General features: G+C 41.2%; 1 protein-coding gene and 1 pseudogene across 2 annotated transcripts; one reads left to right on the forward strand and one right to left on the reverse strand.

Annotated features, from left to right (window-relative positions):
• Positions 1-1,753: 1,753 nt before the first annotated feature.
• On the forward strand, positions 1,754-2,483 carry LOC308274692 (protein FAM204A-like; annotated as a pseudogene). Its single transcript has one exon. The product of its transcript is annotated as a protein FAM204A-like (transcript).
• A 4,017-nt stretch (positions 2,484-6,500) lies between these two features.
• Positions 6,501-119,716, reverse strand: ANKRD55 (ankyrin repeat domain 55; the record flags this gene model as incomplete). The annotated part of the gene is made up of 11 exons (XM_080703195.1): positions 6,501-6,622; positions 9,643-9,735; positions 22,906-23,591; positions 27,416-27,583; positions 32,642-32,826; positions 52,404-52,532; positions 66,146-66,206; positions 77,261-77,370; positions 83,456-83,586; positions 95,233-95,355; positions 119,662-119,716. The coding sequence occupies 11 exons, from the start codon at positions 119,714-119,716 to the stop codon at positions 6,501-6,503; spliced, it is 1,863 nt and encodes a 620-aa protein (XP_080559321.1).
• Positions 119,717-144,179: the final 24,463 nt, after the last annotated feature.

The following is a 144,179-nucleotide window of genomic DNA, read 5'->3' on the forward strand; positions in this document are numbered from 1 at the left end:
CATTCATTAAGCCTCATCTCTTAAAGATGTTGCTGCCTCCCAAAAGCACCAAGCTGGAGACTACACTTTTAACACATGGGCTTTGGAGGTGAAATTTAGATCCAAACTATACTGCTTCATATCTGATTCCGTCAGTAATATTCAGTCAGTAAAAAACAAAACAAACAAAAAAAAAACCCCACAAAGGATGAAGCTGGGTGTGGTGGCACATACTTGTAATCTCAGCACTTGGGAGGCTGAGACAGGAGGAACTGGGTTCATGTCCAGTCTCAGCTACTTAGCAAGGCCCTCTCTCTGCAACTTGGTGAGACCCTGTTTCAAAATAAAGAATAAAAAATCCAGCTGGGGAATGTAGCTCATAGGTCAGAGGTAGAATGTCCCTGGGCTCAATCCCCAGCATCTCCCCCACAAACATAAATGCAACTAACTAACTAACTAACTAACTAACTAGCCAAAGGATGAATCTGCCCAATTAGCAACTTTAACTGGCAGCTAAAGGACAGCTTCTCTAGCCAGGTGAGGTGGCACACACTTGTAATCCTAGTACTTGAAAGGCTGAGACAGGAGGATCACAGGTTTGAGGAGTCTCAGCAAGTAGTGAATCTCTCATAAGCCCAGTGAGACCCTATTTCAAAATAAAAATAAAAATAGGGCTCGGGTGCAGCTCAGAGGTAGAATGCCCCTGAATTCAATTCTCAGTCCCACAAAGAAAGGGGACAACGTCTTCATTTTATTTTAATTTAACTTAATTTTATTTTATTTTTGCGGTACTGGGGATGGAACTCAGGGGCATTTTACCTCCAAGCTACACCCCAGCCCTCTTTTTTACTTTTTATTTTAAAACAGGGTTTTACTGAGTTGCAGAGGGCCCCACTAAGTAGTAGTTGAGGCTGTCTGCGAACTGCAATCCTCATGTCTCAGCCTCCCAAATGCTGGGATTACAAGCGTGCGCCACCACGCCTGGCTACAACTTCTTAATTTAAAGGAGAGGTATCAAGCAGCATTTTATTTCTTCATTGCTAACAGTTTCTAAACCAAGATGGATGAAAAGGCCGAACAATGGAAAATTCTCAAGTGTATTTATTTGGTATAAGTGTAGGTATTAGTAGATAGTGGTTTTCCTTATAGCTGTATACACACACACACACACACACACACACACACACACACACTTATTTATTTTACTTACTTACTTATTTACTTATTTACTATGGTACCAGAGTTGATTCAGGGACATTCTACCTCTAAGTTACACCCCCCAGCTCTAGCTCTTTTTCTTTGTGTGGCACTGGGGATGGAACCCAGGGTATTTCTACCTTCAGGCTATACCCCCATACCTATTTTTATATTTTATTTGGAAACAGGGTCCCACTAAGTTGATGAGAGCTTCACTAAGTAGCTGAGGCTGGCTTCGAACCTGTGCGATCCTCCTGTCTTAACCTCCCAACTACTGCAATTACAAGTGTGCGCCACCACACTCGCCTCCCCCAGCTCTTTTTATTTAAATTTTTTCTTTGTGGTACTGGGGATAGAACCCAAGGGCCTTCTACCTCCGGGCTACGCTCCTGACCTCTTTTTATATTTTACTTGGAAACAGGGTCTCACTAAGTTGCTGAGAGCCTCACTAAGTAACTGAGGTTGGTTTCAAACCTGTGTGATCCTCCTGTCTCAGCCTCCCAAGTGCCGGGATTACAAGCGTGCGCCACCATGCCCGGCTTTATTTTAAATTTTGAAACGGGGATGTTGCTGGGTCTGAAGATGGGTGCTGGGAGGCCGCTTCCTGACCAAAGAACAGATGTGAAGTGGACTGCTGCCTCCTGGACTCAATGAAAGCCATGCTGAGTCAAGTTCTGAAGATGAAGCCACACTAGAGAAGTCTGAACTTAACTTACAGGAAGATAAAGAAGATGGGACCATTAGAGAAAGAGAAAACTCAGCTTTCTCAGCAGATGGACCAAAAATGGAAACAGAAGTTACAGCAAATGCACATACGGACTGCTCTTCTGGGGTTCCCTTAAATATGTGAAAGAAATTTCAAGAACTGCACAAAAAACATTCAGAACAGAAAATCTCCGCTTCAAGATTCAAAGGGAAAGAGAAAAAATGCCCTACAAAAAATAAATTGAAGAATGAAAAAGAATCTTCTAATGAACAGTCCTCACATGGAACCCTGTGGAAGGAGCTTACCCAGTACTTTGGAGCCCAGGACAGATTTGAACCTCCTGTTAAAGAGAAGGTTGACATGTCTGGCCTTGAAAAGAAAATAGACCAGGCTGTGGAGGAGTGTGATGTCGATAAGGTTAGAGCTCAGCAACCAGCTTGCTACACGAGAGCTTGGTGTAAAAATTGCCAAAGCAATTGCCTGCCACAAGTTTGTAAAAGCCAAAAAGGAGGCTGAAAATCTACAGGCTGCTTGAGAAAAGAAGAAACTTGCATGGGGGACTGAAGCAAAGAAGAGATGGGAGACCAAAAGCAACATGTGATATACTTAATTCTTTTTTATCTGTACTGGGGATTGAACACTCTGCAGGGATTTGGTAGAGTTCTTCAAGATACTTACACAGCCCAACAAGGGCTTTGTTGGTTTTGTACAACAAAGGTGCACACTTTGTACAACAAGGTGCATGCATGCTTGTAATCCCAGTACTTGGGAGGCTGAGACACGAGGATCACAGGTTCGTGGCTAGCTTCAGTTACTTAGTGAGGCCCTCTGCAACTTAGTGAGACCGTGTTTCAAAATAAAGAATAAAAAATAGGGCTAGAGGCGTAGCTCGGAGGTAGAATGCCCCTGGGTTCAATTCCTAGCACTGCAACAAACGAACAAACAAACAAACAAACACAAACCAGACTCAATTTGTGTGGGCAATGTACTGAAAAGATTTTCCTGCTTAGGATAAATATCTCAGGAAATTGATAAAAGTAGCAAAAAATATGCATAAAACTTGGGAGTTGAGCTGGGTGTGGTGGCGCATGCTTGTAATACCAGCATTTGGGAGGCTGAGACAGGAGGATTGTGGTTCACAGGCAGCCTCAGCTACTTAGGCCCTGTGCAACTCAGTGAGACCCTGTTTCAAAATAAAAAATAAAATATAGGGCAGGGGGTGTGTAGCTTAGAGGTAGAATGACCCTGGGTTCCATCCCCAGTACTGCAAAAAAAAAAGCTTGGAAGTTGATTATCAGCTCTTTTCCGTCTTTTTCTTAGACATTCAATCCATTGAAGTAAATGAAATATGAAGCATTTTGTTATATGTGTACGATAACTAAGCATATATATAGGATAAAGGATATGGTTTTATTTGTATAGACTGAGAGTATAAAATCAATTTTAATCTTCATGTCTTTGGTATAGCATAGTCAATTAGGTCCTTATATTTTTTAACCTGTTCTTGTCAAAACTATACTTTTTCTGGAATTGTGTTTTTAAGATTTTTTTTGTTTATAATGGATTAGTCATAAGTACAAAGTAGTCTCAATTGATGCTGCCTTTCCAATAATGATTGATTCTTTATTGGAGATCACACAGTTGACATAGTCACATACTAAAAGCAATTGGTTAATTTTTATGTGCCTTTAGATGAAGTAATCATAGTGGAAAAGGGACGGAATGAAGCATTTGGAGGACAATTTAAATTCAGTTCTAAACCGGGCGTGGTGGTACAGGCTTGTAGTCCCAGCATTCGGGAGGCTGAGACCTGAGGATCGCGGTTCGCGGACAGCCTCAGCTACTTAGTGAGGCCCTCTGCAACTCAGTGAGACCCAGTTTCAAAATAAAAAGAATAAAAAAACAGGGCAGGGGGTGTAGCTCGGAGGCCGAATGCCCCTGGGTTCCATCCCCAGACCTGCACACACACAAAAAATCAGCTCTGTGCAGAAACATCTTTCTGAATATTTCTAGGCTATGCCATTCTTTAAATTATGTGATGGTTCTTAGAAGAGAATGTAGTATAATTATATTAAACAGGCATTTATAACTGAAGATAATATAACTTTGAATCATCTAGAAAAATTCTTTTTTGAAACAAGGTCTTTCTAGGTTGTTAAGAGTCTTGTGAAGTTGCTGAGGCTGGTTTTAAACCTGTGATCCTCTTCTCTCAGCCTTACAAGTATTGGGATTACTGGTGTGGATATCACCTCAGGCTTATTTATTTATTTTTTATTTATTTATTTATTTTAGAACTGGGGATTGAACCCAGGGGTATTCTACCTCTGAGTTATACCCTCAGCCCTATTTTTTGTTCTTTATTTTGAAATAGGGTCTCACTAAATCCTGAGCTGGCCATGAACCTGAGATCTTTCTGCTTAGCCTCCCAAATACTGGGATTACAAGCATGTGCCACCATGCCTGGCTTAAAAGCAACTTTTAAAAATATAAGCCAGGCATGGTGGCGCATACCTGTAATCTCAGTACTTGTGAGGCTGAGACAGGAGGATCCCAGGTTCTAGGCCAGCCTCGGCAACACAATGAGACTATTAACAACCTAGTGAGACCCTTTTTCAAAACAAAAAAATAAAATTGGGCTGGGAGTGTAGCTCAGAGAATGCCCCTGGATTTAATTCCCAGTACAACAACAACAAAATTTAAAAAACTTCATTTTCCACTTCGTAGAGGGCCGAATCACTTTCCTCAGCTGATCACTCTGTACCTGAGCTTTGGTTAGTGTAATACACTTTTTGATAATTCACAAATATTCCAATTCTCCCTTTCTCTCATGTAAGAATTATAATTCTCTACCCTTCCCTCCTTGAAGTTAGTCCTATCCACACAATTTGATTTGGCAGATGAAATGTGATAGAAAATTATGAGACTTGTGTCTCTCTTACTGTGCTTCAATCACCAGGGAAACATGTGGCAAGATGCAATCTACATCAGCCAGCTCTTATCAGTTGGTTTGGGAACATGTATTTCGAGTGAGAAACAAATAAAGTGAGCCAATGAGATTTGGGGTTGTTTATTATTGAAGCAGAAGCTGGCCTGTCCTGACTAATCCAGGCAGCGTGGGGCCAGGGACCTACTTGTGGATGGAGTGAATTCAGAAGTAGCCTGACAACACATTCATGAACTTAGTGGGTGCTTACAAGTAATTAGTTTTCAGACAAAAACAGCCCATGAACAACAACAAAAAAGAAAACCCTTCAGAAGTTATGTTCTGAGAGGGCTTCTGTTTCTACCAGGATTTGCCCTTCTTGCTACTGCTCAGCTTGGAGTTTGATCCATAGGCTTTCTCTTTTACAATCTCTGATTCAGACAACTATTATTGTCAAGTGGGATTACAACCTCTTCATGATCGCTTCCTACATTTCCTGTTCTTGCTGACTCCCTCTCTTCTTCTCTTCCTTTCTTCCTGGAAAAAATTAAATGACCGAGTGTCTACTTTGTGCTAGCTTCTGTACACATTTGTAGAAGTACAAGACCCAAGAACTATAACGTGGCCCCAAAGGAGTTTCTATCCAGTTAATGGTACAGTCTGACCTCACTAAAGGAATAAAAAATGATATAAAGTAGTAAATTTTATACTTGAGATATTTACAAAGTAACATGTTGATTCAAAAATAATGTGGAGTGATTATCATCTTATGTAGCTAAACCTTGAACTTTATACTAGGCCTATAGCCAAAATAAATCCAAACAGCATGCAAGCATCTTAGCAAAGAGATCTGCAGTCAGTAGTAATCTTTTAAAATTTTGTCAAGTCTTAGGTTTGGGAAAGTCTTGAGTAGGCAGAAATCAATAATTTGAAACATAAAAAAATTGTTAACTATGTAGAGTATTTGAGGAATGTGTGCGAAGTAGATGGTCAATTCTGCTGGGCCAGGATGTGTGCCTTGCCAACCCACATGACCTTGTAGCTATTGGAATCCTCAGTCATATCTGAAAACAACAGTAGGTGGAAATCATCACATAACAAAGAAGGGACATAAACACCATCAAGTAATTTGGGCTGTGGCCAGGAACTGACCACTTTCTAACTGGATGTTAGAAAGTATTTTCCCGAAGATTGTACAGTTAAAAAGCCGTAGACGGTGACTGCTTAGAGGAATTTATCACTTTAATTTTCATTAAGTTTTGTCAGTCCAAGGAAGAATTACAATAAATGTGAAGAACGAGTCTGGGACATACTTTTTCAGCATTTTCATACATTATAAAAATACACACATAAAATTATTCAGCAAACAGGAAAAAAAAAAACAGTAAACATGTCACAAACCAAACCAAACCAAACATAGTTAAGTCTCCCTGCTAACAACATATATATTTTTAAACCTTGGCACTAAGAGATGATAGAAACTCACGGACTTAGAATATATACACATTTAAAGATTCCAAGTGCTTATTTAGGAAGTATTTTTATTTGGAATAAAGAAGTTGAGTTATAAAAATGTGAATGGCTTATAGAATGCAGCTTACTGAATTAGTCTCTGTTCTGAAAAACTAGAGTTATCTCACCCTCGGAGAGTTGGAAATGTATGTCGTCTGTATTTCCACAGTTAGCAGCCCGCAGTCACTCGGCAGGGTTGGTGGGGCTGGCAGGGGCCTCGCTCTCTCCAGAGGACGAGCCCTGGCCCCTTTGACTTGGAATAGCAGGAAGCACTCGGTTTGTACGTAGAGGTTCTCCGGATAGAACTGGGGAGAAAGAAAAAAGGGGTGACACACGGTCAAGGATTTGCTCCTCTTAGAGGCTTAGGAAGCAGGGAGTAGGAAAATGTGTTATTTCTTAAGGAATGGTGGCATTTCTAAGAAGCCCGTGTTGGTAACAGCTGGGCTGTGGGGAAAAGCTGGGTAGGCACATCCATTCAGGCTTACGACATGTAGTTAGGAATTTCAAATATGAACAAATACAGAATGCACCAAGTGTGATGGAAACGTGATTGCACTGTGCGTGCGTGGCAGAGCTCTTCCTTGGAATGGAGCAGCTGTGGATGGTCAAGTCAGCACAGGCTCTAAACAAGCCCCAGGACAGATATCTGTATAAGGCTTTTAGGCAAACTTTCTCCAGAGGTCCTCAGTTTCCTTCCTTCCTTCCTTCCTTCCTTCCTTCCTTCCTTCCTTCCTTCCTTCCTTCCTTCCTTTTCTCTTTTCTTTTCTTTTCTTTTCTTTTCTTTTTTCTTTTCTTTTCCTTCCTTCCTTTCCTTGAGATTGAACTCAGGGGCATTCTACCTTCGAGCTACACCCCCAGCCCAACTTTTTATTCTTTATTTTGAAACAGGGTCTCACTAAGTCACACAGGGCCTCACTAAGTAGCTGAGGCTGGCTGTGAACTGTGATCCTCCCGTCTCAGCCTCCCGAATGCTGGGATTATAAGCGTGGGCCGCCACGCCTGGGCTGGTTTCTCGTTCCTTTTTGAGACAGGGTCTCCCTAAGATGCCGAGGCTGGCCTCAAGCCTGTAGTCCTCCTGCCTTCACCATGCTGGCCTTGTCAGGTTTCCTCTAGGAAGAGCTCAGTGTGCCTTTCTTTTTCTTTTTCTGAGCTAAGTTGATCAGATATCTTTATCGTTCTCATTTGAAACTTAATTTTGAAAAGCAAAGCATCTGGTTTCTCCCAAAGAAAATCTCGTTGTCTCCTCTATGCCCCCCAGAGCACAAGACCAAGCGACCGTTTCCTTAACCAGAGGTCTTTGCATCTAAGAGCTCTGCTTCAAGAGGGGTTCAGCCTCTTGAATTTCAAGCCATGATAAAAGTTGACACTGGCCACAACTGACTTTACACAGATCATCAGTAAGGGCAGAAAAGCTGTCAGGAAGGGAGGGCTCTGGGATTCTGCTTCTAACACTGTGGGATTTTGGACAAAATGCTTTCCTTATTTTACTCCTCCACAGTAAGATCCTACTAAGACCCCACAGTTCATTGTTTTTACCTAAAGAGTTTCAGAGCCCTTAGTTGGTCCCCGTTAAACTGCAGCCTGGGCATATTGGATATTTACTTTGTGCAAATAGTGTGCCAAGTGTTTTACATATGTAAATGTTATCTCCTTTAATCCTCCCAACAATCTTACCAGGCTGGCACCATTATTATAGCCGCAAGGGAGGAAACCAAAATTCTATGGAAAGGCTCCAAAACTTGGCTAAAATAGGACAGCTCCTAAATAATTTAACCTACACTCAACAGGGTATGGAGAAATCCTCTGTGGGTGTGCATCTGTGTGCTGGTGTGCGTTATAACTGGGCAGGGTGGAATAGAAAGACCAAGAAGGAAGGAAGTGTCGCTCCTTTCAAGAGACAACTGGCTCAGCAGCCCAGAGTTCTTCAAGTCTAGTGCTCACTCCCAGGCGATGCTGGGGAGTCACATAACCTTCCTGCTGGTGTTCCCATTTGTACAGTGGGGATGATAATAATAAAACTTGCCTTAGAGAATAGATACAAGGATATATAAACTTAGAATCTTTAGGTGTTGGGCCTAATAATCTACTTTATAATAGGCATGCCGGGTAATATTTAGGCATACTCAAGTTGGAAGATCACTGCTCTAACAGAATATGTTAATTTCTCATAATTTTATATTATGAGAATTGTGTGGGGTTTTTTGTATAGAAATATAAAAATAAATTAGTGATGCCAAGTAAATCACAGATGGTCCTGATGAATAGCATGCACTCTCTGTTTAGGGATATGTGGACTGAGAGTACAAACCATGCATTATTATTATTATTATTTTTTTTGGTGGTACGGGGGATGGAACCTGGGGGCATTCTACCTTCGAGCTATACCCACAGCCCTAATTTTTATTCTTCATTTTGAAAACTCTCACTGAGTTGTTAAGGGCCTCACTAATTAGCTGAGGTTGTCTGCGAACCGAGATCCTCCCGTCTCAGCTTCCCAAATGCTGGGATTACAAGTGTGAGCCACCATGCCTGGCCATGATGCCCATTTCTGTGTGTTCCTTTTTGTTTGCTTGTTTTTGTTTTTGGTGCTGGGGTTTGAACCCAGGGGTGTTCTACCTGTGAGCTACTCCTCCCGCTCTATTTTGTTCTTTTTCTTTTGTGGTACTGGAGATGGAACCCAGGGGCATTCTACCTCCGAGTAACACCCCCAGCCCTATTTTTTATCCTTTATTTTGAAACAGGGTCTCACTGAGTTTCAAAGGGCCTTGCTAAGTAGTAGCTGAGGCTGGCCAAGAACCACGATCCTCCTGTCTCAGCCTCCCAAATGCTGGGATAACAAGCGTGTGCCCCCATGCCTGGCTCTATTTTCTTCTTACTTTGAAACATCTCACTAGGTTGATGAGAGTCTCACTGCTTGGTGAGGCTGTCCTGGAACCTGCGGTCCTTCTGTCTCAGCTTCCCAGGTACCAGGATTACAAGTGTGCACCACCACGCCTGGCACACGCAGAGCAAGGAAAGCAAGGAAAGGAAAGAGACCCATCTTGGTTTTGTTTGTACTAGAGACGAGACCCAGCTTCCAGACCTATTTTATTTTGAAACAGGGTCTCACTAAGTTTCTGAGAGCCTCACTAAGTAGCTGGGGCTGGCTTCAAATCTGTGTGATCCTCCCATCTCAGCCTCCCAAGTACTAAGATTACAAGCATGCACTATCATGCCTGGCTTCTGATGTTCTTTTAACAAATGAAAATAAAACAAAATAACATTGAGCTGTGTCCAGACATGTTAACACTTGCAAAGGAAGCTCTGGAAGATTCATCATACTTACATTTTTGGTCTGGGAGGGGAGCTAGGTTGTTCCGAGAGAAAGGAAGATCCCTGATTTTGGGTCTGTTTGGGGAGAGATGTTGAAAATTTTGTCCTGGGGACAAACATATTTGCATCAGTCATTTAAGACTCAACCAAGTGCAAATTATAAAATCTGTGAGAGAATCATAAAATTGTTAGAGATCACTATTTAAGGTGCCAACAATAAAGAAAATAATACTAATAACCACACTTTATTGCATTTCTATTATTACCACTCACTGCTTATATGAAACAGATCCAGAGAAATCATTTTCTCTCTCTTTCTTTCTTTCTTTCTTTCTTTCTTTCTTTCTTTCTTTCTTTCTTTCTTTCTTTCCTCTGTGCTACTGGGAATTGAACCCAGGAGGCACAAGATACACCCCCAGCCCTTTAAAAAATTACTTTTTTGAAACAAGGTCTCGCTGGGTTGCTGAGAGTCTCACTATTGTTGAGGCTACCCTTGAACCTGTGACCCTCCTATCTCAGTTTCCCAAGTGCTGGAACTACAGGCATGCTCAACAGAAATCATTTTCTTGAATGAACTAGTTTAAATAACATTTTATAAACAAGAACAGTTTGTCACACACTCTATAAAACTTAAAGTTGGACAAAATAAAAGTAAGAGAGAACTGGCAAAACTTATCACATTTATTTATTTATTTATTTATTTATTTATTTATTTATTTATTTTGGTGCTGAGGATTGAACTCTGGGACATCCTACCTCCGAGCTACACCCCTCAGCCCTTTTCACTTTTTTATTTTGAAATAGGGTCTCACTAGGTTGCTGAGAGTCCCAGCTAAGTTTCTGAGGTTGGCCTAGAACCTGCTATCCTCCTGTCTCGGCCTCCCAAATATTGGGATTATAGCTGTGTACCACCATGCCTGGCCATCACATCTTCAATGAATGCATGGTGAGTAGAATATCTTTTCCTGAGAGCAGCGTTTCACAATCTTGGCTTACACACAGGAAAGATCTGAGTTTAGATAAATACTGCTGCCCTGGCCACACCCCAGGTCTGTGGAATCAGAATCTCTGGACCGGGGCATCAGAGTTTCCTCAGTCCCAGGTGACTCAACTATGCAGGCGGGACTGTGACTCACTGACCTAATAAACAGCTTGGGAAAGGCCTGTTCTCCAATTTTGATGGTAGGTAGTGGTGTGCCGGGCTGCATGTGCTATGTGAAACCACTCTTGTGAGGGAATAGTTACATTGTCAGGAATGTCGCCAACTGGTCAAGATCACCCAGGTGTTTTGAATTTGGCCAGCAAGTGGGAGTGTTTTCACCGTGGAAATAAGCAAGCACTGATTTTTCTCCCGGAAAGGCTAGTTGTCAAAAAAGTAAACACACTACTGTCTATCAGAGATGGGTGTTCCAGATATGTGAACGTAGAAGGAGTCATGTGGAAGTTACTTAAGTCCAGTTTGAAAGTTGGCCAGGTAGTATAATGAGTAGAAGCTTTGGTTCTCACGTCAGACGGATGAGGTTTGATTCTCTGCTTCCTGGTTTCGGATATATGGCCCGGGGCAGGTGACAAGTGACAAGCTCTCCAAGTCTGATTTCTTCATATGTAAAATGGTGAAAATAAGTCTGCACTTCCCAGTTGTCAAGAACATTAAATTGGAGAATAAATGTAAAACATGTACAAGGTAAAGCACTTAATCAACTTTAGTACAAACAAATGACTTGAACTTTTGCCTAATAGTCTAGTAAGAAGTAACCTGTATCACTATAGCATAAGAGTTTTATTTGAGCAAAGTTAGTCTGGAAGGAAGGCAGCATTAGCTAAGATATAGCTTCCATCTATGAGAGTGAATCTAATGGTGGATTAACTAGGGCAGTCACCTAAGGTGTCATTTGATGGAGACTCAGCATCATTTCTAATTTTCCTCATGTATATTTTGCCATTTTATTTTATTCTTTTAACTTAAAAATATACTTTATTGGTATATTGCAGTCTCACATCAAAATCAAGTTCAAATCTGGGCATGGTGGTTTACACTTGTAATCTCAGCATTTGGGAGGCTGAGACAGGAGGATTCGGGTTCACAGCCAGCCTCAGCTACTTAGTGAGTCCCTTTGCAACTTAGTGAGACCCTGTTTCAAAATAAAAAATAAAAATAGGTCTGGGGGTGTAGCTCGGAGGTAGAATGCCCCTGGGTTCCATCCCCAGTATTGCAAAAAAAAAAAAAGTTCAGAGTGACAGGGTCTCATGTGTGCACAGCACTTGGTGAGCTCCCCTCGACCCTGCTCCATGCCTACTCTGTCCACTTTCCTGTACATGATATTGAGATTGGCACTGATAATTTCATTTACATATATCAGTGGTGGTGTTTACTTCATTAATTCTCCTTTCCCCAGGCCCCCTCTATCAGATATTCTTTTAACTTTGAAAGTCAAATAACTTCAGGAGCCATTACTTATAAAGAAAACATTCTTATGTAGAATTACACTAAAATTCAAATCGGCTCATCCTTTAACTATCCATGAATTCTTGAGCAGAAATTTTCAAAGCCAAGAAATGAGATGTTGCTAATAATAGATAATGTTTCTTGAGCATTTATTGTCCTGGGCTAGGCTAATTGCTTCAGACCAAATTTCATGTAATCCTGACAACCAACTTTCCCTTGAGATAGGTGCTATTATCTTCTACTCTTTGCAAATGAGGGTGCTGTGCTTTGCTGCAGTTCTCAAGGGTGCTCAAGGTCATGTGCTGCTGGGAAATGGCAGAGACTGGACTCCAGGCCAGGCCTGCTTCACCCTAAAACCCACACTCCTCTGCATCCCTGGGAGCTAGGCAGCCTTGTTAGGACAGAGAGGCGGGCAGAAAGGAGCCTCAGCTGTCATTTGGGAGATGGGTGAAGACTCCGACTTTATTCCATGCCTGCGTTTGCTCAGGTTTAAGGGCTGGGGTGGAGCCATGCATGGCCCAGAGCCCCCTTATTGGTGCTGTAGGCACTGCCAGGGAACATCCAACCTTCTGGGACAGACTCAGGATCCCTGTTCCGGAATAAAGGGCAGGAAAGGTGTTCAGTTACATGAAGAAACCAGAGGTGAAGAAACGATTAATAACAACAATGCATTCAGCAGTCAACTCTTGATAACTTACCGTGTTCCAGACCCTGGGGTACAGAGAGGACACGGCCAAATGCTCAAGGGCCTGGGATGCCCTTGGGATGGGAGGAAGGCGAGAAGTTTTGAAAGCCCACGGGTAGCCCTGTGATCAAGTATGTGGGGCGTTGCAGTGGCGTGGAGGTCCAGCGAGGTCGGGGTGTCCCTGAACCCCACAAGACCTTGTTCTTTGTCGGCTCTGCCACTTCCTAGCTAGCTCTGGGACCTGAGGCAGGGGAGCTAACCTCCATGAATCCCATCTTTTCACTTCAAAATGGGGATACAAACTCTTCTCCTGCAGATAACGGAAATTCTCAACAGGGTGGAGCTATTTTTATTGTGAATAATAATAATGATGATGAGGAAGAGTCACCTCTCCTATGGAGACCAGGGTGACCTTCACATGGAGGAGAAGTTTTTTCTTTTAATTACTTTTTAAATTTCGAAACAGGGCTTGCTAAGTCACTGAGGAGTTTGCTAAGTTGCCAAGGCTGTCCTGGCACCTGTGATCCTCCAATCTCAGCCTCCCAAGTACTGGGATTACACGGCTCCCAGCTGGAAGGTGAGCATTGAACCATCATTTAAAAGATTGTAAGAATCAGTCTCACACACGGCAGAGTGAAGCTAAAAATAATAACAATACAGGCAAAGATGTCATGTGGCGGAGAGGTAGCAGGTTTTCCAGGAACTGATATTCAAAGAACTGTTGCGGGGAGTGGGAAGTGCCTGAGCTGAGAAAGAAAAGAGAGGCCTGACCAGGCCGCCAGGGCTTTATGTTTATGGATCTGGCTTTTGTACTGAAAATATGCAAAGTTGCTGATGATTTTAAACAGAGGGGCCACAGGATCTGACCTACCCAGGCAAAAGAGTTCATTGTTGCAGGAACATTCTAGAAAATTCTGAAGAAGGAAGTTCTCCCTTGAGGGAGAAAGGAAGTGAGCACTTTCCTACTCTCTCTGTGTGATGGCGTGTAAATAACAAGGCCAGCAGAAAACACCACAGAGCTTTCTGTTCCATTTTCTCTGAAAGCTGCCTGCAGTGAATTAAGCTGAGGTACTCCACATTCCAGCTCATCAGGAGAAGTGCCTCATCCCCCTCCTCTCTGCATCCAGCCCGCTGACAGGTCTCGATGAATGTTAAGCAATTATTATTAGACCTAAATTATCGAGATTGCTGATGTAAGCACAGGATAGAGACTGCCAGTAATCCAGACAATTGCACTGCTGGCCCAGGTTATTTCTACAGAACCTAGGGCAGGAAAGAAGGAAATACAAAGATGAATTTGGACTATCCAGGTTTAAGTCAGCGGTACGGTAGTATGAGTTACAGTGTCCCGTTGTTTCACCATATTAAGATTCCACATAAAATGTATTTAAGCACCATGTAGAAATCTAAATTCCAGCCTGCTTACACCCATGATGTAAACCACGCAGGTGAACCCTTCGGATGTTACTGCAGAAGCTGCTGTAGTTCAAGAACCCATGTACTGAACAGGTTAAAAAGCTTCACAATGATAAAAGCCATAAGGCAGGGCAATCGGTTCATTTTGGGGAAAACAATGTAGTTGAGAAGAAAATGACTTGCTGATCTTAGGTAAGCATATCAACAACATGGACTTCAGGAGATAAAGACTGTATGATGGCCAAGGTGACAGGAGCTCGGCGTCCAAGTTCTGAATATGTCTGGAACTGGCTCTAATAAGACAAATCATATAACTTTCCTAGGCCATGTGAATTATAATTGGAAAGGATCCCATGAGATGACAATTTCTTGCTTTTTTCTATCAGGCTTCATCCAGAAAAATAAGGCTTTGAACCGAGGAAATTTCATACCAAAAATTGATTAGCACTAGTGACGGAAAAGCTGGGAAGGACAATCCAGAGATTAACTGTAGCAGAAAGGTGCAACCACCTCGCAGCTGGAGGGATAACAGCAGATAGTGTTAGGAAGACTCAGAAGCCTGCAGCAGCCAGCACCTAGGGGGAGGGCGGAGCCAGGGAGCTGGAGGAGGAGACTAATGGAGATTCCATAGGAAGCAGGGACAGGCCTGCAGGGGAGAGCTGGCTTCCTACTGATTTCATTCTTCTCTTAACCTTCTGCCAGTGCCTACTATTGGCCAAAAGTACTCAGAAGCCAGCGGACTAGAGTCATTCAGAGTGAGACAGAGTGGAACAGGAGGAAGATATGCAGTTGGCTGACACACTTAACCAGCCCCTCCTTCCCTCCCTCCTTTCCTTCCCTCCCTCCCTTCCTTCCTTCCTTCCTTCCTTCCTTCCTTCCTTCCTTCCTTCCTTCCTCCTTATACTAGGGATTGAATCTAGGGGCATTCTGCCTCTGAGCTATGCCCCCAGCCCTATTTTACTTTTTATTTCGAAACAAGATCTCACTGAATTTGAGTTGCCAATGCTGGCTTTAAACCTGCAGTCCTCCTGTCTCAGCCTCCCAAGTACTGGTATTTTAGGCATGCGTCCCCACACCTCACTATTTTACACAATCTGGCTTCACATTCCTGGGTTCAAGCAATTCTCCTGTCTTATGTTCCTGAGTATCAGAGAATATAGGTGATTGCTTAAATTTAAATTAAAAATTAAAATTAAATTTATAAATGTATGCTTTAATTTAAGCACCAGACACAAACATAATCATCTTTAAGGTAAAGATCATCTGTAAGTTTTTTTTGTTTTTGTTTTTGTGGTACTGGGGATGGAACTCAGGGACATTATATCTTCAAGCTACAACCCCAGCTCTAATTTTTATTCTTTACTTTGAAACAGGGTCTCACTGAGTTGCAAAGGACCTCACTAAGTAGCCGAGGCTGTCCTCGACTGCAATCCGCCTGTCTTAGCCTCCCAAATGCTGGGATTACAAGTGTGTGGTACCAGGCCTGGCTTGTAAACTCTTTCTAAGGTGCAATACTTAGCACAGCGCCTGACCACAGTTAAAACAAAAATCAGTGTGACAAGCACACAATAATCATTAATGATTGATTGAATAAATAAGACCATTTTCACTTTTTTGGCTAAATATAGGAAGAAATTTAAAATTAGCTGGACGTTGGGTATGGGGGTGCAGGTTTGTAGTCCTGTTACTTGGGAGGCTGAGACAGAAGGATCACAGGTTAAAGACCAGCTTTAGCAATTTAGTGAGGTCCTCTACAATGCAGTGAGACCCTGTTTCCAAAATAAAAAATAAAATAAGGCTGGGGGTGTATTCAGAGGTAGAATGCTCCTGGGTTCCATCCCTAATAGTACACACACACACATGAAGTAAATAAATAAAATTAGTTTATTAGTTTGGGAACCAAGCACAGTGATGCACCAATTGTAATCCCAGTACTTGGGAGATTGAGATAGGAGGATTGCAGATTCAAGGACAGCCTCAGCAAGTAGTGAGAATCTCATCAACCAAATGCCCCTGGGTTCAAACCCCAGTACCATAAGTAAATAAATAAATAAATAAATAAATAAAAGAAATAGGTAAAATAAAATTAGTTTGGGGCTGGGGCTTCAACTCGGTGGTAGAGTGCTTGCCTAGCATTTGTGAGGCTCAGTGTTTGATTCTCAGCCAGCACCACCAAAAGAAAAAAAAAAAAGGAAGAAAGAAAAAAAAAGTCACAATCATTTTAGCAAACCCATATTATTTAAAGCTCATTTTTAGGCCGAAGACTCTTGGGGGATTTATCTGATCATGAGTCACTTTCCTCGAATGACTCCTAGTGATAATCAGCACAAAATATACTTGATGAAAAATAAATAAATGCTTTGATATAAGCACAACTAGTTTCTTAAGAATCTCTTGGAAACTTTCACTTCTCTTTTGTGCTATTCTGCTGCCCTAGTACTTTTCCAAGTTACTTCCTTAGAGGCTAAGCAAATCTCCAAATCAAGTTCACTAGATGTCCTTCTATTTCAAATAATATAGAAAGTTTTGGATGGCACATGGGGCAGCTTCTACTAGTTTTCTATCCAATAGAAACTCCTTCTGCTTTAGAAACAAAAATACATTGGGGATGTGGTGGCACATGCTATAATCCCAGGTACTTGAGAGGCTGAGGCAGGAGGATCGCAAGTTTGAGGACATCTTTGGCAACTTAATGAAACCCTGTCTCAAAATAAAAATAAAAAGGGCTGGGATACAGTGCTTGCTTAGCATGTGTGAGACCCTGGGTTCTACAGTGAGTACCCCCCCACACATGCACACACACACACACACACACACACACACACCCCAAAATAAAAAGAAAGCAAGAAAGCAGGTCCAATTTGGGGAGAAGGCAATATACCTAGCTAAAATATCACAATGTCCAGTCTTCCTTGTGAGCATGTGTACACTTGTGGCAAAATCTTTGGCCAATGTGATGCAAACAGAAGGGCAGGCCTTATGGCCGATGGCTTCCTTACTAGCCTGTTTAGCCGGTGGGCATCCACTTGCCACCCTTGCTCCCTCCTGTTCCATCAGCCATCGACTGCATGGTGACCTGAAGGCTGAAGCCAGGTGTTAGGCGCACACAGCCACCACGTGTCTGGGCAATGTCTGGCTTCTTTCACAGGAGAGTGAAACCCAGCCCTTGCCTGATGGTCCATGACCTTCAGCTGGGCACTTGGTAAAGGAACAGCTTACAGTAGCAAGTCTGTATCTTGTGCACCTAACAAGTGTCACCCAAGGACCCTAGAGCCCTTCTCAAGAATGTGACCATCAGAGAGTGAGATCTCAGTAGCCAAGACTCCATGGGAGGGCAGCATCTTAACTTTGACAATTAGCAGTCAGAAAACACAGCTAGATTAATTTTATTAACACTAAGCAAGCTGGGTGCAGTGGTACACCTGTGGTCCCAGCACTCCACACTCCAGAGGCTGAGGTGAGAGGAGCATCTCTGCGTCCAGGAGTTGGAGACCAGCCTGAGTCTTTCCTTCCTTCCTTCCTTCCTTCCTTCCTTCCTTCCTTCCTTCCTTCCTTCCTTCCTTCCTTCCTTCCTTCCTTCCCTTCTTTCCTTTTTTCCTTCTTTCTTTCTTTCTCTCTCTCTTTCTTCTTTCTTTCTGTCTCTCTGTCTCTGTATCTCTCTCTCCTCTCTCTCTCTCTCTCTCTCTCTCTCTCTCTCTCTCTCTCTCTCTCTCACACACACACACACACACACACACACACACACACACACATTCAGCCTGGGTTCTAGCCCTAGCACCACACAACAAAACAAAACAAAACGAAAATAGCAAAGAACCCCTAAGTTGACCAAATTAGGTTATATGATATACAAATGTGCAAGGCACAATAAATTCCACTATTATAATGCCATAATTATAATTCCATAATTATAATGCCAGTGGAAATCCACCCGCCACCCTTGCTTCTTCCTGCTCCATCTACCAATGAAAAGTCAAACTCCTCAAATACACTAAACAACCCTTTGTGTTTTTTACCTATGTCTCTGAGCCCTCTTGCTCTTTTTTCATTATTTGCCTCTACTTGACTTCAAAATCACTAATTTTGAGCTGGGTGGGATAGTGCATACTTGTAATCCTAGTTTTTCGGAGACTGAGACAGGAAGATCACGAGTTTGAGGCCAGCACGTGATAACTTAACAAGACCCTGTTTCAAAATAAAAACTAAAAAAGGCTAGAGGTATAGCTCAGTGGTAGAATGTCCCTGGGTTCAATCCCCAGTAACTAAACACACACACACACACACACACACACACACACACACACACACCCCACTGAAGTCTGAGGTACACATCAGTCTTCCAACTAGCCTTGCTGACACCTCTGACATATGACTGAGGATGATCATCGCTTCCTAGGTTGCTTTCCAAGGACTTGAAGGCTGCTTTTGTGGAAATATCTATTTGGGCCTGTGCATAAAGGATGACCTTCTCCTATCACGAAGCCCACAACACCAGCCTCAGATGGTGCTAATGCCACTGTTTTCAGAATGTGTGTCTCGTGAAGAGCCATGCAGTTTGCTTATGCATGGTGTAGACCACTGATTACTTCCCCTAAAATTACCTGTCTCTATGACTTAAATCACCCTGCTTCTTTTTCTGGTTCTGACATCGGGGACTGAATTTAGCAGTGTTCTACTTCTGAGCTACAGTTCCAGCCCTTTTTCTCTTTTTATTTGAAACAGAGTCTCGCTGAGTTGCCAGTGGTCTTGCTACGTTGTTGAAGCTGACCTCAAACAGGCGATCTTCTTGTCTCAGCCTCCCAGGTACTCAGGATTACGGGCACGTGGCACCATGTCTGACTTTACTCTGCTTCTGGATCTCATAAATGTTCCCAAGCCCTATCCTGGAGCAGGCAGAGTTGAAATTTGAGTGTCTTGCCTCCTTTATGCTTGGCTGCCTTGCGAATAAATTATTTCTCTTTTGTGAAATTTGTTTCAGTAATCAGCATACTGTCCAGTGGGCAAAACAGGCCTGGTATGGTACCTATGGCGATAGCTGCTATATTGCTTATCTACCTATGGCTCTGAGTTTCTGGTATAGGTAGTTAAACCCAATCCCAACTGATGTAAACAAGACTGTCCAAGGCTGTCTTTTGAACAGAAAAAGAACAAGACTTTAGAATTTCAAAATAATCTAAAAAACAAAAAGGTATTAGCTTGGCCAGGCCAGGACTAGCTCTAGGAATAAGGCTGGGCTAATGCCCTAGAGGCCTCTAAAGTATCAAAAGGTGATAGAATCATGAGTTCCCTTCCTTATCCTTCTGCAGAAAAAAATGCAAAACATTCCCAATGCCACCAACCAAATGTCTCAGTGCAAAGCCCTGAGTGGCATTTTTCTTAGATACCAGGAAATAGTCTTAATGTGCTTACAGATATTTATCTTCTGCTTAGATATGTATAAATATATACGGAGGGAAGCACATTCTACTGCTGCTTCAAAAGCTTCATGCACTGGGCAATGAGAGGAGAGAGCTAGACCACTGCATATCAAAATGGAAGGAGTATTTTAAATTCTAACAATCATGGCCTTCCCCAACATTTTTTTTTTTTTTTTTTTGGTAGTGCTGGGGATTGAACCCAGGGACATTCTCTCTCCAGTTTATATCCCAAACCCTTTTATTTTTTGTAATTAATTAATTAATTTCGGCACCAGGGATGGAATCCAGGGGCATTTTACCTTTGAGCTATACCCAGTCCTATTTTTATTCTTTTTTTTTTTTTTGTATATGGTATTGGGGATGGAGACCAGGGGCATTGTATCTCCAAGCTATACCCCCAGCCCTATATATATATATATATATTTTTTTTTTTTTTGCAGTCCTGGGGATGGGACTCAGGGGAATTCTGTCTCAATGTATACCCCAAGCCCTACTTTTTATTCTTTATTTTGTCACAGGGTCTTACTGATTTGCAAAAAACCTCACTAAGTAGCTGAGGCTGTTCATGAACCACGATCCTCCTGTTTCAGCCTTCTGAATGCTGGTATTACAAGTATGCACCACCATGTCTAGCTATGTTTTTATTTGGAAATAGGGTTTCACTAAGTTGTGGAAGGCCTCATTAAGTTGCTGAGGCTGACTGTGAACTTGTGATCCTCCTGTCACAGCCTCCCAAGTACTGGGATTACAAGCATGTGCCATCATTCTTGGTCCTTTTTCTACTTAAAAAAAATACATTACCCTCTTGGTCTTTCATTTTTCTACTTTTGAAAGAAATATGAGTTCAATAAATAGTTTATTTTCTATCTTGATCATACTAAGAAAAAAAAAAAAACAGAAACACTATTGATAAAGAAAAAGTGGCATGAACTGAGTTGACCAGACAGGGATGTCCAAGGGCCGTGTGGTTACTCAGACCCAGCCGGTTACTGTCACAGGAGAATTTGGGTTCAGTGCTTTCAGGTTTTTCAATTTATCAGGAGAAACTAGAATTTTTAGACATTTATGGAGAATGTCCCAAGTTTCAAATATTGGCAATCAATTCATTTAAGAACACACCAGGGTATTGTGTAACTGAATACATTTTGTAAGTTGCTCTGTCTCTGGGGTGCATCAGAATCATCTATGGAGCACTTAAAAAAGAAAAACAAGCTCTGTGGGTGTGGTGGCAAAAGCCTGTAATCCCAGTACTTGGGAGGCTGAGACAGGAGGATCACAGGTTCAAGGACAGTCTCAGCAATGTAGCAAGAATCTCAGCAGCCTAGTGAGACTGTTTCAAGACAAAAAATAAAAAGGGCTGCGGGGTATAGCTTGGAGGAAGGAAGCCCCTGGGTTCAATGCCCAGCATCACAACAAACAAATAGCAAATTACTTAGTGTGATGCATTTATTTGTAAGGAGGGAAATCTATATGTTTGTATATATACAAAATATTATAAAATCTTGTGTGTGATATATTTATTTTAGAAAAGGTGCATATGAATGTAGATACGTGTGTGTGTGTGTGTGTGTGTGTGTGTGTGTGTGTGTGTGAATATCTCTGGAGAGATGAAACGTGAAGGACAGGGAAGCTTTGGATGAGAGCAGCACTGCTCAGTGGAGGAAGAGGCATGAGGGCGAATCGCCATGCAACGCATGAGACGTAAGCCATAAATGTGCCCAAGTGTTGCTTTCTATGTGTATACAAAGAAGGCATCAGCTTTTCCCCCTTTTCTCACCAAGATTTTGGTTCAGTAGGTCTGGAATGGGGACTCAGTGCCTGATTCGGGGCTGGAAGGTGGGGAGGTTACTGGGGACGGAACCCAGGGGCATTCTACCTCTGAGCTCCATTCCCAGCCATTTTTCTTGTTGTTGTTTCATTTTTGAAATAGGGTCTTGTTAGGTTGTTGAGAGTCTTGCTAAATTGTTGAGGCTGGCTTCAAATCTGCAATCCTCCTGTCTCAGCCTCTCCGGCACTAGGAGTATAGGCATGCACCACCATGCTCAGATAAATGCCTAATTTTGTTTTATTTTTTGAGGTACTGAGGATTGAACCCAGGGGCATTCTACCTCTGAGCTATACCCCAGCATGTGTTAGTTTTATTTTTGAGACAGGGTCTCACTAGGCTGATGAGAGTCTCACTACTTACTGAATCTGTCTATGAACCTGTGGTCCTCCTGTGTCAGCCTCTTAAGTGCTAGGATTACAGATGTATGCCACTATGCCAGCTAAATGACTGATTTAAACAGATAACCACACAAACAAATCAACTCCTCATGGGTGATTTTGCCAGAGATCCCTGGTTAAGAACCCTTTTTAGTGGACATAGTCATATTTCTGCTCCAAGCTGGCAGACACCATGCTGTTTATTGAGGGATGAGCAGGCATGGGGCACATCTTTAAAAGCAGATGTTTTTACAGTCTGAAAATCTCCAGTCCAGTGGTCATGGGGCTGGGGGTGGGGAGGTGACCCTCATCACTGATTTTAGTTATTTTTATTTTATTTATTTATTTTTGGTGCTGAGGATTGAACCCAGGGCATTCTATCTCTGAGCTATATCTCTAGCCCTATTTCTTCTTTTTTGGGGGGTACTCTAGATGTAACCCAGGGGCATTCTACCTCTGAGCTACAGCCCCAGCCCTATTTTTTTTTTTTTTATGAAACAGGGTCTCACTGAGTTGCAAAGGACTTTACTAAGTAGTTGAGGCTGTCCTTGGACTGCGATACTCCTGTCTCAGCCTCCCAAATGCTGGGATTACAAGAGTGTGCCACCGTGCCCAGTTCCTATTTTATTTTTTATTTTGAAACAGGATCTTGCTAAATTGTTGAGGATCTCTACTAAGTTGCTAAGGCTGGCTGTAAACCTGTGATCCTCCTGTCTCAGATTCCCAAGTACTGGGTTTATGGGCGCATACCACTGTGCCAGACTTTACGTGTGTGTGTGTGTGTGTGTGTGTGTGTGTGTGTGTGTGTCACTGGAGTTAGAACCCAGGGGCTTTCTACCTCTGGGCTTTACTCCCAGCCCTATTTTATTATTTATTTGGAAACAGGGTCTCACTAAGTTGCTGAGGCTGACTTCGAACTTGGAACTTGTGATCCTCATATTTCAGCCTCCCAAGTACTGGGATTACAGGTGTGTACCACCATGCCAGGCTTTACTACTTTTACTCTTGACTGGCTATGTAGGCCACTGATCTTCCAGTTCCTAGCCTAAAGTGCCATCAGACAGACACTTCCTGTGCATAGGCTTCCTGGCATGATGAAGACATTACCTGGTGAAGGATTGTGTAGATGAGGAAGATGTGGTGGCCCCAGTTGTTCCTGATGGCCTGGCCGGCTGGCAAGCAACCTGTCTAGCAGTTTATCAGAAGAAGACACGGTCCAAGCTTTGTAGAACACCTGATTAGAATCACCCTTCCAGGAGTTATCTGGCAACAACTGGCAGCCAGTCCTGTTATTTAATAAGTCCTGTTCGCTTCGACTTTTCTGAGATCGCTGGGCAGTCTGCTGAGTGCCCGAGCTCAGGCCAGCTTGGGAAGTGGCCCCGTGGGACACTGTTAAGAAGTTATTGCCCAGGGTGATGGGTGGGAGACTCTGTGTTCTGATTGGTGGGAGCCCTTGACGGGCCAGAGGCCTTTTTTCTGGCAGGAGATACTTTGAATTCTCTGAGGCCCTCTTCTTAAAGTCAACCATAGCCACCTGGTCACCAGGCTGTTCTTGGCAGTTGGTATCCAAGATGCTGTCAAAGGTTGTGATGATGTCATCGACTTCTGAGCTGTCTTCTGCCCTGTTTCTGTCCCTGCTGTGCTCCTTCTGATGGGCTCTCTGCTCCTCTTTCTTGGTTTTGCAGAAGATCTGGTTGAGCATGCTGAACCGTCCCTCCTTCTTCTGGGGTCGACTGTTCTGGGAGGGGAGGGGTCGGCTGTTCTGGGAGGGGAGGGGTCGAGCAGGCTCTGCTCTGTGGAAACAGAAAAGAAAAAGGATAGTATGTGGGGATGGGAATTGGGGGCACTATCTCTAATCAAAATACTGACCCCTCCCCCAGTTCCCTTTGCTAGATCACGTTGTGTTGTGTGGATTCTTCCAAATGTACCCTCAAAGTCCTCTCAAGTCAAAGCGGCTGTAAAAACACACAGCCTGCAGGCTTTCTTACCATTTCAGTCCTGCTCACTTACTAGTTCTTTTTTTTTTTTTTTTTTTTTGGCAGTACTGGGAGTGGAACCCAGGGGCATTCACCTCTGAGCTACACCCCCAGCCCTAATTTTTAGTCTTTATTTTGGAACAGGGACTCACTGAGTCGCAAAGGGCCTCACTAAGTAGCTGAGGCTGTCCGTGAATCGTGATCCTCCTGTCTCCACACCCAGCTCACTCTTGGGATCACAAACATGCGCTCATTTAGCGGTTCTGACCAGGTTTTTCTTGCTCTCTCAGGGACCATCTTTTCAAAATTTACCCCAAATAATGTGTTATCATGAAAAGATAAATTAAGCTACTGTTCTCTCTTCTCAATGGCAGTCAGTAGGCATGTCCGCTTGAAGCGAAGAAATGAAAGCCCAGGGCTTGAGTTCAGGCTTCACCCCCCAGAAAGAGGGTGAAAGTTGTGAGCTGGGAAGAATGTAGTTTTAGTCTTTCTCTGAAAAGCTCCCAGGCAATCCCACAGAGCTCTGACCTTATCTACCCTAGGAACCTGGCCCGTTTTATGCTACTTGTGTGTTTCTCATTCACTTTTTACAAAATTAGCTGTTGAAAAATACTTTGAAGCCAAATGTAATCCTTTTAAGTACACCTGTAATCCCAGCACATGGGAGGTCGAGAGAGGAAGATTGTAGGCTGGAGGCTACCCCAGCAACTTAGACCCTCTGCAACTTAGTGAGACTCTGGTTTTTTTTTTTTTGTTTTTTGTTTTTTTGTTTTGGTAGTACTGGGGTTTGAACCCAAGGTCATACCTCTGAGCTACATCCCCATACATACATATATATACATACATACACATACATGTATATATGTATGCACATATATACATCTACATATATGTGTCTATATGTATAATATATGTATTTATTTATTTTTTTATTTATGTTTTTGTGGTACTGGGGATGGAACCCAGGGGCATTCTACCTCCAAGCTATACCCCCAGCCCTATTTTTTTTTTAGTATTTTTATTTTTGAAATAGGGTCTCACTGAGTTGCTAAGGGCCTTGCTAAGTAGCTGAGGCTGTCCGTGAACCGCAATCCTCCAGTCTCAGCCTCCCGAATGCTGGGATTACAAGTGTGTTCTACCACGTCCGGCCTTTATTTTTGAAACAAGTTCTCTCTAAGTTGATGAGAGTCTCACTACTTGCTGAAGCTGTCTTTGAACCTGCAATAATCCTCCTGTCTTAGTCTCCCAACTACTAAGATTATAGGTGTGAGTCACTGTACTCAGGTGAGACCCTGTTTTAAAATGAAAAAAAAAAAAAAGGGCTAGAGATCTAGCTCAGACATAGAATGTCCTGGGTTCAATCCCTAGTACCAATAAATAAATAAATAATTACATTAATTAATAAGTAAAATAAAATTACTTTTTCTTTTAGAGTACTGCAGGCAGAACCCAGGGAAATTCTACCTTTGAACTACAACCCTAACCCTGTTTTTATCTTTATTTTGAGGCAAGGTCTCTCTGAATTGCGAGGGTCTTGCTGAGGCTGGTCTGGAACATACAATCCTCCCAACTCAGTCTCCCAAGTACACAGGGATTATAGATGTGCACCACCATGCCTGGCGTAAAAATCCATTTTTTTTTCTTTTGTGGTACTGGGGGTGGAACCCAGGAGTTTTTCTACCTCTGAGCTATAATTCCAGACCTGTTTTATATTTTACTTGGAAACAGGATCTTGTAGCTGAGGCTGGCTTCGAACCTGTGAGATCCTCCTGTCTCAGCCTCCCAAGTGCTGGGATTACAAGCGTGCACCACCACACCCGGTGTAAAAATCCTTTTTTAAGAAGTGTATAAAAGAGCCGGGCATAGTGGTGCACACTTGTAATCTCAGCATTTAGGAGGCTGAGACAGGAGGATCATGGTTTGCAGACAGCCTCAGCTACTACTTAGTGAGGCCCTTTGCAACTCGGTGAGACCCTGTTTCAAAATAAAGACTAAGAAATAGGGCTAGGGTGTAGCTCAGAGGTAGAATGCCCCTGGTTTCCATCCCCAGTACCCCCCCCCCCCCACACACACACACAGAAAGGAGAAACCTTGGCCTGAGCTCCAGCTGAGGAGGAAGCATGCGTGCAGAGGCCGGGTGTGGCTGCAGAACCCTAAGCACAGGCACTATCCAGTTCTAAGGGAAAAATGCTAGCAGCCACAGCTGGCTTCATGGATGGCGAGAGTTTTCCTGAAACACTATTCTGTTGTTGTTCCCTGGAAAATCCTGTGTTATTCTCTTTTGAGGCCACCACCCAGTGCATGCATTCTCTGGTATGTAGATGAAAATCGATCCACGTGCATGTCCTTAAGAATCAGGTTGCAACCCGACCCTGGAGTGAGATGGAATCCGCAATTTGAAAAGAATGTCACCACTTATTATGGATGCATATAATGAATGTTTTCTCTACAGGTTACACAGTGTGTGACTTAATCTTTGTTTCCATGATGTGTTTTTATCCTCATTCTTCTACCTTCCAATACACTTTTTGAAATATGGAACACAGCACTGGACTCTTAATTCTACCAGAGAGAGTCCCAGGGGGCTGCTCATGGTCACTCGGATTTTCCTATACAGAACACATCCCTCTGCTAATCAATGTTACTTCAGCATCTTCTGCAACCATCTCCTCCTCCTGTGATTTGGGCTGTGATTAGGCCAGTGAGTCTCAAAGTATGGTCCACTGAAACCTAGGGGCAGCATCCTCAGGACCCCTTCGGGGGTTTCATGTGATAAACACTATATTCATAGTAAGTCCAGGATGATTTGTCTTTCACTGCTGCGCTTCTGTACCTATGGTGCAGTGGAGGTGGTAGTTAATGTTGTGACCACCTTAGCACAAATCAGGACAACAGTAGCATCAATATACACATCATTCTTGTGTGTGTATGTGGTACTGGGGATGAAACCCAGGAGCTTTCTACCTCTGAGCTACACCCCCAGCCCCATTTTTATTCTTTAGTCTGAAACAGGGTTTCACTAAGTTTCAGAAGGCCTCGCTAAGTAGCTGAGGTTGTCCGTGAACCACGATTCTCCAGTCTCAGCCTCCCAAATGCTGGGATTACAAGCATGCGCCATCATGCCTGGCTCTATTCTTTATTTTGAAACAAGGTCTCACTACATTGCCAAGAGCCTCCCTAAGTTTCTGAGGCTGCCTGAGAACCTTGTTCCTCCTGTTTCAGCCTCCTCAAGTATTAGAATTACAGGTGTGTATCACCATGCCCAGCCTGAATCACTTTTGATAGTGTATAAGGGTCTTGAAAAAACATATTTGAGAACTGCTGATTTATGCAAAAGAGAATTAAGAAGATATGACCTAAAGGGAAGAGAAAAGAGTAAAAGGAAACATTCGTGTCCAGCAAGTGTTAGACCCATTAATTCAGGCTTATGACTATCATTTTGCTCCACAAAATCAAGATAATTTCACTATACCTTAGATAGGAATAAACATATATAATGAATCCCATAATGATGGACTATTATGTAATTATAGGAAAATGAAATGATTCTTGATTTCACTCACTGGTGGCTCAGAAGAACTTATTCAATTTGATGAATCTTTGAGAGTAAAGAACGGAATGCGTGCCCCCGCTGCACTCACCGGCTGTCTTGGGAGAGGAGCTTGACGCAGGCCGTGTGGCCGCAGTACAGGGCGTAGGCCAGGGGCGTGCTCTCGTTGATGTCCCGTAGGTTGCTGTCCATGCCCAGCTCCAGCAGCGACCGGACACATTCTGCCTTCCCTGCGGCTGCAGCCCAGTGCAGGGGAGTCCTGGAGGAAGCACAGGGAAAGGCACAGTGTGTAAGCACGGGAATAGAACAGTTTTTAGACTGTAGCAGCTCCTACCCAAAGTCGGCACGAAGTAGGGAAATACTGCTGCGGTTTACATGAGGGAAATCGTATGCGTGAAACAAGACATGAGGATTTTGGTGTGCGTGCATAGGAGCTTCTCCTCCAGCTCCACAGATTCCTTGGCTTCCCCCTTCTCTGGCCATTCTGAGAATGTTCTAGAAGAGGAAGTCATGGGTCAAAGGTTAGGAACAGTTTTAAGGCTCTATATATGGTGCCAAACTGCCTTCCAGGAAGACTGACTTGTCTGTCCTCGCAGGCTGCGCCCCAATTTCTTTTCTGGTGCTCCCAGTAACCACCAGCCTAAAAGTGCTTTGCTGATTTGGTAGGCAGAACAGCATTTTGCTGCTGGTTTATTTATTTATTTGGCACTTCTTTAAAAGTAAGGTTGAACTTTTGAAATGCATATTTGTTTAGCATTTGAGTTTCTTCACTGAAATGACTCAATGCTCTTTGTTCTTTTTCCATGGAAGCATTAGTATTTTTCTTACTAATTTGTACGGGCTCTTTATGTATTAAAGGTATTAGTCTTTTTAGGTCATGCTTATGTAGATATTTCCTCTAATTTGTTACTCAATCTTTTTTAGTGATTTTCACATGTTATGTTCATATAGGGATGTATAAAACATGTTAAGAACAGTTGCATTTAATTGTCTTTTTAATTTTTGTATATTTTTTGATGTTATGCTTAGGAAGACCATTATTAGCTAGAAGATTGATGAACATTCACCAGTAGTTAAATATTTACTAAATAATAAAGCCAAATTTTTTTTTAGGAATTTTATTTAAAGAGGAAAGCCAGAAATTAGGAGAATATATTTGCAAATTATATATACAACAAAGGGCTTGTACTTAGAATATATAAGTTTTCAGAACTAAACAGTAAGAAAACACACTTATTTTAAAAATTAGAAAAAGATCAGAGTAAGTTGAATGTGGTGACACACACTTGTAACCCCAGTACTTGGGAGGCTGACAGGAGGATCGCAAGGGTTTGAATTCAGCCTTAGCTACTTAGTGAGACCCTCCGAAACTTAGTGAGAGCCTGTTTTCAAATAAAAATAAAATAGGGCTGGGAGTGTAACTCAGAGATAGAATGCCTCAGAGTTCCACTTTTATGCCGCTCTGTGCTTAAATGTCATTATTTTTGGAAACTGGGGGCCTATAATTGCTTGGAAGTTGCCACTAGAATGGCCAAGATGAGCCCAGAGATGGCGGGGAAAGAACAGCCATGGTCATCAGGCCATTCAGTTCAACCGGACGCTTGATTCTACACATGGTTTGGTAAGATCATATTTTGCATGGTGCACTGATGTCACAGTACCACACTCTGATTTTTTTTCTGGGTGTGGGGAGAGGTAAAAGGTAACGTGACATCTTTATGAATGGGCGTCTCCCTGTGAAGAGAATGGCCACCCTTCCCGTCAGTTCCTCTGGAAATGGGCTAGTCCTGGGCAGAAAAGCAGGGCCTGGATGGCCTTTCTTCAGCCTTGTGTTGAGGCCTCAGCCTTGGGCAGAGAGCACACCCAAGAGAACCAAGGGACCTCTCAGGCATGGAGGCAGCCTGGGGCCGGGCAGAGAAGGGCTCGGTTGGGGCTCACTCTTTCTCTCCGTGGAGGGGCTTGGACCTGAGTGCAAGTATCCAGGTATACCGTGTAGCTCCATAGTCTCCACATGTGGATTGTGTGCTCCTCATGTTATGCTATGGAATCAATTCTTAACACCTAATAGGCCCTAAATTATTGGCAGTTCAGTGATCAATCACATGATGTATTTGAAAGTGGCAGATGTGACTTTTTCCATTCTATGTGAGAGGGGTTTCCAGAAAATATTTATTCTAAAGCAAGCTGAAGCACCAGGGGCTCATGCTACTGTTTAGAGAATATACTGTTAATAAACTGGTGGCTGGAGGGTGGGACATTGATCTCCTCAGGCTTATCAAGATGGAACAATTCACGCTGAAGCTTTGTGACATACTCCTTCCAACTTCTCAGGCTGTGTTCTCTTCATTCCTCTGACTCTCACTGTGGAAGGAGCCTGGAAGATTTTGGGGGAGATGACTTCAATTGTTTTGCTGAGACATTACGTAAACATATAGATTACTTATGGTTTATATCCTAAGGGCCTTTGTAGCAAATCTGTAGCACCTCATTTCAAGTTATCTAAGCTAGAATTCCTTGTCTCTAAGTTTCAGGATAGTCCTTAACACAGCAGACTGTTTCAGCTATCACAGTAGGGGTACTGAAGGTCAGGGCCCCAGATTTATGAGAAATTCAAAAGAGACAAGCAGTGAGCTGCTGTGGTGGTCTCTGGATGGCAAGAGATGCTGGGTATAAGAATGCAACATTAGCTGGGTGTGGTGGCGCGCGCTTGCACTCGGGAGGCTAAGACAGGAGGATCACGGTTCGCGGACAGCCTCAGCTACTTAGTGAGGCCCTCTGCAACTTAGTGAGACCATGTTTCAAAATAAAGACTTAAAAATAGGGCTGGCGGTGTAGCTCAGAAGTAGAATGACCCAGGGCTCCATTCCTAGTACCACAAAAAATAAATAAATAAAATTAAAAAAATAAAAGCCGCATTAGCCAGGTATAGTGGTATATGCTTGTAATTCCAGTACTTGGGAGGCTGAGACAGGGGGATCTCAGGTTTGAGGAGTCTCAGCAAGTAGTGAGAGTCTCAGCAACCTAGCATGACTCTGTTTTAAAATAAAATAAAATAGGTCTGGGGTTGTAACTCACATTTAGTACACTACTGCTGTATATAATCCCCAGTAACGCATGTGCACGCGTGTGCATACACACACACACACACACACACACACACACACACACACACAGAATGCAGCATTTGTTGAGGAATCAGTAGTCAGTTAATGGCTTATGAAACATGTGAACATTCCCCATAGAGATAAATTAGTTGCTTATTAAAGTGAATTGTGACCTCATAAACTGATGAAGTTTGGGACATCTGAAATACATATACTGGTTCTGAGTTACATGTTCTGTGCCATTAATCTTAGGTGAGTGAATACCACAGTATCGTGAGTTTATGATATGCTTAAATATCAAGCAGGACTAGTGCTCCATATCTTCTCTCTCATTTATATTTTATTTTTTATTACTTTATTTTTCTCCCCTTTCCATAAAAGTTTTAAATTTTCTCTAGGAAAGATAATGAAAGGGATTATTATAAATGTGTAGAGCACCGAAGCCTATGAACATTTTGAAAACCTCAACCCCATGGAGTTTCCGTGTGCAGGCACAGCTGCCCATTTAGTGGCGAAACATCAAGCAAAATGGAATCACCAACCTAATTTCACCAGTACATGAGGCGCTGGGGGTTGAATCCAGACAGAGCATTCTCCCTCTGAGCCACATCCTATTATATTCTTTTAGATTGAAACAGGCCTCACTAAGTTGCTGAGGCTGGCTTCAAACCCACGATTATTCTGTCTCATAAGTATTGGGATTACAGATGTGTGCCACCACATTCAGCATGAGGTGCTTGAATGGAGCTTTGGAGCAGACTCTGGACGCTCCTGGAGATCATATTTCTGTTAGAGCTCATCTTAAGGCTCCCTGGACCTTATTTTTTTGTATGGTTTTCCTTCCCCTTAGTTTGCTCTCTTCCCTGAAGCCTGGAGAACTGAATTTTCTTTGATAATTGTATGGTATAGCAAAATGCAAAATACTTTTCAGAGCTGGTTCTGGGAGAATTTTGAAGCAGGCAAACATCCCTTCATCCCTCCTTTCTGAAATCCATTCTTTTCTTCTCATTCTGTATTACTCAGCTAATGTTCTTTTACTTTCTTACCTGCTCAGGATCAATACCTTCTCTCAGGAAAAAGTCTAATTTCAATGACTTCTGACTTAATTTTGATTAAAACTGTGATGTTAATCATGTCTGGCTTGAGACCCTAATTTCCCCCCATTTATAAGAATTTCAGTTATTGAGGGAAATGCTTTTCTTCTTATTTATTTATTTATTTATTTATTTATTTATTTATTTTGGTACTGGGGATGGAACCCTGGGGCTTTCTACCTCCAGGCTACACTCCTAGACTTATTTTATATTTTATTTGGAAACAGGGTCTCACTAAGTTGCTAAAAGCCTCACTAAGTAGCTGAGGCTGGCTTCGAACCCAGCGATCTTCCTGTTTCAGCCTCCCAAGTACTGGGGTTACAAGCGTGCGCCACCAAGCCTGGCTGGGAAATGCTTTCTTGGGGCATCTAATATCATGATAAGCAAATGGCTAATTTTGTACTTTAGTAGAAGAGGGTAAAAAATAAACATAAGAGAAGTAAGACTTATTTCCAGTAGTCTTACTTGTTATATTTTTTCTTGCATTTCCATCAACTTAACGACTAAACCAAGATGAAAGTTAGGTAAATAGGGCACTTAGGTGAAAAGCTCTAAATTTGGAAGACAGGGCTACACATCTTCACGGAGCTTCTAGCTAGCTCTGAGTTAAGTCGTTTTAGTCTTCTGCACCCAGCAGAATACATTTTTCCAACCAATACGTTTCCAGTGATTAAATACAACCTGCTAAGGTCCCATGTAGCTCCAGGAGCCCACTGCCTCTGATTACAAAACCTTGTAAGCTCTTCTCTGGATAACAAAAAACGTATTGACATCATGACATAATCCAGCAGTGAAAAAGGAAATAAAATCTATTGTTAGGAACAAAAAGGGGGCACAGAGCAGGAAGCTGACCTCCAGAAAGCTGTCTGAGAACAACAAACACATTTAGCAAAAAGTGGAAAATCTGACAGTGCTGTGCTCATAGCATTTCTCTCCCCATAACAATGCTTTTTCCTCCTCTTACTCAAATAGAGCTCATTTTACTGTAACAAACATGTGTATTACAGGCGAGAAGGCTATAGTCATATAGGATAAACTCCTTGGACATTTTTATTTTAAGATGAACATTCTGGGAAGATGTCTGGTAGTTCCCAGCATTTTCTGAGTTGCCACGGATACCTGTCATCGACATCCAAAGCCTGAAGGTTACACTCGGGGACTCTTGCCAGTTCGTTAATAATGTCGCTGAAGCCCGCGGCCGCAGCAATGTGTACACATGTCTTCCCACTCTCATCGTCATAGTTGATAATGGTTGGGCCCTGGTGATGGCTCAGAATGATGGAACACAGAATTCTGTTTCCACTCTGAAAAGACAGTGTCAAAGAAAGCCCATTAGGAAAAGAACCCATTACTGTGTGTGCGTGTTAAGATAAAAATACAAAGCAAAAGAGAAAATGAAAAGGGGCGGTATATCTTTTATACAAACGATCTCCAAAGGACAAAACCATAAATGTTTAAAGATGTTAATTGGCTTTTTTAAAATTCTAAAGTCAGGATGCTGAGTATGGCAGCGTACGCCTACAATCTCAGTCCTTGGGAGGCTGAGATAGGAATATCGCAAATTCTAAGTCAGCCTCAGCAACTTAGTGAGGCTCTCAGCAACTCAGTGAGACCTTGTTTCTAAATAAAAAAATAAAACAGGGCTGAGGGTAGAGCCTGGAGGTAAAAGGCCCCTGGGTTTCATTCCCAGCACCACAAAATAAATAAATAAAAAACAAACAAAATGAAATAAAAATCTTTAAGTTCTTCCTTCCATAAAATAGAATAAGTGTTCCAATGGCCTAAGAAAAGAAGTTTGATTCTATAGGCAGAATGAGGCTGAAAAAAAAAGAAGAAACAAAGAACAAACAGCAGATTTATTATTATTATTATTATTATTATTATTATTATTATTATTATTTTGGTGGTACTGGGGATGGAACCCTTCTACCTCTGGGCTACACTCCCAGACCTATTTTATATTTTTATTTGGAAACAGGGTCTCTTAAACCAGTGAGGCTGGCTTCAAACCTGCACAATCCTCCTGTCTCTGCCTCCCAAGCGTGGGGATTCCAAGTGTGCACCACCATGCCTGGCTAAACAGCAGATTTATTCCTTCATTAGAATCCAGGGGCATTCTACCTCCAAACTATCTCCCCTTGGCCCTGTTTGTTTGTTAAGTAATTAATTAATTTATTTTTGCAGTATTGGGATTGAAACCAGGGACATTCTACCTCTGAGCTATACCCTTAGCCTGATTTTTTTATTCTTTATTTTGAAACAGGGCCTCACTAAGTTTCAGAGGGCCTCACTAAGTAGCTGAGGCTGGCCACAAACCTGCCATCATTCCTGTCTCCGTCTCCCAAGTACTAGGATTACAAGTGTGCACCATCATGCCGATCCTTTTTTTTTTTTTTTTTTTTTACTTTGTGAAACAAGGTCTTGCTAAATTGCTGAGGCTGGCCTTGAACCTGTGATCTTCCTATCTTAACCTCCCAAGTACTAGAATTACAGATGTGCACCATCATGCCTGGTTCAGATTGGTTATTTCAAAGTTATTTTCCTTACAAGGCAGGGACAGAGAGAATGAATAATATAAAAGTGGCTGACTGATGAGTATCAGATTATTTTGGGTTACTTTTTGTAAGGATTTAACAATGTGAGAATTAAAACAGAGCCAGGTATGGTGCCATGCATAGGAAATCCCAGTACTTGGGAGGCTGAGACGGGAGGATTGTAGGCTTGAGACCTGCCTCAACAATTTAGCAAGACCCTGTTTCAAAATAAAAAAGGTCTGGGGGTATAGCTCAGAGGTGGAATGCCCCTGGGTTCAGCCCCCTAGTACAATAAATAAATAAATAAATAAATAAATAAATAAATAAGTAAAAGAATGAAGAGGGAACTTAGCTGGGCGTGGTGGCACACGCTTGTAATCCCAGCATTCCGGAGGCTGAGACCTGGAGAATCGTGGTTTGCGGACAGCCTCAGCTGCTTAGTGAGGACCTTTGCAACTTAGTGAGACCCGGTTTCAAAATAAAGAATAAAAAATAGGGCAGGGGGTGTAGCTCGAAGGTCAAATGCCCCTGGGTTCCATCCCCAGACCCGCAAAAAAAAAAAAAAAAAAAAAAAAAAAGAGGGCACTTCACTGTAACACCCATTAGTCTGTGAGACATTTAACTTCTGATTATATGAAGGTCAGATAACAGTTTCCCTTTGGTGCCATGGAACAGCAGCTTATGTGACTACATTTTGATTTTTAGTCTATTCTTTTGGGATCCAATGTGGGAATCTAGTTCAAAACAGTAGCCTCCTGCAATTTTTATTTAATATTGCCCATAAATTTTCACTTGTCTCTGTTTTCCTTTTTTTTTTTTCCAGTACTGGGGGTTGAATACAGGGCTACACCCCCAGCCTGAGTTTTTATTATTTATATTGAAATAGGGTCTCACTAAGTTGCATAAGGCCTCACCAAGCACCCGAGGCTGGCCATGAACCTGTGATCCTCCAGTCTCAGCCTCCCAAGAACTAGGATTACACACTTGCGTCACCACCCCCAGCTCTAACAAGGACTTTTAAATTACTTTGATCAACAGTTTATGTTTTTCTCCTCCTCTCATCAGAAGTCCACTACACTGACCGTGCCAGTGTGTGCAGGGTGCTGTTACCAACTTCTCTAAGATTCTTTCACTTGATGTGACTAAATGTTGTTGACGGCATCTGAAAAACATTTCAGGCAATCAAGAGACACTTTTCTTGAAAAGCACTAGTCATTGGAGATGGAAAACAGAAAAGAGTGCCAGCTCAGTTAATTTATTTTATCTATAATTTCCTGGAAGAGTAAAGGAATTCAGATTGCCAAGGTGATTCAAAGGGCAAAATGCCCCATCACAGTTTCCCCCCTTTGTGAAAGAGGGAACATTAAGCACAAATGGGAAAAACAAAATCACCCTCCTCCTCCTCCTCCTCCTCCTTTTCCTCCTCCTCATCATGGGAGGAATTGCTTCAAAGTGCTAAGCTAAAATAGGAACTGCTGCTAAGACCCTGTGTCATCTATCCTGGGATCTTGACTAGCCAGTCCCAGGCAGCAGGTGTCTTCCATAGACTTACAAAGTGAGCAATACCACTCCGTGTGTGTGTGCGTGTGTGTGCACGCATACACGTGTACCTGTATGCAGGTGCAGGTGCAGGGGAGCTGGAGTGATCCAGGAGGCAGTAGTACCTTAAGATGCAACTGGGGAGCTCGAATAAAAATAACGTGGCAGTGGAGGTGCCGAGGGGGTCAGTGAGTAATTTTTTTTAAGGGGATGGTAAGCCACTAATTTTGGGAATCTTGGCTAGATCACCTTTCTGGGTAAGTGGAAACAGTCCTCTCCCTTAGACTTTTCCTAAAAAATGCCTTTTGTTCTGAATTCTCCAGGTAATTTCTTTGCCTCTATCCCTGGATCTCACAACATTATTATTTGTACTTCTTTTTCTTTCCATAAGAAGATCCTCCTAGAAATAATGGTGATAGTTACATTTACTAAGTGAGCATTCGATGCTTGGCACCTTACTAAACCATTTCATGTGCTAACTCATTTAATCCCATGCGTCGGGCACTATTATTAGCTCCATGTTTTGTACAGGTTAGAGAATGAGGACACAGAGGAATTAGATAGATTGCCCAAGGTCACAGGTAAGCATTAAAGGAGCCAGGATCAACTCTGTGGAGTCCTTGTGCTCACTGCCCCATCCCTCTGTGTCCAATAAAAGGAGCGGCTTATGTTTTTGATCCTGTATGTTCATACTGGTGGAGCTAACAGGATAATTAGCTATATACACTTGAAGTGTTAGTAGCAGTGGTGTGTGACTTGCCAACTGAGGTCTTCATTAGAATTAAAACATTTGGTACTTTAAAAGCTCCTCCTTGGAAGGTTGCCATGGCAAACCCACATGGGAATTTGAGGGAGCCCTAGAGAGCACTGGTTTGTAAGCTGAGTCCCTGGTTGATGGTCTCCTGGTGACACAACTCCCTTCTTAGCAATCTGGACTGGGTGTCAGCCAAAGGAAGGCTCAGACTTGGGAGGCCAGGGAAGGTCACAGAGACTAGGAGTCACCAGGAGAGAAGAAATGGAAATGTTGCTCAAATAAGCCCTTAGGAAGAATTTACATTGAGGGGAATGTTATCAGATAGGGAGGGAGTTCTCGAATTCTGTACAGTGCAGCCAGCATAATGGATTTGTTTGTTTGTTTTGGTTGTATTCCTTTGCCTTGTTTTTGTCCAGAGGTAATCCACAGTGTTGCCTTCATGTACCCTGAAAATTGTTAGGAACCGTCTGAGTTCTAGAGGAGGTTAGGGAGGCCTGACTCAGAAGGAGCCATACCACAGAGAAAATATAATTAATGCATAAGAACTTTGCTACAGGCAAATTAATACAAAGCAAAAACAAGATTCCAATACCCTGATTGTGGACCTCTTTATTCTAGGCGATCCTTAAAGGCAACCTACTGGGAGGTTCGGGAACTCTTGGCTATTTATTAATATATTAATGTCTGGGGAGTTAATTCCATGGTGCCTTCGGTTTGGAGGAAACTCGTCTTCTTTCTCATCTTGAATGGTGGAATATGTTTTCATTGTTTGTCCCATGAAAGTGACTATAGAAAACGGAGGCGAGTGTTTTAGCCTTAGGTCCTTTTTAAAGAGCTACGTGATTGTATGATGTTTAAAGACCACTCTGGCCCAAAAGTTTTCCTGGAGCCAGATATATTATACCAGAGGGGCTGTGCAAGCATTTGAGAACTGAAGGTTTGGGATGAGCCAAATGGAGAAGGTCCCAATATATTGTAGAGTCTGCACCCTCCTCATGGTTAGCTTCTTTGAATCCAGGCTTTCTGCTGGATTCCAAGAGGCTGATGAACCCCAAAGCCTGAGGCTGACTTTCCTGGACAGAAAGTGGAAGACAGAGATGGTGGGAGGGATGAGGCATGCTGAAGAATGGCTTCGTTTCATAACAGTGCTAATGCTTAACACAGAAAACAAACAAACAAACAAGCAAGCAAACAAACAAACTCCTTTATTGCTGTGTCATTGTGAAAGAAAAGGTCTGGCTTCTGCTTCCAGTTGCCTGACAAGATAAAATCTCCAGGGCTGGGGAGTTGGGGAGCCCTTGCAAACATTACGACTAGAAACTTTCTGCTGAAATGAAGCCCAGCAAAGAGTAACTCTCAGTAAATATTTGCTGAGCAACGAGTAAATAGATGAATAAAAGGAGCCTCATAAACTTGCACAAAGCCAAACAAGGACTGGATTGACTTCTTGGCTTCTCTTTCTGCTCCTCATTATCTCTCAATTTTTACTATCTCTTCTCTTCTTTTTCCACTTGGTTTTATCCCTAGGTCAGTCTCTGTTTTTCCTCATTATTCCCCACCCCTTCCTCCCTACAACAAAGCATGGGAGAGCTGATATGAAGGCCCCTATAACCTGGGTTGTCCTTCAAGGCTCCAGTTTCTCAATCCTGAAGTGTCTCCCAAAGGCTCCGGTGTTAAAGACGTGGTTGCCAGCCGTGGCATTATCAGAGGCGGTAGCACCTTAGGAGAGGGGGCCTGGAGGGAGGAAGTTACATCACTGGAGGCATGCCATGAAGGGTACACTGAGGCCCTGCTCCCCGGCCACCTTCCTGGCCTCCAGGCCATGGGGTGAGCAGCTCTGCCCCACCACTGGCTCCCTGCGCGGCTGTTCTCCTGCTCGGCCTCACCCTGGGCCCCAGAGCACTGAACCTCTGAACTAAGAGCAGAAATAAACCGTTCTTCCTTTCAAGTTGTTCATGTCAGATATTTTGTCATAGTGATGGGACTCTAACACAACAGGTGAGAGGCTCTGCTCCCAGGGTGATTGTAAACTTCACTTTCTCTTTGTTTACTTTGGGATTGTGAGGCTCAATAGTCATCTCCTTATCAAGCACTGGGAGCCCCAGGCCTGGGTTCCTGTGTGGACACAGGGGTGCTCTGGGGCTAATGATGACCTCCCTGTGCTCAAGCTTCCCCACCGAGGAAGTGAGGGTTGGGCTAAGTGATCTGTGTGGCTCTCTAGTTGAGGTTCTTCCGTGGTATGAACTGGACCCACCGCTGTATAGCATTCATAATCATCCTTTAATATTTTGAATGTATTTGGAGCATATTACAGAATTTTGACACTGTTCAAACTATTGACACAGATCAACTGCATATGTGTGTGTGACTGTGTGTGTGACTGCATGCGTGTGTTTAACTTCCTTAACCACATAAGCACATGCTGAATAAACAAATAGGAAATAATCATTTTATATTAGTGCACTTCTTTCCTTTTGATCCTTTCTTGAGACTATTCTGAAAGATCAGGACTACTGAGGAATATCTCAAATAAATCCATTTTGTAGTAAATGGGAAAGGAAATAGTGGTGAAATTTGAGGGCAGTAAATATTTGCTACTTTTACTGATCTGCTATGATGCCCAGAAGTCCTATTGTTAGAAATCTTAGTGGTATTAAGGCCCTATATTCCTGGGAGGCTTGGTTAAGCTGAAAATGTTATCCCCGAGCTCTAATCCATAATAGAAGTGAGGTCACAGGGCAAGCTGTCTCCAGATTGGAGAGACAGGCGGGTGTACATACAGAGAATCATGGCTTCTCAGAGCAGAAACTCCTGTGGAAACCAGCGCTGGGGTAGGAAAACCTGAACAGCAGTCGATGACTTGCTGAAGGCTCAGTGTGGATGAGTCTCATAGCCACAAACTGTAGTGGGGCCCAGGCAGAGCCAGAGGCCCATAGTTTTGTGAGTTTTACCTCCAAGAACTTGGCCAAGTTCTCATAATAAATAACAGGGGGAAAAAATCTCCACAGCTTCTGATAGGAGGATGAAAAAAAGAACCATTTGGAAATACTCAAAGGCACTCAGTAGTAGTTACATAACCAAAGCCTAACCTGTTAGGGCTTTATTGACCTCAGGGAAGCCAACTGTCATCATCCTGTCCCACTGAAAGGTAAAAGGGATAAAGGGAGAAAAAGGAAAAATATATATAATAAAACCCCCCAAACAATCAAGAAACTAGTAAAGTTCACAGTCCAGAGGCATACGGTAAAAACTGAGAGCTAATCATGGGGTTACAGAATGCTTCCCCTGTCCCCAAATTGTACCACATTACTAATACTTTCTTTACAACATTTACTTTTACATATTACATCATTACATCATAGCTGGCAAACAAGAAAAAAATTACAAGGCATACTAAAAGTAAACAGTAAGAAAAACAATAAAAAATCTATGACAAATAAAAAAGCTCAAACAATGTGAAGAAACTCAGAGCAAGTATCAGAATCAGACCTGTTAGACTTATCAGACTGGGAATTTAGAGCAACTGTAATTAATGTACTAAGGGTCCTGATGATAAAGTAGGTAGCATGCAAGAACAGATGGGCAATGTAAGCAGAGAGATGGAAATCCTAAGAAGGAACCAAAAAGAAATATCAGAGATAAAAAACACTGTAACAGAAATGAAGAATACCTTTGATGAACTTACTAGTGGACTGGACACAACTGAGTAAGGATCTCTGAGAAACTTTCAAATTGAAAAACAAAGATGGTAAAAAGCGGAAGAGAATATTGAAGAAATGTGGACAAATGACAACAGGTACAACATTTATTTAATGGGAATAATAAGGAGGGGGAAAAAAGACAGGAACAGAAGAAATAAATGAAACAATAATAGTGACTGAGAAATACCTCAAACTAATGTTAGTTGCCAAAGTTCAGAAACTACCAAGGATGGATTTAAAAATAACCACACATAGGCATATCATTTTCAATTATAGAACATCAAAGAAAAAAATCTCAAAAGAAGCCAGAAAGGTGCGGGGGGACCTCTTCTAGAGAGGAACGAAGATAAGAACTAAGTAAGACTTCTTGGAAACCAGGCAAGCACCAAGAGCTGTGAGCATGTACTTTAGCATCACATTGAACCTCACCATGATGTGTAACTGCAAAGCACTTGCAAAATTATTTAAAAATTATAAAATGCCGGGCATAGTGGCACACATCAGCTATCCCAATACTAGCATTCGGGAGGCTGAGACAGGAATAGCACAGGTTCGAGGACAGTCTCAGCAAGTAGTAAGACTCTCATCAAGCTAACAAGACTCTGTTTTCAAGTAAAAAATAAAATAGGCCCGTGGGTGCAGTTCAGAGGTAGAAGATCCCTGGGTTCAACCGCAAGTACCAAAACAAAACAAAATATTAAACTAAAGATACATTATATATTGTCTGCAAGAAACTATGAAGGCATATAAAGCAGAAGTAGCTATATTAATTTAAGCAGAGAAAGCAGGGACAGTTATTAGGGATAAACAGGGACATTGCATTATAGATAGAGTTTAACTCTCCAAGAAGACGTAATGATCCTTACACATCCAAAACAGAGCCTCAAAATACATGAAACAAAAACTGGTAAAACTTCAAAGAGAAGTAGATAACTTTACTATTATAGTTGGAGACTCCAATGCCTCTCCATCAGAAATGGACAGGTGCAGCAAAGAGTCAGTAAGGATACAGTTGAACTACAGCACTATCAGTCAGCTGATACTTACGGACTACTTCATTCAACAATAGCAAAATACTAGTTGTGTGTGTGTGTGTGTGTGTGTGTGTGTGTGTGTTGCTGGGGATTGAACCCAGGACTTTTTGCATATGCTAGGCAAGAACTATACCACTATGCTATACACTCCCAGCCCCAAATACACATTTTTTTTTTTTTTACAGTACTGGGGATGGAACCCAAGGGCATTCTAAATCTGAGCCATGCCCCCAGCCCTATGTTTTATTCTTTATTTTGAAACAGGGTTTCAATGAATTAGGAAGGTCCTCACTAAGTAGCTGAGGCTGGCTGTGAACCATCATCCTCCTGTCTCAGCCTCCCAAATGCTAGTATTACAAACGTGTGCCATCTGGCCGGGCGTGATGGCGCACGCTTGTAATCCCCGCGCTTGGGAGGCTGAGACAGGAGGATCACACAGGTTCGATGTCAGCCTCAGCTACTTAGTGAGGCTCTCATCAACTTAGTGAGACCCTGTTTCTAAATAAAATAGAAAATAGGTCTGGGAGTATAGCCCGGAGGTAGAAAGCCTCTGGGTTCCACCCCAGTACCACCAAAACAAAAACAAAAACAAAAACAAAAACAAAAACAAAAACAAGCGTGTGCCATCACAATCGGCTCCAAATACACATCCTTAACAGGCTCACATGAAACATTCACCAAGAGAGACCACATTGTATACCATAAACACACTTTAACAATTAATTAATTAATTAATCAATCTGTTTACTGATTGCGATGAAGATTGAACCTAATTGCATTTTACCTCCGAGCTACACCCCAGTCCTATTTTTTTTTTTAATTTTATTTGGAAACAAGGTCTTGCTAAGTTGCTGAGAGCCTCACTAAGTTGCTGAGGCTGGTCTTGTACCTGTGATCTTTCTGTCTCAGCCTCTCAAGTACTAATATTACAGGTATGTGCCATCATGCCTAAATAACAAATTTAATAAAATAAAAATCATATAAGGTATGCTCTCTGACCACAGTAGAATTAAACTAGAAATTAGTAACAAAAAGAAAACTGGAAAAGGTAACTGAGTTGAGAAGCTTTCTTAGGACTGAAACTCTAAAATATGATTGGAGGGAATCCTTCATCCTTATTGGAAACCATCGTTGAAACACAGTAAGATATTGCCTAGTCCCTGCTCCCTGACCATCTCCTTGTTCCTCAATGTGACCTTAAGTTCTCCATCTACATTGACCTCTTTCCATCTTCCATGGGACATGACTTCCTGGGAATGAACATTTCCAAATTTGAGGACCAGACCTATAAAAACTAGCACATGATCCAAAGATTGGTCATCCATGCTTCTTGTCAAAGACAACATGATCCAGAGGGAAGGGGACAAGTAGGGAAATAAAAACCCAGCCGGACATGGTGGTGCTTGCTTGGAATCCCAGCACTTGAGAGTCAGACAGGAGAATCACAGATTGGAGACCAGTTTCAGCAATAGTGAAAGTCTTAGCAACTTGGTGAGACTTTGTTTCAAAATAAAAAATAAAGAGGGCTGGGATGTAGCTCAGAGGTAAAATGCTCCTGACTTCAATCCCCAGTCACACACACACACAGTCACACAGACACACACACACACACACACACACACACACACACACACACATACACAATCACACACACACACACACACACACACACTCACATACACACAAAATCACAGTGAAAGCAATATTTAAAGTGCTTCTCAAAATGGAGTCAGGGGGCCATTATGGAAGCAGTATTATGCACAATTCTGGCTGCTCCCTGGAATGTGGACTTTGGTTGCCTTCACAGTTTGACCACAGACATCTGTAATAACCTAAATGACTGGAAAATTGCATTGTGTCTAGAGGCTCAAGATGCATGGCAAGAGGCTACTGGAATCCAATCTAATGGACATTTCCATTCTCTTTATACATTTATTGTCTACACAGAGCTCCTGTTCTTGCTCAACATATAAACTCCTCCTTTTCCTTCCTTCATTCCTTGGGATGTTGATTCAGAGAAATCTGAATACATAGCTCCTGAGTTGCAGTTCCTAAGATACCAAATAAAGTTTCTTTACTGAAAAAGTTAGACATAATTTATTTTATATTCATATATTATAACATACATAACATAGAAAAATCAAAAGAATCTCTTGTTGACTGTGTTTCTAGGATAACAGAAACTGAGAAGAAGCCTCATCAGCTATATGTTTAGTCTGGATATTGTATCTCGATGCCAAGAGCCTTGAATAGAGAATACTTTTTTTAATTTTTTGTAGTACGGGGGGGGGTGGTGGAACCTAGGGGCATTCTACCTCCGAGCTACACCCCCAGCCCTACTTTATATTCTTTACTTTGAAACAGGGTCTCACTGAGTTGCAAAGGGCCTCACTAAGTATAGGCGGCTGGCTGCAAACCTGGATCCTCCTGTCTCAGCCTCCTGAATGCTGGGATTACAAGCATGAATGACCACACCCAGCTTGAGAATACTTTTAATAAGAAGAGGCAATATTAACTAGAATTATTAAAATTTGACAAGTTATAGCTTTATATTAATTATACAAGTAAATATTTTATTGAAAGATTAAAATACAGGTAAATGAAAACCAAATCTATTTAAATTACTTGAAATATAATTACCACAAAATAAATTATTATTCTTCCAAATGATTTCCAAGAAAATATGCACATATATTAATAAAATAATGTATACTTTGAACATTGTTCTACATACTGTATTTTATTTATTTTATTTTTCGCTTATTTAGGATCACAGGTGCTCAGAATTGGATTAATCATAAATTTTGGCTCATGGATTTTTAATTTATTTTTAATAATGTAATAAACCTTGAACCTTAACAATAACCTACACAGAAGTATAATTTTCTCCAACCCATCCTTTATCTCCTTTCACATGGATTCATCATTACCCTCATGTTTGTTTATCATTTTTTCTTTTTTTTTCAATACTGTAGCCACATGTACTGTTTAGTTTTTTCTAACTGTATAAAATAGTATGCTTATGAAATACTTTTGTACTTGGTTTTTCACTTACGTATTTCTGAATTATCTGTATTATGATATATTGCTGTAAGTCTTGTTATAATTGTAGAATAACATTGCATTGTATAAAAATGCCACAATTATTCATCTACACTGCAGTGGATAGGCATTTATTTACATTGTTTCCAGGTTTTTGAAAATTCAGTGTTGCTATGATCACCTTTGTTCACATCTCTTGATGTGTATGTATAGGAGTTTTTCTCAGGTATATATCTAAAAGTAGAGTTACAGGATTATTGAAGACTATATATATATATATGATATAAAAATATAATTTAAATGTTATATATGTAAGATATATAAGCAATATATAAGAGCTCTTGTGGTTGTACATTTTTAAAATCCTTTATGTTGGCTAGGCATGGTGGCACATGCCTATAATCTCAGTACTTGGAAGGCTGAGACAGGAGGATTACAGATTTGAGGATAGCCTCAGCAATTTAACAAAGCTCTTAAAACTTAACAAGACCCTGTTTCAAAATAAAAGAATAAAATAGGGCTGAGGTGTAGCTCAGAGGTAGAATGCCTCTGGGTTCAATCCCTAGTACTACAATAAATAAATAAATAAATAAATAAATAAATAAATAAATAAATCCCTTATATTATTAGACTTTAAGTTTGGCTAGTCTAACTGGCATAAAATATTATCTAATTGTGTGCTTAATTTCCATTTCCCTTATTACAGTGTTGAAAAGGCGTAGTAAAAGAGGACATCTTTGCCTTGTTCCTGGTCCTAATTAGAATATATCCAATTTTTCACCATTAAATACGTTACTATAAAGCTATAGTTATCAATACAATAAGGCATTGGCAAAAAAAATAGATAAATAGATCAATGGAAAAGAATAGAGAGCTCAGAAACAGATCCAAATATATATAGTTAACTAATCTGTGTGTGTGTGTGTGTGTGTGTGTAACTGGGGATCGAACCTGGGGCATTCCACTTCTGAGCTACACCCCTAGCCCTTTTAATTTTTTTTTTTTTGAAACAGGGTCTCCCTAGGTTGCTTAGAGTCTCAATAGGTTGTTGAGGCTAGTCTCAAACCTGCAATCCTCCTGTCTCAGCCTCCGAAGTACTGGGATTACATTTACATGTATCACCATGCCTAGCTAATCAACTAATCTTTGATTTAAAAACATAATGGCACTATAATGGAGAAAAGGTAGTTATTTCAACAAATGGTACTGGAACAGTTGGACATCTACATGCAAACAAATGAATTTAGACACAGAAGACCTTACACCCTTCACACACACACAAATGGCAAGTAAACCAATTGGAACAACAGTGAGCTGCACTACAGACCTATAAGAATGGTCAAAACCCAGAACATGCTGAGTGTGGTGGCGCACGCTCATTACCCCAGTTCTTGGGAGGCTGAGAAAGGAGAATCACAGGTTTGCAGCCAGGGTCAGCTACTTACTGAGGCTTTTTGCAACTTAGTGAGACCCTCTTTTGAAATAAGGAATAAAAAATAGATCTGGAGGTATAGCTTAGAGGTAGAATGCTCCTGGGTTCAACCCCCCCCCCCAGTACAAAAAAAAAAATCCAGAACATGATAACAATAAATGCTGGCAAGGATGTGGAGCCACAAAAACTCATTCATTGTTACTGAGAATGCAACATGGCACAATCACTTGGAAGACAGTTTATTGGTTTATTCTGAAACTGAACACACCCTTACCATTAAACACAACAGTTTTTCTCCTTGGTATCTACTCAAAGGAATTACAATCTATGTCTATGCTACACCAGCACAATATGCTGGATGTTTATGGCAGCATTATTCATAATTGCCAAAACTTGGAAGCAACTAAGATGTTTTTAAGTGAGTAAGTAGATAAATAACATATGGCACATCCAGACAGTGAAATGTTATTCATCACTAAAAGGAAATGCACTTTCAAGCCATGAAAAGCTATGGAGGAAACATTTTCATGTTACTAAGTGGAAGAAGCCAATCTGAAAAGGCTACGGTAATGGTTAGATACAGAATGGCCCCTTGAAGAACTCATCAATTGGTGTTTGGAGTTGACATAATTGAGTCTTGAGGGTTGTAATCCCACAGTGGATAAACCCATCCTAATGGATTTATCTGGGTGGTGGCTGGAGGGTGTGGGTCCCTGGGGTGCAGCCTTGGGGATTATAGAAGTGGTTTCTTCTCTCCCTGCTTGCTCTCTGGCTCCTGGCCTCCATGATGTGAGCACAGCCCATGTGCTCTTCCTCCCTCCCTCTCCTGCCACCATGCCCTGAGATCTGCAGTCCCTCGGCCTCACAGGGACGCAACCTGAAACCATAAGAAAATAAATCTTTCCTTTAAGTTATATGGTCAGTCTTTTAGATTATAGCTGCAGAATATTGATGAATGCAGCTACATACTATATGATTCCAAATATATGAAATTCTGGAAAAGTATGGAGATAGTAAAAAGATCAGTGGTCTCTGGGGCTTGGGTGAGAGGGTGGGAAGAATAAGGGGAGCACAGAAGATTTTTAAGGCAGTGAAATTACTTTTTATGATACTACAGTGGTGAGAGTAAACCATATTTGTCAAAATACACAGACTGTACAAAACCAAGAATGAACTCTTACATAAACTATGGGCTTTGGCAGATAATGATGTACCAATATAGGTTCGTTAATTATACCAAATGTACCACTTTAGTCAGGAATATTGATAGTGGAAGAGACTGTGCATGTGGGGCCAGGGATATATGGGATTGTTCTGTACGTTCCCCTCAACTTTGTTTTAAATATAAAACTGCTTTAAAAATAATATTTTCATAAAAGTTTTCACACAGAGAGGACCAAATAAGCCATTAATGCAGTGGCTTGAGATGGATTTGTTTACTGGACTGAATTCAGTGAAGATCTCTTTGGAAACTAAGATTCGGAAAACTCTGCTTTGGGTCTATAGATGAACAGGAACGTTGCTTTTAAGCACATAGCCTAGAGAGATGGCACAGGTACCTTCCTAATTATAACCCATGTCCCAGAAGTAAGAACGTCCTGGATGGACCACATGGAGGGAACCATCTGAAAGGGAGCTCAACAAAGAAAGTGACATCTAGTTGAGCTGTGAGAAATAATAAAGAACAAGCAGAGCTGGGCGTGGTGGCGCACGCTTGTAATCCCCACGCTTGGGAGGCTGAGACAGGAGGATCACACAGGTTCAAAGCCAGCCTCAGCTGGCTTAAGAGACCCTGCTTCCAAATAAAATATAAAATAGATCTGAGAGTGTAGCCTGGAGGTAGAAAGCCCCTGGGTTCCATCCCCAGTTCCACCAAAAAAATGTGTGGGTGAAAGAGATGACATATAAGAGGCATATAAGAAGAAAGGTACACTCCACCCAAAGGAAAGAGCAGAATTGAGAGAGGAGGGGCAGACTGAATCTCTATGATATTTTGAGGGACTATTAATATTCCAGTGTAATTGGAGCAAGGATTGTGTGGACTGAAGAGGGCAGGCCAGGGTGGGCCTTTACTACAGAATGGAACTCAGCAGAGGTATTTGAATCAGGGACCAACGGTGACCATAATTGTTTTGCTATAGTAATAGCTATGTTGGTACACATGTTTCTGATGTGTAAGAAGAATGCTCAATGTACAAGAATGAACTGGAGAAGGGAAGTGCTGAGAATAGAGATAGCAGCTGCTGTAACTGTCCACGTGAGAGATGGTGCAAGCATGGCCTATGGAAGTGATGGGAGATGTGCTAGGTTGTTTGTGTGCATTCTTCCAGGTTTTCCCATCTGTTCCCGTCTATGTCCACTCTTCAGCATCATATGGACTGCATCAAATGGGCTCCCTGGCCCTGTGGCTTCTGGTTGGGTTTGGCCTATGGGTGGCACTGACTGAGGTAGATGTAGGAGGAAGGAGAGATTACGGTGTTTGTCTCTCAGTTCTCTCCTCGCTGAGATACGATTTTGTTATTCCACCAAAGGCCACAGCTTCTGCCCTAGGTGCCTTCCTACAGCTTGAGCTCTTGCTGTGTCTTAGTGGTATAGTTTGCATTTGTTCCCAGGTTCAGGAGTGGGAAATTTATTCGAGGTGACAGCGTTGAGAGGTGGGACCTCTAAGAGGTGATGAGGTCGAGAGGGCTCTGCCTTCCCCAAAGGATTAATACTGTTATCTCAGGAATGGGTTAATTATGGTGGGAGTGCTGTCCTTGTAAAGGATGAGTTCAGCCCCTCTCCCTCTTGCTCTCTCTTGTGCCTGCTCTCTTGATCTGCTCCCTTCTGCCATGGGATAAGGCAGCGTGCAGGCCCTCACCTAGATGCAGTTCCCTTAACCTTGGACTTCTGAGCCTCTGAAACTGTGAGAAATAGAGATCTTTTTAAAGTAAGTCACCCAGCCTCTGGTATTCTATTATGGCAGCACAGAAAAAAACAAGATTCAGTAGTCAATTACTCCTTCCCATGCCTTTTTAAACCCACGTGTCCTTATGGCGACTACTGATGCTGTCCTTGAGGCTGTGTGTAAGTCATCTCTTCATACCTCTCTCCCCAGTTATGGGTATTCCCTCTCTTTTCTGCTAGGACCCTCACTTGAGCAAGGGGATGGAAAGGAGAAAAGAGATGGGAGAACTGGGGAGGCAGAAGTGAGAGGTCCATCTGGAGGTAAAGTATGATAAAGAAGGTGTAGTCGTAGATTATGCAGCAGTCTTTAACTTGGACTATGGGTGGAATGGGGATGTGATAGGAAGGTAGAACCACAGATTCATTTTGACCCTGTTGAGTTTGAAGTGTCTGGGAAATTGTGGAGGGATGCTCAGTAGAGCTGAAAATGTAGGTCTGGAGTTGAGAGGTCCGAGGTCTTTGTTGGAATTACTGACCTGAGAATCTTGAGTTGGGTGGGAGTTGGATCCATAGGAGCTGAACTCTGAGGAAGAGTGAGGACTAGACTTCTGCCCAGGTGAGAAGTGAAAGGGAGATGAGACAGACAGATGCCTGTGCTGGTGTCATCCCAGGTAAGCAAGAACATGTCCTAAGGGTCTGGGATGCCATCTAGGGAGATCGTCATGGTAGGATGCAATTCTGATCATCGTTAGCCTAGGTACAGCCAAGCAGTGGTATCTCTTGGGAAGAGAGGGGGTGAGAAAGAGGGCGGTGGGCCTACTCTAGGGGATTGCCAACTCCCAAAGAAACTGAGACATGGGAGCAGAAGTCTAGCTCCCAGAAATAGAAGTCTATTTCTGGGCCTGATGTTTCAAATCTTTACTGCTTTGGTTATCTGAGTCAAATACAAAGCCTTTATTATCTCAATCATTATAGCTTTAAATGGAATTTCATTGTGTAGTTCAAGAGAAAAGCAGGAAGTTCAGCAAAAGGAATAATGACAACGGGAAACAGAATCATTCATGTGGAAAAACTTTAAGGAACACAATGCTGGTTCTGTGTTATAAATGAACAAGAAGGCTAAACAAGGTGAGGGTAATGATTTCAACTGACATTTGAATTACCCCTAGTCTTTGCAATGTAAAGGGCAGAACACACAACTTTTGAGCTTTATTGCTAACCACATGGAGAGCAGAGGGTGCACAATTCCTCTAGAGCCATGACTCTTACATCTTTTGGGATAGTCACTGATTCTCATTGAATATGAAGAAAGTTGTGAATTCATCGAAACTAATGCAAACATTCTCACACACCCATACATACAATATTGCATACAATTGTGGAAGTACTAAAAGGGACTGTCATGTTAATCATTTTACCTCCAATGCCAGACACATAGGATGCTCAAGGAAATATTTATGAAGTGATTGGATAAATGAATGGATGAGACATTGCACTCTTACAATCATGGTCAAAATGTAAACATTGTAGGTAGAAGTAGGTGAGGCGCTGTCACCCACTAATATGAATTCATTGATTATAGTGATTTTCTTTGTGTGTGTGTGTGGTACTGGGGGTGAAATCCAGGGGCTTTTCTACCTCTGGGCTACACTCCCAGTTCTATTTTATATTTTATTTGGAAACAGGGTCTCACTAAGTTGCTGAGAGCCTAAGTAGATGAGGCTGGCTTTGAACCCATGCGATCCTCCTGTCTCAGCCTCCCAACTACTGGGATTATAAGTGTGCGCCACCTCACCGGGTGATTATAGTGATTTTCAACACTAGCTGTACCTTATAATTTTGGGGGGTAAGGAAGGAGCTTTAAAAAATATTGATGCCTGAGCTGAGCATGGTGGTACACACCTGTTATCCCAGTACTTTGGAGGGTGACACAAAAAGATGACAGGTTTGAGGCCAGTGTGCAGTAACTTAGTGAGACCCTGTTACAAAATAAAAAAAAAAAGGGCTGGGGGTGTAGCTCAGAGATAGAATGCCCCTGGGTTCAACACACACACACACACACACACACACACACACACACACACACACACACTTGATGCCTGGGCTCCAGAATAACAGAGTAACAATCTGAGTTGGGCCCTAAGCATGAGTTTGCAAGCTCTTCAGATGTAGCAGGTTGAAATATATATCATTTAATAGAGAGATAATATATGGAGGTGTAAGTATGGCAACCGAGTTTTCATGGAGGAAACCAGGAGCCACAGTTAAATGATATTCTCTTTCAATTCCATAGCCCATTACATATCACTGTTACATGCATAGTCTCATTCATATCCTGCAACGACACAAAGCTAATTAAGCCAAACGGATGTTGGCAGTTTTCTTCAGATCAAGCCCAGGCCTATCAACACAAGCTCAGATCTTCCAAGTATGTTGTTTTTCTGGTTTTGCAAAACTGCCTCTTAGAGGATTAGAACAGAGGTCTTATCCCCAGAGAGACTGACACAGGAGGTCTGGAGTGGGGCCTGGGAATCTGTCATTTTTACAAACATGGTTGGTGATTTCATTGCAGAGCCAGGTCTAGGGCACCAGCTCTAAATTGGAGCTGGGGTAGAGGAATGGGGAGCAGAGGAGGCAGGTCAGTCCTTATTACCTGAGGGTGATTTTCCAAGATGCACACACATCTCAGAACTAGGGGGCCGAATGCAAGAGTGTTGCTGGTGAACATACAGAAAATCTTGATTCCAATGCCATTTGTACCTCAGCTGAGAACCAACCCGCACAGGGCATTCACTGGGAGCCATGCCAGGTTCCTCTGGGGCTGCTGCTGCGGAGGTGATCTCCTACCAGCCAGAGGCCAGCTCTGAGGGCCCCGGGCACGGACTGGCAGGGTGGGAGCTGGGGGATTAAATACTGAAAGTATGTAGAAGGGTGCCACGGGCAGGTGGAGATGACAGAAACCAAGTTGTGCTCACTTTGAAGTGTTGCTCAAGGCTGGGGCACAGTAACTGCAGCCAAGTTTAAAGGAACAAAAAAAAACAAAGCAGTTTCCAAATCACTTCTGTTTTCCTTTTATCTCAGGCACATGTGTCAATCCTGAAAGTCCCAGGTGCCCACCTCTGCTGCACGTGGCCCATGAAAATGGGAGCGAAACCACAGTCAGGGCAGTAGAAACTGCTCTGGCGAGGAGGCTGGTGGCAATTTCAAAAGAGGCCCTTAGCGGGTCAGTGAGAATAAACAATAGGGATGTCTGTGCTTTGGCAGCAAAAGATAGAGTGGGCCAGCCAGTGTGTGGAAGTGAGCATAGGACTTCTCTTTGTAGAAAGGAGTAGATAACGCCATGTTAATGGATGATACCAGTTAATCATTCTCCTTGAAAACAGAGGGTGCTTCCCTGCAGGTTCACCCTCAGCATTCTTTTCCCTTGCTCTCAGTTTCGCCCTCTGTGGACTCTGGAGGCCACAAGCCTGTTCTGGTTTCTTTGGTTGGGTGTACTGCCGTGGACTCCCTTCAGTATGGGCCAGGCAGGGGCACCGGCCACTAGTCTCACTGTTCAGCATAGAACTCAGGGCCACCTGCACTGGTATTGCTGTGGAAGATCCACACAGAAGAGAGGCAAAGACTTTGAAGGGGTTTTATCAGTAATCCTCTGAAGGTTTCTGTTAAGCCAGTAGCAAGCACTGAGATGGAGAGAAAAGAAGGGGGGGAGCTGCGTGTGTGTGTGTGTGCGCGCACGCATGTGTGTGTGTGCGCACATGCGTGCGTTGGCCATAGCAATGATTCCAGAGTGACCAGATTTGCTGTTGCCCCTCTGGATATGGAAGATGGAGAGAAAGGCATATCAATACCAGGCCTTGTACCTGTGATCATCCCATCTTTCATGTTTGACCTATTTAGAATATCATAAGCACTGCTGTACACAGTCAAGCTTGAGACGAGCCCGCCGGTACACCTCTCACCTGGACTGCCCAGTGGAGAGCCGTTTTGAAGTCCTTATCCACCAGGGTGGGGTCCGCCCCCTTCTTCAACAGCATCTGGGTATGCTGCGGTCGGTTGTGGAAAGCCGCCCAGTGGAGTGGTGTCATTCCCTACAAAACAACAATCAGAGAGGGCAGAGATGAGAACAGGCTCCCTGGAAGGAAACGGAAGATGTTGCTTTCTCCCCAGGCCTGGGAGCTGCCACCAAATGAGATGGTTGCTGCTTGTGAGTTCATTCACCTGTTAAAGAAGTTGTTCAACAGATGTTGGCCAAGCTTCTGCTTTTTTGCCTGACAGACAGGTGCTGAGGACACAAAAGTGAATACGATAAACAGGATCCTTGCCTCGTGGGTGTTGCACGGTGCTAAAGGAAGACAGGCCCGGCACGCTAGTTGAGCCAGAGGTATTTCCAGATTGGCCAAATGCTATGAAGTGCGTGCACAGCGTGTTGAATTAAGAGTAACCATGGGGGTCAGACATGTTCTGACCAGTCTTCTGCAAGAAGAACTTGGGGGAGAGGACAGGCGGCACCAAGCCACAGAGGCAGGGATGCGGTCTGACGGCTGCACTCCCAGCACAGAACACAGACTGCATTCCAAGCTGTAGAACAATGGACGAAGCTGGGGAGTGATGCCAATGAGGTTGGAGAGGGGGTGGGGCTGATCTGGGAGGATGGGAGTGGGATACGGACCCTGTACAACCCATTTGGATTTTATTTTTCAATACAACAGAAAGACTGCAGATGCTGGCATGATCTGATTTTCACTGTTTAGAAGAAATCACTCTATTTTCTTCCTCCCTCTTCTTCTAGAGCCTTCTAGAGGAACAGAGCTGGAGGAGTCAATCTGAAAAACCTCAGCTTCTTTCAGAATCATGTGGTTGAGGTGTAACTTAATAGTAAATGAGGTCATGCTGGGAAATGGGCCTGAAAGATGTTGTGAAAGATCGTCTCTTTTCCTTGCCCACTCTTCTCAGTTACATGAAATGTATTAAAAAATGAATCGAGTTTGAGGTGCCTGCTGAAGGGGCAAAGGGCACAGGCAGCTTTGAAGCTTCTCTTTTTACAGTCATCTTTTTTTTTTTTTTTTTTTTGTGGTACTGGGGGTGGAACCCAGAGGCTTTCTACCTCCAGGCTATACTCCCAGACCTATTTTATATTTTATTTGGAAACAGGGTCTCCCTAAGTTGCTGGAAGCCGCACTGAGTAGCTGAGGCTGGCTTCAAACCTGCGTGATCCTCCTGTCTCAGCCTCCCAAGCGCGGGGATTACAAGCATGCACCACCATGCCCGGCTACATTCATCTTTTTTTTTTTTAACAGTCATCTCTAAATAATATAATCTGCAGAGGAGACACTGCCTTGGTCTTCCAGGTTCCATCCAGGATGAGCGAGTGGAGAATACAGGCCTTGATAAGGACAGGAACAACAACAGCAGCCCAGAGATAATGTTTATCACTCCAGGACCTTTCTGAGTTGTTTTTTTTGTTTGCTTGTTTTTTTGTTTTTTGCTGTATGGGGGATGGAACCCAGGGACATTCTACCTCTGAGATAGACCCACAGCCCATTTTTATTCTTTATTTTGAAACAAGTTCTCACTGAGTTGCAAAGGGCCTCACTAAGTAGCTGAGGCTGGCCACCAACCTGTAATCCTCCTGTCTCAGCCTCCCAAGTGCTGGGATTACAAGTGTGTACCGCTTCACCTGGCTCCTGAGTTCTTATTAAGTATTATCTCACTTTATCTTCCAAACCACCTTCTAGCCTGAGTATTATGGAAAAATCTACTCTGTGTTCATTAAACTCTTTCCTTTTCTTCCCAGATACATAGAGTATATTCAAAGCCCCCAGCAGATAGGTACAACCATGTCATGACCTGAGTCATGACCACTGGAATATTGACAGAAGGGACGAAGGCCCCCTTAAAGCTTGGCCCAGAATGCAGAGCCCAGGTGTTCCTCCACACTTTCTCTTTCTTCATCCCCAAACTGAATGCAGAGAAGGACAAGGTTCTAGAAGAGGAAACTGCGTGACCAAAAAGCCTGGGTCTCTGATTGGTGAGGAAGAATATATCCATCCTGCTGACCAGAGGACTGGTCTATGATGCACCAAGAAATAAGCTTTCCTCATGTCAGGCCACGGACTGCTATCACAGTTCGTCAGATCTGGCAGGTGCGACTGTCCTTGTTTTCTAGAAGAGGAAGCTGAACTCTAGAGAAGTCTGAGTGAGCACAGAACTGAATCTTGGGTTTGAGGTTTGTGGGGCACTGAAATTAAAATACCAAATCCCCTCAACAAGTTACATATTTTAAACTCTTAAATTATGAGGTGCTTTCAAGTTTCAAGTTTCAAGTGTTATATAACACTGGGCCTCCAGAGATAATCTTGAGGCTATTTAAAAAAAATTAGTTCCATATGGAAAAGAGTACTGGGTTGAAAACAGTGAAATAGTTTGTTCTTATTCCAATAGCTAAATTTTACTTGGAATGCAGAGTAGCTGAATGCATTTTATTTATTTATTATTTATTTATTTATTTTTACTTTTACTTTTTTGTGATGCTAGGAATTGAATACAGGGGCTACACTCCCAGCCCTATTTTACTTTTTTTTAAAATTATTTGGAAACAAGGTCTTGCTAGTTATGCTAAAAGCCTTGCTACGTTGCTGAGGCTGACTCTGAACCTGCGATCCTCCTGTCTCAGTCTCCCTAGTACTGGTATTACAGGCGTGTGCCACCATGCCCAGTGTGCTCAATGCATTTTAATGGGTCCTTTTTATTTTTCTCTGGGCCCACTGGGATTAGAAATCTGCACTCAAGGGACTCTGATTCCTTTGGATTTTGCATGGGTCAGTTCTTAGTTCTGAGTCCCATTTGCTTCAGAGTTGTTGGACTCATCAGAAAGTATCAACAATATTCAGGGCTAAAGACACTGACTTTATTTTAAAGTCACTTGAGTATAAGCTTCATGAGAGATGGGCCCTTGTCTGCCTATCTGAGTCCCTAGAATTCCTTCTTGCTGCCCTTGACTAGACTTCTTGCTTTTGTAAAAATTGATTTTGCTTTTTGAAATCATTCACATAAGAGGAAAAGGCAGAATGTGACTTCACCTTTATACCAAATCAACTGGTCCAATATGATCATTGGTACCAATATAGCAACTGACATGTAGAATTTCTGTGAGTGCCCCAATGACTTTGTCCTTTGTGTTGCTGTCACAGGGAGGGGGTTGGCAAGGACGATGCGCAGAGATGTGGTTTAGGGATGTGAGAACTCAGTGTGAACGTGTACTTGTGAATTAAACTATGATTGTACACTATTTATTCTTGTCTCCTAAACAGTCACTGGCTTTAAGAGGTTTTTTCTCTTAAAACAACAAAAAACCCCTCAAGCTCCAATTTTTGCATGGTTTGGCGAAGGAGTGGGATGAGAGAAACATTACTATTCTTGGTGCCAAGAACTTAATATACATCATCTCAGTGAATCTTTACAATGATCTTATCCGAGGGTGGGCAGTTTTAAACCCACTTTACATGTGAGGAAAAGGAAACAGATAATCTTAGTAACTTGCCCAAAGCCCTTGCGTACATGCCAGGGCTGGGGTTCAAACCCAGGTTTCTCTAACTCTGGAGAAAACTCCTCTTTGCACACATTACACTAATTGATTTTCATTTCGGAAATGAGCTCAGGTGCTGGGAAACTATATTCTTTGTGACTTTAGCTGGATTCAAGGTGTTCTCACATTATAGGATGGTGGTTCTCACTAGTGTAAAGGGCTGTCGCCTTATGTTATCATTTGTTCCACTGGCATTTTTGCTTCTAGGCTCTTTCTAAAAAGACAGCTGCCAAATGTTGATTTGTGTAAGGTTTGAATTATAAGATTATATAATATATATAAAATGTTTACTCTCTTCCGAGTCCACTGCGTCCTGGACTTTGGGGAGCACAGTTAGAATGAGTGGCAGTTCTCTGAATGGCCCCAACTTGAGATCAGAATTATTTCACTACTTCTCTAAATGCTCTCATAATATAAACAGTCTGTGAACATTCAGTCAAGAGAAATTTCCTGTTGCCTTTTTTTTTTCTTTTTCAGTTGAGCTAATGAGAAATAAAAATAAATCCTCTCCGGGTTAATAATATAAAAACCCAAACTTTCAAAATCAGCTCAAGGGCAGCAGTTGGTTTTGCACAACACTCTCTGTTTAGGAACATTTCCCTGCAACTTCCTCCTTCTCCTTCCTTCAGCTTCTATTCAACCTGCTGCAGGCCTTGGAGTTGTGTAGTGGTAAGACTCTAGTAGCTATTTATGGGGCCAGGCTGGGTAGCTGGTGTCTTTAATGAGCAGGGACAGAAATCACAGTGAAGTTGTGACACGCAGGTTAAGCCCGATATGGTGGCATATTGACCTTGAACTGCCAGCGGCACTGAGCGCACAGTAGGTGCTCAGGAAATGTGTACTAGAAGTAATTAGTGAATTGCAAATTACCAAGGACCCCTTGGACACATGGGGGAAATAAAATCAGAGTCTCCTGAATGTGAGACGCCCGCTGTGTCCAAACTATAGAGACCTTTCCTACCAGCTGCTCGCTGGCACTCCACGAAGACTCAGTGGGATCTTGGAAGCATCTAGGGGTTGAAAATCTAAGAATCAATTGCAGACAAGTTGCAGCAACACCCAGATGGCCGTGGTGAGAGCAGAGTTTCATTCCGTTGAAAAATAAGAAGTGTTGGCTCAAAGAGTGACTCATAACTCACAATCAGTTATGAAGATGAGCTCTCCGGCATGTTCAGAAGGGAAACACTAAGCTAGGTGACCTAGCATCTATTTTTAGATTGCTGGTAGGAACTAACACCCATTGTGATCATTAGGTGCACAGTAGGGCTGCTTTGGAACAGATGCTCTCATGCAGATGAGTAATTCTGTGCTCTCAACCTGTGCTGCTGCAAGTTCAGCTCTGAGTTTACAGGTTCTATCAGCTTCTCGGATCACTGTAACTATTTCGTTTTCTGAACCAGAAATCTGGTTTAGTGTTTGACAGGTTTCGTGTTTCAGAACTGCACCTTCAGATCAGCTCTTTCAGCATCGAAAGGCACACACGGAGAGAAATGTGGGTGTGGTCGAGTATTTGTTGTGTCACTTATCTTGGTGTACCTGGGGACAGCAGGTAGCTGAGAATCAGCAAAACAACTTCAGGAGACTGAGACAGGAGGATATTAGATTTGAGGCCAGCATCAGTAACTTAGAGAGACTCTGTTTCAAAATAAAAAATAAAAGCTATATCTCAGTGGTAAAATGCTGTTGGGTTTAATCTCCAGTACTGCAAAACACAACAAAAATAAACACAAAAAACACCCACAAAAACCCCAAATAAAAAACAAACAAAAACACAAACAAATAAACAAGAACAACAAAAACAAACAATTCTGCATTCACTGATCCTCTGGAGGATCTAAGATTTCACAGAAGCCCATGTTGGCTCTTGTTGACATTTAAAAATTCACATACTTTGTATCTCCAGGAACATACAACCATTCTCCAAAAAAGTTAAAGAGAATATTCCTTAGGAAGTTGGAATGAATAACATACTTCAAAGATTTTTTCAAAGCTAGATGGTGTTACAAATGCAGTATTAAAAGCCATTTTAATTCATTTCTATTTGAAATAGATGCTATAAATCAGAAATGTTATTAAATTAATTCATTGTCATTATTTTGGAGTTTTCTAATCTAGATAAATAGTCAACATCACAATTACCAAAGGCTCTCTTTCCTAATAAGAAATAAAATCAAGTTGGGAGTGTAGCTCAAAGGTAGAAGGCCTCTGGGTTCCATCCCCAGTACCACACCCAAAGGTCCTTTTTAGAATTACCACTAAAGCAAAAGTTCTTTCTATGGATAGAAATAATTTACGTGAACTTGCATGAGATAAATACATTACATCTTTGTTTTCAACAACTTCTAAATGAAATTTAGCATCTTCATTAATTATAAATATAGGCAACAACCAGCAATAGTGTTAACAATATTTGTGACTTTGCCACAAATTTAAATTACAGATACTTTCAGATCACATTAGTTACTGCAAAATATTATCCCTGCATTGCTATTTCAAAGTTGCAGAAGTATTCAGTCCTACCATCAGATTTTATTTAACACATTAATAAAAAGCTTGTATATGACTATTCAAAATTTGCTCTTTAAAATACTTGTAACCATATTTCAATATAATTGATTTCTTTTGTAAGCATATATATGTATATATAAATGTTATTTTATGTAATTTTAGATATTCTGAATGGGTCCATAGGCTTTATATGAAAGATGTCCATGTCACAAGAATGGGTAAGGACTTCTGCTCTAGAGTTTATAGGACATTATAAAGATCTTAAAAGATATAAAAGCTCTTTCCTTTTTTGTGTATGTAGTATCAGGGATTAAATGGGGGAATTCTACCTCTGAGCTACACCTTCTACATACATACATACATACATACATATATATATATATATATATATATATATATATATATATATATATATATATATATGGTACTGGGGTTCCTGCAAGCCCTGGAAGCCCTTCTACCTCTGGGCTACACTCCCAGACCTATTTTATATTTTTGTTTGGAAACAGGATCTCTTAAGCCAGCCTGCGTGATCCTCCTGTCTCCACCACCCATGCGCTGAGATTACAAGCGTGCGCCACCACGCCCGGCTACCCTTTTTTATGTTTTAATTTGAAATAGGGCCTCACTAAAATTGCTGAGGGCCTCACTAATTTGTTGAGGCTGTCTCTGAACCTGTGATCATCCTGTCTCAGCCTCCCAAGTACTGGTATTACAGGTCTGTACCATCAATTTGGCTTTACTTTTTCTTCTTTCTGTTTTGGCTTTTTTTGTTTCAGTGCTGGGGATTAAATTCAGGGCATTCTACTGTCCAGCTACATGCCCAGTTGTATTTTATTTTTTATTTTGTTTATTTACTCATTTATTTTTTGCAGGTCTAGGGATGGAACCCAGGGGCATCCAACCTCCGAGCTACATCTCTTGCCTTTGTGTGTGTGTGTGTGTGTGTGTGTGTGTGTGTGTGTGTGTGTGTGTTGGTACTGAGGGTGGAACCCAGGGGCTTTTCTATTCTACCTCTGGACAATACTCCCAGACCTATTTTTTATACTTTATTTGGAAACAGGGTCTCACTAAGTTGCTGAGAGCCTCACTAAGTAGCTGAGGCTGGCTTCGAACCTGTGAGATCCTCCTGTCTCAGCCTCCCAAGTGCGGGGATTACAAGTGTGCACCACCACACCCAGCCTTGCCCTATATTTTATTCTTTACTTTGAAACAAGGTCTCACTAAGTTGTGGAGGGCATAAGTAGCTGAGGCTGTCCTCAAACTTGTGACCCTCCTGTCTCAGACTCCCAAGTACGGGGATTACAGGCATATACTGTCACATGTGGCTAGAATCTTATTTTTTTGAGAGTAGGTTTTAGAAATAACTAACATAACCAGAGTCAAGTCTGATGAATAAAAATTGATGAGCAATTAAGTTGGATCAATAAAAGGGAGAGCGGGCTATAAAATACCATGAATTTTTTCCCTTGAGTTTAATCTCTTCCCCCTCTACACACATACACACACACACACACACACACACACAGAGTAATTTTTTGAAGCTTCACTATGTGCAAGTTACTGAGCTAGATTCTAAGGGTGCAAAGATGAAAAAGACATGACCCTGCCTTTAGAAATTTATGAGATTAGGGAGATGGGGAGAGAAAGAGGTGAGGTTTCCTAAACTGTGGCCACCCTACTCTGTTTGTTTATATATGTATTTATTTTTGTGGTCCTGGGGATGAAATCAAGGAACCTTCTACCTCTGGATTATACCCCGGGTCTTATTTTTTTTTTTTATTTGGAAACAGTCTCACTAAGTTGCTGAGAACCTTGCTAAGCTGCTGAGGCTGGCCATGAAACTGCAGTCTTCTTATTTCAGCCTCCCAAGTACTGGGATTGCAAGCGTGTGCCACTATGCCTGGCATCCTACTCTACTTTATAAAAAAAAGTTGTTCATTGTAGGATAAAAATTCTGGTGCACTTAAAAACATTTGGTTTGGTTTACCTTTTGCTAACTGTAGAGTGAAAAGACTGTTTCCTACAATTTTGTCTTTAGAAGACACAGTGTCAGTTTGGGTTATATTAGGAATATGGTAAGTAGAATCGGTACCAAGAATCATGTCCAAAAGTTCACATCTGTTTTTGCAGCTTGGATTTATTTTCTCAGTGTGCTATTATAGTTGAAGGTTGGATTGTCAGGTTGCTCATAAAAATCTACTAATAAAAGAATGTGAATAGGATTAACCATATGTTCTCAATATCACATAGTGGTGCTTCTTTGGATAAATGCGTTCAAAGTTTTAACCCATTTGTCAATAGCTCAGCGTTCCTCTTTATGAGCCCTCCCTCCTTCCTGTCAAGGCAAAATGGAGAGTGAAAAGGTTTGATTGCAGTTTAGTAACTTGTTAACTCCTTACAGCTGCAACAGACAAGCCTCTCTATGTCAGTGATTTTCCACAAGGTCCAGATTAGAAGAACAAAAGCTCCAAGGGCGATATGACACATCTTACTTTCTCAGAGTTAAATGCTGCAGTATGGACGGATAGCTTCTAGACAAGTCACTTCATAATTAAGCAGTGTGGTTAGTGAAACAGGAAAAGCAAACATCATTGGAACAGAACAAAGCATTTAAAAATGAAACCAGAAACTGAAAAAAAAAAAAAAAACAAAACTTGTTCCAAGCTAAAAGATTTTTTTTTGTGTGTGTGGTACTGGGGATGGAACCCAGGGGTCTTCTATATCCATGCTACACCTACAGACCTATTTTATATTTTATTTGGAAACAGGGTCTCACTAAGTTGCTGAGAGCCTCACTAAGCTGCTGAGGCTGCCTTTGAACCTGCGTGACCCTCCTGTCTCAGCCTCCCAAGTACTGGGATTACAAGTATGTGCCACCACACTTGGTTAAAAGAAAATTTAACATACTATAATTAAGTTCTTGGGGAGAAAGAGTCTTTAAAAAGACACTAAAGAGGTGGACATGGTAGGCACAAGCCTATATTTCAGTATTTGGGGGGGTGAGACAGTAGGATCGCAGGTTCAAGGTCAGCTTCAGCAAGTAGTAAAACTCTCATCAACTTGGAGAAACCCTGTTTCAAAATAAAATAAAATAAAATAAAAATAAAATAAAATAGGTCTGAGGGTATAGGTCTGAGGTAGTATCCCCTGGGTTCAATCCCTAGACTGTCTGTCTCTCTCTGTCTCTCTCTCTGTCTCTCTCTCTGTCTCTCTCTCTGTCTCTCTCTGTCTCTCTCTCTCTCTCTCTCTCTCTCTCTCTCTCTCTCTCTCTCTCTCTCTCTCTCAAAGCTGGGCATGGTGATGTACACTTGTAATCCCAGTACTTGGGAGGCTGAGACAGGAGGATCACAGGTTCATAGCCAGCCTCAAACTCAGCAACTTATTGAGGCCCCTACAACTTAGTGAGACTCTGTTTCAAAATTAAAAAGAAAATAGGTCTGGGGTGTTGCTTCTGAATTCAAGCCCTAGTACCACACACATAGACACACATGCATACACGCACATACACTAAAAGCAGAATGGACATTTTGATTATATTACATTTTAAATTTCTATCCAAGAAAAGACAATATGAACACTTCCAATGTAAGCAACAGACCGTGAAAAGCTATTTAAAATCCAACAGCAAACAAAGGATTAATGTTTAGAATATAAAATTAACTCCTATGAATCAAGAAGAAAATGATGAATAACCAACAGATCAATGGAAAAAGGATCTAAACAGGCAAGTCAGAAGAGAATATATAAAATAGACCCTAATTCTGATGAAAGTATACACAGTCTCATTAGTCTAGGGAATGTAAATAAACAACAGGGAAATCCAGCAACAACTGGAAAAGAGTAGTACTTTGATTATTCATGTAACTATTAACTGATGCAGCTATTTTTATTATTTATTCTTTTTTGTGGTATTGGGGATAGAACTCAAGGGGTATTCTGACTCCAAGCTACACTCCCAGCCCTATTTTATTTTTTTATTTTTGAAACAGGGTCTCACTAAGTTGTAGAAGGCCTCACTAAGTAGCTGAGGCTGGCTTTGAATCTGCGATACTCCTGTCTCAGCCTCCCAAGTACTGGGATTATAAGCGTGCACCACCATACTCGGCTTTGATAGAGCTATTTTGAGGAACAATGAGGCAGTGTGTATTAAAAATAAAGTTGTATGCTCCCCACTACTCAGTGACTTTTCTAGAGAAATGCTTGAATGAGGCACTTAAGGAGATTTGTATATATAAGACTACTCTTTAGGTTGTGTTTATGATTGTGAAAATTGGAGACAACCTAAATATTTATTCATAGGGACTGACTAGACAGAGGTATTTGTATATAGTACATGACACTATGAAAACATTTAAAAGTATCTCTATGTTTATTAATATGAATAGAGTTCTATGACATAGTCTTGAATTAAAACAAAATTGTAGAAAAACATACAATACTCCATGGTTTCTATGAAGATAAAAAACTTGGAAAGAGACACATCAAACAGTGACTACTAGGGGGCAGAGGTATCAGGGTAGACTTTCTAGCATTCCTTGTAATATTTAAATGCTTAAAAAGCAAGTGTAAGTAAGAAAAAACCAGGAATACAAAAGAAGTGTTTTAAGTCATTGAGTTCAATTTAGGACAGCCTCTTAAGTGATTTCTGCTTTTCTAAAATAAAATAATATCATATTTTGTTTTACTTCAGCAGTTATAAAATGGTTTCAGATATTAGTTTTTTTCTTTCTCCTTGCATCTCTCTATTCCTTGGTTTCAGTGTTTAATACATCTGTGGTGTTTATTATGTCGAGTGTGGTGGCACACCCTTATGATCCCAGTACTTGGGAGGCTGAGACGGGAGGATCTCAGTTTTGAGCCAGCTTCAGCAATTTAGTGAGGTCTTCCACAACATAGTTATTTCTGGAAAATAAGTTCATTAAACTGAGAAGGCTGCCTGGCTCTTTCCTCTTGTCATCAGGAGACATAATGCTTCACCAACACTAACCTCCACTTTTCCTTGCAGCTTTGGGCTTTGCTGTTTTTGTTTCTTGGTTGTTAGCAGATGTAGGGTGTGTCTGTTACCCCTACAACTTCCCTCTATGCAATGGAAGCTACGTTGTACTTGGAGCTCATTGCAAAATGATTGAGGGAGGGGAAAAAAAGAGAGTGTTTGTCCAAAACATTGAGAAGCCCAATACAGGGACTTCACCCAGGTGATGAAAAAGAAAGTCTGAGCTGTGTTCTTTCCATTTGAAAATTGTACCCCTCACCTCAGAATTGCCCTTATTTCTCAATGGCAAAGAGCTTCTTGCCCTTGCAAATGGCAAATGTATGCTAATTGGTTCATGTTAGCAATGACTATATATATATACACACACTATATTATATATATACTATATTACATATAATGACTATATATACTATATTATATATAATGACTATATATACTATATTATATATATGTATATATATATAGTCCACATCCATATGTTCAGTCAACCATGGATCAAAAACATCATGTCAGTGCTAAACATGTACTAACATTTTTCCTTAAAAAATATAGAATAACAACACAATACAAATAGAATAAGAATACAATTCCCTAAACAATACAGAATAGCAACTGTTTTCTCAGAACTTAAAGTGTATTTGGTATTATTTATTAGTATTTTAAGTAATCTAAGAGATGAGTTAGAGTACACAGTATGATCTACATAGGTTATTTTGCAAATACTACACCATTTTATATAAGGGACTTGAGCATCTTCAGGGTCCTGGAACCAATTTCCCATGGGTATCTAGGGATGACTATATATTAAAGATATAAGACCTATCTATTAAAGGTACACATACCTTTAATATATAAATATTAAATAGGTTTAATTATATTATTAATATTTAATATAAAAACACAGGCAAGCAATAGCGGTTGGCTTCAGGTGGATTTCAGAGCTGCCGTGACATAGTCTGGAGAGGAATCCGTGACACTGGGAGGAAGTGTTCCTTTTGAGGCCACTGCTCTGTGAACTTGCAGCCCAGAGGCTCTGTGGCTGCTCTGGTAGCAGGAGGAATCTCTTTCACAGAGGTCACTTTGCATGAGGAAAGTATTTCCCACACATTATCTCAAGGCGTTAAGATGACGGCTCTTAGGAAGACTTGTGCCTACTTTCATTGTTTCCTCCAGCCTGAGGCTCCTCAGAGGTGGGGAAAAAGCAGGGTACTATGACTTTGTTGGGCGCTGGTACTTCAGCCCAGAGGTGGACAGAACTGAAGTCCTATAAGTGGAATTTAGCTGGAGGGCATGGATGACTGAATCACCACCGTCCTAAATAAGACCTATCTAGGGGTGAGGGCAGAGGCCGAATGTGAAGGAAGGGGTTGCCCAATATGCTGACCACTCAAGCACTCTGTTTTCACGCCATGGGCAGAGAGTGAAGGGTGTTTGTCCCATCTCTGGTTCTCATTTTTAAAGCAGAAGTTTCAGACAGTGCAATCTTCTGTCCTCTGAGGTTTGGCTTTAAACCACTGAAAATTTGGGGAGTGAAAGCAGTGTGTGATCCTGAGATGAGTAAGAGCCCAACCTCAGGCTCAAGCTGCAGGCAGGGGCTTTTGCTGTGGTCATTAGTGCTGGTCAGGAGGAAGCCTTTAATCAGAAGGCTCGAGACAGTTGGGGATCCAGCCCAGGAGGCAGCTATTAGGGAGCCTACCCCTATATCATTGTCTTTGGCCAGTTGGTTTCCTTGAAAGTGGTGTGGAATAGCATCTTCTGTACATGCATTTTTAGTGTTACTAGACTTTTTTAAGTTCCTAGACCTTGAAGTACAGCCAAACCAAGTACATATTTATAAATAAATTCCATAAAGCAACAAAAATTTGTGTTGGTTTTGAGAAGCTTATTAAAGAAATCTAGTTGACTAATGAAAATCAGTATTGCTCTTAAGAGTTATGTAAATATAATGAGACCCTCAGTTACTCTAGTACAGCTCTGTTATGTGAACCTACTCTCCCTTAAGAACTTTGCTCATGAGCAAACACTCTTTAGAAGCCTTCTACAATATTGTCTTTGCAAAGAGGAAACAATGACTGTGGATGCTGGGATTAATAATGTGGCTTCTAGAGTAGGTAGCCTAGAACTAACTAACTCTCTTCTCTCTTCTCTCTTCTCTCTTCTCTCTTCTCTCTTCTCTCTTCTCTCTTCTCTCTTCTCTCTTCTCTCTTCTCTCTTCTCTCTCTCTCTCTCTCTCTCTCTCTCTCTCTCTCTCTCTCTCTCTCCTTTTGCTCAGAGAGAAGACATCTGGAGCCATCATTTTTCATCTAAGTTTCAGGGACTTGAGAAGACAGAAGAGAGCAATGCCTGTTTCTCAATGTCCAGAGGAAAATTACGACATTTTAGACATATAATTAATACTTAAGTACTTAATGTAATTAAAGCCTTTTCTGTTAAAAGCTATTCACAACCATATATTTCTGCTTGAACATTAATAAGATACAGGTTTTCTTGTCAAGGCAGGAGGATGAAAAAATGTACTCTTTCTTCCTCGACAAGAGTTACAACAATCCAGGAAATCCCCCACATGCACACACATGCAAAACGGCTGCCTGTGGGCTGAGAAGGCGACTCACCTCATTGTCCTGGTGGTTGATCTCACTGAGGTTGGACTGCTGCAGGAGGACTGTCAGGAGCCTGGAAGGAAAGATGGAAGGAGCTCAACAGTGCAGTCACAGGCCCTTAGAACCAGTATAAAACACGGCATTAGATACCCAGCCAGGCAAAGGGCTCCAAATAAAAATGATGGTCCTTTCCATTTATCTGAGTAAAAGATCCTAGGAAAAGTGGCCAGCATGATAAGTGAGAGGACACCTGCTAGGAAGCATCAACCCCTTGGCCTTCTCCCACCTCCTCTCCATCTTAGGCCATCTTAGTATTCCTGTAGGGGCGGAGGGGATGGAGAAAGTGAGGCTGGGGTCCATTATTCCCTAGGCTCATCTTATGCCACCTGCAGAGACTTCAGAGACCCAAATCATCTTGTGCTAATTCTTTATTCATTTCATTTAAACTTATGCAGTGCTTTCAGACTTTTTCATTCTGTCATGGGAGCAGAGATGATGTGGAAAAGGGTCCCAAGGAGTTCCCAGATGAGAGAGGGGAACCTAACTCAAGACCAACGAGGTCCTTCTCTTGTTTGATGGAAAAGAATTTCAGCATGAGTCAGTTAGATGCATAGACAGAGATTTATTTAGGAAAGCAAGGAGCACACATTCCAGGGAGAATGAGGGCTATCTCTAGAGAGGGAGATGTGTGTGTGTGTGTGTGTGTGTGTGTGTGTGTGTGTGTGTAGTGTGTGTGTGTGTATGTGTGTGTGTAGTGTGTACTGTGTGTGTGTGTGTGTGTGTGTGTGTGTGTGTGTTATGGGGGGTGGTCCTGGCTCTTATTTTAATGGAAACCTAGTGAAAGGTGAGTATGGAAGAAATGTAAGGATAACATCAGTGATATCAGTGATGGTTTGATAATTTTCAGTATCCTTAGGCTGACATGGTCTTCATTGTCTTATCAATAGATATGGCTGGAAATCTCCCTAAATTACAGGTTTCTCAAGATATTGTATCTCTCTTGCTTAAACTGCTTATTGGGGATTAATTAGCTATGTACAAGGAAATTATCGTATGTGAATTTTTGGTTAAGATTTACAGATTTCCCAGAAATTTGGGAGTGATAGATTAGGCTTAAGGAGTGGCGGGCCTGGAAAAGTATAAGGAACTTTTTGTGTGTGTGTGTGTGTGTGGTACTGGGGATGGCCATCCCTTCTACCTCTGGGCTACACTCCCAGACCTATTTTATATTTTTATTTGGAAACAGGATCTCTTAAGCCAGTGAGGCTGGCTTCGAACCTGCGCGATCCTCCTGCCTCCACCTCCCAAGCATGGGGATTACAAGCATGTGCCACCACGCCCGGCTATATGGAACTTTTGAACAAAAATTTTATTTTCTTCTCCTTTTTAAAATTTTTTTGTGGTACTGGGGGTTGAATCCAGAGTCATTCTACCACTGAGCTGCATCCCTGCCACCATACCCAGGTTTTCTATCTCCTTTTTACCTATTTCTTTTGTTTATTCTATCCTACCCCAATTATAGGTACATTTGGCATGCCTTTTAGATGCATAGATTATATTGGCAAATAGCATTTACAATTTTCCCCAGTCTTTTTTTTTGGGGGGGAGTGTTGGGGATGAAACCCAGGGGCATTTGACCTCCAAGATATAACCCCTGCCCTATTTTTTATTCTTTATTTTGAAACAGGGCCTCACTAAGTAGCTGAGGCTGTCCACGAACTGCAATTCTCCAGTCTCAGCCTCCCGAATGCTGGGATAACAAGCGTGCGCCACCATGCCCGGCTTCCCAGTCTTTATAAGAACTTACAAATATCTAAATATGAGACGTAGTAAGGATAAAACAATGATCAATGATTCTCAAGATCAAGTTCTAATCACACTTGACCAGGTTTACTTGTGAGAGAGAGGCAGCGGGCACTGTGCTTAGGGGTGCAGCCTCTGGAGCCAGGCTGCCTGGGTTCATATTCCAGCTCTGTCACCACCCAGCTCTGTGATCTCAGGCAAGCTTCTCGACTTCTCTCAGCTAGGCTTCCTCATCTGTGACATAGGGGTGATATCTACCCATCTTATCACTCATTGTGAGGATTAAATGAGCGAATGTATATGATGCATCTAAAGTGTGCCCAGAACACAGTGAGTGTTACTTCTGGCACTCTCTACCCTAGGCATTTGAGCCTTGGAGAGTCACCAGATAGCTCATTCCAGCCTCAGGGTTTCTAACCCTGTAGGTCTGTGAAGCCTCTGCAGTTTAGAAAAGCTATTGAGATCCTGGTAAAAGCCAGGTTTGGAAACCATTGAGAAAGGCACTGAGGGAGCTTATCAGTGGACAGCACCAAAAGGATAAAGAATGGCGGGTGGGCCGCCGCTGCAGTGAGGAAAATTCAAAATTGTCTTTGGAAGGTTTATTTGCCAAGTAAAAGTGTTTAAAATACCCCCACCCCATTTTCATTGTCTCTCAGTTGAGATAACATCTCAAGCCCCACCTTTAAGTTGCTACTTACTATGGGGGGGGGGTGGTATGATCACCTCGCCTCAGTAGCAGATACTCTTCAAGAGAGACTTAAATAGGGCGGAATGCGGGTCGTTTGCGTGCAGGTGCACAGGGAGCCTCTGGTTGAAATCTAGTCTCATCCCCGTCTTATGTGGTGCCAGGCTGCTGCTGTAATGTCGTTCTGGCCTCACAGCTGTCTGCCCTCTCTGAGCCTCTGTAGCCTCCTGTGTGCAGTAGAGGCCCTGACGGCAGTGGTACGAAGGACAGAAGGACACAGCAGGTGGGAAGATCCAGACACACAGACTTCAAAGGAACTCTGGTGTGACTGTGAGCCATATGTCTCTTTCATAGATACTGAGTTCTAGACTCATCCTCCATCTTGGAGGAAGGTACTATTGTTAAAATAATTGGATTTTAGTCTACACTGTTTTAGTCTTTGTCATTATTTCACTGCTGGGTTTAGTTTCTCTATTGCTGCTTTATGGATGTGGGCAGGGCTTAACTGATGACTATCTCCTCTGTGTCTGTCTTTGTCTATTAGAGGTAATTGTTTAATTTCTAGCGCCCACTTGGGCTGAAGTGCAGAGGAACAGTGGGAAGGGGAGGCCCAGGGGGAGGGGAGCTGTGGTCCAGGGTGCTTATCCTCACCTGTGATAGGCCCAGCTCACCTGTGGCCAGACATGATCTTCTGGGGCTGCTCAGACACAGTGATCTCGCTGGAGATCTTGCTCTGAGCAATTAGGATGGGGGTGGGTAGATGAGACCTCTTAACCACATCCTGGGCGGGGCTCTGAAGGTTGTGGGATGAACCCTGTAACTGGATGTGTCTCTTCTTGTCTCTTACATTCTATTCCCTGCTCTGCAGTGCCCTGTTCTGAGGCTGGCCTGGGAGCTTGGCATCAACCAGGTCCTCTCCCCCTCTGACTTCCTAAGGGGCTTGGCTCATGGGAGCACCAGTGGGAGAAGGGAGGATGCCAGCTCTTTGCCGGCAGTGGTTGCCTTCCTCTATGGAAAGCCTCTCCTATAGTCAGAGCTACCACCGCAGCTCGTAGAGGGTCCAATAATGATCCTTTCCTTGTCTCTTTTGGCCTAGGGACTGTGGCATTATTTTACTCTTTTAGGAGAGGTCAGGTGGGTATGGAGTTATATTATCATCTTTTGTTGGTTAATATTAAATAATCTTTCATTAGACTTTCTTCAGGTGCCTCCTTTTGATATTTCTTTTCTTCTTGCCATGATCATAATAGATGTACACCAATCTGTATTGCCTGACTCCCTCCTCCTCCTCCTCCTCCTCCTCCTCCTCCTCCTCTTCCTCCTCCTTCTCTCTCTCTCATCATTTTATGAGAACAAGGAATCTGAGGCCCATATTGCTTTCTAAGGCCACCACATAATGCCTTGATGATCTCACCTGAACTAAAAACCAGATCTGCTTTTCAGCCTGGTGTTTCCATGCTATACTGTGAATGGAAGTAATCTACAGGATACCTGTCCACATCTTCTCAGTCAACAGACAACTTGTAGACCTCTTTCTCTTGTTTTCCCAGACCTCCCATTTCACGCTATGGTGACTAGGACAATTTCTGCCCAAAACCCTAATAAGCACCAGCTCAAATTCCACCTGCTCTGGGAGCTCCCAGGCATCAGCATAAGGATGCCCCTCATCCCAGAAATGCAGGCCAGCCCAGCCTGCTCCCTGCCCCTTACCCACCAGGATAGGCCTTGGGCAGACTACAAAATTCTCAGAGCTAAATCTTAACTGTGAAATGAGAGGATAATAATACTCAGTTTCTAAATATTTGCTATGATTTGAGGTCAATGCATAAAAATCACTTAGAATAGCTTTTGGTGCTACCCTTGGTTCTATATAATGATTACATTTTTTTTTTTCAGTACTGGGGATGGATCCCAGGGGCATTTTACCTCCAAGCTACAACTTCAGCCCTATTTTTTAGTCTTTTTATTTTTGAGACAGGGTCTCATTGAGTTGCAAAGGGCCTTGCTAAGTAGCTAAGGCTGTCTGTGAACTGCGATTCTCTGGTCTCTGCCTCCTGAAGGCTGGGATTACAAGCATGCGCTACTATAACCAGCCTGATGATTACTATTTTTAGAAACTCCCACCCTTTTTTCTGGGTCTCCCCTGATCACCATTAAAGAAGGGAGGGGGAGAGAGAGAGAGAAAGCTAGAAGCAACCTGCAACCTGGGAGTAATTCATTTCTGTAAGCTTTTCTGTTTTGCTAGCTCTGAGCTCCCAGCTCTGTTCTGGTAGCCCAGTGATGGTGGGGAAAATGGCCCTAAGCCAGCCATCTCTTCTTCCTGTCCCTGCAGCTGCCTGCGTGTGAAAGTACTGTAGTGAAACTTCTGCCCTGGTTAGACACAGCACTTGGTTAACTAGAGAACAGGACCCCAAGGAAATCATTTTCTTCTTCCCCATGGCTGTAGTCAAGAGGAGTGAAAAGAGGCAAAGCTGCTGGCGCTAAGGTGGATGGGGGAGGAGGAGGGGGCGCTGGAGACTTGCCAGTTACCATGGAAACCACGAAAAGGCCTTCAGAGAGCCCCGTGGCTGCTTTCAGAAGAAATTGTTGCTTGCTTTCCAGCACTAGCATGTGCAGCCTTGTACAAACACAACTCTTTTCTCTTTGGGCTTTGTCGTAATGACCATGCCCCCTCTCACACGTGGGTACCCTCTGTATGTCCCGACCAAGGGAGCCAGAACAGCCCTGGGGAGCTGCAAGAGAGAAGCAGAGGGCTCAAAGCAGGGAGAGGACTGGAGAGATGAAACCTGCGCTCCTTTGCTCTTGTGGACCCAACATGCCCTTGTGTCATAATTCTAAACCACTTATCCCTGTACCTGCTTCAATCCTCGCGGGGCGGGTGTTTAGCCCATGATGAAGATTAGAACTGATAGCTTCTCAAGAGATTTGTTTCCATCAGAGAACCCAAAATCCCTCTGCAGGCAAAGGGCCAACCCAAGAGTCTCCTCGGCTTGTTTATAAGCAGCCAGGAAGCACCAAGCGGAAAGGGCTTGCTGTTTGGAAACCTGAGGGTCAGCAGATTCAAACACCAGGATAAACACTTTTGTACAAGGCCACCATGTGGTCTGTGCATCTTATTCTGCTTACTTTTAGGAGAAAAATACAGATGTATCTACACTAATAAAGGCAGCAAAGGGAGGTGTAGAGGAGTTGAATGGTTGGTTTCCTGTTCACTGAGTTCTCAGCCTCGCCGCAGCCCATGTCCTCAGGTCACCATGTGCGGGAGTGCTGTTCATACCTGAACATCCTTTGCAGGAAATGTGCACGCACGCCACAAGGATGTGGACTGTGTGTACACAGGTCTGTACGTGTGTGTATTTTTGTGGGTCGGTGAATGCCAAGGTAAAGATTAGGATGAGAGCCGGTGAAGTGGCAGTCAGAGGGATTCATTCTTCAGTGCGTATCTATGGTGTTTATCTGACTTCCACCATCATCGTTGTCAGTATCATTATCGTCATCTTCAATAGCATCACCACACTTTCTGAACACGGAAAATGCACTAGGTTCAGTAGTTTTTGTGTGTTTTTCTCATTACTTTTGACTACTTTCCTCTATGCTAAGTGCTGCGTTCTCCCTACTTTCTAGAAAGAAAGCTAGCTGGCCCTTGACATATCGAGTCTTCCAGGATAAAATGATTGGTAAGAGATGGAGCCCGATTCAAACTCCACCTGACTCCTAGCCACCCTTGACTTCAACCCAACAAGGATTCTAGTACCTTTATATGAAATAAATCAAGGTAAATAAAAAAATTGGACAAAAAGAAAACAAGGGAAGATTAATGAAGATGTGATTTATAGTCCTACAAATATGGCAGAGGTGGGATTCAAATTGGGTTTTGAACTTTTTTTTTTTTTTTGTGGTACTGTAGGGGTGGAACCCAGGGGCTTTCCACCTCCAGGATATACTCCCAGACCTATTTTATACTTTATTTGGAAACAGGGTCTCAGTAAGTTGCTGAGAGCCTCACTAAGTAGCTGAGGCTGGCTTCAAACCTGTGAGATTCACCTGTCTCAGCCTCCCAAGCACTGGGATTACAAGTGTGTGACAACATGCCCAGCTGGGTGGGTTTTGAATTTTCTAAGTTTATAAAGAGAGAAAATTTTCTTAGGAGAATCACAGTAATTCGTCTTTAGCAAAAACTTTTCCTGGGTTTTTTTTTTTTTTTTTGGTACTGGGGATGGAACCCAGGGGCATTCTACCTCCAAGCTACACCCCCAAGCCCTATTTTTTAGTATTTTAAAAAATTTTTGAAACAGGTTCTCACTGAGTTGCGAAGGGCCTCGCTAAGTAGCTCGGGCTGTTGGTAAACCACGATCCTTTGGTCTCAGCCTCCCAAATGCTGGGATTACAAGCGTGTACCACCATGTCTGGCTCTTGTTTTTTAATAGATTTTTTTAGATGCTGTAATGCCTAAAATATGTCAGGGTGCTAAGCCACTAAGTTTTTTTTTTTTCTTTTTTTTTTAAGGCTGTTTCTCATAAAGCCTCTCAATGTAGGCCAAGGGCATATGGTTAGAATATGGCCATTATTTTAAATTCTACAAGCTTGCCGGGCATAGTGGCATACGGTTGTAATCCCTGCACTTGGGAGGCTGAGACAGGAGGATCACACCGGTTCGAAGCCAGCCTCAGCTACTCAGTGAGGCTCTCAGCAACTTAGTGAGACCCTGTTTCCATATAAAATATAAAATAGGTCTGGGAGTATAGCCCACAGGTAGAAAGCCTCTGGGTTCTACCCCCAGTACCACACACACAAAAAAAAAACACAAAACAAACAAAACATACACAAAAAAAAACCCCTACAAGCTTCACAATAATGGGTCCCAGGGGCACAGCAGACCCATTGGACAGGTTATCTTCATGTATCAGCTTTCTTAGTGGAAATGGGGATAGAAAATGTTGCCTACTGCATATAGGAATGTTAAAGATTAAGTGAAGCAGAACACGGGAAGCACTGGAACCTTGTTCAGGGCGTGGTAATGACCAATGCAGTCGCCGCCTCCTCTCCTGTTCCTTCTCCTCTTCCTTATCATCATTATCATTGTTTTAAGTTAAGTGCAGACCTACATGCTTTAGCCTAAGGTTGTGTCTACTTAGGAAAACCGAGTAGTCAAACAGGCTCACAGGGCGTAATGGAAGGTCTCCACCTTCCCCATTATAGTTGTGGTATTAGGAAATACCTACAAACCAGACCAGTTCTTTGTTTCTCAGGAAACAATTCTTTTTTTTTTTTTTTTTTTGGCACTGGGGTTTGAGCACAGAGGCATTCATTCTACTTCTGAGCTATACCCCCCAGCCCTATTTTATTTTTATTTGGAAACAAGGTCTTGCTAGTTTGATGTCTCAATAATTGTTGAGGCTGTCCTCGAACCTGCAATCTCCTGCCTTAGTCTCCCAAGTACTGAGATAACAAGCATGTGCCCACCATGCCTGGCTCTCAGGAAGCAATGTCAAGTTTATGCTGATGCAAAAACAAATGGAGGACTGCAGCCCAGCTCTGCAGAGCCGACTTGGTTCTGCTTCAGTGCAAGTGTTACTTAGTACAAAATTACATCTTTACTAAATCTTGCCATGCCATAAAATTTCTCAATAAAAAACTATAAAATATCTAATTTTTAGCAATGTGATTCTGTAGGGAATCATTTAATGTGAGCTGGTTTCCAAATATTCTCTAGGTAGAGTTGATTTGTTATAGGGGTTAGAGTTTAACCCAATTAATTCTGGAGGACATTAACTAGAAATAAAAATGTTGACTTTGGAGTAGTTAACCTCAACTTTTGGACTTTATTAATTAAAGCAGCTAGTAGTATAATAACTAGAGCAGGATTTTATCCTTTAGAATCATGTCCATTTAGAACCATGTCATCAGTACACAAAAAGAGTTGATTTTTCTGGTTTCAACTCATTCAAGGGTGTTGGGACACTAAGTACAATTTTGAGAGGAGAAGCCACAACCCTCTGCTTTCCCAGTGACCCAAGTGTAATTTATTTTATTTATTATTATTATTATTATTATTATTATTATTTTTTTTTTTTTTTGTGTGTGTGTGTGTGTGTGTGTGTGGTACTGGGGGTAGAACCCAGAGGCTTTCTACCTGTGGGCTATACTCCCAGACCTATTTTATACTTTATTTGGAAACAGGGTCTCACTAAGTTTCTGAGAGCCTCACTAAGTAGCTGAGGCCAGCTCTGAACCTGTGCGATCCTCTTGTCTCAGCCTCCCAAGCTTGGGGATTACAAGCGTGCGCCACGACGCCCGGCCCCCAGTGTAATTTAGATACTGGAGTGTCCAGGGGCACTGCTAAACACAAAAAGAAACAGACATACAAGTCAGCAAAAGAGAAAGTATACTTAGTTTTCAGTTTACATTGCAGTGCTTATGAACCTGATTGAATGACCTAGTTGAACTTGAATGAGATTTTGACTGATAAGGCTTAATTCACTTTCAGGTATAATGGGTTGATGGCAAAAACAACTCACTTTGCCCCTTCCTCCCTCTCTCCCCTCTCCCCTCTCCCCTCTCCTCTTCTCTCTCTCTCTCTCTCTCTCTCTCTCTCTCTCTCTCTCTCTCTCCCTCTCTCTCTCTGTGGTACTTGGATTGAACCCAGGGGCATTCTACCTTGAGCTACACCCCCAGACCTATTTTTTATTTTTTATTTTGAAACAGGGTCTCACTAAGTTGCGAAGAGCCTCACTTAGTTGCTGAGGCTGGCTGTGAACCTGAGACCCTCCTATCTCAGCCTCCGAGTACCAGGATTGCAGTGCACCACCTCACCCTCACCCGGCTGACGACTAGCTTTTCATCAACATTCATGCCCCCCTTTCATGGATGAGAAAGAATCACCAATGGGAAGTAGATTCCTGGCTAGGGACTATATTCCCTGGAGCTCTTTATATCCTGATGTGTTCAAATGACTGGTCCTTCTTAGTGGAATGTGAAGTGAAGCGGGTCATTCACAGGTTGAAGTTCTACAGAAATGAGTGCAGCTTGCTCTACTCCTCTTTCCTACCCACTGCAGGCTGAGTGAAGGGTATTCGCTGATTCGAGAGGATAATGGAGCCATCCACCATCCAGCATAGGACTGTCTCAGTTATTCTATGTCAGAAAAGTCAATTTTTATTAAGGTGTTAAAACATCAAAGGTTTGAGTTTTATTTGTTCCCATAGACCTTTTTCAGAATCAGTAGATTTCACACTGACTTTTCTAAGTGAGGTAAGATAAAAGCAAAGCACAGGAAATCAGGGCAGAATGATCTTGAAAGTTAGGTTTTAAACTTATTTTTCTAAAGACCACTTTGGAAAAACAGTATAATTTTGTGAGCAAATCTTTGTGTGGATTGTCTCTTAAAATCATTCTTGTTTCTTTTTCACCCTAATTTATTGGAAAAGAGTCATCTCCTTACGTATGATGTTTATTGATTGTTAACCATCTGGGCTTGATGGGTTTTTTTTTCTATAAATTTCCTTGCTTTGTTGGGTTCTGGGTAAATTCTAGTTTTCTGTTATTTTTGGAGGTAGTTCAAGAAAATAATGAGAAGCAAGCCACAGGAAGAGTACTAGAATTTCCCAATCCTTTAACTTTATTGAAAAAAAATTATTGCAGTGAAGAAATCTTGTTATCCCCCAACCTGGAAGATTATGGCCTTGTTCCTGCAGCCCCAGGGAGCTTTAGTTATGGCTTTGGGTGTAGAAGGGGAGGCACACAGATTATACTCCCTGTGGTGCTGGCCTGAGGCCTAGGACTGGGAAAAGCTAAATTCCTCCCTGAGACCTGTTCTCTACAGCAGAGGTGAAGGAAGAGCCCACAGCAGGAAATGCTGTTATCAGCTGCTGCAAGAGAACAGGGACAGCAGCCGACTAAACACAAGAATGAGGAAAGTACCCTCTGTTGGGGTTAAACTTTTTCCTTGGTTGCTCAATTGTCTCACAAACATGACCTACTCAATCACCCACTCTCTTTTTGAGTGCCTTTCTTCATTTGGCCTCCAGGAGTCACGCTCCAGGTTTTTCTTCTGTCCTCCCTCCTTCTCTGGGCTCCTTGGCCTCCTCCAAACTCCTGGAGACAGGCCAGACCTTGGGTTTAGACATTAACCTTTCTGCCCAGTCATGGATCTTTTACCCTGTTTGATTTCTGGAAAGCATATTTCATTATTAGAAATCATCTCATCCCTTTGTGTACCAGTGCTGCTTAACTCCTTCCCTAGCATGTCTGCTCTGGGAAGTCAGAGACTGTGCCATGCACACTGTGGAGCTGTCTGGGACTAAAGTATGTTTGGGCTGTAATGACTATAGAACAAATAGTTAATGAATTGATAATTGACTAACTGAAGGAATAAACCCACCAATTTTAGTGATGACTAAGAGCATTTCCTCTTAATTCCAAGACTAGGAGAAAAAGTTTTTTTTTTTTTTCTCTATCAAAGTAAAAGGGGAATAAGATTAGAATTTAAGATTATTCCCCAGTATTTTATTGTGGCCCTATGTGCTACAACTTAAAAATATAAGATTTTGTTTTTATCAGATACAGAGTTGGATTCCATGACCTTCTAATGCATATTGGCTGGCATCCCCCTTCCCAGTGGTGTGAACAGGGCTGCTTACCTCACGTCGGGCTCTGCAGTCGCAGCGTGCAGTGGCAGGCGGCCATTTTTATCTGGAATGTTGTGCTTGGCACCATTTCTGAGCAGACTCACACAGCCTTCTAGCCAACCCTGAAACACAGGAGCAACCACATCACTACATAACACGAACTCACATAACACAGGCCAATAGGTTTTCTCTAGTTCCCTTCCCCCTCTTTGCTTTGGATAAACACATATTTTATTTGACTTGAAGTAGTTAAGGACCACAACTCCAACTCTGATCCATCTACAGAGTGCTGAAGGTCTTGATGTGCAAATTCCCAAGTTTTCTGTGGCAACTTTACCCCATCAGATGTGGACTCACCCTAGATTCTCTCTCCTGCCTCTCCCTACCCATTGCCAGGACCACTCTTTGGCATTCCACTGCTAATCCTGCACTGCACTGGTTCCTAAGTCCCAAGGTGGCATGTGATGGGGGTGAGTGTCCAGCTCTGGCCTCTAATTCTGTGGACTTAGCTCCAAATCGGGTTGGCGATGGTCTGACTTGGAGGTCATGGTCCAATTCTAAAAACTGGACTCCTATGCCATCACTCAGTCCTAGCCTCCATTCTCTGTCCCAGTTTATCTATGTCTGATAAGTAGGCCTTGATCCTGATCCTCTCTTCCCAGTTCCTTTTCTAGTAGTTGCAAGGATAGCACCTTGCTTTTTCTAGTCCATTCCCCCTTCCCAGTGCCTAGAAACCTAACCTGAGCCCCACTCTAATGGCTAGGACTTTAATGTGGGTACCCTGGTTCGATAAACACGCATCACAAGCACCCTCCGTGGGTTCCCATGGCTGTGTTTACTCACTTCAAATTCCTCCCAAATAACAGTGTGAACTCCTTGCTGCCTACTAACAGTGTGGACTGAGACCTGACATGACCACATCCTGTGCTTATCCCTGGCCTGGCCATTTCCCCACTTTCTCTCCCATTTCAAAGGGCAGGAGTAGTCGGAGTCTAAGGACAGAGTAATCTGAGGCCTCTCTCTGCTCCATACTGCTTTATCTGAGTCAACCCTTTGATAACCACGTTTAGCTTGCATGTGGAGAAGACCTCCTATGTTCATCTAGAAGCTTCTGGGTTATTCACCCAATTATAAATAGACTAATAAATGGATGAAACTATTATTATCAAGAATAATGTGACAACTCTCTGTTTTGTTCAGAAACAGGCTCGCTGCCTTCCTCCATTCTTGTAAAGTTCAGTTTAAGATTTCCCAGTAAGATGGGAAAGATGACTGAAGGCTTCACCTCTTAATATGACAATATTGAAAACACTGAAAACCAACAACATTAATAAATGCCTGAAGAAGGAGGAAGATAATGATACAAAAGGAACCTTTTGGTTTTGAAAAGTCTGGCAAATATCTGCCACAGGTTATACTATTGAATGCGGTTCTATAATACTGATAAAAAACCTAAGCCTCAAGTACAAGCAAATATTTTTTTGGCATTGTCAGTTTTGACTCAGAGTTTGCTAATGCACTAAATCTGTTTTTAATATATTAAAAACTGCTACATCTGCTAATGTCTAAGTCATCAAGTTCTATGATTGAAAGGGGAAAAAATATGATCAGGAGACCCCAAAGAAAGGCATGCCAGGCAAGTTTTAGAGTTGCCCAAGTTTTACAGTTTTTGAGAAGCAGACCTCGGTGGGGGAAGCTTTGAAACATTTTTTAAAAGTCATTTTGCAACATTTCCTGGAACTCTGGGTGTATATGTGGTTTTCCTTTTTTTCCTTCTTTTCTTTCTCTCCTTTAGAAAAAAAAGTCAGAAAATCATTGGAGCTATCTGAAACCCTTGTCACTATTCAGAACCAACAAGTAAGTTTTGTACCTACTACTTGCTGGAAGATTCCACATGTATTTCTCCTTCAGTTATGATAAACTTAGGTTATTAGTTTTACTCCACTTTAAAAATGAGAAAAGAGCCAGGCGTTGTGGCACACACTTGTAATCACTGTGCTTGGGAGGTGGAGACAGGAGAATGGCGCAGGTTTGAAGCCAGGTTTGCTGGCTTAAGAGACCCCGTTTCCAAATTAAAAAAAAATATAAAAAATAGGTCTGGGAGTGTAGCCTGGAGGTAAAAGGGTTTCCAGGAACCCCAGTACCACCAAAATAAATAAATAAATAAAATAAAAATAAAAATGAGAAAAGAGGTCAAAAGAGGTGAAGGTGATTTGTCCAAGGTTACACACCTATGATCAGTTTATTTGTACACTGAATTTGGAACTGTAACCAAAATTTGATTTCTAAGTGCCCTTTTGCCGAGTTTCTCTTGAATATTTGAATTTAATGTTGCAGGTACAACCCCAGGACACCTTCCTTCCCAGTGAGCCTCAGCAGAGTCAGGGAAGGTTCTTGCCTTAGGAGTCACATACAGGCCAGGCAGAGTTAGAAGGTGATAGCACCTGGTGTGGGGTCTGTTGCCTCCCTCACACAGCTTCTTAGAATGTGTTCCTAGAAAGCGTTGTCTGCAAAGGTGTCAACTTTCTAGGCCCTCTGGGTGCCCCTCATGATTCACTGTGGTTGAGAGAAGTACTTCTTCCCTATCCTTCACATGACAGTCCACCCAAAGAAATGTGAAATTCTGCATTTTCAAAGTTTGTTTTTACCATATTCTGGAGGTTAGGGCAATCAACCTCAGAAACCACCTCAACCCTCTTTCTCCACTCCTTGATCCAAATTTTCTCTTTGCTCATCTCAGATATTAAAAAAATGTCCCCATCGGACTCTGGGCCCCGGGTGGGTTCACATGGAGCACGCCAGACCCCTGGAAAAACCGGGGCCCGGTCGCAAGGCCCTGGGCCCCGGGCAGGGGTCAGGCGGGGCACGCCGGACCCCTGGAAGAGCCGGGGCCCAGGTCGCAGGACTCTGGGCCCCAGATGGAGTCATGTGGAGCACGCTGGACCCCTGGGGAAACCGGGCCCGGGTCACAGTGCTACTGAGTGCCTGATCCCACAACCTCCTCAAACCACACATACTGTCTTCTCTTATTTAAAAAAAAAAAAAAAAAAAAGGAAAAGGAAAAGAAAAGGAAAGGAAAAAAAATATCAGAGAGGGGTCAAGTAGGCCGTGGCGGATGCCAGGATACTGGAGATGCAGACAAAACTTATCCAAATGAACTGGAACTTTTGGAAAAATTCCCTGTAAAGGAGGATTGCTTCTTTTCTGCATTCTTAAGAATCTTGGACATCACCTATAAGGAGAGAGTTTAGCAAAGACCTAGGAGGAAGGCGGTGTTGGAAGCGGTCCCCGCGATGGTGGTGGAGACTTGTATTCAGGAGAGGCAGAAATCGGATTCTACCAACCTTATTTTTTGGAGAAATTACACCAAACGTCGAATGCTACCATCGCACATGCTTAGGAACACTGGACAACATTCAGAGTGAAAAAAGAGCTTGGGAAAGATTTGAAATGGTGGAGGCAGTGGCAATGGCAGTGGCCAGTACTCAGGAAAGGCAGAGATCTGATGCATGACACCTGAAACTTTTGAAGTAATGACCCCAGAGGCAGAATGCTACCACTACGCACCCTCGAGAACGTGAGACAAATGGCTGGGCGACAAGGGTGCTCGGATTGGAGCCTGCCGAGGGGTGAGGCCAGTGACAGAGACAGCAAAGCTGGGATTGGAGCCTTCTGTGAGGCAAGGCCGGTGCTGGAGCCTCCGAGGCCGGGATCAGAGCCTGCCGAGGAGTTAGGCCGGTGCCGGGGCCAGCGAGGTCTGGATCGGAGCCTGCCGTGAGGCAAGGCTAGTGCTGGGGCCTCTGAGGCCAGGATCGGAGCCTGCCGAGGGGTAGGCCGGTGTCGGGGCCAGCGGCTGGCATCGGAGCCTGCCTTGAGGCAAGGCCGCTACTGGGGCCTCCGAGGCCAGGATCGGAGCCTGCTGAGGGGTTAGGCCGGTACCTGGGCCATTGAGGCTGGGATCAGAACCTTCCATGAGGCAAGGCTGTTGCTGGGGCCTCCAAGGTCAGGATAGGAGTCTGTTGAGGGGTTAGGCCGGTGCCAGGGTCAGCAAGGCTGGGACAGAGCCTGCATTGAGGCTAGGCCGGTGCTAGGGCCACTGAGGCTGGGATCAGAGCCAGCCAAGTTGGTTAGGCCGGTGTGGGGGCCAGCGAGGCCAGAATCAGGGCCTCCCATGAGGCAAGGCCACTGCTTGAGCCAGCGAGATCTGGATTAGTTCACCAGGTAGCCAGGCCACTACTGGAGCCGTCAAGAGTGGGATCGGTACTTGCAACGTGGCATGCACAGAGAAATATCGCAGAAAATAAAAACAAGATGCTTCCCCTAATTAGCAATAACTAGGAGGAAAAGGGCAACAGGAAGAGGTCGAGTTATAGAAAGGGCCCTATAGTGAAGCAATGAAGATGACCAATCAGAAGGTATGAAATAGGGGAGGATGGAGCTTCTTTATAATGCAGGAGGCACATAAACAAATGCATCAAAGTTAATCACCAAACAAGCATGGGATCGAGGGAAGGGGAGGGAATGGGATGGGGAGTGGATGAGGGCTAATTGGATGATGTGTGCTTGTATATCCTCTCAAGTCTTGTATTCCAATGTGATATATGATTACAATGCACCAATAAAAATAAATTTTAAAAATGTCCCCATCAAGAGCAGGTATTAGGGAATGTGCTAGAAGGGAGGGGACATGGCCAACAGCCATACATCTGTCTGAGATGTGGGAGCTCAGCTAGCACACAGCTCACAGTATTCTTCAAATTCAAGTGGGCACAAAAAATTTTCAGAGAGGTTTGCTTAACCCTCAGACCCTCATTACCTTCCCTAGAGGGGAAGGTGATACTTAGGGAAGTAATACTTAGATACTCCCAGAGTATCTAAGAAGGTCTTGGGTACTCCTAGGAACCTTCATTTGAAACAAGCACTTCAGGGGATAGTAACACAGGAGATCTGTGGATGGCATTTAAAAAAAAATTTTCTAGATTTGTCTGTAAGAAGGCAAATAGAAAATGAAAATTAGGTCCAAAAGAGTATCTCTGAGAATCGGATAATGGCTCATGGCGCTCTCTGCTCGGTCATGGCGGGAAGGGAGGCATCTTGCTTCAGTGGTGCTGGTCCACAGCCGACCCACCACCGTCCAGGGAACAAGGAGGGGAGAGGAGATGGCAGTCATAATGGTTTTTAAGCACCTCACTGGAGAGGAACAGCAATGCCCCCATGTGGTTAGGATTTGCTTGACTTCCTCAGGGCAGCCCTTCCAGGATCACAGGGAGGATCCGAGAGGAGAGGGCTCAGGAGTTTTCATTAAGTCCTTATCAAGCTTGCTCTTATATTGGGAAATACAGAACTGAAATCTGCAGATGAGGACTGCCATCAGTCTCTAACTTGTGCACTAAGTGAACTGAGTCCTGTGCTTAGTGTTACCCTCCAGAGCGTGCTGTGCCCCCTACTCCCTTCTCCCCTCCCCCTTCCCACTGTTGTCCACATTCTTCAGCCTGGAGCTCCCACTCAACTCATCCTGTCCAGAGACCTTAAATGGATCACCCAAGCGTCACCACCTTCTCAGTGTTACCTATGGAGGGCCATCTTAGAAATAACCAGGAGTCTGCAGAAACGTCCCAAGGGGAATCGTGACATTGTTAAGATGAAGAAATGACAGCCCAGTATGGTGATGCATGCCTGTAATCCCAGTACTTGGGAGGCTGAGATAGGAGGATAGCAGATTTGAAGACAGCTTCAGGATTGTAGTGAGACTCAGCAAACTAGTGAGACCCAAGTTCAAAAACCAAGAAAATAAAAAGGGCTTATGGTGTAGATTGGAGTTAAAATGACCGTGGGCTCAATCATATATATATATATATATATATATATATATATATATATATATATATATTTGTGTGTGTCCAGAACATATCTACAGAAATATATAAAGGACTATATATATATACATATATATAATCTATCAAAAAATGCTTCTCTAGGGGTGATATCACCTCTATCTTAACATCTGAGGATTCCAAACAACTTAAATCTATTAAACAACTCTAAGAAGTAATACAAATGTTGAAGCTGACTGATGAGGGGCTGCAAGTGTTATTTCCATCGGCCAGCAGCATTCTTCCAAGTATGTCCTTCTGCAAACGGGACTTTCATAATGACACCATTAGCTCACTCTTCCCTTTGGCCCCTTTGTCAGACACATGTTCATACCAGGTATGTTGCCAGGCATAAACTCGTGCGGCCATACGCGTCCTGCATGTTGATATTGGCTCCCATCTTCAACAGCAACTTCACCGTGTCCACCTGACGTCCAGAAACCGCGTGCATCAAGGGCGTACATCCTGGAATGTTAACAGCCTTTAAAAATGTTTGACTTAGGAAATTTATGAGCGGATTATATTTGCCTGTTCATTTATTTTCTCTTTGTAACACAAACCCAGCTGTTGAACTCTGTGGGACTTAAAAAAAAAGATGAAGATGATCGTTGCTACATTTATGTCAACTATTTTTTCTGGCCTTTTAATCCCAATATTCTGTAAGTTGATTGATTAAAACATTTGGGGCAGATGATAAAAGTTGCTTATCTTTGCCTTGGGGATCAGCATAAGTTGGGACCTAAGAGGCAGGTTTATCCTGACTTGGCTTGAAAGATGCAGATTCTGGAAAAGTGTTTGGAAAGCAGCTAGCCAGGCGGACAGGTTTAGCACACTTTTATTGGAATTGGTGGGTGGTAGCTTAGTCTTGGTTTGCATGAATTTTTGCTGAAAGGAACCACCTGTACTAAATTCTTCTCTGCTTGCAGAATCAACACAGGCAAAGGTATTTGGTTTTAAAATATGTTTCCTCCCTGAATAAAAATAGAGATGAAATTACACATTTTTATTTACTTTGCAGGGCTGTTGGGACAATTTGCCCTAGTGAAATAGACTTCAGGTGTATCACATTCTTTGGGGCCAAGGGGGACAAACCTCAGACACAAGCCCTTTGCCCAGCTAAGGCTTGTTTAGCTGGCTTTTGACTGGAGATTCATGTTGGCTGTGATTCTTCTCTGAAAAAATGGCAAGCTATGGCCCTCAGAGATCCCTAGGAATGGGTACACTTCATTCTGTTATTTTTGCTGAAAGACTGCAACCAGGAACCCAATTTCTCTCTAAGCTTCTCTCTTCTAAGACTCTTTCAGGCATCTGTGTTTGGTAAAAGTAGCAATGAAGTGCTGTGTCTTATAGTAATCATAAATTTCCTTCTTCTTTCCTTCTTCCCTCCCTTCCTTGTTTCTGTCAACAGTAGTAGCTGGAACTACTGGGGAGGGGAGGAGAGAGGACATGTTAAAAAAGGGAATTATTGAAGCAACTTGTGAAATAAAATATTTAGCAAATAAAGCTAAAGCGCCTTTAGATGATATTTTCATAAAATTGCATGACTTGTCTGGATAATTTATATCTATCTTAAGATTCTGCTTACCTGTAAATTTCCTCAGAGAACACCTCCCTTGACCCTCCACTGTAAAATATACTCCAAGTTACAATGTCTCATTATATCTTACTTTTCTTTAATAACTCTTTAACCTTTTATAATTATACATATATTGGGAGTTATCATTTTTTAAAAATTTATCTCTTCTAAGCTGTAAGTTCTAAGGGGAAGGAACCACATCTCTCCTACTCATCACTATATTTCGAACACTAACCACTATACCTGCTACCTAGAAAATGTTAAAAACAATTTTTTTTTTTTTTTGGTGGTACTGGGGTTCCTGGAAGCCCTTCTTCCTCCGGGCTACACTCCCAGACCTATTTTATATTTTTTTTGAAACAGGGTCTCTTACACCAGCACGGCTGGCTTCGAACCTGCGCGATCCTCCTGTCTCCGCCTCCCAAGCGCGGGGATTACAAGCGTGCGCCACCACGCCCAGCTTTAAAAACAATTTTGAAATGTATAGCTGAATAATACTAAACAACATTGCTTGTTTTATTTATTATTATTATTATTATTATTATTATTATTATTATTATTATTATTTTGGTGGTACTGGGGTTCCTGGAAGCCCTTCTACCTCCGGGCTACACTCCCAGACCTATTTTATATTTTTTTTGAAACAGGGTCTCTTACACCAGCACGGCTGGCTTCGAACCTGCGCGATCCTCCTGTCTCCGCCTCCCAAGCGCGGGGATTACAAGCGTGCGCCACCACGCCCAGCTTTAAAAACAATTTTGAAATGTATAGCTGAATAATACTAAACAACATTGCTTGTTTTATTTATTATTATTATTATTATTATTATTATTATTATTATTATTATTATTTTGGTGGTACTGGGGTTCCTGGAAGCCCTTCTACCTCCGGGCTACACTCCCAGACCTATTTTTACATTTTTATTTGGAACCAGGGTCTCCTAAGCCAGCGCGCGCAGCTGGCTTCCAACCTGCGCGATCCTCCTGTCTCTGCCTCCCAAGCGCGGGGATTACAAGTGTGCGCCACCACGCCCGGCCAACGTTGCTTGTTTTAAAATAATCTTCCTGAGGTGTCTCTGAGATTTAGAGGAGAGATGGCAGATTCATCTCCAAAATTTATCTTATGTAGAGATGCCTGTCCTTATACATAATACAACAACACAAGATAAACAAATATCCCAAAGTAAAATAAGAAAGTATAACATTGCTGCTGCATATAAAATTAACATAAGCCGGGCTAGTGGTGCACGCTTGTAATTTCAGTACTTAGGAGGCTGAGACAGGAGGACTGGGTTCACAGCCAGCATCAGCTAGTTAGTGAGGCCCTCTGCAACTTAGTGAGACCCTCCCTGTTTCAAAAATAAAGAATAAAAAATGAATATAATTTGTTTCTATAAACAAAACAATGGGAAGATAATAAAAAACAATACTGACAAAAATATGAGGTACCTCAGAATAAACCTATCAGAAGAAGAGCAAGACATATGACTAAAATGATAACTTATTGGAGGCTAGGCATGGTGGCACATACCTGTAATCCCGGTACTTAGAAAGCTGACATGGGAGGATAACAGGTTAGAGGATAGCCTCAGCAATGTAGTGAGACGCGCAGCAATTTAGCAAAACTCTGTTTCAAATCAAAATAAAAAGGGCTGGGGATGTAGCTCAGAGGTGGAATGCCTCTAGGTTCAATCCCCAGCACCACAAAAAATAAACAACAACAAAAAATCCAATTTATTGGATGATATAAAAGAAGAATTGAGCCGGGCGTGGCGGCGTGGCTGGCTTAAGAGACCCTGTTTCCAAATTAAAAAATATAAAATAGGTCTGGGACTGTAGCCTGGAGGTAGACAGGCTTCCAGGAACCCCAGAACCACCAAAAAATAAAAATAAATAAATAAATAAATAAATAAGTAAAATACAATAAAATAAAAGAAGAATTGAACATTGAAACATGTGCTGTGTTTCATAAAAAGAACTAAAGTAAAAAATCACATGATCATTTTAATAGATGTTGAAAAATCATTTAGGAAAATTCAATACCCATTCATGTTAAAAACACTGAGCTGGGTGTGGTGGCGCACGCTTGTAATCCCAGCATTTGGGAGACAGAGACAGGAGGATCACGTTTCACAGACAGCCTCAGCTACTTAGTGTGGCCCTCCACAACTTAGTGAGACCCTGTTTCAAAATAAAGAATAAAAAATAGGACAGGGGGTGTAGCTCGGAGGTCAAATGCCCCTGGGTTCCATCCCTACACACACACACACACACACACACACACACACACACACACACACACACAACCTGCAAAAAATCAGAATAGAAAGAACTTACCTCAACATCATAAAGGTAATATACAATAAATCCAAAGCCAGCATCATATTGAATGGGGGAAAACTGCAAAAAATCCCTTTAAAATCAGGCATAAGACAAGGATTCCTGCTATCACTACTCCTTTTTAATATAGTACTTGAAACTCAAACCAGATCGATAAGGCAAGAGAAGAAAACCAAAAAATACAAATAGGAAAAAATGAACTGAAATTATCTCTATCTGAAGATGACATGAGTCTTCTATACTTAGTAGGTTCAAGTAAAACAAAACAAAAAACTCTCAACCAAAAGACTTCTAGAATTGTTTAACAAATTCGGCAAAGTAGCAGATACAAAGTCAATCTACAAACATCAGTAGCTTTTCAATATGCTAACCATAAATACACTGGGGAAAAAATAGAAAACAATTCCATTCACAATAACTCCCAAACAATAAAATACCTGGGAATAAATCTAACCAAGATGGTAAAAAAAACCTCTACAAAGAAAATTTGAAAACACTAAAGAAAAAAAAAATTGAAGATGGAAAAATCTCCAGCATGCTCTAGGATAGGCAGAATAAATATTATAAAAATGGCCATTCTATCAAAAGTGATCTACAGATTCAAAGCAATTCCTATTAAAATACCAATGGCATTCTTCACAAAGATAGAAAAATAGGTCCTAAACTTCATATGAAAAAACAAATGACAGAACAGTCAAAGCAATTTTCAGAAATAACCATGCAGGAAACAATCACAATTACTGACTTCAAATTATACTACAGAGCTACAGTAATAAAAACAGCATGGTATTGGCACAAAATATATAAATAGACCAATGAAACAGAGTAGAAGATACAGAAGTAAATCTACACATACATAGCAGATTGATTTTCAACAAGGTTGCCAAGAACAGACAATTGAGAAAAGATAGCCTTTTTTTGACAAATGGTGTTGGAAAAACTGGTTGTCCATTTGTATAAAAATAGAATTAAACCTCAACCTCTCACCCTGCACAAAAGTAAACTAAAGATGAATCACAGACCTGAAAATTAGATCAGAGACTTCGAAATGACAAGAAGAGGGCATAGGTCCAACAGTCCAACATATAGACACTGGTAGAAACTTCCAAAATAAGATCCCAAAGCTCAGGAAATTAAAACAAGACTGAAAAAAATGGTGTAGCATTAAATTTAAAAGTTTCTGTTCAGCCAGATGTGGTGGTTCACGCTTGTAATCCCCATGCTTGGGAGGCTGAGACAGGAGGATCGCGCAGGTTCGAAGCCAGCCTCAGCTACTTAGTGAGGCTCTCAGCAACTTAGTGAGACCCTGTTTCTAAATAAAATAGAAAATAGGTCTGGGAGTATAGCTCAGAGGTAGAAAGCCTCTGTACCAGTACCACCAAAAAAAAAAAAAAAAAAAAGTTTCTGTTCAACCAAAGAAATCATCAAGAGTCTAAAGAGAGAGCCTACAAAATGGGAGATCTTTGCCGGCTATTTCTCTGGTAGAGGCCTAATAACCTAAATATACAAAGAACTTAAAATACTTAATAAAATCATATATTCCAATCAGAATACAAACAATTGAATTAAATAGACACTCCACAAAGGAAGAAATACAAATAGCCAATAAATACATGAAGAGAATCTCTCCCTCTTGAGATGGCTTTCATTCTCCCTTGAACGTGTATCCCCCACTTTCCTAAATTAACCTCTGTCTTTGTCTCTGACTAGTGTATGCTGAAATTCTTTTCTTCCATGAGAGTCAAGGACCTTACTGATCCTGAGTTCTTGGGATGAGGAATCAACCCATCGTTCTTTAACATATTTTTGGCACTTAAAATGAGTTTTTCAGAGACATAGGTCTTAAACTGGTGGAACTGAGTAGATAATTTCTATACTGGTACATGATTCCTATACTGTTGCAGACAGGGTGTTAGCTTAGCAACAAAAACAAGATAAATGGAGACACTATGACCTAAAAGGTTATAGACACTGGCACTTAAAAGGGGGATTGAGAAAACATGTATTTCTGTATCCAGTTACTGATAAAAATATACCCTATTTTTTTTTTTTTAACTGAGCCCGCCTAGCTCTATCTGCTGGCTTTCACGAGATAAGAAAGTAGGTCTTAGATATAAACCCTGAAGATCTAGGGGGCAGCAGTGTCTTCCTTTCAAGCACTGCACCACCTTTCTCTCAAGTGTATTTCTTTTTCTTTTTCTTTGCAACAAACCTCTTAGCTTTACAACTGAGATTTCCAGCTCTTTATTTCTATAAGGGCTTAGAAAAAGGAACCACAGTAAATCTTCATTGTAATAGAAACTGACTTTCTGGTCGCTCAACAACTGAGACTTGAAGAACAATCAGGAAATAAGAGAGCTAAGGAGAGAACCGTCAATATTTTGGCCCTTGCCCTCCAGAGTCAAATAGTACCCAGGGAAAGGCAAGACTTCACTTTCATCTCACTTTTTTAAGACCCCTGCAACTCTGGTAAGTCATCTGACCTACCAAAAGAGGGGGATCATGAAGACCCCAGAGACTGAGAGCCATCAGCACATGTTCTGCAAAAAAAGAGGTTCAGCAGAGAGAGAAATGTCTCCTATGCTTCAAGGGAAGCCAAATAATTAGCAAGACCATGACTCACCCTGGCAGATGGCATAACTAGTAGAGGAAAAAAACCTCACAAATTCTCTAAGAGTAACCCTGAGGAGCCTTGGCTGAACTTAATAGCAAAATTTTTTAATAAAATATTTAATTTTCCCAACATTAGGCTATTTGGTCTTGAACATACAGCAGAAAAGTATAATCAAACATAAGTGTGCTATTCTGGGGTAAAAAAAGAGGCATACTCATGGAACCATTTAAAAAACCACATAATTTAACTAGCTATCTTCTGATTGTGTTTCCCCCATATATTCTACATTATAATTTATAATGGTACTTCTGCTTTTAGGCTCACAGAAGAAATATAATATGGCACTGATGGCCAAACCTTTTTAGTCTTTATAAGATGCTATAAAACTAAATCTGTCCCTTTTGAGGTTTTGCAGGTCCAGGACCACTAGACACCATAAAAGGAAAAATTATTATTCCTGTAGGGGACTAGCAGGTTTATGAGTCTTGTTCAAAGTTTTAAAAAAATAAAACCTGTTTAAGTTCCTCTATGTACTATAAACCAGAAATATTGCTCCTTTCCACTCTTGTGGAACCTTTTCCTTTTGATTATGGGAATTTCTTTGCTAAGCGAGGAACCTTAAAGATACTTATAGAGTTAATGGGGTCTCCCATAAAGTGGGAAAAAGGATACAACAACCTTATACCTAAAGAAAAGGTACTCAACTTATAGATGACTCTGTAAAATATATAAAAACAAAAGATAGCAGTGGAAAATAATATTTATAGTAGGCAAATTATTAGTACTAATGGACAGGGTCATAGCAGCCAATATTGTAATTTGTATGCTGTGTTTTAGGCTTTGTGCCATGAGAATTTTTCACAATGTCATATATATTCAAATAGGTTGACTACCTGGCTTCCAGTCTGAAATGCTAATCAGTGGATGGTCTAGGGTAAAGATCTGAAAAAATGCTGCAGCAATATATCTAGGTTATTGTACAATGAACCAAGAAATCAATTTTTCATATATATGCCAACTGAAATTGTAGTGCTATGGGAAGATGATGAATGGTTTTGTTGACCGAATAACCAGGCTCGTAAATGTTGATTCAGCAACTTTGGCGGTAGGCTTGGCATGATGGGCACAGCAATAATTTTAGGCACAAAGGAAAAAAAAATCTATTGATCTTCATGTTTCTTGGACTGTGATATTCAGTGATGTTAGCTTCTATACCGACTGTAAAAAACCCAACTGAATAACCAAGGCCAGTTTCTCTCTGTCTCTTTTAGAAGAGTTAGGATGAAACTTGTGATCATTGGCTGGGTGTGGGCTTTGCCCCTTGTCAGCAGTGAAAGAGCTATAGAAGATGGGCTTTTGCCCTTCATCAATCCTTAAGAGTAAGGGATCCAAGTCTCAGAGGGGGGAAATGAAGTAGAAAAGGAAAAATAAAAAAGTAGAAAGGAGGCAAACTGAAAAGGCAGGAGAAACTATAGTTTTAAATCCAGAAACATCATAATCTTTATCTTCATTCAACAAGGCCTATTCTTTCTTAGGCAAAAATCCTCAATAGGCTTACACTTTTAATCAAAACGGCCCATCTCCCCATTTGAAATTTCTGATATGCTTGGTACATAAAGGTTCTATAAGGAAGATTTGATACTTGATCAAACCCAGGGACCACCTGTCACACACCAGTCAGGTGTTAGGAACCTGAGGATACTGAGAAAAAAAATCTTCATCCCTGCCGTGAACCCCATCCATCCCCTCTCAGGGGTCTCCTATAAAAGAGAATTGTAAAGATCCCAATGGTACTCTCTCTCTTGAAATGTTCCACATTGTCCCTTGAACCTGTATCTCCCACTTTTTTCATAAACCTGTCTTTGTCTCTGAATATACATGTATATAAAAAATCTTCAACATCATTAGCAATTAGGGAGATGAAAATCAAAACTACACTGAGATTCTATCTAATCCAAATTAGCATGGAAATTATCAAGAATTCAAACAACAATAAATGCTGGCAGGAATGTAGGGAAATAGGAAGTCTTCTACACTGTTGATGGGATTGCAAATTAGTGTAGTCACTTTGGAGATCAGTTTGCAAAATCCTCAAAAAACTGGGATCTGGCTATACCTCTCCTCAATATTTTCCCAAAGGAACTGAAATCAGAATCCATGTTTATAGCCGCACAGGAGCCAAATTATAGAACCTACCTTGATGTTCGTCAACAGATTAATGGATTACAAAATTATGAGATACGTGCACAATGGGATTCTACTCAGCAATAATGAACAACAGAATTATGTCATTTGCAGAAAAATAGATGGACCTGGAGAACATTATGTTAGCATTATCCAGAAAGTGAAGGGTCATGTTTCCTGTCATATGTGGAAGCTAAGGAGTAATTGAGATACTAGATAACTTTAGAAGATGAGTAGAAACCCCGGTGGAGTGATGGAGGGGGTCTAGGTGGGAGGTTGGCGATGGGGGGTAGAATTAATGACGAAAACACTTCACTGACATTATGTACACATGTGAGAACGCCAGTGCCAATTTCAACATCATGTATGGGGAAGGGGAAGGACTGGAGATGTAGCCAGGGAAAGCTCACCAAGTTCTGGGTGCCTGTATGTTTCTATCACTCTAAACTACATTATGATGTGAGATTATAATATACCAATAAAATAATATATATAACAAAACAAACAAAAATGCTGTGTTTATGAAAGAAAAACCCAATATAGTAGAGCTATCAGTTTCCTGGAAATTAATCTTTACAATATGAGTGTAATTCCAATCAAAATTCAACAAAGCTTTTATGAAACTTGGAAAAAAATTCTAAAATTTTTTGGAAAAGTGCCAAAATATATTTTGGGGCAATTTTAAAGTAGAGCAAAGAAAAGAGAATTGCCTTATTAACCAATAATAATTATAAAGTTATAATAATTAAAGCAATGAATAGATGAACAGAACAGCAGACCCAGGAAACATCAGACTTGTGTGGGAGCTCAGCATCTAATTAAGTGACATTACGAATCAGTAAGGGAGGAAAAGTTGTTTATTAAATGGTGCTGAACAATTGGCAATAAGTAAACTAGACCCAGACTTCACATTATACATAAATACAGTCCAGATTTATACACCAAATAAGAAAAGCAAAATTAAATCTAAAAGAAAACATGGAGGCATCTATTTATAACTTTAAGATCGGTAAGGCCTTATTGAAGAGGACATAAAAATTAAACACTTTTTTTTTTTGCAGTGCTGGGGATTGAAGCCAGGGCCATTCTACCTCCAAGCAATGCCTCCAGCCTTATTTTATTTTTTATGTGGAAGATGGGTCTCACTAAATTGCTGTAAGCCATGATAGTTGTCAAGGCTGACTTTGAACTTTTGATCTCCTGTCTCAACCTCCCGAGTACTGGGATTACAGGCATGCACCACCATGCCCATCTCAAAACTGTACACTTGGAGGGAGATAGTTCATTAAATTTAATAGTGTACAAATTAAAATTCTGTGACATAAGATACCATAAATAAGGTAAAAAGGAAAGCCACATTTTGGGAGACATTAATTTACAATACTGACAAAAGATGATTAGCTAAACTAAAAACAACCAGAAAGACATCAACAACTTAAAGAAAAATATGGCTATGTATGTATACAAGCAAGTCACAAAAGAGCAAAGCAGTCAATAAACATTTAAAAGATTACCCCACAAATAATCAGGGGATGCATATTAATATGACATTGAAAACCACTTTGTATTTACTTATTGAATTAGTAATTAGGAAAGGTCTGAAATGCCATGTGCAGTCAAGGATTTGAGAAACTCTTACTGTTGAATGAAATATAAGTTAGAACAACTATTTTGGAGACAAAGTTGGCAACATTTAACAAAATAAAGATGTTCATACCTTATGATAAAATAACTCCACTTCCAGATGCATTTCATAAAGAAATTTCACATTGATGAACAAAGAGATATAATCAAGGATGATTGATGAAGAATTAAACTAATAAGAAATTGCATAAATAAATAATAATAGAGAATGCATAAATTGTGTTATATTTACACAAGCAAATACCATAGAGCAGTTAAAATGTACAAGCTAAATTAATTTGTATCCACTTGAAAAATCTTGAAAATACAATTATGAGTGAAGAAAGCAAATTACAAAAAATAAATTTAATTTATGTAAATTTTATAAATCAAAATAATGAAATAGATTAGTGTAATCCCCCCAAAATATAGCTAAAGCAAGAAGACAAAAAACGGGAGATACACATGGATTTCAGAATAGTAGTTAGTTATTTTAGAGAAATGGAGGGAAATCATATGAAATCAGAAAAGGACAGAGAAGGCCTTCAGCTGCTCTATAACTTAAAAAAATCCAAAGGAGGTGTGTCACAAATTGTTAAATTTGTTAATTCTAGGTAGTAGGTACCTAGTAGTTTGATGTGTTATTTTCTGCACTTTGCTTTATGTTTGAAATGTTTTCCATTTGAAATAAAATTAAATACACAAAGAAAAGGATGAAACAACTAGGTTTCAACTGGAGAAGTGAAGTCCTGCCATCTCACCATGGCAAGATGGGGTTAAACCAAACTTACCTGCTTGGCTTCCACTGACTTCTGAGGGAGAGGACTCTGACCACTGGGTGCGGGCAGAACTCCTAAATTTCAGTAAGGCCTCCCTCCTCTGACACCATCCAACAGATGAGGGCAGGGCCTCATTAGTGCCAGGTGGGGGCAGAGGGCCAGGCTTCTCACTTGGTCTTAGCAGGAATAGGTGGACTTGGGGCCACAGAGGACATGCGCGCGAGCGTGCATGCGTGCGCGCGCGTGTGTGTGTGTGTGTGTGTGTGTGTGTGTGTGTGTGTGGTGTTTGACTGGAGTAAAGGCATAATATTTAATAAGTTTTCTGTCTTCCTAAGCTATTTGGCAAAAAAAATGCAAGTTTTTGTTGGGGATTTTTTTGTCAGTGTCTGTTGACATTTCTGGGTTGCCAGTTTCTTCAGCTCCAACCCTGAGATGTATGAGGCAAAAAGGGAACCCAGGGAACTTTTTATCACATCGTTCCTGTTTACCAAGGTCTTAGTCTGTCATTTTCTCTCCATCTTCCAGACTTTTTGTATGCGTAGTCCATGGTTTTACATTGTATTTAGCAGGAAGAATAGAAGGGAAAGTACATCTACTCCATCTTCCCAGATCCAGAGATCCTTGCTGTCTGACTTCGTTTATATTTTCGCAATATCCATCGCTACCAAAAGTAACCTGTACTTTCTATCCCTCTGTTATAGCAACTTGGACTATGCTTTGATCATTCACACGAAGATATTGAAAATGAACTCAAACTAACTCAAACTAACTCATTGCATTATAAAAAATGATGTCACATATTTGAAGCTTTGTGTCTAATACCTTGATTTAAAGAAAAACTGAGATATCTGCACATAGTTGCAGACAAGATACCCTTTGTCTCTTCAGTGCCAAAGGGGCTAGCCGGAGGTGATTTTATTAATAGTGTTCACCTGGAAGGCCATCTCTGAAGGGATAAAGCACGGCAGTCTGATTCCAAAGGCATGCATAGCTCACCTTCACTGTCACAGCATTCTAGGATGGAAGGGTCTTCCCGAATCACCGCAGTCAGAGCATTGACATCTCCATTAGACGCTGCCTGATAAACCATGCTCAGGTCAACTTCCTCAGATGAGTCACCTTTGTGAATCAGACACACACTCTTAGTGCGTGGAGGGAGTTAGCACCCAAATCATCACCCACACAAGTGATTCATTAAACCTTTCTAGTGAACCCAGGCCGAAGACTGACTCATCCAGATCACAGGCAGCCTCTGTGATGGAAAGGAGCCTGAGGGATTGGCATCCTTGGAGGCTTCCTGGTTCTCTACAGGCATCCAGTTTTCTAAAAAAATCCATGAGACCAGAAAAGGAAGTGGGGCCCTCACCGTAGTTCTGTTTCCCTTTGTTCTGTTTTCTTGGTGACTCAGTTTACCCACCTTTGAAAGAGACATTGTGCTGCTCCTTATCTGTCTTCTAGCAGCACTCTGCACCTTTTCCTGTCTGCTCTGTACCCTGGGGGCTGACCTTGTAACTGTTCAAGGACTCCCTGGCCCTCTTGCTTGCCCATGTGAGGCACTGGCTGGAGGAGGATGGGAAGAGAAAAGAAGAGATGGGCAATGCTCACCCTGTCCAGTACAGTGTCCAGCACTAGTGGCCTCCCCCCACCAGGAGCTCTTCCTCTGAAGAGTCAGCGATCACTGGCATCCCTGATAATGGTCCTCTCTCATTCTCCTTCAGCTGCAAGCTGGATAACGCTTCCCACTAATGTTTATCAGGGGCACTTGTCTTTGGAACCCTGTCTGTTCTCTATGTTGTTTCTTTTTTTTTTCTCTTTTCTTTTCTTTTCTTTTCTTTTTTTTGCGGTACTGGGGATGGAACCCAGGGGCATTCTACCTCTGAGCTACACCCCCAGATCTATTTTTTATTCTTTATTTTGAAACAGGGTCTCACTGAGTTGCAAAGAACCTCACTAAGTAGCTTAGGCTGTCCACAAATGGTGATCCTCCTGTCTCAGCCTTCCAAATGAGGCATTACAAGTTTGCAGCACCACACCCAGCCTCTATGTTGTTTCTACATGAAAGCTTCTTCATTTCAACACCTGGAGCTCCATGAGATGCCAATTCTGGAAAAAATAGAGTTGTATGTTTCTCCTTTGAACTGGGTGTTTTCCTTTCGAGCATGACTGAACCAACTAATAGTGTTACCTATGGTGACAGCAGAACTGTGGGTCAAGTGACCCCCATTGGAGCCCAGGAGGAGCTGGGAAGGAGGCTCCTCTCCTGAGGGCACCCTGGTGAGATACTGTGCCAAGATCCTTCATTTAGATCATTTCTTTCAGGCATGTTTTCCCCCCTAAGTACAACCATTGTTCAAAAAAATATATATGTGTAAGAAAAGACTTTTTTAGGTTGTATTTTTCTGCTAGTGTGGACTGTATGCTAGAGATGCTTTCTGTTCTAATTGATCTTTTGTTGGAAGGGGTCCTAACTCTTTGGTTTTGGGTTCTTTGTTCAGGTATCTCTGACAATAATTTGTGGTGTGTGTGTGTGTGTGTGTGTGTGTGTGTGTGTGTGTGTGTGTGTAGTACTGGAGATGGAACTCAGAGGAATTCTACCTCTGAGTTATATCACCAGCCCTATTTTATTTTTTAAATTTTGAAGCAAGATCTCACTAAGTTGTGAAGGGTCTTGCTAAGTTGCTAAGGCTGTCTTCAAACTTGCAATCCTCCTGGGTCAGCCTCTCAAGTAATGGGATCATAGGTCTGTGCCACCATGCCTGGCTCATTAGTGATTTTTAACAAGTTAACCCATACTAGGAGGAAATTGTTATTGACAATTATTCACTTATGATAACACTGTTTTGTAAAGTGAATGATTGGTTCCTAATTTGTCCATTTTTTTAAAGGCAGACTCACCTGCACATTTGCATGGAGGCTGGAAGTGGGAAGTGAGGGTGTCCAGGTCAAACCCTGCTGTGTGATAAGCATGAGGACTCTGGACCAGTCAACTTGGCTTGTCCTGACTATCTATGTGAATGTGACCCTGTTACCCTCTCTGGATTTAGTTTCTTTTCTTTGAAAGCTGCTTCTGCTGCTAAAGATAACTACTTTTCTCATAAGGTTGATGTAAGGGAAAATGAGTTAATATTTAATCCAATGTGCTTTTAGAACAGAGCCTGGCACTAAGTAAATACTGTATGTACTTTGCTACTGATAATGCTTCTTTTTTGGCTTATTTAGACAGCATTAGAAATCTGGGGCATGTAGAGATAAAGGTCTCTTGTTGATGATGGCTAATAAAGAATCCATACACTGCATAGAACATCAACACTCCATTTAAACCCTTCCCGGGAGTCTAGACATTTTGTTAAGAAGGTTCACAATATCTTCAGACACAAAGAAATAAAGCCCAGACTTAAGGACAAAAATGGGCTTGGTGTATAGTTATACATGTGCATCCAAAGATGCTGGCAGTCTCACCCCAGAGGGAAGATCCTGGATGTAGATCAAGGTGTTGCCAAAGGTGAAAACAGAACGGTGAGTTTTCATAGTCTATCTATGATGTGCTTATGTTACATATGAAAATGTACTTATAACCTTCTCATGACTGAGTGCTGTAAAATATGCAAAGACACGTTCACCACCTTGAGGAGTCTGTTGGCTGGTAGAATTAGGATCCCCAAAATATCTTGCTAGAAAGATTCAAATGAAGTTACAGTCAATAGGAATATACAGAGGCCAATAAGTCTTAGTCCATAAGATACCCAACTGCAGGGTGGCTGACCTACCCTCTTTGTTGCTCAGCCTCCCCCTCTCTCTATTTACCAGTGCCTGATGATTCTCCGGGGACACCTCTGCTCTACTTTCCACTCATGGGCAAATTCAGTGGAACTGGCTACGTCCTGGTCAGGGGGTAGAACATGTTGACCTGGAATGAAGCATCTGTGTACCCCAGCCACGGGGACTGATTTAGAATGTGATCGAGACATAAACACATTTTAGAATTGTTGGGAACTCTACTGGAACCTGGGAGCTTGGTGATACTCATGGTGCAGAGCCTGTTTAAAAAGAATGAAGACAAAACAAGGAGAAGAACACAGTTGGGTCAAGAAAGGAAAATAGCTGAGACCTGGGACCATACTTTTTATTATTTATTTATTTATTTATTTATTTATTTATTTATTTCATACTGGTCCAATTCTTTTGGATATATCCTCAGAAGTAGAAATGCTGGGCTATGTGATAATTCTATTTTTTTAAGGAACCACATTACTGTTTTTCATAATGCCTACACTATTCAATAGTTTTACCAATAGTGTAGAAAGGTTTCAATTTCCTCACATCCTCACCAACATTAATTATTTATTATGCATGTGTGTGCATGGGTACATCTGTGTGTGTGTGTGTGTGTGTGTGTGTGTGTGTGTGTGTGTGTGTAGGGGATGTTGAAAATAGCCTTCTTAATTAGTGTGAAGCATTATTTAACTATGGATTTGAGTTGCAGTTTCCTAATGTGAATGTACATATTTTCATGACTTATTATCTATCCCCCTGTATTTCTTTGGAGAAATATCTGTTTGAATCTTTTGCTTACTTTTAAATCAGATTTTTTTGTTGTTATTAAGGTGCAGGGGTTCTTAATATATTCTGGATATTAACCCTGACCAGATATGTGATTTGCAAATATTTTCTTTAATTCTGTGGTCTGCTTTTTCATAGTGTTGAGTCTTTGGATACACAAATGCTTTAAAGTTTTATATATTTTAATTTGTCATTTTTTTCTTTTCATGACTGTGCTTTTGGTGTCACATAAAAAAAAAATCATTGCCAAATCCAAGGTCATGCGGCTCTCTCATTATGCTTTCTTCTAAGGGTTTTTATAGATTTAGACCTTATGTTTGGCTCTTTGTTCTATTTTTAGTTAAAATTTTTAATATAGGGTAAGGTTAGACTCAGGATGCATTATTTTCCATGTGGCTACCTAGTTGTTCAAGCACTATATGTTGAAAAGACTATTCTTTCCCTATTGAATGGTCTTGGCACCCTGTTGAAAAGTAGTTTATCACAGATAGAAGGGATTATTTTTAAACTCTTAGTTCTATTCCATTGATCTATATCTCTATCTTTAAGCCAGTATCATGTTTTTATTACTGTAGTTTCATAGTAAGTTTTAAAATTAAGAAATGTAAGTCTTCTAACTTTTTGTTTTGTAAAATTATTTTGGCTACTTGGGGTCTCCTGAGATTCCATAGAATTTTAAAATGAATTTTTTTTTTTTGGTGGTACTGGGGTTCCTGGAAGCCCTTCTACCTCTGGGCTATACTCCCAGCCCTATTTTATATTTTTATTTGGAAATAGGGTCTCTGAAGCTGTGCTGGCTTTGAACCAGCTAGATCCTCCTGTCTCTACCTCCCAAATGTGGGATTACAAATGTGAGCCACCACGCCCGGCTAGGATGGATTTTTCTATCGCAATAAAAACATCCTTAGAGTTTTGATATTTATCAAATCTATACATTGCTTTGAGTAGTATTGACATGTTAACAATATTAAGTCTTCTAACTCAGGAAATTCAGGGTTTTTTTAAATATTTGTTGGTATCTTCTTTAATTTATTTAATCAATTCTTTGTAGTTTTCAGTGCACACCTTTTGCCTCCATGGTTAAGTTTATTTCTAAGTACTTATTTTTATGCTATTGAAAAACAAGATTGTGCTTCAAAGGGCTTTATGTAGTTAGCTTTGTGGTCAAGTTGTTCTGTGAAACTTCAGCAGTTACAAATAGCAGTGGTGAGAGTGACAGAGAGAAAGGCATTTTAATTGTCAGAGCTTTGTAAAAATATTCCAGGTCACTGCAATAGATAATAAGCTTCATGTCACTGAAAATGGCCAACCTCAGCTAGATGACCACCAAAGAAGCGTGCTTAGAAGGAATTCAGCCGCAGAGCAAAGCACAGGGAGGAGAAGAGAAGACCTGTGAGACAGAACAGATTGTACTTCAGAGTTCCTTTTATCCCTGGGACATGACACGAAACCACAGAAAGATTAGGAAATAGGAAATGAAGGAGCTTCCCTAGAGGTGGTATAAAAATAGCCAGTATAAGCTGGTCTAACGCAAATAATGAGGCTTAATCTTGGAGGTAATACAAAGAATTTCTGTAGAAATGAGAAAGGGTGATGTAGAAATAACAAGTACAATGAGAAAGATAACTTATAGCCCTTAAGGAAATGGGTGCAGGAAATTTTTTGTTTCTATGGAGGGTCATGAATCTACTTAAGATAGACAAAGAATCTATATAAGCAAATAATACACAAATCCTTCCTTCTGTATCCATCTATCTATCTATCACTTATTCATTATATGTCTATTGTTCTTTCCATCCATCATGTTTTCAAAGGCTCTTGCTTTTCTGTGTGAAAATCAAACAGACTCATGTAGAGATACAGGTATGGTGGTGTACACTTATAGTTCTAATTATTTTCAAAGCTGAGGCAGGAGAATCACTTGAACCTTAGAATTAAAGTATAGCCTGGGCCACATGTTAAGACCCTACCTTGAAGATATATATATATATATATATATATATATATATATATATATATATATATATAGAGAGAGAGAGAGAGAGAGAGAGAGAGAGAAATGGATGATCCTTTAAGGAATCTAAAAATGAATGCAGGGATTTTTTTTTTTCCTGCAGAGGGTCATGAATCCACTTAAGATATCCAAATATCTATATAAGCAAATAATACACAAATCCTTCCTTCTGTATGTATGTATGTATGTATCTATCTATCTATCATCTATTCATCCATCAGAGGGGAGGGGATTGATTCCAGAATATACTCAGAAGGAGAGACAGAGAAAAATGAATAAACAGGAAAAAGGAAGTATGTGAAGAGATGTATTATACTTGTAAACATATATATATATTATATAATATAAATATATATGTACACACGCATTTTATGTACAACATGTACAAGACTGAAAGAACATGCATCAAAAATTAAATAAAGATAATAGCTAAGATAATTTTCTGAACATTCTATATTTTCCACATTTTCTATAATAAATTTATGTTTGTCTATACTCATCAAATTAAGTTTTGTTTTTTGCCTAAAAGGTGAAAGAAGAGTGTGGCTTACTACTTTTATATTAATATGTTGCTACTAAAAGGATAGGCAGAACCGGGTATATCTGTAACTAAGAAAATAAGCCCTTGATATTTGACAAAGTTCTAAGAAAAGGAAAAAATTCTGAACTTTAAAAGCACCCTGTTAAATTTGTTATTATTATTATTATTACTTTTATTATTATTATTATCATTATTTGGTACTGGAGATTGAACCCAAGGGAATTCTGCCTCTGAGTTATACCTCCAGCCCTTTTTAAAAATTTTTTTATTCTTTTTTTGTGGTACTTGAGCTTGAACCTGAGGTATTCTATCTATCCCTAACCCTTTTTATTTTTTGAAATGGAGTCTCACTAAATTCCGAGGGTCTTGCTAAGTTTCTGAGGATAGCTTCAAACCTGAAATTCTCCTGTCTCAGCCTCCCAAATACTAGGATTGCAGGCATGCATTACCATGCTTGGCTTTAATTTTAAAATACGGTTTCACTAAGTTGCTACAGTTTCACTAAATTGCTGAGGCTGGTGTTGACCCTGCAATCCTCCTGTCTTGGCCTCCTGAGTACTGGGATTATAGGTGTGAGCCATCACACCCAGATCTTGTAGATTTTTCTTTTAAAAAACAGGTAAATATGCTGGGTGTGGTGGCGCATGCTTGTAATTCCTGCACTTGGGAAGTGGAGATAGGAGGATCATGCAGGTTCAAAGTCAGCTGCACTGGCTTAAGAGACCCTGTTTCCCAAATTAAAAAATAGGTCTGGGAGTGTAGCCCGGAGGTAGACGGGTTTCCAGGAACCCCAGTACCACCACAAAAAAAAAAAGGGTAAATATTTTTAATTGTTATTATTTTTTACCTAAAACTAAGGATGGCATACATTCTTGAAATTATCTCTTTCTTTCATTGTTTATGGTTAAAACTTTGATTTCTGGATGTATCATAAACTTTCTATCTAATCCCAAGGACCTTGTTTTAATACTGGGATTTCAGATGTATGACAGGCAATGTTTTGAGTCCTCAGAGGTTCTCAGAGTTCACACCAATGTGGGCCCCTTTCTAGAGCTTCACAGGGTTGATCGTCACTGAGTTACTGTGTTCTTTGGGAGAGCCCTTGACTGCACTATTATTGACCCATTTTGTTGAAATTGCCCTAGAGGTCAATGTGATGCTTGCTTGGCTTGAGCTGTGATTGCCTTGTGGAAGGGCCAGGCCAGTGTAAGGGCAGATTGGAGCGTCCAGACCTGGCGGTTTGAGAGGCTTTTTTAAAATTTATCCTATTCTAAGGATCCTTGGGCCACTGAGTCCACCCTGGATTTACGAGGAAGTCTGAATTCATTCGAGGCAACTACACAGAACTCTTAGATCACAGATCTTTTTTAGATTGTTCCTTGGTGCAAAACTGAGTGCCTCTGAAAAACATAAAATCATTAATTCATCCACCTACTCAGCATCTACCATAGTCTAGTAAAAGTGCAGATACAAGCCGGGCGTGGTGGCGCACTCTTGTAATCCCCGGGCTTGGGAGGCAGAGATTGGAGGATCCCGCAGGTTCAAAGCCAACCACGCTGGCATAAGAGACCCTGTTTTCAAATAAAAATTTAAAAATAGGTCTAGGAGTGTAGCCCTGAGGTAGAAGGGCTTCCAGGAACCCCAGTACCACCAAAAAAAAAGTGCAGATACAAATGTGATAGGGTCTCTGTCCCTAAGAGTGGCCTGACATGCCCTAGTGGGTAGACACATGTCTAATTTCTGAATTATTGAAACATACTAAGAATATTATGGCAGGGCAGGAAAGAGTCACTTAAGTGAAGAGTTTATTAGGACTCCTTCTTCCTACAGTATTATTCTGGAAGCTGCGGGATAAGAGAGAAACTGCTCATCTATAAAGAGGTGGAGCCTTTCCACTTTGGGGAGGATGCCAGCTGCACCACACCTGGATCCTCCATGTGACAACATTGCCACCCGCTGGCAATGGAGAGGCTCCGTGGCCTTGACCTGGGCCTTAAACCAGCATGGTGCCAGTGCTGCTGGCTAGGATTGAGAGCCTGTCTGGAACTCCCTCCCCATGCAGGAACAGGTTTGGGGTCATAGATATAGTTGGCTGGCATGAAAACAAAGTCTCACATGATTCATCATTCACACGTGGAGGCGCTATAGGAAGGTAGGAGGGCCTCAGGCTCTGGAGCCAACTGCTAGCTATGTGATCTTAGGTAAATTGCTTAGCCTCTCTCTTATCAAATTGGATAAGAATAGTGCCTGCCTTGCAGAGCGGACCTGAGGGCTGCATGAGTTAATTTGCATAAAGTGCTGAGAACAGTGCCTGGCACGGAGGATCTGTTGATTATTACCCACATTTCCACTTTGACACCGAGAGGCACCCCTGTCTCCTTTCTCCCTAATGAGATGCTCTGTTTTGCGCTTTGGTGAGCTGGAAGGTTTTTTCTGTTTCTTGTGTTTTCTCCTCCGCTCCCTCAGGGTGCCTTGCTGGAGATTTTAAGAATGTTTTGTAAAGTGCCAGTCATGTGGGAAGAAGGGAAAGAGTTTCTTTCTAACGTTTTAAAGAGAAAAATCACTGAGTACTTTCTGCATGTACCAGCTGAGAGAACAAGTAGTCAAAGCAACCTCCCTGCTGGCAGGGTGAGAAGAAGGGAGGCCACCCTATTATCTCAGGGCCAAAATCTTGCCCAGATCAGATCTTTCTTCAGACCAAGATTTGACATGCAACCCACGTGCTGCTGTTTCTTTTAATCTTAGCCCCTATGTTCCTGGGGGAGCTCTCTTGAGCTGGAGGTGCAATTCTCTATTTAGCACATCTCCAGGACACAGGGGGCCTTCAAAATGAAATTTTCTGTTTTGGAGGTACCTGTGTTGACCTTCTGTAAGGGTGCCTCTCCAGAATGCACATTTGTTCCAACAATACTAATTTTATTTGGGGGGGGGCATATTGGGAATTGAACCCAAGGGTATTCTACTTTCCATAGTCCCTTTTATTATTTATTTTGAAACAGGGTCTCACTAAGTTGCTGAGGCTGGCCTTGAACCTATGATCCTTTTGTCTCAGCCTTCCAAGTACTGGGATTATAGGCATGTAAGATCACACCTGGCTTCAACAATTAATTTTCAAATTAACTGTAAAAAATAAACTATCTTTAATGCATAGACCCTTTAGAATGGGGTAGTTGTATTTGTTGATCAATTTAGCATGCATGCTGTGTCATTCCTAAAGAAAAGGAAGATGGTAAAACACCATATCCCTAATGTCCCTTTTATTTTCCCCAAATCCTAGCCAAATTAAGAGAACAATGAGTACAATCCTGGGTTGAAAAATCCAGATACATATTATCTTCAAGGACCCTGCCTTTTCTCTTATGGGCAATGGAAACTAGGGCCAATTAGTCTTATCTATAGAGAACTAGTTTTTCACACATACATCAGGACCATCGCTCCTTGGGATGCTGGTCATACAAGCAAGCTAGTGCTGATGACATCACTGCTTTTGCGGCTTAACTTGTAAAACACAGTGGAGGGGAGGCAGGTGGGGAATTGAGGGCACTGTGTAAAGGATACATGACACTAATTCACTGAGTGTGTTCTCTCTCTCTCTGTGTGTGTCTCTCTCTGTGTCTCTCTCTCCATCCTTCCCTTCTTCCCCCCTTTTTTTGTAGTACTGAGGATTGAACCCAGAGGAATTCTACCTCTGACCTATACCACCAGCCTTTTTTATTTATTTCTTTTTTGAAACAGGGCCTCACTCAGTTAGCACATGTTGGCCTCGACCCTGCGATTCTCCTGTCTCTGCCTCACAAGTACTGGGATTACGGGAATGCTTTACTATGCATGACAAGTCACTGCTCTCTTGTGGGCTTCCCCCAATAAATCATAGGTCTTGCTCCCTGTATTCAGGCACTTTCCTGATAAAAGGCATAGAATAAAACTCAACCTACCCTTAATGGAGCCTCACTAGAATTCATGCCACTTGGCTATATGGCATTGCCTTTATTATTTAAAAAAATCCTAAATTTTAGAGAATAGAAGTTAAAATAGTGTTTGATACATTGTAGATAATAAATGTTTATTGATTTATTGGCATATTATCTCCCAATTGGTAAACTGAAGAAGGGTAGATATAAGAAATAAGGGTTCATTCTTCATAACCTTTAGACATAGAGTTAGGAAAACTGATGGAAGAGAGATCTTTTGGCTTTTTTAAAAATTGTGTAAGGCCTGCCACTACCATTGTAACTAGGGGTGAGATAAATTAGTGACTCCCCTCAGCCCTCATGTATCATGGAAAGACAGTAAAGCTGCTCAAACCACAACAGAGAGATGGTCTGTGTGTGTGTGTGTGTGTGTGTGTGTGTGTGTGCGTGTGCATGTGTTGAGCCCAAGCTACAACCTCAACTCCCTTATGAAAAATTTTACATTGAGGTGGGGTCTCATGACATTACCCAGGCTGGTCTTAAACTTGCCATCATCCTGCCTCAGACTCCGAAGCAATGAGCATATAATTTTATGAGATCTAAAAAATATGACAACAAGCCAGGCATGGTGGTACATACTTGTAATCCCAGCATTTGAGAGGCAGAGACAGGAGGACCCACGTTTGCAGCTATTTAGTGAGGCCTTCCACAACTTAATGACACCCTATTTCAAAATAAAGAATAAAGCCAGGTGTGGTGGCACACGCTTGTAATCCCCGTGCTTGGGAGGCTGAGACAGGAGGATCACACAGGTTCAAAGCCAGCCTCCGCTACTTAGTGAGGCTCTCACAACTTAGTGAGACTCTTTTTCCAAATAAAATATAAAAATAGGTCTGGGAGTATAGCCCGGAGGTAGAAAACCCCTGAGTTCCACTCCCAGTACCACCAAAAAAAAAAAAAAAGAATAAAAAAAGTCAGGCTTAGGGTATAGCTGGGAGGTAGAATGCCCCTGGGTTTAATCCCTAGCGCCACCACGAAAAAATTAAAAAATGACAAAAGAAATGACTTATCTTTTGAAAACCAAACATATTATCCTAGTGTTAATGTCAACCACTCTGGGTTCAGTGTCTATCTTGTAAAATGAGAGAGTTGAGTATATTGATGCCTGAGTCCTAATCTCAGATATTTTTATTTAATTCATCTGTCGTTTTATGTTATTTTATTCAGAATACTTTCTTGGATTGTTAAACTTATCAAAACACAGAGAGTAATAAGAAAATATATACTCAGATATAATTACTGTTGAGATGTTGGTGTCTTGAATATACCTGACTTAGGTGGCAGGGTAGGCTTGCCTCGTAGTCCACCCTTTCCTGGGCCCTCGGTGCCTTCATCCAGCTGCATAATGTAATATAGGAGTGGGGAGGAGCGTGCAGGCTGGGGGACCTGGCTGTTTTGGAGTGTGTGGTCATAAGCCTCCGCTCTTTTCATCTCCTTCCTAAAAGTTGGAACTGTCTCTTGCCCCTCACCCTTTACCCAAATGAACGTGGCAGAAAATGAGCGACAACCCAAACCAAAGACTATCAAAAAGATGAGGTAAGTTTCTGAGGAGCAAGCAAAGGGTTACACCTTCCTAACAGCTGTGAGGCCAAGAGGCTAGCAACAGGAGAGAGAAAGTTCTGGAAGTTGCTACGGCTTGGGGTGGTCGGGGCCTTCAGGGATCGGGACAGTGGCCTCATCCAGTATCTGCCAGTGGGGCAGGGTCAGTGATAGAAATCCCAAGTCTCCCAAAATGTGATATTTCTAACCATTGAAATATAGTGATAAGAGTTAAAATGATTAAAGTTCTCTGCGCTCCTGTGTGAGTTTAGGTTATTCTGTATTTATTTATTTATTTATTTATTTATTTATTTATTTATTTATTTATTTTTGTACTGTGACTTGAACCCAGGGGTATTTACCTCTGAGCTACATTCCCAGCTCTATTTTATTTTTTATTTGCAAATAGGGTCTCACTAAGTTGCTGAGGCTGGCCTTGAACCTGTGATCTTCCTGCTATATTGCTGAGGTTGGCCTCAAGCCTGTGATCCTTTCTCGGCCTCTCAAGTACTGGAATTATAGGCATGCACCGCCACTCCTGGCTTCACTTAGGTCTAACGTCATTTCAATCAAAGTTCCTACGATTTCTAGGGAGGATGGGTGAGTAAAATACTAACATCATTTTGTAAAAATAAAGGGATAACTTTAAAAAAAGAAAAAATATATTCAAGTATTTGCTTAGCAATACTTAAAATGTCTCTGCATCAGAGACTGGTTACTTTTTTTTTTGCTTCTAGTAACAGGAATCAAATGGCTGGAGACCAGAGAGAGGGTGAGTTATTCATTGGACATTTTTAATATCTTGAAAGTATGTAATTGTGTCAACATTTCAAAAGCAAAAATGAACAAAAAGAGGAGAAAAAATGGGTAAGTAAGAATATTCAATATAAGTGAAAAATCAATATCAAAATAGATTTTTCATTAAATAGTGAAACACTATAAAACTATAATAATTAAAACAATATGGTTGTACCTAAAAACTAGAGAGATTGCTAGGGAAGATCAGAAATTTGTGTAGTGTCCTCATGGAAGAGGCAGATGAACAGCTGGCCTGGCTTGTTTTACCTGGAAGGCATACTGGACTCAGAGGACAGACTCCTAGGAGCAGAGGAGGGGAAGTGAGGCACTCCAAGGCGTGAGCTTCCCTGGAGAAGTAACGTTCTTCTGAGGCATTTTTTCCTGCTCAGGGAAATTCTGCCCATTCCAATGGAAAATTAGTATTCTGCTGCAAATTCGATACAGAGGACCTGGGGACGTAGACCGTCCATGTTGTGACCTTAGGTAAGTCACTTATAATGACCGCTAGCATTTGGAACCAAGGCAAGGTTCCAAGGGCATTGTACGTACTTCATTAAATCTTTTTTGAGGATTATTACCACCATCTTTATAAAAACCTCATAACCTACACCAGCACTCACTGAGTATTATGGGCTAGGCAGTGTTCCAGTTGCTTTATAGGTATTAATTAATTCAATCTTTATAGCAAGCCTTTGTGGTGTCATCATCTTGCCTTACAAGACGAGGACAGCAAGAACAGGGATGCTAAACAGGGGTCACGGGACGCGACGCTGAAATCGGAGCATTGATTTGGTTCAAGTGGCTGCACTGTATGACTGTGAACCCTGCTGTTCTCAGTGTTCACATATAAAAAGTGAAGGAGTAGGTTCCTTCCCATTCTAAAAGTACTACTATTCTAAGACAAAGCACTTCCAGGAGCCAGCCTTAAATTGGTTTCTTTTGTGGCCACCTGAGAGCAAATACCTCTCTATATCCAGTGATCTCAATCGAGGTGTCCTGCTTGTGGCCAGAACTCGAGGGTAACTTTTAAGGTGCTAGAAAGTAGGCACAGGTACATTGTGTTAGGGTTTATCCAATTTTCTTCTATTTCAAACCATGCCATTTAAAAAATGGTTTATATTCCATTGCTAGATTGCATTTTGTATAGCAAAGGAGAAATTCTTTCATCAATGTTGTAATATTCTTCCTGCAATTTTAAGGTTTTCTTTTTTTGTGTGCATTAGGGTAAATAGATGACTTTGAGCACACAAGTAATCAGAAGGTTAAGTGTCATTTCAGCACGCCCATAATCCCAGTAATTGGGAGGCAGAGAAAGGAAGATTGCAAATTTGAGGTCAACTTCAGCAACTTAGTTGAGATTCTGTTCCAAAATAAAAATGAAACAGGGGCTGGGGGTACAGCTCGGAGGTACAACACCCTTGAATTCAATCCCCAGTACCTCCTCCTTCTCTCACATCATTTCAGGTGAATTCAGGTGCCCCTCTCAGTTGTTTTTTTTTTTTTTTTAATGAGACTTTTAAGAATCAGGAACTGTATTCTGTTCATTGTGGTGAATCAAAGATCAAAATTGTGGTCTCAAAGTTGAAGCTGACAGAGCCACCACCAAAGTGCAGAATTCCAAGGTTGAAAGAATTCCTTTCCTCTTTATGGACTGCTGTTCTAACAGGACCTTGCTTACTGCATGGGAACTCTCTAAATGTCTCCAGGAGACCCAGCGCTTGGGAGGCTGAGACAGGAGGATCGCACAGGTTCAAAGCCAGCCTCAGCTACTTAGTGAGGCTCTCAGCAACTTAGTGAGATCCTGTTTCCAAATAAAATATAAAATATGTCTGGGAGTGTAGCTCGGAGGTAGAAAGCCTCTGGGTTCCAACCCTAGTACCACCAATAAATAAGTAAATAAATTAATTAATTAAATTAAAAATAAAAATAAATAAATATATCCAAGAGAAATGTCAACTTGTGCCTGCACAGAACAGGCAGGCTGTGCAGGAGAAGGAACCACCTACCGCAGCAGCTTGGGTGATAGAAGCCATGTCCTGACCTTGCAAATCCCCAGTTTCTATTGAAGGCTTCCACAGGTCACATTCAAATGTCTTCTCACTCTTAACCCCTTCTCCTGCTCACACACCCAGGCCATTCTTTGCTCCAAAGGCAGGTTGCCATGGTGACTGGATCCCCCTGCCCTGGAAGAGGCTCTTAGCAGAGGGAAGCCCAGTCCAGGGGACCCCAGCTGGCCTAGCTGGAGCACATGGGAGATAGTCAGGCACTGTGCCAGGGACTCCAGCGTCTACACCTTTCTTCTTCTTCTCATGCTAGATGTCCAGAAGGTGGGCTGTCTTCTCGAATCTCAAGGTGCATCTTTGGGATTAACATAGTAGCTTTGCCTATTGTCCTGTGTGGCTCAGACAAGGCATATAATCTCAGACCCAAAACGGAAATTATCTCAGAGGAATGGAAACTGTCTCAAACCATTTCAGCTCAGAGGCTGTAGCAAAAACCCAGAGCAATTGCTTTCTTCTAATTATGAATATTGGTTAATATTCTTTGCCTGATCTCAGTCATCTTTGGAAGCTGCTCCCAACCTCAGCGTGGAGTGTGAGTTGCCATGGAATCATCTTGGTGCTGAGAAGCTGGGAACAGGCTGGGGCTAAGAGACTGAAGAACATGCCCCTCTGCTAATTGAGGGAGGGAGTGCAATACTTTCTTTACCAATACTTTCATCCTTGTATTGCTTGAGGTTTTGTAGAAGGTAATATCAATTTCACAGAGAAAAAAAAATTTAACTCAGTTAAACCAGTTGACATTTTATATTGCAATATCCCTACCACTCCGAGATGATCATTATAAAGTGATTAAACAATACTGTGATAACTTGAAGCAGACACAGCATAAGCTATGCAGTGACTGTCCTGGAATGCATAATCTAAATCAAATCATAAGGGAGCCTCAGATAAACTCAAAAAAGGATCCTGGTATTTAACAAAAGAAATAGATTACAATTTTCAAAAATGTCAATGGCATAAAAGATAGTCTGTATAGAAATCTCAGATCAAGCCGGGCATGGTGGCGCACGCTTGTAATCCCCGCGCTTGGGAGGCTGAGACAGGAGGATCGCGCAGGTTCAAAGCCAGCCTCAGCTATTTAGTGAGGCTTTCAGCAACTTAGTGAGACCCTGTTACCAAATAAAATATAAAAAAAGTCTGGGAGTATAGCCCGGAGGTAGAAAAGCCTCTGGGTTTCACCCCCAGTACCACACACACACACACACACACACACAAAAATCTCAGATTAAAGGAGACTAAACTGGGTATGGTGGCCTGTGCCTGTAATCCCAGTACTTGGGAGGCTGAGACAGGACCAGTCTCAGCAACTTAGTGAGATTCTCAGCAACCTAACAAGACTCTATTTCAAAAAAGGAAAACAAAAAGGGACAGAAGTGTAGCTCGGAGGTATAATGCCCTTAGGTTCAATCCCCAGTAAGTACCAATCAATCAATCAATCAATAAAATAAAACACATACATACAAAAATACATACATAAAGAAGATTAAAGAGACATAGTCACTAAATGTAATACCTAATCCTTGATTAATTATTTACTGAAGAGATGGAAAAAATTTTATAAAAGACATTAGTAAAGCAATGCATGGTGGCACATGTCTGTAATCCTAGTACTTGGGAAGCTGAGACTGGAGGATCACAGATTCAAGGACAGTCCCAGCAATTTAGTGAAGCTCTCATCTGGGGATATAGCTCAGAGGTAGAATGCTTCTAAGTTCATTTCCCAGTACCACAAAACAAATTAAAAACAAAAGACATAATTGGGCCAATAGACAAAATTGGAATGCAGATAGCAAATTTGATAAACACATACACACACACACACTATATATATATATATATATATATATATATATATATATATACACAGAGACAGAGAAAGAAGAATGTCAGAGACACAAAAAACAAATGATACAGCAAATAGGGTAAAATGTTAACATTAGGTGAATCTAGATAGATTCTTAGTCTCACATATAATATGCTATTATAAGAATATACTATAAGTATATATACTATACTATATATAGTATATATATATATACTATAAGTATATATAGTATAAGAATATACTATTCTTAGTCTCACAAATTTTTAAAGTTTGAAATTACTTTAAACAAAAAATCACAATGTAAAAATTAATATATAAGCGATTACATATAATATACATATATTTTTATGTCCCAAGGGCACATTTAAAAATGGAAATATTTCCTGTGTAGAATGGAGTGTCTTTCCTTCTCTCCCCCGTTCCAATATATTCAATAAAACAAGTACAGCCTCATTCATGAGCAAGTGCCATTATCATTTTTCACAGAGAAAAAAAAAGGGTTCTTATTAAGCATGCAAACCTATTTAGTAGTAGAGAGTTAATATTAGGCTAAGACCATCATAAGACCATCATAGCTTCAAAAGACAAATAAGAGCCTTGGCGTGGTGGCACATGCTTGTGATCCCATTATTTGGGAGGCTGAGACAGGAAGATGACAGGTTCAAGGACAGCCTCAGCAACTAGTGAGACTCTCATCCACCTAGCAAGACTGTCTCAAAATAAGAATAAAATAGGGTTGGGAGTGTAGCTCAGGAGTAGAGTGCCTTTGGGTTCAATCCCCAGAACTGCGTGCGCGCGCGCGCGCACACACACACACACACACACACACACACACACACATCAGAAATCCTTGGAGTCAGCACACCCCGCACTGACTGCCCCACAGGCTTCTGAAGCTTGACAAGGGTGCTGAGCAGTGGCTTCCGGTCAGATGTGGTCTTCTGCGAGGTTGTCTCTGACCCATCCACAACCTGCCTTCTGCACTAACTTGGGACCTCAGTGCATCCTGCCTTCTGCACTAACTTGGGACCTCAGTGCATCCAGACCTCCACCTTCTCACCTTGTCTTATATTTGGGGATGAGTAAAGTGTTTGTTTTATAAAAAATTATAGATACAATTTAAGTGTTTTTGTTTTAAGGTAAATTATAGATACAATTTAAGTGTTTTAAGGCTCCATTAAAATATTCTTGTACCAAAATGGTGGTAGTAAAAGGAAAATCTATGGCTACCAGGGACCCAACAGAGTTGCTTAGTTCTGGAAGTGTTATGGAGAGAATGTCCAGAGATGGACACCATTCTCATATGGTGGCTGCTGACTCCTGGGCCAGGGGCTGCGTGAAGGGTAGGCCTTCTGAAGCAGATCTGGCCAAGTTGTGGGAAACATTAGGTTGATTCAAGGATGTGGCTGCCCAGGTGGGGCCTTCTTTCCCCCTGGAGACCATCCCCTGATCTTCCTCTTGGGATCTTCCTCATAATCCTGCAAAGGCCCCTCTCCCTTAATGGAGGAGCTTTCCTGCAGTAGAGAATCCTGCTGCCAATGACACCACTAAAATCAAGTCGCTTGCAGTTTCATGGCTTTTTAATGCTGTGACTGGCAATTGGATAAGATCAGGCAGGAGTCTCCTCCTATTTATGTCCATAGAAGGATCTGGGGAGGCTGAAAGGAGAGGTTATTGTAGGCAGAGGCTGTCCGAGGTAGTAAGAGATGGGACCTCAGCAGACTTTAGAATGGAGTGATGTGTCACAAGGGTTCCCAGGAGTTGGCTGATGGGCAGACAAAAGGCAGGGGAACTTCCAACAAACACATTTGCCTGAGCTTCATCTTGAGTGAGCAGGAACATTGGAAAAAGATCCATCCACTACTCCTTTTCCTTCTGCACCTCTTTCTTAACCAAGAGAGAGAAGCCCAAGCATCTCCTTAGAGGTAACACGTAATCTGACCCTGAACCAGTGGGTTGGTGCTTTGCCTGCTAGTCTCTCTTATCTGAACTGTCGCTCTGAAAACCCAAAGTCGGAGCTGTCAGTGATCCTGGGTTTCATTTCAGGCTCTCATTTAAGATAGCTGAGCCTGAAACCAAAGGCTGAGCTCAAATCACTCCTCTCCGCTCCTGTCTCCTCTGCCTGCCTTTCCCCTCCTCTTTTCCCAAAACTCCCTTCAAAATATGCTTATTCTTCTTTTACTGGCATCTGGTTATTACACTGCAATTTTAACTTTTGCTTCTTCAGCAAAGTGCAAGCCCTTTTGTTTAGCATTGCCATTTTAGATTAAAAAAAAAAAAAAAAAGGATGTAAACCCAGCACATCTGTGTGTGGGTGCTTTAAAAATCTAAACGCAATGGCATAAATGTTTTGATTGTGTGAAAATAAATGCTTCATTAATTTTCTTTTTTTGTCGATGCCTTATTTTTTCCATTCAACCTTAGAATTGGCCAAGAAAGATACATACTGTAGCAGAAAGAACATGGATGCTGAAGTCAAATGGGTTTAGATCCAGCTTTGCCATTTTACTTTATGATGATGTTGGGTAGGTTGAAATGTTTTGAATTGTCCCATGGGCACAAGGGAGTAAAAGTAATTGGTTAATATGAGGATTAGTTGAGTTAGTCTAAGTATAGTCCTTATCATAGAGCCTGGCTGTGCTAAATACTTCACATGAGCTCTTACCATGCTGTTACCCATGTAAAGTGTCTACACAGAGTCTGCCACAAATAGGTGTGCTGTGCTGCCCCTTGTATGCTAATTTTCCTTCTAGCTTAAATGAGAGTGGATTTTTACCAAAATCCAAGTCAAGAGGTTGCATGCCTCCTGAGGGTTGACTTCTTCCTTCATGAAGTGGTTTAAATGGTAGCTGTAAAGATATGTTCATGTCCTGATTCCTAGAATCTGTGATTACTACTTTATGTGGCAAAAGAATATTACTGTAGATGTGAAGAGATGTGGTCAAATCAAAGACCTCAAGGGTTTATCCTGAATTATCTGGAGCAGAGGAAGTTCAAGACACTCACAGAGAGACAGATACACCCAGAATAGGCCACATGAAGGGGCGGGGGGCAGCAATGGAGAGTTGAGGCCACATATCCTGACGCTGGAAGAGGCCAGGAGGCCTGCACTTAATGCCCTAGGGGTTTACCTCCTGCTGACATCTTGATTGCAGACCCCTGGTTTCCAGGGCTGGGAAAGAGTAGGCCTCTTTTGGTTTAAGCACCCTTGCAGGTGGTGATTTGTTAGCGGCCCTGTGACAGTCACACACATTATGAACCTGGGCTAGAAGGCCAGTGCTTCCTCTCATTCTCCCAACAACTAACTCTACAAGAAAAGCAACTGGCGGGCTAGCCCACAGTCCCCCAGGTACCTGCAAACACTACGCTCAGACTCATGGAACCCATTTCCTCAGACCTGGGCAGGGCCTGACCCTCTTTACTCTCAAACACCCAGTGGGTGGAGTGGGATGCTGGGGTCTACTCTCCCTTCTCCTGCTTTGTCTCTTAGGCCTGGGGTTTCTCCAGGAGCAGTAGAGTTTTTTTTCTCCACAAGTAATGGCAAAGCGAGATCTCCAGTTACATAACACACCGACTTCAGAAGGAGCCTCTGTGTTCTGTAGTAAATGGTTTTACTACAGGTCCTTTTCTGCATGTGGGCTTTGAGAAGGAAGACAGCCAGGAAGAGCGCGTGGGACCAGACAGCTGTTGCTATGGTGAAATCAAAAAGCACAAGACAGGAGTGAAGAGTTCTGAGGACCCAGACTTCCGTCCTTCCAAGTTTACAAAGCAAGCCAGAGACATGGCTCTAAGTCCCCAGGCAGTCAGATGACCTGACCTTGAAGCCTCCAGAAGCCCTGTGGATGTATAATAGTATCTGCACTTTACAAAGAGGAGACTGAAGCCAGATGGGATTGATCACTTTGTCCAAGTCGCTGTGACTGGAAGAAGGCTGAGATGGGACTTGAGCAAGTGTCCACCTGTCCTCAAGACCCCGGCATACAGCTCTCTTGATACTTATAGCTAATGAGTTGCCTCAGTCCTCCCACCTGCAACATTAGGGGATGAACTGAGTGACTGGCTCTCAGTCTTTGCTGTTCATCAGGACATCTACAGGACATTTGTCAAGCCACACCCCACACCAATTAAACTGAACTCTACATAGATGGGATCCAGATATCCACATTTTCAAGCCCCTGGGTTGCATCCCCAGTAACACATACACACAAAAGAAAGAAAGGAAGGAAGAAAAAAAGAAAAATAAAGGAAGAAAGAAAGAAAGAAAAGAGGGGTGGCTGGGGATTTAGCTAAGTGACAGAATACTTGCCTAGCATGCTCAAAGCACTGGGTTCAATCCTTGGCCCTGTAAAAACCAATGGAAATGGAAAGACTATTAAAAATAAAATCCTCCGTGGAGGATTTCTAGGTGCAGCCAAATTTGAGAACCAGTGGATCACATGCCTTTTAAGGTTCTTCCAGATGCCTTCTATCAACATTTGCCTGTGGACCCAGGACCACTAGAGTTTCAGTTCTCCAGCTATTAAGAGTTCATGGAAGCCGGGCGTGGTGGCGCACGCTTGTAATCCCAGCATTTGGGAGGCTGAGACCTGGAGGATCGCCGTTCGCGGACAGCCTCAGCTACTTAGTGAGGCCCTCTGCAACTCAGTGAGACCCGGTTTCAAAATAAAGAATAAAAAATAGGGCAGGGGGTGTAGCTTGGAGGTCAAATGTCCTTGGGTTCCATTCTCAGACCTGCAAAAAAAAAAAAAAAAAAAAAAAAAGAGTTCATGGAGCCAGGCATGGTGGCGCATGCTTGTAATCCCAGCATTTAGGAGGCTGAGACCAGAGGTTTGCGGTTCGTGGACAGCCTCAGCCACTTAGTGAGGCCCTTCACGACTCAGTGAGACCCTGTTTCAAAAAATAAAAAAGACTAAAAGTAAGACTGGGGATGTAGCTTGGAGGTACAATGAGCCTGGGTTCTGTCCTCATTACCGCAAAACAACAACAACAACAGCAACAACAATAAAGAATTTGTGGAAAACCTTTCACTAAAGCACCACCCTCACTATTCCAAGGAGAGCCAGTTTGCCTAACTATGCCCAACTATGTAATATCTGAAATTCATTCGATGGTATAAACCTATTATGTTTTTTGTTTTTGTTTTTAAGAAGGAGAAAAGCTGGTCATAGTAGCACCTGCCTCTAATCCCAGTAGTTGGGAGTCTGAGACAGGAGGATCAGTGGTTCAAGATCAGCATTAGCAATTTAGAGAAACATTCAACAACTTAGTGAGACTCTGCTTCAAAACAAAAAAAATAAATAAATAGGGCTGGGGGAGGGTAGCTCAGAGGTAGAATGCCCCTGGGTTCAATCCCCAGAAACACACATACACACACACACACACACACACACACACACACACACGATTAATAACACAATAAAACTATTCAGGTATCATTTTGTTATACGCTAGAGCTTTCTCTAAATGGTACTCTGGTCCTGAAAAAAATTAATGTATTCTAGTCACCCAACAGTAAGCCCTCATTTGATATGAGGATTGCTATATTCAAGATGAAGATCAAGAGGTAAATAGTGTTTGGTATTGAGAAACTCCCAGTCAAGGTAGTAATAATAACAGAATTAACAATAGTAGTAATATGATTTGAAAATACTGCCAGGCATGGTGGCGCACGCTTGTAATCCCCACGCTTGGGAGGCGGAGACAGGATGATTGTGCTGGTTCGAAGCCAGCCTTGCTGGCTTAAGAGACCCTGTTTCCAAATAAAAATATAAAATAGGTCTGGGAGTGTAGCCCGGAGGTAGAAGGGTTTCCAGGAACTCCAGTACTACCAAAAAAAAAAAAAAAAAAAAAAAAAAAAAAAAAAAAAAAAAAAAAAAAAAAGAAAAGAAAGAAAGAAAGAAAGAAAGGAAGGAAAAAAAAAGAAAAGAGAAAGTACTTATTATACTTTGGGCAATGTGACAGGTGCTTTTTATGTATTATTTTAGATCCTTACAACAATCTTGATACATAAATATCATTTCCTTCTTTTATCAGGACATCAAGGCCCAGAGGTCAGGTAACTTGCCAAGGTCACACAGCTAAGATGTAGTTGATCTTCCATTCTGACCTATGTCTGTAAGATTTAGAAGCCCCTGCTTTTCTACCTCTAGGAAAGGAGGAAAGATTAAGAAATAAAAATGGAGATGACAATAAGAGGGTTAACTTTCATGGGGGAGAATCAGGCCCAGGATAGAGAAATTTCAGTGAATCTTTCCGGTGAAATGTGTTATAAGGGGAGCCCAGCATGGTGGCGCATGCTTGTAATCCCAGTACTTGAGAGGCTGAGACAGAACAATTGCACAGGTTCGAGGCCACCCTCAGCTACTTAGCAAGGCCCTCAGCAACTTAGTGAGACCATGTTTCCAAATAAAATATAAAATAGGTTTGGGAGTGTAGTTCAGAGGTAGAAAGCCCCTGGATTGCATCTCCAGTACCACAAGAAAAGAATAGAAAATAAGGGGGTTGTTGGGGATTTAGCTCAACTGCAAAGCGCTTTCCTAGCCCACTCAAGGCCCTGGGTTCAATCCTTGGCCCTTTAAAAAACAATGGAAAGACTATAAAAAATTACAAAATTGAAGTAAAATGAGCAGTCACAGTTGGACTAAGATGACATTTAAAACAAGAAAGGTGTTATAAGAAAATAAATAATCTAATATTCTAGTTATGTTTTGGGCTCACTCCTGTTAGAAGGCACCACTTTGGAACAGATACATTCATAATGAAAGGCTAAGTCTTTTGCAGTCAGTCCCAGCTCTCTCAAATTAGTCTTCAAAAATAAACCCATTGTGTTTTTCTGTGAATTGCATGGCACAACAGCATCATTTTTAGCCAGAATGAGTGTTTTGGTTCTAAGCAGATTTCTACTTTTGCTGATTGTCATCATTGGTACAAAATGTACAAAGAGGAAAGGGTGGTGAGCAGAGCTATCATAGCCCCCTTTTCTATGATGTTTGTATCCAAGTGCAGTGTGAACCAGCACATTAATGTACACACACACACACACACACACACACACACACACACACACTCACACACACACACACACACTGAAAATGAGTTAAGACCTGGGGAAGACTATATATATATATATATATATATATATATATATATATATATATATATATATCCTCATTAGTTAACCCAGAAACAGAAATATAAATTATTATTTGAGAAATGCACTAAGCTAAAATGCTCATGAAGTCAGATGTAGACCAAGGGGTCGTAAACACTGTGGCCCGGAGCAGCCAAAGGAAAAAGAAAGAAGCAATTTTTTTTTTTTTTTCATGAGGCTTTCACAAACCACCATTCCAGGCTGTAGCCAAAACAAGTGAAATCAGCAAAGGAATTTAGGATCTTGGAAAATATTCAGAGGCTGTAGAAAGTGATTTAGACATCATATAATTTTTTTAAAGTCCTAAAAATATTTATTACATTTAAAGAATGGAAATTTCCTGTGTGTACATAGAAAAGATGTAGAATTAAACACATTACAAATTCATGTATACTGGACATGCGAAATTTATATACTATGTGGCTATATACATGTTTATCATAAGGATGAGTTGATTTCACCACAACCTTTTCATATGAAAAATTGTCTCCACTCTGGAACTTAAGGATAAAGGAGCTATCCTCTGTCATTGCAAATAGTAACGTAGTGGTAAGTCATTATGCAATCTCAGATGAAGCATCATATCAACCGGACATGTATATGGGTAACATTTGTTCCTGAAGGCAATCAAGAGATGCTTACAAAGCTACAGCAATTTAATAGTGGGTTACTAGAGTGAAAAGAGACACAAAATGTGTTCTTCTATTATTTTCTCTAATATATTTTTAAAAGATTTTTGGGGAATAAAGCTTATTTTTTTTCCTTCCAAATGCTTATCATATTAGAAGTAAACATTCAGAGAAGGTTTGTTTTCTAGGAGAAACGCTCTTTCCACATCACATGTAACACACACACACACACACACACACACACACACACACACACACACACACACCTCCCTCCTTACAACTGAAAATCTCTAGCGATGCTAAGAACCAAAGGCTGTATTATAGCAGCATGTTACCTTTTTGCTGATCAAACACAGAAGCGGTGCTGAAATCCATGGTAGCCTGTCTCATTTATCATCAGAATGGCAAAAAGCATCCAGGTCTCTAGGGAGTAGCAAAGACCGTCTCACACGTTGCAGTCAACACGGCAGTTAGATACAGCATCACTTGTCGAGACCCCTGCTAGAGGATTAAACCCGCATCGGAGCTGCAGGTTGTTATCAGGGAAAATGATGGAAATAGTAAATACTCTTCCTTTCATATCTGCCGGGAAAAGAGTTACTCTTATAACCTCATTCACCGACTACACTTGTGTATAAGTATTATACACCCTCCATGTCAAACACGTGAACAAAACAGCCTAAGCCCTAAAACAATAACAGGACTCATTGGGGGCCACCTGCCTTGGATCCGGGCCAGGAAAAGGCTGCAGGTCACAGAGCTTCCGCAGCTGGAACGTCGCTTGAAACCCAGAGAAATCTCAATGAGTGAGTGAGGACCCACAGGGCCAGACGGAGCATGTGCAAAGCTGCCAGCGCAGCCTGCATTCGCTGTGCGCCCGGAGGCGTGAGGACTGCATTTGGGTCATGTGAGCAGCCGGTGCCGTCTCAATGGAATAGGACGTAAATATTGTAGAGGGAGTCTGCGGGCCATGTGCTGCGCCGAGTAATTACCGACGTCTGCGGCTCGTCTTCAGGCTCCTGTCAGCTCTGCTCTCTGACTGACAGGGAGGATGCGGGCAGCAAGTGGCACTCCAAAGGCCGCGTTTCAAGGCTCCTGCACTGGTGACGACGAAATGAAAACTGCCCACAGCCACGGTGGTGTTGACTGCAGCAGACTATGTGGTGAAACCTGAAAAATCACTCAAATGCATGTGATTTGAGGAGCAGATAGTAAATTCATACTCGAGATTTAAAAATCGGAGGTAAGTAAAATCAGTAAAACAACTGTAAGTAATACAGGTAAATAACATACATCCATCTGGTGGGTTGTCACTCGATTATGGTTAAATCAAACAAAGAAGTTATCCGTTTTGCTTGTTTGCATTTTTATAAAACCATTCGTATATATAAGTGTTTCTCTGTGGTCATAGAAACACTGAGAAAACCACATTAAACAGTTAATACTGGTGACGTCAGCTGATTGCAATTAGCATTGGAGATTTCTAAGTTGTTCTTTGTCGATCTCTGTATTTGGCTCATTATAACAGGGATATATTATTTTATGTTTTTAATAAAAATTTGATGTGATAAATTCCAACTCAGCTCTACCCCTGAGGCACAATCAGATGCTTGAGTATGTCAAATAGCCATATGAGACATACTCTCAGAAATGCTACCAATAATGGTAAATAGCTGGTTTCTTCTTAATGAATTAGTAACTGGTTTCTTTTTAACTAATTAGTATATGAATGTGAAAATAAAAGTAGAAAGTATCTTTCTGTATATATGGGCACTTTTTCTTTTTTGCAATTCAGGGAACACCCCGGCCTTGCACGATAGGCAAGCACTCTAAGGCTGAGCTACATCCCAGCCCTCAGTTGGTTGTGACATGGACTGATCTCACTTACACATTTGTGTTCTTTGACAGGCAGGTTCCTTTCTTACCTCTTACTTCATATTTTCTCAGTGCCCATTACTTATTTTTCTTTAACAAGTCAGAAGACCTCACTTCCATGTGACAATACTGTAACTCAGTCAAAGATACTGCCATGCTCTAAAAAAATACTACCACTCACTCATTGATACTAATCCTGACTCTCACATCAGCACCTCCCTTCATAATGCCCTACATTTTTAAAATTTAAAAACAAGGGAAGAGCTAGGCATGGTGCTGCACGCTTGTAATCCCAGTACTGCGACCAGCCTCAGCTACTTAGTGAGGCCCTCTGCAACTTAGTGAGACCCTGTTTCAAAATAAAGAACAAAATATAGGGCTGGGGATGTACCTAAGGCAGAACATATGTCTTATAAATCATGACTCAAAATATGGCATAGGATTAAATCTCCTAAATTTCCCAACACCAGTTTTTCGCATTAACTCTGAGACCCAAACTAAGGGGTCTAAGAGTGAATTGGGGATTGAAACTGTTAATTCTAGTAGATTCTCAATTAAAGAGAGATGGCTCAGACTCATCCAACTGACATACAAGTCAAAAGAGTTGAGGCCACTCTGCCCCATAAAAAGACAGTGGGTTTAGATGAACTTCCCTCCCTTTCATTTGATCATGAATCTCAATTGCATTGGAAAAAGTACTATGCCCCAGACATCTCTGTAGGCACTGAAGACGCAGGTGCAAACAAGACGGGAAGGTCTGCACACTCACGCGAGCTTACAGGCTTGGGTGCAAATTCTTCTTCTGACAACACCGAAGACCCTCTTGCCTTAAACGACTACAAGTCTGGGTGACATAGCTGAGTCGGCAGTGGTCAGATGGCAGGGGAGGCAGGATGGCGGTGCTGGGTGGAGAGAATTAGATGAGGTCAGCCTGATGACTCTCCAGCTCACCGCCTGGGAGAGTTTGCAAGCTGCGGTGCGTGGAGGCGGGAGTGAGTTAAGTGGTTTGTAGAACGGTCCCTTTTCTAATCTTCAGAACCTGTGAATGTAACTTTATTGGGAAAAGGTGTCTTCACAGATGTAACTAAGGAGCTCAAGTTGAAATCTTCCCAGATTACTTGGGTGCGTCCTGAAGCCAATGACAAACATCCTTGCAAGAGACATACAGAGAAAAAAAGAGGAGGCCAGTGGACACGGAGGCGGATTGGGATGATGCAGCCACCATCCAAGGACACTTGCAGCCACCAGAGGCAGAAAGAGGTAGGAACAGATCACCCTCTAGTGCCTTTGGAGAAAGCAAGGCTGTGCCAACACTGGGCTTTCTGGTCTCCATAACTCTTGAGAGAATATATTTTTTGTTGTTTGAGTTAGTGATGATTTGTTACAGCACCTTCAGGAAATTAATAAAGAGGAGGAGCTCTCAAAATAAATGCGAAACCAAGCCAGGAATGGTGGCGCATGCTTGTAATCCCAGAATTTGGGAGGCTAAGACAGGAGGATTGCAGATTCGTGGCCAGCCTCAGCTACTTAGTGAGGCCCTCCACAACTTAATGAGAACTTGTTTCAAAATAAAGAATAAAAAAATAAAAATAGGGCTGAGGGTGTAGTTCATAGGAAGAATGTCCTTGGGTTCCATCCCCAGCACCAAAACAACAACAACAACAACAACAACAACAACAACATCTCCAAAATTTTTCTATCCCTGTGAGCATCTACCATCACCTAAGCCTAAATTAAATGTATAGACATTTTCCTTGTTTGTAGAAGGGCTGTGCTTTGGGTTCATTTTGAAGAAAGGTAGTCAGATAAAATGGAAATGACACAAGCTTGAGTTTGTTTCTCGTTAGGTTTGTGATTTTGGCAAGTTACATAACTTTGAGCCTCAGCATCCTAATCTTTGGCATGAGATCGCCACCCTAACTTTTTGAAAGAATTGACTATTTCTTTTTTCATTCATTTCACTCCCTGTGCTACAAACATAGGGATATTTCCTTATAAGTAAAGCCCAATGTAAAATAATATTTGGACCAGGTGTGGTGGTGGATGCCTATAATTCCAGTACTTGAGAGGCTGAGACAGGAGGATGACAGGTTTGAGGCTGGCCTCAGCAATTTACTAAGGCCTTGCACAAATTAGCGAGACCCTGTTTCAGACTAAAAAATTAAGATTCTTGGAGGTATAGCTCAGAAGCAGAGTGCCCCTGGGTTCAATTTTCATTATATAAAAAAAGAGAGAACTCCCTAATATGTAAAAGCTAGGGAGAAAATAGGTCATGGGACGAACTCTACTTGAAGAAGGAGATACTGTAGATGAGCAAATAAGGAGACCTAACTGAGGGGATGGGAGGAGGAAGAGGAAAATTCTCTAATGCACATGATGTACATTAACAAATATATCAATGTCAATCACTAAGCCAGACATGAGAGAGAATGGGGAGAGAATTGGGTAAGGGCTAATTGGATGATGTGTGCATGTATGCCTGCACCATCTTGTACCCCATTAAGATGTATGACTACAATGCACCAATAAAAATTTAAGAAAAGAAAGAAGGAAAAATATTTGGCTATTATCTTCCATTACATTTTGAATGCAGGATGTGTACCCAGCACCATATTCAAGATATGGAATATATCACTTCAAGAGTTTTCTCATGTGTCTTTCAGGCCCTGACTTCCCCCTGGAAGCACATATCCATATCCATATCCAGGGCCTGTAGAATATTAAATCTACAAGGGAAGAGATGACCTAGATACCCTATGCCAGGCAAAAGCCGGATTTTTCTTTCCTTTCCTATTAAATTCTCACCATTCTCTCTCTATGCCCAATACCCAGCCACCCCAGTCTTTCTCTCTCTTGCTATTTTTGTGACACTAGGGATTGAACCCAGGGGCATTCTGCCTTCAAGCTATATCCCCAGCCATATTCTACTTCTTGTTCTGAAACAACATCTCCCTAAATTGCTGAGGCTGGCAGCAAACCTGCAATTCTTCTCATCTCCCGAGTTCTGGATTACAAGCATGGGCCACCTGCCCGGCATCATCTCCTTTCTGTTCTTTGCATATGCCAGACGCTTTCCCATGCTATGAAGACTTTTCGTCCTCCAACTTGGAATGTCTGTTTCCCAGCCAAATGCCATCATTTCTGATAGACTTTCCTTGACTACATTGTCTAAATGGTCCACTTCTGGGTCCCATTAGAAAGTTTCATCTCCAGAATGCTGCTTTGGGAATTTACACTGAAAAGCAGCCCTGCCAGACAGACAGGACTTTTACCCACACTGCAATGTCTGTCTAGCTCAGTGCCTCTTGGATTATCTAAAGGAAGGACTTGGTTTTTAAGTTTTCATAGCATCATAGTTCGATATATTCTTAAAATATGATAAAAGATGACAAAAACTGTTTACAGTGTTCATTGAAAATACATTTACGTGTCAGTATGCTGTGTTGTCCAATATAATAGCCTCTACTCACATGTGGCTATTTAAATTACAATCTAATAAAATGTTAAAGTCAGTTGTTTAATCACAGCAACCACTGTAATTTTACTTTGTCATAATTGAAAACTTTTGCTCATTGAGAAATACTGAGGAAAAAATGAAAAGTCAAGGCGTGGACAGAGAGAAAATATAAAATATTTGCAAAACATAAAACTCATAAAGGACACAAGTCCAGAGTATTTAAAGAATCCTAAAAATGTAATAATAAGAAAATAAATAACCTAACTTTTAAGAAAGAAAAGATTAACTAGACATGACATCAGATGGTAAATAGGCATGTAAAAGTGCCCAGCAGTATACATCAATAGAATAATGTACATTAAAATCATGACGAAATACCACTGCATACCAACTGGAATGACTTCTAAAAAACCAACAAGCCAAGATTCCACCAGGTTTGTTGAAGACGATTCTGGAATTGGAACTCTCATACATTGCTGATGGAGAATGTAAGATTTTAGGGACCTTTTAGAAAGCAATTTTGTAAATTCTTATGAAGTTAAGCATAGTTATGACCCAGCAATTCAACTCCCAGGTGTTACTCAAGAGAAAGACTTGTGCTTACACAAACAGCTATGTTTGAATGTTTGTAGAAGATTCTTTATCACCTTGAACTGGAATAATTTGAATGCTCATGAACTGGAGAATGGATAACCTGTGGCATCTCTATATGATGGATGCTATTCAGCAGTGTAAGAAGCAAATCACCAACACATGCACTCAAAGGATGGGTTTTTAACCCATTATGCTGGGTTTAAGAAACCAAACATTAAAGGCCACATGTTGTGATTTTATCTATGAGGCACCCTGGGAAAGAGTATTGGGACAGAAGTCGTATGAGGGCTTTCCAGAGGGAGGGGATGTCCTACAGGGCACATGGAAGAATTTTTAGCATGACAGAGCAGTCTACCTCTTGACCGTGATGATGGGTACACACCTTGTATTCATTTGTCAATTAGACTAAGCTTCTCAAAGGAGTGACCATATTAAAATGAAATTTCAATAGTCCTGGAAAAAGTGCAAATATTACTTCTCTAAGTTAACAATGACAACCTAAATTTCAAAATGGATTTGTTAAAAATGAAAGTAGCAGGCTTTAAATATAAACAGATGTCCATTTTTCTCAGATATTTATATTTTCTTAGTGTATATGTGAAAACTAACTTTAAAATATTTTGCTCTTTGTGACTTTCCACTTGGGCAGTTTGACAGTGCCCAAGCTGGTCTGGTCCATGTTCAATGAGACAAGTTGACCATCTCAGGCTGGGGATCCCAGCAATGTCCGGCTGCTGTCACCATTTCTAAAGTGTTACAATTGGAAATACTCTCAGTTTTTGTACTTGTCACAAACTGGTGACAGACCCTGAACTGGCACCAGCCACAGCCCACACTGACCAGTGCTGGACTCAGTCTTTCTTCCCTCAGTGGCCTTTTTCTTAGATTTCCTGACCTCCCTATTCTATCTAAAGGAGTAGCTGCTTCCCTGGCCAGTCCCAGTTACTGTTAATAAATTTCCTCATTTTCCCTTATAATGTCACCATATGTAATTATTTTGTAATTTATTATACCTTCATTGTCTATCTCCCTGTCATATATTTATTTTTACTATACCCATTCTCATAGCTCAAATAAGTATCTACTTTACATAGGCTATTTATTTATTTATTTTACTGGCGTACAGTAAAATAAATAGTCTCACATCATGATGCGGATCATGTTGACAATGGCATATATTCATAAAGTACTTGGTGCCCCCATCCGCTTTCCCTTTTACCTCCCTCCCAATACTGAGTGTCCAGGTTAAAAATGTTATATTTACATGTATATACATATTCAAATGTAGCTTTTCCATTAATTAACCTCAGCCTTTTTTCCCTACCTTTCCTTTCTGGCTTTGCTGAGGTTTCCCCTTCATTATCTGGAGTCCCTCTGGTATCCCTAATACTGCCTAGATTGAGCATATTAGAGAAAACATATGTCCCTTCTCTTTCTGTGCTTGGCTGATCTCACTTAACAAATTGTTCTCCAGGTCTTTTCATCTTCTTGCGAATGAAATGATTTTGATCTTTACTGCTGAGTAGAATTCCATTGTGTGTATTTCCCATAATTTTGTAATCCATTTATCTGTTTTTTATTTTTTTTAAGTACTAGGGAGGGAACCCAGGGACATTGTATCTTCAAGTTACGCCCCTAACCCTATTTTTTAGTCTTTTTAATTTTTTTTTGGTGGTACTGGGGTTCCTGGAAGCCCTTCTACCTCTGGGCTACACTCCCAGACCTATTTTTATATTTTTGAAACAGGGTCTCTTACGCCAGCGTGGCTGGCTTCGAACCTGAGCGATCCTCCTGTCTCTGCCTCCCAAGCGCGGGGATTACAAGCGTGCGCCACCACGCCTGGCTTAGTCTTTTTAATTTTTGAAATAGGGTCTCACTGAGTTGTGAAGTGTCTCACTAAGTAGCTGAGGCTGTCTACGAACCACATTCCTCTGGTCTCAGCCTCCCAAATGGTGAGATTACAAGCATGTGCCACCACACCTGACTTCATTCATCTATTGATGGAGACCTAGGTTGGTTCCATATTTTGACTACTGCAAATTGTGCTGCTATGAACATGGGTATGCATATGTAACTGTAGTTCTCTGATTTCACCCCCTTTGGAAAGATACCCAGGAGTGGTATAGCTGAATCATATAGTGGATCCATTTCTAGCTTTTTTAGGAATCTCCACACAGATCTCCATAGCAGCCAAACTAGTTTGCACTCCCAACAGTGTAAAAGAGTTTCTATTTCTCCACATTATCACCAGCATTTGTTGTTATTTGACTTCTTATGCTTGCCACTCTGACTGGGGTTAGATGGACTCTCAGTGTAGTTTTGATTTGCATCTCCCTGCTGGCTAATGATGTTGAACATTTTTTCATCTATCTATTATCTATTTGTATCTCTTCTTTTGTGAAGTGTCTATTTAATTCAGTTGCCCATTTCTTAGTTGGGTTATTTGTTTTGCTAGTGTAGAGTCTTTTGAGCTCTTTGTATATTCTGGATATTAGCCCTGTCAGAGTGATAGCTAGTAAAGATCTTCCATTCTGTAGGCTTTCTCTTTAGATTCTTGATGGTTTCCTTTGATGAACAAAACCTTTTTAGTTTGATGCCATCCAAATTGTTAATTCTTGTTTTAATTTCCTTTGACAGTCTTGGTGGGGAAGTTACTACCTGTCCCTATATGTTGGGGTGTTGAGCCTATGTCCTCCTCTAATAGCTTCACAGTCTCCAGTTTAATTTTCAAGTCTTTGATCCATCTTGAGTTGATTCCTGTGCATGGTGAGAGGTAAGGATTTAGTTTCATCTTTCAACAAATGGATAGCCAGTTTTTTGTTGAAAAGGATTTCTTTTTTCCAGTGAATAAATTTGGCCCCTTTGTCAAAGGTCAATTGACTATAGGTGTGTGGGTTTGTTTCTGTATCTTCTATTCTGTTCCATTGGTCTGTGTGCACAATACTGTTTTAACTACTATTGCTCTGTAGTATAATTTGAAGCCAGGGATTGTGATGCCTCCTGCATGGTTCTTATTGCTGAGAATTGCTTTGGCTATTCTGGGTCTTTTCTTTCTCCATATGAAATTCATGACTGATTTTTCTAGGTCTATGAAGAATGTTATTGGTATTTTAATAGGAATTGCATTGAATCTGTAGATCACTTTTGGCAGAATGGGCATTTTGATAATATTTATTCTTCCTATCCATGAGCAAAGGAGATCTTTCCATCTACCAAGATCTAATTCAGTTTCTTTCTTAAATATTTTATAGTTTTCATTACAGAGGTCTTTTATGTCTTTGGTTAGGTTTATTACATTGGTACATAAACATTTACTATCATTACATCTTCTTGCTGAATTGTCCCTTTAATAAAACGAAGTGCCCTGCTTTGTCTCTTCTAATGTGTTTTAGCTTAAAGTCTGTTTTATTGGATATCAGCATTGCTACCCCTGTTCATTTTTGGTCTACATTAGCATGATATATATTTTTCCATCCTTTCACTTTTATTCTATGTTTATATATTTGGCTGTAAGGTGAGTTTCTTGCAAGCAGCATTTATTTGGATTATGATTTTTAATCTACATTTCCAGTCTATGTCTTTTAATTGCTAAGTCTTTTAATGTTTAGTGTTATTATTGAGATATGATTTTTGTTTCTTGTCATTTTGGTTTCTATATTCTGTTTGATATAAAGTTATTTCTTCTTTGCTCAGTTGCCCCACTGGTCAAATTCATCTCTTCTCTGATTTTGAAATTTGCTTCTTTTTTCTTCTTTATGATTTATTTCTTTAAGTATTTTCTTTAGTGCTGGCTTAGTATTCATGAATTTTTTGAGATTCTGCATATCTTAAAACATTTTTATTTCTCTATAAATTTTGAATAATAACCTTGCTGGATATAGCAGTTTGGGTTGGGAGTTGTTTTTCCCAGTGTCTGGATCACATCATACCAGTCTCTCCTGGAATTCATGACTTGGGTTGTAAAGTCTGGAATTATTTTTATTGTTTTTACCCCTGAAAGTCACATGTTCTTTGGTTCTCACTGCTTTTAAGATTCTTTCCTCAGCCTCTGTGTTGGTCATTTGATTATTACATGGCATGGGGAGGTCCTTCTTTGATCTTGTCTTAATGGTGTTCTGTATGTCTCTTGTATGTGAATGTCCAAGTCTCTTTCCATGTTTGGAAAATTCTCTGAAATTATTTCTCTGAAGAGATTACAGATACCATTGATCTGTGTCTTTATCCCTTCTTCCATACCTTTTATTTGTGTTAGGATGTTGGATGTTTCATATTGTCTCATAGTTGTTGGATGTTTAGGTTCTGTTGTTGTAATGTCTTCTCTTTATTGTTGATGTGCTTTTGTTTTTGTTTTTGTTTTGTTTTTGGTGGTACTGGGGTTCCTAGAAACCCTTCTACCTCAGGGCTACACTCCCAGACCTATTTTTAAAATATTATTATTTGGAAACAGGGTCTCTTAAGCCAGCGAGGCTGGTTTCGAATCTGCGTGATCCATCTGTCTCTGCCTCCCAAGCGTGGGGATTACAAGCGTGTGCCACCACGCCTGGCGTGTTTTTGGTTTTGAATGAACTGTCTTCTAACAGTGATATTCTGTTTTCTATTTCATCTAATCTCCCAGAATTTCTTTCTATTGCTGTCTACATTTCATTTATTGACTCTTTTATTTCATCCTGGGCTTCTTTATGATTCTTCCTTAATGTCTCAATTTCCTCTTTCATTTCCTGCATACTTATTGTGAGACCTATCACATTTAAGATCAGGATTCAGAATTCTCCTTCTTGCATTTCATGTAGGTTAGTATTTGTGATTTCCCTTTTCTCACTGTTCCTCATTCTCATAATTTCAGAATTCTCAGGTTTGTATTCCTTTTGTCCTGACATCTTTCTTTTAGTGTGTGAGTCTGTGGATAACCTGTCTTATCCAGTCTTAGCAGTGGGATTTAGAGGTGTCAGCAGGTCAATGCACAGGTAAATAGTATTTTTTCAATGATGAGGGTTAGGTGGGGGGAGGAGCTGGAGTGATGGGTACAGGAGTAGGGTACAGAAGAGAATATGATTAAGTAAGAATTTAAGCATAATAGTGTCTGGTTGAGAATGAGACGGTGATATAGGACAACTCTTGTAGTTAGTATAGAGTATTTAGGTATGGAGATATAAAATAGCTTGAGTATAAAACAAGGAGATACAGTAAGGGAACAAAGTTTTGAGAGAAGAGAATAGATAGGACAAAGGGAGGAAGCTTGTAAAAGGAATGGGGGAGGGAACAAATAAACATGCATATAACAACAAAACAAACAACAAAAACTAACAATTACGAGAATAAGTCAAAGACAAAAAAACCAAACCTCCAATAAAGCAGTACTACTAATTTGCATATATAGGGCCTGTATAATGTCTGTTCACTGTAGTAGATTCTGGAGTATGTTCCAATATCTCTCATTGCTCCATAACCTATTATCAGCTTTTGGACCCAATTTATGAGTGTCTGTGCCCCTATCTCGCCTCTGACCACTTTGTACTCAGGTGTCAGGGTGGCAGGTGTCGCTGTAAGAGTTCTGTGTAGGCACAGTGTACTATGCTTTCTGGCCTTGGATCTGTACTCTCTGGCTCTGGGCTCTGTGCCTTCTGGCTCTGAGCTCTGTACCCTATAGTCCTTGGGTCCATGTTGTCTGGTCCTGGTCTCTGTGCTCTTCACCCTGGGTTCTGTGATCGCTGGTCCTCAGCTCTGTGCTTTCCGGGCCCAGGTTCTGTGCTTTCAGGCCCTCGGCTCTGCACTTTCAGGGCCCTTGGCTCTGTACCTTCTGCCCTGGACCTACACTTCCCTACCATTACTGGCAAAGGGTGTCCAGTGTAATCTCAAAGTGACCCCCTGTGACCCTGTATGGGTATTTCACTCTGGGCACTATGGGCTTTTCCTGTGTCTGTAGGTTCTAACCTAACCACCTCAGGGGTGAACCACCAGATCTTAGTCCACTGGAGTCCCTACGGCTGCTCTGGGTGGTTGTCCACGGAGAAACATGGTTATCTTACTGTCCTGCAGGCCCAGGTCTCTGGAGGGCATGACATGCCTCTGTGGGTGCTGGCTTCTGGTGAGCTCATGGGCTTCTGGATCTTTTCCTCCATCCCTGAAGCCTGGTGCTGGTTTTTAAGATGTTGGAGTTCTGCTGCTGCTTTCTGCCCTTCAAGTCTTTGGTTTACTTGCCAGAATTTTGGGGGCTGCAGAGCTGACAGCTGCAGTTCTGCCAGCAGCCTGAGATGGCACTGACTGCCACCTTAGGTCATTGTGAGCTCAAGCTCTTTGCTATGGATCTCTCAACCCGAGTATTGGACAGTGTTTTGCCGTGTTTCCCTTTTGTGTGATTTTGTTCATAAATATCTTTGCTGTTTTGTTTTTCTTGTCTAGAAGCTGCCTTCTCAGTAGTTGATATTTTGTTTGTTACAGCTACTGAGATATACTGTGTCCCACAGTCACTATTTTCTTCCTCCCTATTTATTTTTTATTGGTGCATTGTAGTCATACATCTTAATGGGGTACAATATGGTAGAGGCACACATACATAGCATAGGCTTTGATTATTCAACATCCTTTACCCTATTTGTTCCTTAATCATAAAGTATATTTGGATGTTCTCCTACTAGTATTTGACATTGTTTTGTAGTTTTGTTAGTCTTATATCCACAACTAAATTCTAAGTTTCCAGAAGGACAGATCTTCTGTCTCAGGCAGCCAAAACAATGCTATGCACAGTCAGTAGCCAGTAGTAGACATCAGCTTATTAAGCCCTGAATGATAAATGCCCAAATGGACAAATCAGACTTTTGGCAACATGAAGAACTGATGATAGGAACCTTCTGGATACACAGTGAGAGGTACTAATCCCCTCTCCTTCTCAGCCCAACTATTGGCTGCAGACTCTCCCCTTTCTTTGTTATATGTTTTCTCTCATTATTAGTGTCAGGGGTAATCTTTACTTTTGATCTTCATGTATATGACGATAGAATGCTGAGCTTAATCTGGAGCCATGACTTAATTTATTCAATCATATAATAAATAAATATATAATAAATATAATAAATAAATAATATAATAAATATAATAAATATTTAATGAGCACTCACTCTGTACTCACCAATGTCTTTGGTGCTGGGCTCATCATGGTGACCAGAATAGGTATGCGATCCCTATTCAAAGAAACTTCTAGTTCAGAGGTGATTTAGGGACCTAACTCCTGTGGATTCCTGGTATCAAGAGCCCTTGATTGACTATCTTCCATAAGAATACATACATAACTAAGCCAATAAGATGATCTTTCTCTTATCCTCTTTTTCTCTTTATGAATGCTTCTTTCACTGCTATCTGCTAGGCAAGTTTGCTAGCTTACCTTGCTCAATTCAAATACATAATGGAGTTTCTTGCCTGTTACTAAACTTGGATATATTTAGCATCGTATTAGCTGGTGGCCTTTGCTATTATGATGGGTATCCACAACTTGGAATAATTTGGGCCTTCATTTAAAATTCCCATATTGATATCTAGTTTTTTCTTTAAAGTGCATTTGCTTTATTGCTACCTTGATCTCAGCTGGAAACTTTGGGGATTTGCATTCAATTGCATCTGGATCCTGGCCACTTCCTGCACAAACCACACCAGTGGATTTGGGAAAATACAGGAAGCAAAACAATCAAAGTAACCCACAATGCTTTTAAATGTCTGTGTGGATGGCAAATTTGCTGAACATCTCAAAAGTGTTTTTTAAAAGTTCCAGCATTGACCACATATTCTCTACTTCTATTTTTAATGTGTGGATAATTGCCCAAACTCACAAGAAGCTCTGCGGTTTGAATTGAGTTATCACTTCATAGAGGTTTGGCTCCAGCAATCTCACTCCTCCTCTCTGTCTCTCTCTGGAAGCCTCTGGAGTGTTTAGAAGAAGGTTTTTCTTTGCATTAATTTTTTTTTTTTGAGAGGAAGTCTTTGAGAGGAATCTAATTGAACTTGGCTCAACAAAGTTTCTTGTAGAGTTAGAGAAGCAAAATGTGTAATCACCAAGAATAATGGGAGAGAAGCCCATGGCTGTTAGCTTGAAAGACTTGCTAAGGAAGCAAACTCATAGAGTTGCTCTGTGTTGTGACCACAGACTGTACCCCTACCTGCCACAAAGGGGTCATGACAGGGTTGAATATGTTATTGCTCCAGTGCGAATCCCTGCCAACTGCAAGGGCAACTTTCAATGTGAGACACTCTTGGAATATAAGATCTTCATTGTGATCTTTGTAAGCTAAAGCAATACTTCTGAAAAAATTTTTTCTTTGTCACTACTGGGGTTTCTACCCAGGGGCATTCTACCTCTATGCTACATACCCAGCCCTTTTAAAAATTTACTTTATTGGTGCATTATAGTCATACATCTTAATAGGATACAAGATGGTGGAGACATACATGGACATATCACCCAATTAGTCCTTACCCAATTCTCGCCCCATTCCCTCCCCGTCCCTTCTTCTCATGCTTGGCTTAATGATTGGCTTTGATATGTTTGTTAAAGTACATCATGTGCATTAGAGAATTTCCCTCTCCTGCCCTCCCATCCCTTTGGGCCTCATTATTTGCTCATCTATAGACTAGCTTTCACATATTAGGTAGAACATCTGATTTCTTACTTTTTGTGACTTGCCTATTTTTTGATTGGGTCATTTTTTTTCATAGTGCTGAGTTCCTTTAGTTCTCTGTATATTTTAGATATCAGTCCTCTATCAGAGAAGTAGGTGGCAAAAATCTTTTCCCATTCTCTCGATTGAAGTTCTTGATAGTTTCCTTTGCTGTAGAGAAGCTCTTCAGTTTCATGCAATCCCACATATTGATTCACCTTCTAGTTTCTTGTGCCTTTGGGGTCTTGTTGAGAAAGTTTTTATCTATGCCTATGTGTTGCAGCGTTGGCCTATGCCCTCTTCAAGGAGCCTCAAGGTCTCTGGTCTAATTTCCAAATCTTTGATCCATCTTGAATTGACTCTTGTGCAGGTTGAGAAAGTGGGATTTGTTTCCATTTTTCTGCATATGGTGAACCAGTTTTGCCAACATCATTTGTTGAACAGGCTATCTTTTCCAGCGTATGTTTTTGACCACTTTGTCAAAAATCAATTGGATATAAGTGTGTGGATTTGTTTCTGAGATTTCCATTCTGCTCCATTGGTCTATGTATCTGTTTTTGTTCCAGTACTAAGCTGTTTTTATTACAATGGCTTTGTAGTATAGTTTAAAGTCAGGTACTGTGATTCTTCCTGCATGATTTTTGTTGCTGAGAACTACTTTCACTATTCTGGGTTTTTTGTTGTTCCAAATGAACTTAAGGACTTATTTTTCTATGTCTGTGAGGAATGATCTTGGTAATTTAATGGGTATTGCGCTGAATCTATAGATCACTTTTGAAAGTATGGCCATTTTGATGATATTTATTCTGCCTACCCATGAACATGGAAGATCTTTCGATCTTCTAAGATCTTCAATTTCTTTTTTCAATGTTTTGTAATTTTCTTTGTAGAGGTCTTTTACCTCCTTGGTTAAGTTTTTTTTTTTTAATTGGTGCATTGTAATCATATACCACATTGGAGTACAAGACTTGGGAGGATATACAAGCACACATCATCCAATTAGCCCTCATCCAGCCCCCATCCCATTCCCTCCCCCTCCCTTGATCCCATGCTTGTTTGGTGATTAATTTTGATACATTTGTTTATGTACCTCCTGCATTTTAAAGAGGCTCCATCCTCCCCTATTCCATACCCTCTGATTGGTCACCTTAGTTGCTTCTTGATAGAGCCCTTTCTATAACTCGACCTCTTCCTGTTGCCCCTTTCCTCCTAGGTTTTGCTAATAAGGGGAAGCATCTGGTTTTTATTTTCTGCGATATTTCTCTGTGCATGCCGTGTTGCAAGTACCGAACCCACTCTTGACGGCCTAAGTAGTGGCCTGGCTACCCAGTCCAGAGCCAGCGAGGTCTGGATCAGTCCAGACCTCGCTGGCTCAAGCAGCGGCCTTGCCTCATGGGAGGCCCCAGTTCTGGTTTCGCTGGCCCTGACACCAACCTAACCCCTCAGCTGGCTCTGATCCTGGCCTCTGAGGCCCCAGTACCAGCCTTGCCTCACGGCAGGCTCTGATGCCGGCCATTGGCCCCGGCACTGGCCTAACCCCTCAGCAGGCTCCGATCCCGGCCTTGGAGGCCCCAGCACTGGCCTAGCCTCATGGCAGGCTCCAATCCCGGCCTCGCTGGCCCCGGCACCAGCCTAACCCCTCAGCAGGCTCCAATCACTATCTCGAAGCTCCAGCACCAGCCTTGCCTCACAGCAGGCTCCGATCTCGGCCTTGCTGGCCCCGGCACCGGCCTAACCCCTCGGCAGGCTCCAATCCTGGCCTCACTAGCCCCAGCACCAGCCTAACCCCTCGGCAGGCTCCGATCCCAGCCTCGGAGGCTCCAGCACCGACCTTGCCTCATGGCAGGCTCCAATCCCAGCTTTGCTGTCTCCGTCGCCGGCCTCACCCCTTGGCAGGCTCCAATCCGAGCACCCTCTTTGCCCAACCAATTGTCCCACATTCTTGAGGGTGTGTGGTGGTAGCGTTCTGCCTCTGGGGTTATTATTTCAAAGTTTCCAGGTGTAATGCATCAGATCTCTGCCTCCCCTGAGTACTGGCCACTGCCATTGCCACTGCTCCACCATTTCAAATCCTTCCCAAGCTCTTTTTCCACTCTGAATGTTGTCCAGTGTTCCTAAGCATGCGTGATGGTAGCATTCGACATTTGGTGTAATTTCTCCAAAAAATTAGGTTGGTAGGACCCGATTTCTGCTTCTCCTGAATACAAGTCTCCACTGCCATCGCGGAGACCACTTTCAACACCACCATTTTCCTTGGTTTCCACTAAACTCTCTTCTTACAGGTGATGTCCAAGATTCTTAACACTATAGAGAAACAGCAGTTTCTAATTCACGGGGAATTTTTCCATAAGTTCCAGTGCATTTGGATAAGTTTTGTCTGCATCTCCAGTGTCCTGGCATCTGCCACGGCCTTCTTAACCCCTCTCCGATATTTTTCCTTTTCCTTTTTCTTTTTCTTTTTCTTTTTCTTTTCCTTTTTTTTTTTTTTTTTTTTTTTTTTTTTTTTTTTTTTTTTAGTAAGAGAAGATAGTATATGTGGTTTGAGGAGGTAGTGGGATCAGGCACTCAGTAGCACTGTGATCCGGTTGGTTTCCCCATGGGTCCAGCATGCTCTGCACTACTCTGCCTGGGGCCCAGAGTCCTGCCACCCAGGCCCCAGCTGTTATGGGGTCCAGCGTGCCCCACCTGACCCCTGCCAGGGACCCAGGGTCTTACTGGGCCTGGTTTCTCCAGGAGTCTGGCGTGCTACACGCGGTCCGGCTCAGGGCCCAGAGTCCTGTGACCCAGGCCCCGGCTGGCGTGCCCTGCGCGACCCCTGCCCGGAACCCAGCATCTTACTGTGCCCGGCTTCTCCAGGGGTCTGGTGTGCTATGCACGGTCCAGCCCGGGGCCTAAGTTTATTCTTAAGTATTTTATTTTTTGTGGGAAATACTGAGTGGAAGTATTTTCTGGATTTCTTTTTCATTGGATTTATGATTGTTATACAGAAAAGCTATTGATTTTTTCTAAGATTGATTTCATATCCAGACATTTTGCTGAACTTGTTGATCAATTCTATAAGCCTTTTGGCTAAGTTTGTTGAGTTTTCTAAGTATAGCATCATGTCGTTTGCAAATAGTGAAAGTTTGAGTTATTCTTTTCCTATTTGTACTCCTTTGATTTCCTTTTATTGCCTTACTGCTCTGGCTAGAGTCTCAAGTACTATATTGAAGAGAAGTGGTGATAATGGATATCCTTGTCTTGTTCCTGTTTTCAGGGGAACTTCTTGAAGTTTTTCTCCATTTAATATGATGTGGCTGTGGGGCTATTGTAGATTGCCTTTGATGTTGAGGTATGCTCCTTCTCTGTGGTGCTTTACCATAAATGGATGTTGGATTTTATTAAGTGCTTTTTCAGCATCTATTGAAATGATCATATGATTTTTGTCTTTGGTTCTGCTTAAATGATGAATTATATGAATTGATTTTTGTATGTTGAACCAGCCTTGCATCCCTGGGATAAACACTACCTGATCATGGTATATGATTTTTGTGATGTGCTTTTGAATGTGTGTTGCTAGTATTTTGTTTAGCAGTTTTGCATCCAAGTTTATCAGAGATATAGGCCTGTAGTTTTTCTTCCTTGGGCTGTCTTTTTTTGATTTTGGAATCAATATTATATTGGCTTCATAGAATGTATTTGGGAGAGTTCCTTTTTTCTATTTCATGATTTAGACTGAAAAGTATTGAGATTAGCTCTTTTATAAAATTCACTTGGGAAACCATCTGGTCCTGGGATTTTCTTTGATGATAAGCTCTTTATTGCCATTTCAATATCTTTGATTGCTATTGGTTAGTTTAAATTTTCTATATCTTCTTGACTCAGTTTACATAGGTTGTATTTATCTAGAAAGTTGTCAATTTTCTCCAGATTTTTCATTTTGTTGAAGTATAGGTTTTCAAAGTAGTTTCTGATAATCTTCTGGATTTCTACACTGTCAGTAGTGATATCTTGTTTTTCATCTCTTACCTTTGTAATTTGGGTTGATTCTCTCTCTCTTATGGTTAGGTTGGCTAGTGGTTTATCTATCTCGTTAATTTTTTCAAGAAACCTGCTTTTGGTTTTGTTGATATTTTTATATTTTTTAAATCTCTATTTTGTTGATTTCTTCTCTGATTTTAATAATTTTCTGTCTTCTACTGGCTTTGGGGTTAGATTGTTCCTGTTTTTCAAGGGCTTTGAAGTATGTCATTAGGTTATTTATTTGATGATTTTCTGTTTTCTTATGTGAGCACACAGTGCTGTGAATTTTCCTCTTAATACTGCCTTCAAAGTGTCCCAGAGGTTTTGATATGTTGTATCTCTATTTTTGTTTGTTTCTAGAAATTTCTTGATTCTACCCCTTACTTCTTTTAGGACCCATTCTTCATTCAGCAGTGTGATGTTCAGTCTCCACATGTTTATGTGGTTTCTCTGGGTGTTCTTATAGTTGATTTCTAGTTTCATTCCATTATGTTCTGAAAACACACAGGGAAATAGGTCACATTTTTTGAATTTGCTAGTACTTGCTTTGTGGCCCAGGATGTGATCTATTATGGAGAAAGATCCATGAGCAGCTAAGAAAATGTGAACTCTGCTGTAATTGGGTAGAATATTCTATATGTGTCTAACAGGTCCATTTTATTAATGGTGTTCTTTAGGTCTGAGGCATTTTTACTGACCTTTTGTCTAGAAGATCAGTGTAATGGTGTGAGAGGGTTTTTGAAGTTTCCCAGTATTACTGTATTGAGATTTATGTGTGACTTAATGTCACACATAAACAAAAGTAGCTGCACCTATGTTTGGGGCATAGGTGTTGATTATTGTTATTTCCTCTTCCTGGATTGTTCCTTTTACCAGTAAAATATGACCTTCTTTGTCTCTTCTAATAAGTTTGGGCTTGAAGCCTAACTTGTCTGATATCATAGTTGCTATTCCTGCTTGCTTTCAAGTTCCATTAGCATGGAATACCTTGCTCCATCCCTTTACTTTAAGTTTGCTACTATCATTACTTGTAATGATAGTAATGCCTGTTTCTTGCAGGCAGTAGATAGATGGATTCTGGTTTTTAATTCATTTTTCCACTTTATGTGTTTTTATTGGGGAGTTGAGGCCATTTATGTTCACTGTAATTACTGAGAGATGATTTTTAATTTCTAATATGTTGAAATTTTACATCTGTTTGAAATTGTGTTTATTGTTCTTTGCTTAGTGTTTGCTGGATTGAAATTCTTGTTTTTCTGGTTATGGCATGTATTACTTATTTCTTCTTTGCAGTTGATCTCTTTGAGTATTTTCTCTAGTACTTGTTTGGAAGACATAAATTCCTTTAGCTTCTCTTTGTCATGGAAAGTTTTTATTTCCCTGTCTAATTTGAGTGATAATTTTGCTAGGTAGGAAATTTGGGGGTGCAAGTTGTTTTCTTTCAGAGTTTAGAATATGCTACTCCAGGGCTTTCTGGCTTTCTTGACTTTATTTGGGAAGTCTGGAGTGATTCTAATTTGTTTGCCTCTGAATGTCACTTGGTCTTTTGTTTTGGTGCCTCTAAGATTCTCTCCTTGGCTTCTGCATTGGTCAATTTGACTATTATGTGGCATGGGGAACATTTTCTTTGATCTTGTCTAAATGGGTTCTATAAGTTTCCTGTACCTCTGTATCGACCTCTTACTCTATGTTTGGAAAATTTTCTGATATTACTTCTTTGAAAAGATGTTGATACCTTAGATATTCTGATGTTACTTCTTTGAAAAGATTGTTGATACCTTAGATTTCACCTTCTTTCCATCCTCTATGCCAATTATTCTTAAGTTAGCTCTTTTAAAATGGGCCCATGTTTCTTCAGTTTCCAATCATACTGTTGAATTGTTTTTCTCTAGGTTATATACAATGCGTTCATTTTTGGAAGGATCATCTTTCAGGAGTGAGATTATATTCTCCATGTGGTGTAATCAATTGTTTATAGTTTGAATTGATGCCTTCACTTCAATTATTTCATTCTTTATTTCTTCCAGACTCTCTAATTTCTTTTCAGAAGTCTTATATAATTTCTACAGTTACATTCCTGATTTGACCTTTTGGAGAGCTCTGCAATTCTATGTTGTCAGGTTCTGTTATTTTGGTGTTGTGGGAGCTCATTGCTTCCTTCTTATTTCTCCTTCTAATGATTTCAGAAGTTTGTATCTGTTGTTTTTGATAAATTTCTCTAAGTCTGTAGGTGTCAGCTGCCATATCCAAGGGCAAGTTGTATTATATTCAACAGTGAAAGTGGAATGAGGAGGGAATTGAAGTTGTAAGTGGAAGAACAGGGTAAAGCATCAGATAGGATCAAATAGAATGAGAGTATGAGTTTGGTAAGGTAGTATGTACTAGAGATTAGAGATAGTGAAAATGTAGTAGTATTGTAGTAACCAATGTAGTTTCTGGTAAAATAATATGAAGTGGATTTAATACAAGACAAGGAAGAGAGACAAAGAGAGAAAGAAAGGAAAAAAGATAGAAAAGGGACAGAAGAGAGTATGTGTGTACAAGGAAAGAAGCTTGGGAGAGTGTTTGGGAAGAGGGTTAAAAAAAAACAGGCATACACACTCACACACATACAAAAGAACAAAAAAAACAAAACAACCCCAGGATATAATCCTCTTCTCAGAATTTAAGACTGGGTAAGCTATGCTTTGTTTTTATCTGTAAAATCAACTAGTATTAATACCTTCCTCATAAGGTCTTAGAGATAAGCAAATTGATTCAAACACATCAAGTTCTTAATGTCTTACATAGTAATTTATATATATTTACTATCACAATTTCTACCAATTATTCCATCTCTTTTCCAACTTCATTCTTTCCCCTTCTAAATAAATGTTTCTGTAGCTTGCACATATTCTCACATTTTTTCAGCTTTAAAAACAAGTAAAAACAAAACTGAAATGTTTCTTCAAACAGACCTGCATTTTGTTTCACAACATGCTTTTGGAAAAATAAGATATCTACATTACTCTTTTCCTTCTTGACCACCCAGCCTCTCCTTGCTCTGTCAAAACATGGCCTCACCACTACAGCTGCTGAGAGCTGGCACTATACAGATGGTTCTGATGGATCCATTCACTAGAGCCACACTTAGGTGCTTAATAGCTCAGGGAGTTAATTGGCAGCAACTGTTACAAAAAAAACATACACACTCCAATAAAATTATGAGTCTCAGGGCTTTTTCCATTTAAGTATCCAGTATTGTTCTGAGGGTAGAGTGGGGCGTTGGCAGTCTTTCCTAAGAAGTGTGGTGTGGTGAAACTCAAGGTCACAAGACATGGGCTTAAGTTCTCATTTTTTTGCACTTGGTAGATGCTCAACCAAGATTTACTTAGCCAATATGAACTGTATGCCCAGGAAGTCACTCAGGATTCTTCTTATTTTGATGAAAATACACCAACTATCCAGGCTGAGTCCAGTGCCAGCAAAGCCTAAGCAAAGATTCAGTGTCTAGACCTTCAACCAAGGTGTGTTTAAGCAGGAGTTAATAAGCCAAAGGGACCTGGAAATCATTTCTCTTTGAAGGAAGATTGAGGGAGGGAGATAAAGGGTAGATGAAGCTTCTGCTGGTTCCAGAACAGACCTTTTAGATTAAAAAATTGGGCCTCAGCTGCTGCAATCCTCTCTTACATGAAGCCAGTTTGGTATTTCTTAGTATCATCCACCTGTTTCTTCTCTCTATAGCTCTTTTCAGGAGAATCAATCTCTGAATTATTCTTGTCATATGTCTTATAAAAATTCCCAACATTCAGAGAATCATAAATTATATTGAGCAAAAATCTATCCTCAGTTTAGAAACAGAATCAGCGAGTTGATTATTAAGCCAATAACCATCACAAAATATACTTATTTATAGATATAATAAGAAAGTTTCAATTTTTTTGGCTGTTTGTGCCTGGGGAGTTCTTATTCCCCAGGCACAAATACAGCAGCAATGATTTAATAATGTCAGGAGACTGCAGGTTTCCTTTACACAAAAGGAACAAAAGGATGTGTCCACATGTGGTTGTGCCAGGTAACAGTTTTGAAATGCTGAGTGATACCAGCAATCCTTTTCCTATTTGATTTCATAATCTTTAAAAAAATTATTGGTGCATTGTATTTGTACATCATACTGGAGTAAAAAACTTGTGTGGACATACATGTACACATCACCCATTTAGCCCCTACCCTATTCCCACCCCATCCCTCCTTCCCTTGCTTGGCTCAGTGGTTGATTTTGACATGTTTAAGACACGATTTTGAGGAACTTTATAGTCTTTCATTTAGAAATAGAGAAAACAGATTTAGATTAAGTTTAAAGAACAGAAAATTAAAATTTTAGTGAAAGCATAGAGTATTTTATTTTATTTACATTATGCTGAACTGGTTTGATTGACATTAGGTCCCTAAAGTAATAATCTTTCTGATGTGACATTTATGTGTTCCTGGGTGAAATGATGACTGTTTCTTCTTGTGGCCTATTATGCCTATTTGTGAAAGATTTGATGTCTGAGTTCGACATGCAGCAATATAGCAGCCTTAAGGCAAGTTTAACTTGATGGAATATGTCACCTAGCTGCAGCACTTGAGCTTCCAGGAGTCTAGATTCTGATAACCCCCCTCCCCCTTTCTTTTCTTCAGGGAAAGAAATTCTATTGAAATTCAAATTGAGAAATAGAGTGAGATCTCAATTTGCAGCATGAAATTTTTGGTATCACTAGGCTTCAGGAAACAAAGAAAAAACTTGCAAGAGCTAAATCTGAATTACCCTCTGAAATCTTCAATCAAACAAGCTTAAGCTTTCCTACCCAGTTGAACAAGGAAGAAAACAAACAAATATTATATAGGTATATAATATACTGTCATTTTATTATAATTTTTATAATATACTATATAAATTATAATCATAATTTCAGATATAAAGAATAATAGAAAACACACTATTTGCTTGATAAGCTGAGATATGAAAGAAATGATTTTCACTATCAAGTTAAGAATAATATTTGATGGAAACTAGGGACATTATGGTGATCTTCTTTTGACAATGTTGGATGCTATGTGGGATATGAGCATGTTTAAGTACTTGAGCAAATATTCATATAATTCTGAAAGCAAAAGACAGACTTTTTATTTTTATCATTTTATATTTTTTGTATGTGGTACTGGGGATAGAACCCAGGGGCATTCTACCTCTGAGCTACATCACCAGCCATATTTATTAATTTTTTATTTTGAAACAGGACCTGTAACTTGCAGAGGGCCTCATGCTGAGTTAGAATAGTGGATTAGAGGTGTCATCTATTGACTGTTGATCAAGAAGTATATGTTGGATGCTTGTTGGATGTCTCACCTGATGCTGAGAGCCCAAAATGCTTCATCAATGAGCTGCTTATTCTCAGGTCTGATTCCTCCCATCCTTCAAACCTGTGCCAAGATCTTTTGTTTGTAATAGAATAGCAAAGAGGTTGAATCCCTCCTTCTCCATAACAGAAATGGCTGGGTATGACACACTTCTCATTTTGCAAACTCTAATTCTCAATAAATAAGACCCAAGCATTTAAAAATATTTTTATACTAAAAATAAGATAAAAATTAAACTATACTTTTTGAAAATATTTCCCCATAAATATGCCAAGGGTTAATATCTTTGACAGTTAAATGGAATATATTTTAGTAAGAAAAACATCAATATCCCAACAGAAAAATAGGTAAAAATAAATAAAAACTATCTAGAGAAAGAAAAATAGCAGCAATGAGGAAATTTTTAAAATGTGGTTTAGCCAGGCATGGTGGCGCACGCTTGTAATCCCAGCATTTGGGAGGCTGAGACCAGAGGATCCTGGTTCACGAACAGCCTCAGCTACTAAGTGAGGCCCTCCACAGCTCAGTGAGACCCTGTTTCAAAATAAAGAATAAAAAATTGGGCAGGGGTGTAGCTCGGAGGTCGAATGCCTCTGAGTTCCATCCCCAGACCTGCAAAAAACAAAAACAAAACAAAACCATTGTTTCTATTTAGTCTGTTCTACATATTTGTAGCTGCTTAATAAAAATTTATTAAAAACAAGTTAATTAGTAAAAAGATTTCAATATCAGGAGTGATGAGAAAATTAAAATTAAAATTAAGATATTTTAGTGGAAACCTACAACAATCTTGCAAGGTAAGCACCATGTGGTTATCATCTTCTGATGCAGAAACTAAGCCACAGCTAGTGTGGCAGAACTGGGAACGAAACCCAGGCAGTCTGTCTCCAGAATCTAT

Source organism: Muscardinus avellanarius (genome assembly GCF_963383645.1).
Source record: "Muscardinus avellanarius genome assembly, chromosome: 1".
Classification (NCBI taxonomy): Eukaryota; Metazoa; Chordata; class Mammalia; order Rodentia; family Gliridae; genus Muscardinus; species Muscardinus avellanarius.